We start from the raw sequence: 144,179 nt of genomic DNA, 5'->3' as shown, positions 1-144,179 counted from the left end.
TCTGATTTTTTTTTTTTTTTTTTTTTCTGATTGCTTTTCTTTTTAACCGCAGGTGTTATGAGTGTTCTTTATGTTTAAATTAGTTCTGATTTTTGTCCATTGTCTACATTTCCCCTTAGTTTTGGAGTCTTTTCTGTCGCGATCTTCCATCTTATAGCTGTTTGGAGAATACAAGTCTAATTGTCTGTTCTAGCTCCTTTAATTGAGGAACCCTCCAGGATTCGTCCTCATCTGACAAGCACTTTAAAGAAGATGATTCATTAATATGTCCAGAAATATTCTCATTTGGCTCAATAGTATTTTGCTAATATGATAATTTAATTGTTTAGTGTATAGTAATACCACTTGGAGTATGGCAAATTATATATTTAGCATCGAGTTTTGTATATTGTATAATGTATATTGTGTGCATGCGTGTATATAAACGCATGCGCACAGTCTACACGTTCATAGATATACGTGCACTATTAAGTAACTGATATTTTACATTCTCTAATATGTTCTGATAACAGCTAAATTTATTCCTTTTGAAGGATAGATATGATGTATTATTAATGGATTTTGAACATTCTATGCTATATATTTATATTTATTACTGATATAATGTGACTATACACCAATCTAATTGGGAATGCGGTTTACAACGGAGTGAATTACCCCCGATGTCATTTGGCATTATAATAATTTTTATTAATAACCCCTCATCGATAATGGTCTTTGAGGATATTACTAAATATATATTACCCCATGGCTATGCAACGTGACCATATATTTCAATTAGGAGTGCGGTTTACAAGGGAGTGAATTGCTTCTGATTTCATTTGGCATTATAACTTTTATTAGCTACCTTTCATTATTAATGATCCCGCCATAGAGTAAAACTCTTTTGAGGACAGTATTTATGTATATTACTCTATGTCTATATTGTAATCAGTGCAGGATATTATATGCACCTTTTGCCTAATCCCCCTTCCGTATAGTGGTATGGGTGATAGGAACTAAGCCGGGATGGGAGCAAGCACGGTCCACTCCTGCCCCGATGATGTATACTGACTAGCCCCGTACCCATATTACTATACTTACTTTGACCTTTTGTTCTTCTTCATACAGCGCAGACGCGCTTCGTACATGCGCTGCTCATCCTCTGTGGCGTCGCTGGCCGGGCTGGTTGCCGGGGTGATGGGGGGGGGGGTGACGTATGTCCTCCTTCCCTTCACTTCCTGTGGATGCTGGCTGGCCGTGCCAAGGGGTGGAGCAACATGACGATCTGCGCGCCGATTCGCTAGCCATTAAGACCCATTCATTTAAATAGCACCTACTTTTTAGCACTTGTCACGCCTCCTGATGAAGCCGGAAGGTGAAACGCGCGTCGAGGCCATCGCACGAGTCCCAAGCACACCCTGCTTCACCTGACAATATGTCACAAGGTAATTACAATCTCTCATTGCGGGTCTAAGTCTTGGACTAGGACTAGGACCAGGACACATTAGAGATAGGACTAGTTTGCACCTACTTTATTCATGATGAATTTGAGATACGTATCTAATTGTTATATCTCAGGTTAGTAATACACTTATTAGTGCACTCTAAGGTCCAGCATAACTATTAGGATATCTCATTAAGTGTTAATCTGCCTGGGACCCTGTGTCTCCCCCTTTCTTTCACTATGGTGGATCTTCCACAATCATTTCCATAGTGTTGTTGCAGCATTTCTTACCCCATTTTATATGATCTTTTCTTGTCCTGTATATTTATATAATGTTGAATAAAATTTATTATTGTTTCATAAAACTGTTCCCCCAGTTTTTTTGATTTCCTGTCTGCTTCTAATGATATGCTATGATGATTTATCATTATTAGTCAAGATATACATAACAGGGAATGCTTTTTCTTTGGTATTTTATTGAGTTTGGGATTGATTTCACTTTTTTAAGTGTCATCTTTATAGGTTTATAAGCTATACGGGCATACCTGGCCATTTTTTTCTTTACTTAAATGAAGATCACAATACTTAATCAAATGGTCAGCTTTACCACAAAAAAGACACAATCCCTCGGCGAACCTCCGGTCTCTTTCCTGAGAGCGGAGCGACATCGCCCCAACCACCATAGGTTCTCCGCCGTCTGAGCAGATTTTCTGGGGACTAGGACCTGGCATTACAGGAGTCTTTACCTCATTCTGCCTAGATCTCAGCCTCCTATCCACACGAACAGCTAATTGCATGGAATCCTGCAGAGTCTCAGGTGCAGGGAATGCAATTAGCAAATCCTTAACCCTTTCACTCAGACCAGCAAGAAATAGAGATTTCAGAGCAGGATCATTCCATCTGACTTCAGAAGCCCACCTTCTAAAGTGTGTGCAATAAATCTCAGCATCATCTGACCCCTGATTCAAACGCCTGAGTTCTGCCTCAGCAAATGAGACTCGATCAGGATCATCATATAATAGACCCATAGCAGAAAAAAACTCTTCTCCCAACCTCAAACATGGATCATTAGGTTAAAGACTAATGATGTGGGCCATGACCGAGAAATTTACGGAGTACTTGTCGGGATCAGAAGTACATGTGCGGACAGACAACAACCCATTGGCCCACCTGGAGAATGTGAAGCTGGGTGCGTCGCGAGCATGTCTAAGTACCAGTACAAGATCGCCTATCGGTCTAAGGCCCTAAACACGTATGCAGACGCCTTGTCCCGAGTCACCCAAGCGGGGATGACACCACGGCATGCTGCGGCCCTACTCTTCTGAAGTGGAGGACTGTCACAGGGCTAAATATCCAACAGAGGTGGCTGAGGCACCACAAACAGGGGCCTTGGGGGATGAAGAAGGATGGGCTACAGTACCGTTGAATCTACCAGAGTTGCCAGTGCCACCCTCAAGTGGGGTAGAGAATGAATCAGGAGGCGATTTGCAATCCCCAGTGATTGATTCTTCAGGAACTCCAGAATCGCCTCTGCAGGAGAAGCTCCGCCGGACTGGGCGGGCTAATGCCAGAATCCACCTAACCGGTTTGCCCAAGAGGAGTTTATCTGGTCTCAGATTCAACAGAAAACAGAAGAGTGTGCTCAACTCTTGTCTGAACTTGTGCTGCTTGAAAGGAGACGTCAACCCCGCAAGAAGTCCACTCGCCTGAAGACTGGCAAGCAAAAAGGAGGGAGGAATGTAGTAAAGTGCAATAAAGGAGGATTCTTGCAGGATGTGTCAGAGATGAGGAAAGGTAGCCATCTGCTGGCCAGAATAAATAAAGCAGAACCAAGTTATGCCTGCAGAGTTGGAGGGGGAAGAGATTCAGATGCTGCACCTGATCAGGTGACCTCCAGGAAGGATTTCCTGGATATAAAAGTCCAGCGTGCCAAGAAGCAGGGAGATTTGGAACCAGGCTGCAGAGTGTAGCAGACGTGTTCCAGAGGTACCGCAGATCCCAGCATGGTAGGTCCCAGCCAGAGGCCTCCACTGCATCAGAGTCAGACGCCGCTTGAGAAGTTCTGGACTCCTCACAGAAGTGCCCTAAACCTTGCACATGTGGCCCAGAGTCAGGACCTGCGCACCACACAGATTAAGTTCCTGGGACCCAACGCCGCCAGTCAAGAGCCGAGGTCTGGATCCCTGCACCCCAAGCGTGAGAGGCTACCATCAACGGTCAAGCTGAAAAGAGCAGAGAGAGGACTGCGACAGGAGAGACACGCCAACAACAGCGGAGGAATCGTGCAAGTGAACAGGGCCGGCACTTCCAATTCCCACTCACGGTAACGGGGACAGTTGGGATTAGGATTTCAGGTTGGGAGGGGGATGTTTGGTGCGTGGGAGGATAAACATGAGCTGATAGACTTTATCCAGAAGAGACTTGCGGCCTAGTGGGAATAACCGGTGACCCCTGCTAGGGCCATACAAAGAGAACTCACTTGGTGACTCCCATGACTGGGTGCATCACATTTATGCAGAGAACTTTACCCTTATTCACTGAAACTGTTTATCATTGTTATTCCAAGTTGTTGTTTATTATCCCTGTTACTAACCCCCTTCCATAATACTTGTTATACATATAAAGTGGTTTTAGCAATCTCTGCCTTGTGTCTCTGTGCGTTGTATCCCGGCACCTGCATTACAGGAGGACACATTGAAGTCGAAGATGCTGGGTCATTGAAATGTGTCTAGGATGTACCTGACTGAGGACACCATGAATGTCATGTTGAGTGTAATGTGTGATTTTGTAATCAAGAACTATTTCTGTGGCCTTTTCAATCATGGCTTGAACCGCAGAAATGACTAACACAAGAGGATGCACCTCTGGAAACAGGATCCAGCCTAGCTGAGTAGTAGGCCACTGGTGTTTGTAGTTGTCTGTGTTCCTGGGTAATGCAAGCTGCTGTATTGTGACCTTTCTTTCCTCTGTGAAATGTCTGGTGCATTGTGACATGCCATGTCCTAAGAAGACTACCTTCTGGTGATAAACCTGTGGTTTCTTTTAGTGGTCTGTCATGCACGTTCTGCTAGGGAACACAAAAGTGAGATAGACGACTCCTGACATGAGATTTGATCAGGACAAAGTAATAAATCTTCCACATACTCTAAACCAGGGGTCTCAAACTCGGCTGGGTATATGGGCCGCACATGGAAAAAATTTGAATTTGGGGGGCCGCATTCTTTGTTCAATGTGACATTTTTAGTGATACCATTTTTTTTGTATACACCTTTTGAACATTTTTGCCGTGTTTATTTTTTTATGGCTTGGGTCGTTATGGATGTGGCGATAATTAACGTGCACTTTTTTGTGTTTACTTTAGTTTACATATAAAACAGCATTTTTAGTGCCCAATATTTTTTCATGCTTTATTTTATTTTTTATTTTATTTCCCCCAATTGGCCACATACAGTAATATTGTCTTACAATTAGCATCATATAGTAATAATGGAAAACATCTTGTAGTAATGTTCCCCATCCAAGTCCCCATCTTGTACTAATGTGCCCCATCCAGGTCCCCATCCTGTGGCAACATTCCCCATCCTGGCGCCCATCTTGTACTAATGTGCCTCATCCAGGTCCCCATCTTGGGGCTATGTGCCCCATCCAGGTCCCCATCCTGTGGCAATGTTCCCCATCCAGGTCCCCATCTTGTGGCTCTGGTCCCCATCTTGTGGCTCTGTGCCCATCCAGGTCCCCATCTTGTGGCTCTGTGCCCCATCCAGGTCCCCATCTTGTGGCTCTGTGCCCCATCCAGGTCCACATCTTGAGGCTCTGTGCCCCATCCAGGTCCCCATCTTGAGGCTCTGTGCCCCATCCAGGTCCCCATCCTGTGGCAATGTTCCCCATCTTGTGGCTATGTGCCCCATCCAGGTCCCCATCTTGTGGCTATGTGCCCCATCCAGGTCCCCATCTTGAGGCTCTGTGCCCCATCCAGGTCCACATCTTGAGGCTCTGTGCCCCATCCAGGTCCACATCTTGAGGCTCTGTGCCCCATCCAGGTCCACATCTTGAGGCTATGTGCCCCATCCAGGTCCACATCTTGTGGCTCTGTGCCCCATCCAGGTCCCCATCTTGTGGCTCTGTGCCCCATCCAGGTCCCCATCTTGTGGCTCTGTGCCCCATCCAGGTCCCCATCTTGTGGCTATGTGCCCCATCCAGGTCCCCATCTTGTGGCTATGTGCCCCATCCAGGTCCCCTCTTGTGGCTATGTGCCCCATCCAGGTCCCCATCTTGTGGCTATGTGCCCCATCCAGGTCCCCATCTTGTGGCTATGTGCCCCATCCAGGTCCCCTCTTGTGGCTATGTGCCCCCTGTGCTGTTCTTCACACACATAAAATAGAAAAAAAAAAAGATGATTCTCACCTGTCCTCTGTTCCCTCGGCGGCCTTCCTGCAGATGTGGCCCGCAGGCACCACAGAGTCAGACCCCTTGACGATCCCGACCTGGTCCAGGAGGAGCCGCCGACAGCAGCGCTGCATTGCCGCACAGAGACTGTCTCCCAGCACAGCATTTTCAATGTCAGCCGCCGGCCAATCAGAGGCCAGCAGCTGACATCTGCATATGGCAATGACGTCATACTCGCTGCGCCGACACGCAGATATCAGCTGCTGGCCTCTGATTGGCCAGCGGCTGGCATTGGAAATGCAGTGCTGGGAAACAGTCTGTGTGGCAATTCAGCGCTGCTGTCGGCGGCTCCTCCTGGACCAGGTCGGGATCCTCAAGGGGTCTGTGCCTGCGGGCCGCATAAAGCAGCCTCAGGGGCCGCATGCGGCCCGCGGGCCGCGTGTTTGAGACCCCTGCTCTAAACTAAAGCATCACAATCTCCAAATATGGAGGAGTCAAATTTTTTTCAAAATGGAAAACATTGCAAAAGTAGACATCATTGGAAAAGGAATGGTTCTGGCACCAGTGGTATTTCTCAAAGAAAAATATTAATTGCATGCATGACAGACCTAGCTGCTCAGTATCTACAAAAAATTTGTCTGGAGTTAATTTTAATCATTGGAATAGAACCAGTAAAATTAGAATTCCTAACATTATAGTTTTTATTTACTGGTTTTCAATAGTTAGGATGAAGGGAATAAGTAATTCACAGCTATCTGCTATGTGAGTGGGGTCTGCTGCATTATGTGACCTCCCTGTTGTCCTTAGTTGTAACACACCATATGCCTTACTACCATGGGTGAGGGGCTGTTGAATTCCTCTCCCCCACCTTTTTCTATGGTAAGGAAAAAACTTAGGCTGTGTGCCCACGATGCGTTTTTTAAGTGTTTCCGCAGTGGAAAAAACGCTGCAGAAACGCTTAAAAAACGCATGGTAGAAGGCCTGCCATGTTCCCCAATGATAATCCGCATGTTCTGTGCACATGCTGCGGAAATTTCCACTGCGGATTATCATTGGGGAAAAAAACGCAGCACTACCAATTATTTTGCGCAAGTGCTGCGTTTTCGCCGCCATTGACTTGCATTAGATCGCATGGATTACACATCACTGTATATGTAGATGCGCATTCCATGTGTTCTAATGTGCGAATGGTACCCAGGTCTAGAGAAGAGGAGATTCTCCTCTGGACCCGGGTACCATAGAAACTGTGAAAAAAAGAATAAAATACAAAATAAATATGATACTTACCTTCTGACGGCCCGCCGTGCGCTCCTCCTCCCTTGCCGGCAAATCGCGATGGACTGAAGGACCTGCGCTGACATCATAGTCATGTGACGGCAGGTCCTTCAGTACAGAGTACCGCGATCTGCCGGCAGTCAGCACCGAGCGAAGAAAGACTCCGGGGGCCATCAGAGGGTAAGTATATATTTATTTTTTTTTTTTTACATTCTCTCAGGTCACACTATATAAATCCATGCTGTTTGCATGGATTTATATAGTGTGACCAAGTTGACAAGCACTTTCCAAGTGATGCTAAAATCGCTTGGAAAGCGCTTGTCAACCGGCATGCGGAAATGCATGTGAAGAACGCTTCACATCCACATGTCCCTGGCAGGAAAAACGCATGTACAATCCGCATGCATTTTTTTCTGCCAGGGAAATGCAGAAACGCTCAGGAAAAATCAGGAGCTTATCTGCATCGTGGGCACATAGTCTAACTCTCTTTGCTCTACAAGTTTGAATCAACCCCTGCTTCTTCCCTTTAACGAATTGTAAAAGGCTTTCAAAATCCTTCGCTCTTTGCAAGACAAATATTTACAAGCTCCTCCCTAATGGATTCCTTATTTCATTCACAAAAGTAACTCCAAACATGACCTCCCAAGTTCATTCAATTCATCTACAAATGGCAATCTTTTTCATCTTTTTCTGAGGTATGTCATTTAAAATTTAAGATGGGTTGTTCCCTCTATTTTATCAAACCCCAATGTTACAGGACTTCAGTACTCTTCCCCTGCGTCCACATCTGCAAATATTCAGTCCCTTATATACTAAATTAGATATTCTTTTGACTGTCCCTTTCACTACTTTCTTAATATGTGCAGTCATGGCTTTCTCTTTACATTTATCAATTTCTCAGGTCTTCAACCTGTACAGTTATATCTGACCTGCATCTGTTGGATGTCTGATAAAAGGACACAGATTCTTATCATCTTAACTATTTTAGCAATAATTTACCAATTATTTAGTACTCAATCGTAGTCTTTTGTTAAAAGTTGCTCTGTCAGCCTTAACCTACTCTAAGTTCACCCCTCCTCCCCTCTCCATGTGATTAGCTCTAAAGCCCCCGTCTCACATAGCGAGATCGCTAGTGAGATCGCTGCTGTGTCATGGTTTTGGTGACACAACAGCGACCTCACCAGCGATGTCGCTATGTGTGACACTTTGCAACGATCAGGCCCCTGCTGTGAGGTCGCTGATCGCTGCAAAGTGTCCTGGACCATTTTTTGGTCGTTGCTCTCCCGCTGGTCAGCACACATCGCTGTGTGTGACCAGCGGGAGCAGGAGCAGGCTGGTAACTATGGTAAACATCGGGTTACTAGGGGAACATGCGCACCTAGTAACCCGCTGTTTATCATGGTTACGAGCCTGCTAAAGTGAGCGGTAACCTCCCGCTCACTGTAGCAGAGTGGGAGGTTACTCCATCCATCAACGTCACGTTGCATCACAGACTGTCCAGGAGTTGGCAGATGTTTTTAGTCCAGGTCTGGGAGGAGATCCCACAGGAGACCATCCGCAACCTCATCAGGAGCATGCCCAGGCATTGTAGGGAGGTCAGCCTGTAGTGTGTTTTTCCACTTTAATTTTGGGGGTGACGCAAAATCCAGGCCTCCATTGGTTAATAAATTTAATTTCCATTGATGATTTTTGTGTGATTTTGTTGTCAGCGCATTCAATTATGTACAGAACAAAGTATTCAATGAGAATATTTCATTCATTCAAATGTGCTTGTCTGTGGTGCAATTGGTGGATGGAGCGAGACATGATGTCCCAGATGTGCTGAATCGGATTCAGGTCTGGGGAATGGGTGGGCCAGTCCATAGCTTCAATGCCTTCATCTTGCAGGAACTGCTGACACACTCCAGCCACATGACCCACTGTCAAACCGGTCATGCTGAAGGATGTTGCAGGCAGCAGATCGCTCTCCACGGCGTCTCCAGACTCTGTCACGTCTGTCACATGTGCTCAGTGTGAACATGCTTTCATTTGTGAAGAGCAAAGGGCGCCAGTGGCGACTTTGCCAATCCTGGTGTTCAGTGGCAAATGCCAAGCGTCCTGCACGGTGTTGGACTGTGAGCACAACCCCCATCTGTGGACGCCTTGCCCTCATGCCACTCACATGGAGTCGGTTTATAACAGTTTGTGCAGACACATGCACATTTTTGGTCTGCTGAAGGTCATTTTGCAGGGCTCTGGCAGTGCTCCTCCTCTTCCTCCTTGCCCAAAGGAGGAGGTAACGGTCCTGCTGCTGGGTTGTTTCCCTCCTATGGGTTCCTCCACATCTTCTGGTATTTGCTCCATGCTCTGGACACTGTGCTGACAGACACAGCTACCCTTCTTGCCAGAGCTTGCACTGATGTGCCATCCTGGATAAACTGCACTACCTGAGCAACTTCTGTGGGTTGTACTGTAGACACCGCCTCATGCTACTGTACCTCTAGGGGTGAAAGCAATGGCAAAATGAAAAAGTGACCAAAACAACAGCCAAAAAGGATGAGAACAGAGAAATGGTCTGTGGTCACCACCTGCAGAACCACTCCTTTATAGGGTGTATCTTGCTAATTTCCTATCATTTCTACCAGTTGTCTGTTTCATTTGCGCAACAGCAGGAGAAATTGATTCACAATCAGTGTTGCTTCATAACTGGACAGGTAGATTTCACAGAAGCGTTATTGACTTGGAGTTACATTGTGTTGTTTAAGTGTTTAAGTGTTCCCTTTATTTTTTTGAGCAATGTAAATATATTTTATATATATATATATATATATATATATATATATATATATATAATATACACATACATATACACACATATGCAGATTATATATATATATATATATATATATATATATATACATATATATATATATATATATGCACAGTACATATATATATATATATATATACACACACATTATATACACTGCTCAAAAAAATAAAGAGAACACAAACAACAGAATATAACTCCAAGTAAATCAAACTTCTGTGAAATCAAACTGTCCACTTAGGAAGCAACACTGACTGACAATCAATTTCACATGCTGTTGTGCAAATGGAATAGACAATAGATGGAAATTATTGGCAATTATCAAGACACACTCAATAAAGGAGTGGTTCTGCAGGTGAGGACCACAGACCACATCTCAGTACCAATGCTTTCTGGCTGATGTTTTGGTCACTTTTGAATGTTGGTTGTGCTTTCACACTCGTGGTAGCATGAGACGGACTCTACAACCCACAGAAGTTGCTCAGGTAGTGCAGCTCATCCAGAATGGCACATCAATGTGAGCTGTGGCAAGAAGGTTTGCTGTGTATATCAGCGTAGTGTCCAGAGGCTGGAGGCACTACCAGGAGACAGGCCAGTACACCAGGAGACATGGAGGGGGTCGTAGGAGGGCAACAACCCAGCAGCAGGACCGTTACCTCCGCCTTTGTGCAAGGAGGAACAGGAGGAGCACTGCCAGAGCCCTGGAAAATGACCTCCAGCAGGCCACAAATGTGCATGTGTCTGCACAAACAGTTAGAAACCGACTCCATGAGGGTGGCATGAGTGGCCGACATCCACAGATGGGGGTTGTGCTCACAGCCCAACACTGTGCAGGACGCTTGGCATTTGCCACAGAACACCAGGATTGGCAAAGTCGCCACTGGCACCCTGTGCTCCTCACAGATGAAAGCAGGTTCACACTGAGCACATGTGACAGACGTGACAGTCTGGAGCCGCAGTGGAAAGCGATCTGCTGTCTTCAACATCCTTCAGCATGACCGGTTTGGCAGTGGGTCAGTAATGGTGTGGGGTGGCATTTCTTTGGAGAGTCGCACAGCCCTCCATGTGCTCGCCAGAGGTAGCCTGACTGCCATTAGGTACCGAGATGAGATCCTCAGACCCCTTGTGAGACCATATGCTGGTGCCATGCAGGACAATGCCAGACCTCATGTGGCTGGAGTGTGTCAGCAGTTCCTGCAAGATGAAGGTATTGAAGATATGGACTGGCCTGCCTGTTCCCCAGACCTGAATCCGATTGAGCACATCTGGTACATCATGTCTCGCTCCATCCACCAAGGTCACGTTGCACCACAGACTGTCCAGAAGTTGGCGGATGCTTTAGTCCAGGTCTGGGAGGAGATCCCACAGGAGACCATCCGCAACCTCATCAGGAGCATGCCCAGGCGTTGTAGGGAGGTCATACAGGCACGTGGAGGCCACACACAATACTGAGCCTCATTTTGACTTGTTTTAAGGACATTACATCAAAGTTGGATCAGCCTGTAGTGTGTTTTTCCACTTTAATTTTGAGGGTGACTCCAAATCTAGGCCTCCATTAGTTAATAAATTTGATTTACATTGATGATTTTTGTGTGATTCTGTTGTCAGCACATTCAACTTTGTACAGAACAAAGTATTCAATGAGAATATTATATTCATTCAGATCTAGAATGTGTTATTTGAGTGTTCCCTTTATTTTTTTGAGCAGTGTATATATCGTGTGTGTATATGTATATGTGTGTGTGTGTGTGTGTATATATATATATATATATATATATATATATATATATATATATATACACACACTGTATGCAGAATTATTGTATTTGTATTTTAGAGGATTATTTTTATTATTGATCAACAACTAACTTCTCAATCAATCCAAAAGACTCAATTATCCAAGCTTAATATTTTTGGAAGTTGGAGTGGTTTTTTTTAGATTTGGCAATCTTAGGAGGCTGTTTGTGCAGAATTATTAGGCAACTTATTAAAAACCAAATATAATCCCATCTCACTTGTTTATTTGCACCAGGTAAACCAATATCAGTGCACAACATTTAGAAATAAACATTGCGGGCAGCAACCACCACAGCCTCCCAGACACTGTTCCGAGAGGTGTACTGTAGATCTCACATTTTATGATAGACCACAGGCTCTCTATGGGGTTCAGATCAGGTGAACAAGGGGGCCAGGTCATTATTTTTTCTTCTTTTAGACCTTTACTGGCCAGCTACGCCGTGGAGTAGTTGGATGCATGTGATGGAGCATTGTCCTGCATGAAAACCACTGCTTGAAGAAGTTGTTTTCCAGAAACTGGCAGTAGGTCTGGGAGTTGAGCTTCACTCCATCCTCAACCCATCTTTGATGATACCAGCCCATACCAGTACCCCACTCTCTATCTATCTATCTATCTATCTATCTATCTATCTATCTATCTATCTATCTATCTATCTATCTATCTATCTATCTATCTATCTATCTATAGAGATATATATATATATATATATATACACACACACACATATACACACAGTGCTGTACAAATTAATTGGGACAAAGCAAAAAAACACATTTTTGAATATTTAATAAAATGTTATAATGCACTGTTACATACTGATTTTATTAAGAAATATGTCCTCCTTTAGCAGATATGAGATTTTCAATGCGTTTTGGCATTGATTCTACTAACTTTTTGCATAAATTCTTCAATTTTTCATCATGGAACCACACTTGTATGGCACTGTTTTTCATGCGTTCTTTGGTTGTACAGTCCATTTTGCCAAGACGTCTCTTAACAATGCTCCACAAATTTTCTATAGGATTTAAGTCTGGTGAATTGCCAGGCCAGTCCAGCACTTTTACTTTATTTTCTTCCAGGAATTTCTTCACACACTTGGAATTGTGGCATGGAGCCAAATCTTGTTGGAATGTCCCTTCAAATTTACGCATGAATGGCACAATAAAACGTTTTAAAACGACTATGTATTTGGATGAATTCATCATACCATCAACAGGAAATAAACTCCCTGTACCATCAGCTGTAAAAAGCCACAAAACATCTGTTTTTGAAAGTGTTTTACAGTTTGTTGAATACGATCAGCTCGCAATGGTTCATTTTTGCTTTTTCTAACAACACTTGCTCTGTACCCTTGAACAAAATGATGGGATTCATCACTGAAAAGTACCTTTTTCCACTGGCTAGTTGTACAAGATTTATATTTTTTGCCCATGCGAGTCATTTTGCCTTCATTGGATATGTCAGAAGTTGTTTCTTTACTGGCTTCGTTGCCCTCCACCAACTTCCAAAAGCCTGCACCGTACAGTCGAATCGCTAATATCAATACCTGCAGCAAGCAAGTCTCTTTGGAGGTCTTTACTTGTTTTTCTTGCATTAATTTTACTATTTCTGATAAGTGTTTTATCAATTCTTGGTGTCGTTTTCCTTTTTCTTCCACATTTCCCTTTTCGTTTTGGAGAAAATGATCCAGTTTCATTGTGTCTGCGAATTATTCTTGAAACAGTAGATGTTCCAATACCAACGGCGGAAGCGATTTCTCTAACAGTCAGACTTGTATGTTCATTAAGAGTAATAATTCAAGACCTCTTCCGTGGAGTAACATCCATTTTTACAGGCACGAATCACACTGAGAGAAGAAGTACACTAAACCACTCCTCAAAGAAACAAGCTCTCAACTGAAGTTGAGGGAGCAGATAGCTGTTATTTTTTGACTAAAACCAGTCAAACCACACTTTGTTACTCAAGGTTGTACTCTCATACCTGTTCAAAGCAGTTAAAACTGGTTTGAATCACTGACTGGTAACCAACTTACGATTTTACTTAAAAAATGCTTTGTCCCAATTAATTTGCACAGCACTATATATATACAGTACAGACCAAAAGTTTGGACACACCTTCTCATTTAAAGATTTTTCTGTATTTTCATTACTATGAAAATTGTACATTCACACTGAAGGCATTAAAACTATGAATTAACACATGTGGAATTATATACTTAACAAAAAAGTGTGAAACAACTGAAAATATGTCTTATATTCTAGGTTCTTCAAAGTAGCCACCTTTGCTTTGATGACTGCTTTGCACACTCTTGGCATTCTCTTGATGAGCTTCAAGAGGTAGTCACCCGAAATGGTCTTCCAACAATCTTGAAGGAGTTCCCAGAGATGCTTAGCACGTATTGGCCCTTTTGCCTTCACTCTGCGATCTAGCTCACCCCAAACCATCTCGATTGCGTTCAGGTCTGGTGACAGTGGAGGCCAGGTCATCTGGCGTAGCACCCCATCACTCTCCTTCTTGGTCAAATAGCCCTTACACAGCCTAGAGGTGTGTTTGGGGTCATTGTCCTGTTGAAAAATAAACGATGGTCCAACTAAACGCAAACCGGATTGAATAGCATGCCTCTGCAAGATGCTGTGGTAGCCATGCTGGTTCAGTATGCCTTCAATTTTGAATAAATCCCCAACAGTGTCACCAACAAAGCACCCCCACACCATCACACCTCCTCCTCCATGCTTCACGGTGGGAACCAGGCATTTAGAGTCCATCCGTTCACCTTTTCTGCGTCGCACAAAGACATGGTGGTTGGAACCAAAGATCTCAAATTTGGACTCATCAGACCAAAGCACAGATTTCCACTGGTCTAATGTCCATTCCTTGTGTTCTTTAGCCCAAACAAGTCTCTTCTGCTTGCTGCCTGTCCTTAGCTGTGGTTTCCTAGCAGCTATTTTACCATGAAGGCCTGCTGCACAAAGTCTCCTCTTAACAGTTGTTCAAGAGATGTGTCTACTTCTAGAACTCTGTGTGGCATTGACCTGGTCTCTAATCTGAGCTGCTGTAAACCTGCGATTTCTGAGGCTGGTTACTCGGATAAACTTATACTCAGAAGCAGAGGTGACTCTTGGTCTTCCTTTCCTGGGGCGGTCCTCATGTGAGCCACATTCTTTGTAGCGCTTGATGGTTTTTGCAACTGCACTTGGGGACACTTTCAAAGTTTTCCCAATTTTTCGCACTGACTGACCTTCATTTCTTAATGATGGCCACTCGTTTTTCTTTACTTAGCTGCTTTTTTCTTGCCATAATACAAATTCTAACAGTCTATTCAGTAATACTATCAGCTGTGTATCCACCAGACTTCTGCACAACACAACTGATGGTCCCAACCCCATTTATAAGGCAAGAAATCCCAGTTATTAAACCTGACAGGGCACACCTGTGAAGTGGAAACCATTTCCGGTGACTACCTCTTGAAGCTCATCAAGAGAATGCCAAGAGTGTGCAAAGCAGTCATCAAAGCAAAAGGTGGCTACTTTGAAGAACCTAGAATATAAGACATATTTTCAGTTGTTTCACACTTTTTTGTTAAGTATATAATTCCACATGTGTTAATTCATAGTTTTGATGCCTTCAGTGTGAATGTACAATTTTCAAAGTCATGAAAATACAGAAAAATCTTTAAATGAGAAGGTGTGTCCAAACTTTTGGTCTGTACTGTATATACGCATACACACTGCTCAAACAAATAAAGGGAACACTCAAATAACACTAGATCTGAATGAATGAAATATTCTCATGGAATACTTTGTTCTGTACAAAGCTGAATGTGCTGACAACAAAATCACACAAAAATCATCTAAGGAAATCAAATTTATTAACCAATGGAGGCCTGGATTTGGAGTCACCCCCAAAATTAAAGTGGAAAAACACACTACAGGCTGATCCAACTTTGATGTAATGTCCTTAAAACAAGTCAAAATGAGGCTCAGTACTGTGTGTGGCCTCAACATGCCTGTATGACCTTCCTACAATGCCTGGGCATGCTCCTGATGAGGTTGCGGATGGTCTCCTGTGTGATCTCCTCCCAGACCTGGACTAAAGCATCCGCCAACTCCTGGACAGTCTGTGGTGCAACATGACACTGGTGGATGGAGCGAGACATGATATCCCAGATGTGCTCAATCGGATTCAGGTCAGGGGAACTGGCGGGCCAGTCCATAGCTTCAATGCCTTCATCTTGCAGGAACTGCTGACACACTCCAGCCACATGAGATCTGGCATTGTCCTGCATTAGGAGGAACCCTGGGCCAACCGCACCAGCATATGGTCTCACAAGGGGTCTGAGGATCTCATCTTGGTACCTAATGGCAGTCAGACTACCTCTGGCGAGCACATGGAGGGCTGTGCGGCCCTCCAAAGTGTTATGCACACGCCCGGACTGACTGGCGTGAGCGTGGTTAGTGATCCCACTGGACCATGAACCGAGGAGTGCCTGGAGGGGCGTGACTAAGTATCAACTCGGTCTGACCAAGGTCGCACAGCGGCTCAGTCGACTCTGTGAACCAGGGAGGAACCGAGCAGAGGGACCAGGTGCTACTCCAGGTCAGACCCCGGTCACAGCTGTTGACCCACACCGGGGAATGCAGGAACAGGCAGGTCAGGCTGGCATACAGACAGGTGGGTACTGGCAGGCACGGCTGGTATGCAGACAGGTGGGTACTAGCAGGCACGGCTGGTATGCAGACAGGTGGATACTGGCAGGTAGGAACGCAGGCAGGATACAGACTAGGACAGACCGGACTAGGAACAGAGCCGCAAGTGCGGTAGACAAGCAGAGTAGAGCAAAACCCGCAGATGCGGTAGACAAGCAGAGCAGAGCAAAACCCGCAGGTGCGGTAGACAAGCAGAGCAGAGCAAAACCCGCAGGTGCGGTAGACAAGCAGAGCAGAGCAAAACCCGCAGGTGCGGTAGACAAGAAGAGCACAGCAAAACCCGCAGGTGCGGTAGACAAGCAGGGCAGAGCAAAACCCGCAGGTGCGGTAGACAAGCAGAGCAGAGCAACACCTGCAGGTGCGGTGGACATGCAGAGCAGATACACACAAGGTACTTACAATGAAGTAGCAAGTGGACACTAAACTCAAAAACAGAAGTACAGAGACAACGAGTTGGTGCAGGTTCAGACACTGCAGGAAAAAGAAAGATACGGATATAGAGACAAACAAGTAACGGGCTAGGACACTGTTCAGACAGGAACTGAACCAGGAACAAGATACAGGAACGAGTTTGGGAACTCAGCCCCCAGGGTGGCGGAAACAGACTAGAAATCACAGATACAGGTAAAGGGCCTGGGTATACAGCCCCCAAAGTGGCAGAACAGACTAGAAGTCACAGGTACAGGTAACAGGCCTGGGTATACAGCCCCCAGTGTGGTAGAAACAGACAAGCTACAGGACAGGACCTGGCAACTCAGTTGCAAGGAACACACTGAAAAATAGTGTTGCTCAGGCACCTCCTACAGGGTGGAGGGGGATTAAGTATCCAGTGACTCACAGCAATAGGCTGGGGATGCATTAGGAGTGCGCACACAGTAACTATAAGAATCAGGCAGTAACCGCGCCGCCGCCCTAAACAATCAGACAAGAGACATACACACAGCAGGTACTGGAGCAAAGTGTGCAGCCTGGACTGATAGGTAAGATGGCGGTCTTGCATGGTGGGAGGTGGTAAACCATGCCAGCACGCCACCAGGGATGTTACACAAAGAAATGCCACCCCACACCATTACTGACCCACTGCTGAACCGGTCATGCTGAAGGATGTTGCAGGCAGCAGATCGCTCTCCACGGCATCTCCAGACTCTGTCATGTCTGTCACATGTGCTCAGTGTGAACCTGCTTTCATCTGTGAAGAGCACAGGGCGCCAGTGGCGACTTTGCCAATCCTGGTGTTCTGTGGCAAATGCCAAGCGTCCTGCACGGTGTTGAGCTGTGAGCACAACCCCCATCTGTGGATGCCGGGCCCTCATACCCCCCTCATGGAGTCGGTTTCTAACCGTTTGTGCAGACACATGCACATTTGTGGCCTGCTGGAGGTCATTTTCCAGGGCTCTGGCAGTGCTCCTCCTGTTCCTCCTTGCACAAAGGCGGAGGTAGCGGTCCTGCTGCTGGATTGTTGCCCTCCTACGGCCCCCTCCACATCTCCTGCTGTACTGGCCTTTCTCCTGGTAGTGCCTACAGCCTCTGGACACTACGCTGACAGACACAGCAAACCTTCTTGCCACAGCTCGCATTGATGTGCCATCCTGGATGAGCTGCACTACCTGAGCAACTTCTGTGGGCTGTAGAGTCAGTCTCATGCTACCACGAGTGTGAAAGCACAACCAACATTCAAAAGTGACCAAAACATCAGCCAGAAAGCATTGGTACTGAGATGTGGTCTGTGGTCCCCACCTGCAGAACCACTCCTTTATTGAGTGTGTCTTGATAATTGCCAATAATTTCCATCTATTGTCTATTCCATTTGCACAACAGCATGTGAAATTGATTGTCAATCAGTGTTGCTTCCTAAGTGGACAGTTTGATTTCACAGAAGTTTGATTTACTTGGAGTTATATTCTATTGTTTAAGTGTTCCCTTTATTTTTTTGAGCAGTGTATTAACTATGGGATTCTTCCAGTGGTCAATCTCTGCTTGACCTGATATCAAAGGCACACTGAACAGAGGGGAGGAGAAATCGAGTATAATAAAGCGAAGAGGCAGTGTTCTTTTTCGGGCAGTGTACGTCCCATAGAGTGGAAGATCTAATTAACAAAGCGATAAAAGATGATTTTTACTGAACAAGGCATCATCCAGGATGCATATAGGTATGACTAGATTGAGCTGTCTACAACCTATATGACCAAATTAATAGCTCAAAAAGCTCAAATGGGGTGACAGATTCCCTCTAAATCAGCAATACAAAATGATCTTATAACTGACTGAGAAGGAATGAAGGCTTATTCACTGTATGATGGAAAATTATATGGGTCCCTTAATTTTAAGTCTTGGGGGCGTGCCCAGGTCACAGCAGGGGCGGACACAGACAGTAGTGGGCCCCTGTGCAAGAAATTTTTGGGCCCCCCCGCCCTTCATAGGGCAACAAAGTTATGTAAACATAACCCCCCCATGTGCATCTCTCACCCCCCCATGTGCAGCTCTCATCACCCCGTGCATCTCTCATCCCCCGTGCATCTCATCTCCCCTCCCGTGCATCTCATCCCCCCTCCCGTGCATCTCACCCCCCCGTGCATCTCACCCCCCCATGCATCTCATCCCCCCACGAGCATCTCATCCCCCCGTGCATCTCATCCCCCCTCCCGTACATCTCACCCCCCTCCCGTACATCTCACCCCCGTGCATCTCACCCCCCCGTGCATCTCATCCCCCACCCGTGCAACTTATCCCCCCATGAGCATCTCGTCCCCCCGTGCATCTCATCCCCCCCATGTGCATCTCATCCCCCCCCATGTGCATCTCATCCCCCCACTCCTAGTTAATTAATTGTATTTAAAAAAAAACAAAAAAAAAACGTGTTATACTTATCCCCATGCGATCCCTGCAGAATCCTGGTGCTCGTCCACGTTGCTGCCACCAGGTTCTCCTGACTTCCGGCCATGTGACTGTGCCGTCACATGATCGGAAGTCAGGGGAATCATGAAGGCGCTGCCGCAGCAGCGCTGCACTGCTGCACAGAGGAAAGCAGCAGTGAGATGTCCCGGCGCTTAGCGCTCAGCACGGGGCCGGGGGCCCAGGGCCGGCTCCAGGTTTTTGTGGGGCCCGGGCGAAAGAGTCTCAGTGGGCCCCTTTAAACACATACCACGATCCATGATGCACAGATACCGAAGAGAAATATATATATAGTACAATGCAAAGATTTCACTTCTTACATTACATGAGTGATATCTATTGTAAATTCCACAATAGCTCAGAAACCAGCGAATCGCTCCACACAGTATACTGGCCCCCATAAAATGCTCCATACAGGAGACTGGCCCCCATAAAATGCTCCATACAGGATACTGGCCCCCATATAACGCTCCATACAGAATACTGGCTCCCATATAATGCTCCATACAGAATACTGGCCCCCATATAACACTCCATACAGGATACTGGCCCCCATATAACGCTCCATACGGAATACTGGCCCTCATATAATGCTCCATACAGGATACTGGCCCCCGTATAACGCTCCATACAGAATACTGGCCCCCATAAAATGCTCCATGCAGGATACTGGCCCTCATATAATGCTCCATGCAGAATACTGGCCCCCATATAATGCTCCATACAGAATACTGGCCCCCACATAATGCTCCAAGCAGGCTGCTCCCCCCACATAATGCCCCATGCAGGCTGTTCCCTCCCATATAGGATGTCACCTCCCTTTATAATGCCCCATGCAGGATGACACACACCCCCCCTTCCTTATAATGCCCCATGCAGGATGTCACTCACCCCCTCCCTTATAATGCCCCATGCAGGATGTCACACCCCCCCTCCCTTATAATGCCCCATGCAGGATGTCACACACACCCCTCCCTTATAATGCCCCATGCAGGATGTCACACACACCCCCCTCCCTTATAATGCCCCACGCAGGATGTCACACACCCCCACCTCATCCCCCTCCCTTATACTGCCACAGGCCTCCATACAATAAAAAAAAAAATCAAATACTCACCTCACGTCTCACCTGCTGCCACTGCTCCGGACTTCAGCGTCGCCAGCCTCATCCCGTTCTGCGCTGTGACTGCTCAGGAGAGAGCGCGGTGTAAAGACGTCATCGCGCCCTCTGACCTGAGACGTCACAGTGCAGCAGCCGCGGAGGATGCAGGAGCTGCTGTGGAGGCACGGGGAGAGGTAAGTATTGTGCCGGGTGCCGGGGCCCTGAGCAAGCGGGGGCGGGGGGGAGCAGACGCTGACACCGCTCTCCTCCGCTCACGGGTCCCATAGTGCGGGGGGTTGCCCGACGGTGAGTGCCCCCGCCTGCTCAGGGCCCCGGCATTTGCCCGGGTGTTGACGCCGGCCCTGTGGGGGGCCCCATGAGGAGAAGCACAAGAGGGGGGCCCCAATGGGGCTCCGAAGGGGCCCCGACCGGCCGGGCCCCATACTGGAGTCAGGACAGTCATGCCCTGATGGCGGCCCGGCTGGAGGGGCCCCCTCTCCCTCGGGGCCCCCGTTCAATGAACGGGCTGCAAGGGCGGTAGGTCCGCCCCTGTGTGTAAGTGTTTTTATACAACAGCAAATGCAAATGGCAGCACCCAGTGGTTGAATAAAAAAAAAAAAGTTAAAACAGTGAATTTAATTTTGTATTAAAAATATTTTATTATATAAATCAATAATCGTTAATACAAAAAAACAATTGTGCCAACTTCCCTTTAAAGCACAACATAAAATCATGTTGATGACTAAAAGTCTGACCTAAGCATGACCTAAGACATACACCTTCTAAAAATAGTCAAGATAAGCAAAACTTTAGTGTTCAAAATAATAGCAGTATGTTCAAAAACATGAGATAAGCACAAAATCTTTATACTAGTTTTTATTTCCATGCATTGGGCACATTACACAGTTTTCTAATTCAAAACATGAAGAAAAATGCAGATAATTTTTAACTAATTTAAATAAACATAAAAAATGAACATTGGGCTGTTCTAAAAAATAGCAGTGTCTGCACTTGTCTTTACAAACTCACAATTTGTACTCTTTTTTTTGAGGATTTAGCATTCCTGTGGATCACTAACCTAATATTTAGTTGTATACCCACAGTTTTTTGGAACTGCTTCACATCTATGTTGCAAACTTCTGGCATCTGTCAACTGTTATTCCAGCCCAGGATGCTTGGACAACATCCCACATTTTTTTGGCATTTGTTGGCTTTGCCTCAGAAACGGCATTTTTGAAGTCACTCCACAAGTGTTCTATTGGATTAAGGTCCAGGGATCTGGCTGGCCACACCACCATAAACTCAATTTTGTTGGACTGGAACCAAGATTTTGCTCGTTTACTGGTGTGTTTACGGTCGTTGTCTTGTTGAAACACCCATTTCAAGGGCATATCCTTTTCAGCGTAAGGCAACATGATCTCTTCAAGTATTTTAATATATGCAAACTGGTCCATGATCCCTGGTATGCGGTAAATAGGTCCAGCACCATAGTAAGAGAAACATGCCCATATCATGATGCTTGCAACACAATGCTTCACTGTCTTCAGAGAGTACTGTGGCTTGAATGCAGAGTTTGGGGGTCATCTGATGAACTGTCTGCGGCCCTTGGACCCAAAAAGAACTATTTAACTTTCATCGGTCCACAAAATGTTTCTCCATTTCTCCTTAGGCCAGCTGGTGTGTTTTTTGCAAATTGTATCTGCTTCAGTACATCTTCTTTTTTTTTTTTTTTTTTTTAACAGTGAGACTTTGCGGGGACTTCTTGCTAAGAGATTAACACAAGCATCTTCTAACTACCACAGTACTCACAGGTGACTTGAGACTGTCTTTGATCATCCCGGAGCTGATCATTGGCTGAGCCTTTGCCATTCTGGCTATTCTTCAATCCATTCGAATGGTAGTATTCCATTTTCTTCCACATCTCTCTGGTTTTGCTCTCCATTTTAAAGCATTGGCGAACATTTTAGCTGAACAGCCTATTATTGTCTACACTTCTTTAAAAAGTTGATTGGAGAGGGTAAAAGTTATAATCAAAGTACGCTGTTCTTCTGAACAATGTCTCAAACGACCCATATTTCTCAGGCTTTCAAGGAGAAATGCATGTAGAACATGTGCTGGCTTCACCCTTAAATAAGGGCCACCTGATTCACACCTGTTTCTTCACAGAATGATTGCCCTCACTAATTGAACTCCACACTGCTATTATTTTCAACACACCCCTTTCAATTAATTATTCAAATACACAGACTCAAAAACATGCAGATCATGAATGCAGAGTCTGTCGGTTTTCTGACAATCTACTACACCAACTGGTAAATTGTTTGACATGTGGTAATATAATTTATATCAAAAACAGTGTTTAATCTGGTTAGTCATATAGGACTGCTATTATTTTGAACACTACTGTACATGCTACTTATATCTACATGCACAGCGTTGCCCAGATGCCAGTTGTTTATCCAGGTAATTATCGCCGTTTGCACCTGGCACATAGGAGGTATTCACTCTTACAACTAAAAAATTTTCAGGGGGACATTGCTGATTTTAGGAATGGTCATGTATACAGATGGAGAGGTAATACTGGAAAAAAGAGTAAAATCTTACCTGCTGAACTGGTTCCATTAGGCCCTCCAGCATCATCACTATCCTCTCTTGATGAGGAACCATCAGGGAGTGAAGAAGTTGGAAACAGACCCTTGACCAGAGCTGGGTCGACTAAGAGCAGGGGACCCAGAGATATACCTACAAAAGGCCAATTATCGCCTCGAGCTAAACAAAAGTCGAATCAGTTGGAGGTAATTAATTTGTCGAATTTGACCTTGATTGACTAAACCTCAGATTGAGGTACTAAAACTAGGCCTTACCTTTGTCCCCAGCTCTAACTTTGACTCTTTTACTGTAGCCAAGGATCTGATCCTGTTCCTTCGGAAACTTATACTACATAAACTGCATACTAGACGCCCGACTATCTCAGCCTCTACCCCCACGTTTTCTTCCCAGATTGAGACAGATGCACTATTGACCTTGGAGGAATTGGAGGAGTCAAATCCCACTACTAAAGGTAAATTTCCACAGCATGTATACCCGAGGTCAATGATGTTTCCCCCCTTGTCGTTATGTCCCCAAGTTGAAATTTTTAACACACTGGTCCTTAGAGACCTTGAAAAATTGAATACCTGCAGCTCTAGATCTAACCTCTCCTTTAAACAAAGGGAGGCTCTTCGTGAGTTGAGGGATGTAAAGGGGGTTGTTATTAAACAGGCCGACAACAAATCATATTATGAACGACTCCACTTCAACCCCATGGCCCGGTTCTCTATGGATCTTGCCTGTGTCCTTGAGGATGCCCTTGATAGGGGTATCATTACAAAAAAGGTGTTGGAGGGCCGCCTCGTCAAGACCCCAGTGATCCCCACCTTCTATTTATTACCAAAGAGTCACAAAAATCCACTGACTCCACCGGGTCGTCCGATTGTCTCTGGCATTGGGGGACTGTGCGACATGACATGTAAATTTATTGAATACTATTTGCATCCACTTGTTGAGACGCTGCCCTCCTATGTCAAGGACACCTCGGACATCCTGCGGTTGGTGGATGGACTCACATTGGAGGGTGGGGTATCGCTGGTTGCCGTTGACGTGGAGGCCCTCTACACTAGTATTGAACACCATCACGGATTGAGGGCGGTAAGGTACTTTTTGGAGATGAGTAGCCTGGAGGCATCGCTCTGCACTCTGATTCTTACCCTACTAGAGTTTGTGCTCAAACACAACTTCTTCCTGTTCGGGGACCGGTTCTACTTACAGAGGAGGGGCACTGCGATGGGCACGGCCTGTGCTCCGTCGTACGCAAACCTCTTCATCGGTTTCTGGGAGAGGGAGGTTTTCGGTGGCGGGGCTCCGGCTGCGGCCCATGCGCAGTGTTGGCTCCGTTACATTGATGACATTCTTATAATTTGGGATGGATCCGTCCCCGAGCTGGAGGGGTTTATCTCCTCCCTGAATATGAATGATTACAATATCAATCTCACCTTTAAACATCATCTGAAGAGTATTGATTTCCTGGATATCAGGATTTCAATTCATGAGGATGGTGGGGTGGGTACGACCATATTCAAGAAGGAGACCTCGGTCAACTCTCTCCTGCATGCTTCATCTGCGCACACAAGATCCACAATTAAATCAGTACCTACAGGACAGTTTTTACGTCTTAGACGTATCTGTTCTGATGATGTGGATTTTAATGAGTGTGCGGTGGACATGGGGAGAGATTTGTCTCGAGAGGCTACATCAATCGTAGCATTAAGAGGGGCTATCAGAGGGTGAAGCGAGCCTCCAGACAAGAGCTACTTGCACCTAAGCCGCCTTCGGGGTCTACCGGCCAACCCATGGTGAGGTTCATATCTACATTTAATAATCAGTGGCACGCTATCAGGGGCATCCTTGATAGACACTGGCGGATCTTTAAAACTGACCCAAGTCTCCGGGATTTTTTGCAGGATCATCCTCTCATGACGGCAAGGAGGGGCAGGAGTCTCAGGGATACTCTGGTGCATAGTCATTATGTACGCCAGAGCGCCCTGCCCTTTAATATTGGTAACCCTAAATGGGGCTGCTATCCCTGTGGCTCTTGCCTCTCCTGCAGAAACATAGTCAGGACTAAAACATTTTCCAATGCAGATGGCACGAGAGTTTTTGACATCAGGCAATATATTTCCTGTAGTAGCGTTGGTGTCATTTATCATGCCACCTGTGGATGTGGGCTCATCTACGTGGGGCTCACGTCTAGGGAATTGAGGAGTCGCGTGAGGGAGCACGTTTTGGATATTTTGGGGGCTGGGGAGGTGGAAGATGTATCATCACTTCGGACCCTGCCAAGACATTTTAAGCAATATCATCATTGCGACCCTAAGAGTCTACAGATCTGCGGCATTGATCAGGTCCATTTGGGCCTAAGAGGAGGTGATGTAAAGAAGACATTGGCCAAATTAGAATGCCGTTGGATCTGTAGACGGGGAACTATGTCACCAGCAGGCCTAAAGGAACGACTGAGTTTTTCCCCCTTTCTCTAGCCATTGGTGGTCATCTGCCCCCTCCGTGTCTCCTCCTTGGTACGCGGCTCCCTCCGGGCATAACCCAAGCTTTCTTGGCTACTTTATTATCTATGGGATTCACCCATTAGATTTAGTATGTTTGACTTCTCTTGTGACTGTTTTTGACATGATTTTTATAAGTCCTCCTACCTGGATGCCTCCGCCTGGTGCACTTTGAGGGGGGTAACAATAAATCCCCCTACCCCCTATATATAGTTTTAATATTATTTAAAAAATATATATATATTTTTTTATATTTTTTATTTTAATCGATTTATCTCTGCATTTCTGCCCCATATATCTCTCTTTTTTCAGTCTGTCTTTTAGTAAGTGTGTGTTTTTATTTTTATTTTCAGCTCACTTTTATCTCCCCCGGCCTCTCTCTATATCTGGAGCCCTATCTGACCATTGGAAGAGAACCTGATTGTTTTTGGATGACAAATTGGTTGAATCTAAATAGAACTCTTTCCCTTTAAGGATAAGGAGCGGACATGGATACCTATTTAGTATGGACATTTATTGCAACATCATCTGTTATGTATTATATTGTTAGGATCATTCAGCCATGGAGGGTCCTTGTTGGAGTCGGGGTATCCCCGTAACAAGAAATACACAGACACGTAGTGTATAATCAAGTTCTGGGAAGCCCCTGAGCGCGTCTGCCTCTATAGGTGCTGTCCCTTTATTTATACTAATAATCATAGTTTTTTGTCACACATGCGCAGTAAAATGCCTTTGTTTCACAAGCAGTGAAGTGATGATTCATAACAGTGGAATGTTGATAAGAAAGTTTCATAAGCAGAAAAGTGATAATTCATAGCAGTAGAAGGTTGCTGAGACAGCTAAAAACAAGTTACAATCTAATTTCTGGGCGTCAGTCCAAATGTCCAGATAAGGGAAGAATAACTTCATCTGTGTCTTACATCGTAGTCTTGGGTGAAGTATAACTCCTATCATCCTCTCAGTCCCCCCTTTGATTCTTCCTTATGGACTTTTGGTAGAAGACCTGGTCCGGGAGTTCTTTTCTTTCATATTCTTGAGTCCGTGTTACAAAGCTTATTTATGCATATTAAAATAATTTTTAATCCTATTTTAAACACTACATATATGACTACTATAATTAGCACAATCTGTAATATACCTTGCAGAATTCCAGCCACCCAACCTCCAATACCCTTAAACCAGTTCTTTGGGTTGAGAAAGGAGAAGGTGTCTGACCACCAGCTATCTTTATTTTGGTCATTGTGTCTGTCATATTCATCCCGTAATCGTTGTATATCTGCCAGCTTGAACCTCATACTCATTGTACTGTTTGGATCTATGTAATGACAACAGGTTGGACCAATAATTTGACACATTCCTCCCTGGGCCGCAGTTAGGTAGTCTAACACTACAGTATGTTGATTAGTAACAATTATAAGTTGATTTTGGACAGCTATACTAGTATTAAGTATATCCATAATATCCCATATCTGATCATCTAGATAGTCGGTGGCCTGAACTAATTTATCCCACATCTGCATCAACATTGGATACACAAAGAAAGTGCTGAACATTTTATTAGGAATTCCCATTTGGACCACATGTGGCCTACCTGAAGGTCTAGGCGAGTTGTCGGCTGCTCTTTTGTATAGTGTGTGTTTAGGTACTGCTTGCATATCTACCTGCTGATTCTGAACTATAAATGTGGCCGGTGTTAAGCGTCCTAGAGTACATGCACCTTTTATTCCTACTGGGAGCCATTTGTATGCTCCATTTCCACAAATCCAGAAGGTTCCTTCAGGCAGATCCCATATTGCAGAGTGTTGGAGCACCAACCTATGTACCAAATCTAAAAATTTAGATACATTCTGAAGTATACACCAAGGGGGTTTTTGACCTAATGGACTACAGTATCCTGCATCTGGATTTTCACAAGTCGGTGTACCTGGGTCATATGCACTTGACTCATTACATAATATATTACCTGGTATCTTTGAACATGTATCATTGTTTCCATCGGGGAATAATTGTGAATATTTCCAACCATTATTGTGTATGTATTTTTCTACTATATCAGGTTTAAAAGGTTGAGAAGAAGATACTGTGCTACTAAAACTGAGTTGTATATTTTCTGTAGGAATTAACCCTAAGTCTGTTAGTCCCGTCTTATTTCTAGGAACCCATACACCTCCTTTAAACGCTAAATATTGTAAGTTGTTTATTTTTCCGGTCATATTACCTTGCCACCAGGGAAATCCCACCCACCCCACAACTGGGATGGCAACAGTGGTGTTCCATAATCTAGAATTAACGGTTTGGTTATTTGCTAATTTGTCTGAGCAATTAGTCCATGTAAACACTTCCTCAGGGGTCATGGGTACGGCCAGGAAGGGTATGCTCGTGGCTGATATTGGAGAATGCGTACAAATCCAACAGTCTGCTATTTTCTGTCCGCCATCGAGCAGCCCGTTTACCAATGTCTCATGATGTTTTATAAATTTATTATCTGTAGGTTTTGGGGAACTTAGTTTATCCCACAGGTCTCCCTGATCTATCGTTATAGCTAACACAAGTACAATCACCACTATTTCTTTTTGCAATGACTTGCATGTACCCATGCTGATTTTCCTTCCAATTTTACTGCAGTTGGAGTTGTCAATAACACCTGATATGGACCCTCAAATCTGGGTTCTAGCGTTCTTCTGTTATGTCTTTTTACGTAAACTTCGTCTCCTGGTTGCAGCTTGTGCGTTCCCTCAATGGAATCTGGATCTGGAATGGAAGAGAACACTAAAGAGTGTATTTTAGACACATGCTTACATAAATTTTGTACATAAGCAGTTAAGCTTTCAGTTTCTAACATTAAAGTCTGTGGGAAATACAATCCTGTATTGGCAACTCTACCAAACAATATTTCATGGGGGGTGAGTTTGCTCTTTCCCTGGGGGGTGTTTCTGACTGAATACAATGCTATTGGGAGACACTCAGTCCATGGTTTCTGTGTTTCTGCCATGGCTTTCTGTATTTTTAACTTAAGTGTTCCATTCATTCTCTCAACCTTACCAGAACTCTGTGGGTGGTAAGGGGTGTGTAGTTCACTTTTTATACACAACATTTTCATTACATTCTGAAAGATCTCTCCAGTAAAATGTGTACCTCTATCTGACTCGATCACTTCTGGGATACCATAACGGGGTACCAGTTCATGTGCTATTTTTACTGCAGTGACTTTAGCCGTGGCTGTATGAACTGGATAAGCCTCTGGCCACCCCGAAAACATGTCCACACATACCAGTACATACTCATAGTGTCCATGCTTAGGCATCTGGATGTAATCGATCTGAAGTCTCTGGAACGGATATAGTGGTCTTACATGGTGCTTCTGGGGGGTCTTAACAGTCTGTCCTGGATTGTGGGCTAAACAGATTTCACAAGAACCACATTTTGCTCGAGCTACCTGGCCGAACCCTGGGGCTAACCACTTCTGTCTGACCCTCTGTATCATACCGTTTGCAGACACATGTGTAGGTCCGTGGGCTTCACTGACCACAACAGGGTACCACGCTCGGGGGAGACAAAGCTCATCTCCTTTTCTCCATAGTCCTTCTTTTTCTTCTGCCCCCTGTTTCTGCCACTCTTCTTTTTCTTCTCTACTCACCTGCTGGTGGGCTTCTTTGAGCCGTGTAATTAAGTCAAATTCTGATACTGCACTAATAGTGTGGTCAGTTGTCAGAGGTTTTACTGCAGCTCGCTTAGCAGCCTTGTCGGCTCGGTCATTACCCCTAGCTATCTCGGTGTCGAGTCTTACATGTGCAGGTACTTTTATTACTGCTACTTGTTTGGTTGAGGCAGCTGATTCTAGGATTTGTCTAATCATTGAAATGTGTTTTGGCAATACCTGATTCAGTATGCCATGTACATCATGTGTAGTTTGTACTATTAAGGCATGGTCTAGTACTATTTCTGAGGCTTTTTCTACCAAAAGAGAGACAGCTGCTACTACTCTGACACATGATGGTGCAGCTTTGGTAACATTATCTAATTGAGCAGAATAGTATGCGACAGGTCTTTGTTTATTTTCATGTTTCTGTGTTAGTACTCCTGTAGCATGATTAGACATTTCCGCAGCCATTAATTGGAATGGTTTGGCGTAGTCTGGGATTCCCAAGGCCGGGGCTGACATGAGACCTTTCTTGAGGTCTTGAAAGGCTATGAGCACTGATTCAGTTAACTGAAAAGGCTCGATTTTTAAACAATCATATAGAGGTTGCATAAGCTGACTAGCATGTATAACCCATTGTCTGCAGTGTGATACTATTCCCAAAAATGCTCTTAATGTTTTGTAGTTCTTGGGAGGAACAAGATCTCTAATGATTTTTAGTCTGTCGGCGGTGAGGTGCCGAATACCTTGTGAAATGCAGTGTCCTAGAAATACTACCGTAGTCATACAAAGTTGTACTTTTTTCTTGTTAACTTTACAGCCCATGTCTGCTAGAAATATTAACAATCTTATTGTGTTGCTGTTTGCGGACTCTTGAGCAGGGGCACATAATAATAGGTCATCAACATATTGAAGAATTACAACCTCATCCGTAGGTTTGAAATTTTGAAGAACTGATCTCATAGCTTCTGAGTACAAGGTAGGTGAATGTATCATACCCTGTGGTAATCTTGTCCATGCTAATTGTCTATTCTTAAATGTAAATGCAAACAGTTTGTAACAGTCTGGGTGTAATGGTACTGAAAAAAATGCATTTGATAAGTCTATGACAGAAAATACTCGTGCTGTTGCTGGGATCTGTGATAGCAACGTGTGTGGATTTGGCACAACAGGAGTAATAGGTTCCAAAATTTTATTTATCTCTCTTAAATCATGTACCATCCGGTATCTAGCAGCTGACCCCTCAGTAGATTTCTTTTTTACGGGGTACAACAGTTTTTAGATAATCTTTTATCTGTTCTCCTATGGCGTGTTCTTGTTGGGCACTAATAGGATACTGTCTCAATTGGGGTAGTGTCACACCTGGAACAGGAGTGACTTTTACTGGAGCTATTGGCATTAGTCCTACATCGGTGTCATGTTGTGCCCATAATTTTTCTGGTACCTCAGAAAGATCTAAAATAATTTGGGTAGGGGCAGGATCTTTCTCATCCTCTAAGGCTTGGACTTTTACAATGTTTTCTAGAGACTCTTGGTCATCAGGCACCAAAATTTGGACTCTACCATCCTCCAAAAATTGGATATTCATTTCTGTCTGCTTTAATAGGTCTGTACCTAGAAGACAAGTAGGTGCCCCTTTGACAAAAAGAAATTTAGATAAAAATATTTTAGATCCTATCTTTGTTTCAAGGGGAATACTATATGGGAGTGGCCTGATTCCTCCATCATACCCTTCGATATAGGTTACATCATCTGATAAACAATCAGCATTTGGTAAGGCGTCTTCATTGAGGACGGAGGAAGTTGCTCCGGTATCTATTAGAAAAGGGCATTGTTTTCCTGCTACTTTTACCTGAATTATTGGGCGCCTTCCAGTCAAAGTGGTTTGCATCACGTCTAGTCACTCGCTTGCTGCAGGAGCAGAAGCCTGTACTGTCTTTTCTTGTGATTCTCTTGGGACATAGGTACCATCTTCTATATCCCTGGCTTTTTTCCTGCATTCTCTAATCCAATGTCCTGGTTTCTTACAGTAGTGACATGGATTAGTTTTCTTATCCAAGTTCCCTTTGTCATAGGTCTGATTTGATCTGTTGTTTTTATTGACCAGACTATTATTTGCTGCTACTCTGACGGGTTTGGATGCTGCCTCACGCATATCCATTTCTATCCCTAATAGTTTTTGTCTGACTATCTGGGGATCATCTAAGGTTCTCCAATCAGGAGTTGCAGCCTTGAACTTTTCCCTAAGTTTTGGGTTAAGATTCTCTATAAAAGTTTTTGTCATCAGTCGAATGACTCCTTCATTGGTAAGGTCCATTCCCTCGTCTCTGTAACTGTTTTCTACCGCTAAGTAGTATTCATCTACAGGCTGTCCTGACTTCTGGGAGACAGTTCCTGAAGTCCCTCTCATTCGTTGTTTAGTTCTCATAAACTCCATAAGTCTGATCATAAAATTCTGTCCTGACAGTGCGGTATTTGGATCCTCACCATCTACTGGTTGAGGTCTATGAGGTTCTATAACTGTCATCAATTCCTGATACAACCCTGGTGTCATTTTCATTCTACATAATTCTGTCCCATCTGACCATGTTCCATTATGGGTGTGTATTATCTGCTGTATGTACGTAGCAAATCTTAGTGGGCATTGTATTGGATCTGGTGCATTCTGAAGTAGGGACATTCCCTCAGCGGGGGTCCATGGAAAATATTGTCTAGTCTGATGGTATCTAGTTACTCTACGCGGTGGATTGCCACCATCTTCTTCTCTGTATGGTCGACTGAGGATACGCACTGGTGCCAACATATCATGTGGTCGTGGTGCTCCACATCCTGCACATGTGTCTCTCCAGTCTGGATTCTGGAGTCCACAGTTTGTACATGTCCATCCACCCGGACCCCGAAAATCAGGATACAGTGTGGGTTCTGACCTGGGCTGATATGGTGGTGCCAATGGGTTCATTTGTTTACTGTTTTCTGTTTGTACAATGGGACCCTGTCTGACTGGAGTTCTCCATAATCCATTGTCTTTATTAAAAGTCCAATGGTCTGTCTCTGCTGTTTTTGATAGTTCGACCATGGCCTCTACTTGTTCCTGCCATCCTTTGTCTCTTATCACTCCTGCTTTTCTAACCCGAATGTCCTCCCATAGTTTCCTGTTAAACCTGTCATGCCTTGCTACCTGAAAAGTTTTGCAAACTTTCCCTAAATTCTTAGTTGCTTCTACACCACACCTTTCTTTCACGATTGTATAGACATCTTGTTCATCATTTGTGGTCTTAGTCTGTTTGTTGCCCATTTTTCCTGACTATTCCTACCTTAGGAGGCTTTTTGGGTTAGATAAAATATATTCTATATTTTACCTTTCCTCGTTACCTATTCTGTCCTAAGGAGCCAGTATCTGAAACGGTTTCTCTGGACCGTTTTGTCTGAAGTGTAGAGTAATTCTAACACATATATATATGGCAACAAGGGCAAGACCAACAATACATAAAATGAACCATACAGTCTCCATTATATATCGTGTCCCTGGAGTATTATCATTACTTCCATGGGCTCATTCTGTCAATCTCTTATCCGTCAAAAAGGAGGACAAAGGTTCGGGAGTTAAGCGTGAGCGAAGGTTTCCCCGAAAGGACACAACCTTATGACTCAGTTAGGCAATCTCCGTAATACTTATGTCATCTACCTTAGTGCGGCTTATGAGGCTATTCCCGACATCCACTTCTCTTTCATACCATCCGTTTCATAACCTTCTCTGACCTCTCCTTCGGCAGATCCTACAGTATATACATGAATGACCCGAGCTATAGGTATCCTTCTCTACTAGTTCCTCAATCCCAACACAAGATATGCATGAAATTTACGGACTATCGCAGAGCAGATGTAAGAGAACTAACAGTGTCTCTTACCTGGCCAGGTTTGTCATCTGCTGTTCCGATGTCCCAATCTCAGCGGTTACTCGTGCCGGTCGATGAACTTGAAGGAATACGCAGACCTCGGGTCCCTGTTCGGGCGCCAGGAATTGTTAGGATCATTCAGCCATGGAGGGTCCTTGTTGGAGTCGGGGTATCCCCGTAACAAGAAATACACAGACACGTAGTGTATAATCAAGTTCTGGGAAGCCCCTGAGCGCGTCTGCCTCTATAGGTGCTGTCCCTTTATTTATACTAATAATCATAGTTTTTTGTCACACATGCGCAGTAAAATGCCTTTGTTTCACAAGCAGTGAAGTGATGATTCATAACAGTGGAATGTTGATAAGAAAGTTTCATAAGCAGAAAAGTGATAATTCATAGCAGTAGAAGGTTGCTGAGACAGCTAAAAACAAGTTACAATCTAATTTCTGGGCGTCAGTCCAAATGTCCAGATAAGGGAAGAATAACTTCATCTGTGTCTTACATCGTAGTCTTGGGTGAAGTATAACTCCTATCATCCTCTCAATATGCATGACCTTTTGGTGCAGGGCGAATGGGGTGACACTTGTCACTCCACCGATATGATGTATCTCCTTCTCCGTTGTTGAGTAGTCTGTCCTCCTGCTCCATATTTATTCCTTATATGCTCATGATCGATTCCTGTGGTCCGACCTCGTGCGCATGCGCCGGATGCTGCGGTCATGTGGCCGCGACGGGGTCTCAGGTGGGCGGCGTCCCGGAACATGTGACGTCAGTGGGGGAGTTCCCCTTTTCCTGGACGCCGCCAGAGACCGCGCCGCTGTCACCAATGTCTGCTGTTATGCGGCAACATGCGCCGCTATTGGTCAGTAACTAATTGCTTCACATGGGACCCACATGTACATAAGAGGCCCTGTATCCACACACACCCCACCACGCCCCCTGAGGAAGTACGGAAACACGTGTCGGGGTCTCCCCTGGCACTGCTGATCACCTATTTACTTTCACTAAGTATGTCTTACTTAACTCTTTCCATGTGATGCTTGTACTTTTTATGTGTTGCTGAAAAAACCTCTGATGGTTGTTTATACTGTGACTTGTTACAGGTCACTTGATTTATGTCATTATAACTTTTTCAGCACACGTTGTTTGTGACTTATGGTTTGGACTATGTGACCTATTATAGGTCCAATGTGAATTTGATACCAGCTGTGTCTCTATCTACCCCCTGCTGCCTCACACGCCCATGTTATGTCTTTTCACACATGTTATTTATACCTATGTGTTATTTCTTAAAAAATACATAAAACATTGATCTTTTTTAGTCTAACATATGGTGTTTTAATTATATTATTTTGGGGTTCTGAAAATACCTATGGTCTCTCTGGTTTATATAACTCTTACAATATTGTTAGATCTAATATTAGTCTTTTTGGATATTAATACCTCAAAGATAAGAATAGTGATTTAATATTGAGAGTCAATTTCATGATATGTATGGGAGCGTTTTATATTTACATTAACAATATATGGGATAGGAATATTTAGAAAAATCCTCCCCTTCTCTCTTTCTCAAACAACTTCTTATATATCTTCAATCTGGTTAGCTGTACGCCGCTGCGGTTTCTGATGTTTTTATAGCAATATTATTGTCTTCGGTATTGTGTCCCTTCGCTGTGCACTGCTTGTATGTATATATAAAATTTGTATTTATATGTATCAATTAAATTTGTATAATTTTCAAAATGGACTTTAGTGGCTGTCACTCTCTTCTGCGTTGCAGAGATTTCCCAGTGTTATGTGTATGATGGTCCGTCCTGTTTCCAGGTCCCTTTTGGCAGTAGTATGGACTTCCCTAGATTATATATATCCATGTATTGTTTACTGCTCTGCTTTTTCAGTCATTCATTTGTTATCTTCTCATTAACCAGATGTGATAGGAAGCACATATCCTCCTTCTCTGGTAGACTGGGTGATAATTTGAAGAACAGCTTCATCTTGGAGTAGCTTGAGTTGTACAAGGAGAGAGATGGCCACACTGGTCTAGTCTCTTTCTTCTTAATGTGACTTGTAGGTTACTGTTTCCACCCCTTTCAGAAGTAAAGAACAAGAAAAGAAATGTTCAAGCTGTTTCTCCTCTTGAAAGTGTGATGTCCCATATATTTCACGCAGAATGACAATTCTGGCACCAAATGAAAGAGAAGATGCTGGTCTTTAATATAATATTAGTGTCATGATGAAAGTGAAAAGGTTAAGCTACCTGTACAACATATTTAATGCAGGCCTGTGAAGCGTCAGCATCATACAGTATGTTCAGAAGCTGCTCATCTGTGACCACAGATGTTCTTGCATAAACACAGTTTTTTAAGACATGCATGCAAGACAGGAAAGAAAAATTCTCAGCAATGTGTGAAAATCTTGGTTTAGTGCTGACCAACACCCTTTGGCTCCAAGACCACAGACAACCAAGAATTTTGTTAGGGATTCATAAATAAAAGGAAAAAAATACTATAAAGTATTTAAAAGTCTGGATAGGCCTAAAACAGAATTAAAGTAATCTTGATTTGTGCAGATCAATATTTCTTGTGTATTTCGATGTTTAGTGGCAGTACATAACATACAGTCCTATCAGAATTGTATGAATAAAATAATGTTAACTGGCCATTGAATATTCCGCAGAGAAAAAAAAAAAAAAATACTGTTTATGTAAAAAAAAAATCAGTTAAATTCAGTTTCATACAATCACATATAAAATGGAATTATTTGTACTTTGTATTTTATGGGCTGAAAATAAAGTAAAATAGTGTAATGTAGTGCAACATCTTCTGCCTTACACATATTACTGGGACTTTTTATGATCTTCTCCTCCTGTCATAATTTCTAGCCAATGAGTTACTATATCTTTATATACCTCACTGCCCTTTAATGTTAATGGAATGTGGGATTGTAATGTACAGATTTATTCTCTTCTTTTACGCTGTTAGCACATGCAGTCTCTGTCAGAGGAATAATGTTTGCAGATAATACTAAGGAAAAAGCCCATGTCTAGCAGCATGCACAAAGCAAGATTTCTCAATTCCTAGTAAACACTTCTGACATCTACTCCTGGCCTCGCCATGGTTTTCAGCAGCTCTTCAACAAAGCTCATCTCTGAAGTAACCTGTGCAGCTAATGCTTCGTACCGATTTTCCAATCTGCCAAACTTCCTCTTCAAACCATTGGCACATAGCATGGTGGTCCGAAGTTCTTCTTGAACTTGCCGACGTTGGCCTTCTCCACGTTGTAGCTCTTGTTGAAGCCCGATCAGCTGGTGTGCCACACCTTCTTGCTCTTCACGGTACCAGCTTTCCTTTTCTTCATAAATTGAGCGCAGGGCACAAAGGTCTTCACGTGATGTAGTTTGACTCTTTTGAAGTTCACAAAGTGCATCTTCTGCTGCTCCTAATTCTTCCAACACATGGCTGAATCTTTCAAAGTTCACATATGTATTGTTAGGAGGCATGCTAGAGTGGGATTTGATTGTATATTCCTTAAGTCTTGTAGTCTTTAACCTCCTGCGCTCAGGCCGCTTTCCACTGTCCTCATGGCGAACATTGCGACGCCTGATGGCCTGTGTGGAAAACAAGAGAATTTTGAGGACATGTTTTGATTTATTATGGTAGCAAACAAAATGTTTATAACAACTGCAATTTACTACTAGTTAGCACAGTTCACATTTGCATCAGATTTGATGGGATGAATAGCCTACATACATTACTACTTTTCTAAACAAAATGTAGGACACCACTAAAGTCAACTCTGTCAGAGTTGGTATCAGCTTAGAACAGATGAGGTACAGCTTAATAACACTGTTTATAAACACTATGTAACGGATGTGAACAAAGCCTTACTTAGCCCCTTAACCCCGTGGTCCTTTTCAGTTTTTGAGCTTTCGTTTTTCTGCTCCCCTTCTTCCCAGAACCATAACTTTTTATTTTTTGGTCATTATAGCCGTGTGAGGGCTCGTTTTTTGCGGGAAGAGTTGTACATTTGAACGACATAACTGGTTTTACCATATCATGTACTGGAAAACGGGAAGAGAATTTAAGGTGCAGTGAAATTGCAAAAAAAGTGCAATTCCACATTTGTTTTTTTTTTACCACGTTCACTAAATGCTAAACCTGACCTGCCATTATTATTCTCCAGGTCATTACAAGTTTGTAGATACCAAACATGTATAGGTTCTTTTTTTATTTAAGTGGTGGAAAAAAATCCAATGTTTGTTTAAAAAAAAAAAAAAAAAAAAAAAAAAAGCGCCATTTTCCGGGACCCGTAGCGTCTCCATTTTTGGAGGGCTTATTTTTTGCACACCGAGCTGACTGTTTAGTGATACCATTTTGGGGTAGATACGATCTTTTGATCGCCCGTTATTGCAATGTTGTGATGACCAAAAAACTAATTCTGGCATTTTGATTTTTTTTCCTCAATTATGCCTTTTACTGATCGGATTGTTTTTATACATTGATAGATAGGGCGATTCTGAAGGCAGCAATACCAAATGTGTGTATATTTGATTTTTTTTTATGATTTTCTTTTGAATGGGGCGAAGGGGGGTGATTTGAACTTTTATATAGATATATATATTTTTAATAGTTTTAAAAACTTTTTTTTTTTTCACTTTACATTGGCTTCAATAGTTTCCATGGGAGACTGGAAGCTGGGATCATCCAATCGCCTGTGTGTAGCAGAAATGCTCACTTGCTAGGAGCGCCGACAGCTGGGCAGCGCTCATAGCATCCTGGCAATGTCAACTGCACAGGTCTCCTGCAGACCCTGGGTTGTCATGCCAACCCATCAGCGACCAGCGGTCATGTGACACGGGCGTCAATGGGCGGGATTAGTGACGTGCTTCCGGCGCGTCCATGTTAAATGCAGCTGTCAGAGATTGACAGCGGCATTTAACTTGTTAACAGCTACGGGTGGATCACAATTCCACCAGCGGCTGTTAAGGGCACATGTCAGCTGTACAGATCAGCTGTCATGTGCCCAGAAAGGTGCAGGCGCATCGCCGGAGCCCGCATCAAAAGGGGTAGACACGGCATGTACATGTACGGCGCATTTTGTGAAAGGGTCAACGACTGCCAATATGGCTTTTCACAGCAGTCATCAAAGGGCCTTAATCCTCAGCGCCACTTTTTCAAGAGGCTGAGGGTTAAGTCTATAGCACCCCTGACAGGTGTCAGCTGTATAGAAGTGGGACAAAGTTAAATAAAATGTGTAAAAATGAAAAAAAAGGAATTCTGAAAAACTGTTTACAGCTAATGTGTAAAACAAAAATGAACAAAAAAACGTACACAATTGATTTTGCCAAGTCAGGAATAGCCCGAAAAATAAAACGGTCATGTTATTTATTCCACACGGAGAACACAATAAGAAAAAAAATAATTTAAAAAAAAGACACTAAAAATGTAGCTTTTTTCATCATCCTGACAAAAAAAAACTGAATAATAAGCAATCAAAAATTAATATGCATGAAAAAAAAAAAAAAACAGCTATCAATGAAAATGGCAAGTCTCTATGCAAAAAAACAAGGTCCTCATATAGCTTTTCTGGTGAAAAAAAAAAAAAAGTTGACAACTCTCAGAATATTGAAATGCAAAAATAAATTCATTTTTGTAAAATATTGTTTTCAGTGTGCCAAAGTATCGAAGCATAAAAAACCCATGTAAATCAGGGTCAGTATGATTATAGTGATACCAAAGAATAAATCGGTCTTAGCACTTTTATAGTATAGTGAACAGCATAAAAAATATATAAAAACCAATAACTGAGTTGCCGCTTTTAGTTCATTCGGTGTCAGAAAAATCAGAATAAAAAGTGAATAAAAAAAAAAAAAAAAAAAAAAAAAAAAAAAAATGTTGTGTACCCCAAAACGATGCCACTAAAAACGTCAATTCGTCCTGCAAAAAAAATAAGCAGTCATATAGTTCTGTAAAAAAAAAAAAAAAAGTTACAATTCTCAGAACATGGCGAGAATTTTTTAAAAAAAATAAAAATAAATAAAAAAAGTATTTTTAGTGAGTAACAGAATACACACATATTTATATTATATCTACTGCTCTAATGATCCTAAGAATAAAGCAGTCTTATCACTTGTACAGAACAGAGATCGCAGAAAAAATAAAAGCATTTTTTGAACAGTTTTTTTTACTTGAAAAAGATGCCATTACGGCGTTGAAACGTGCTGTTAATAAAAAGCCTCATCATCATCACTGAAGAATTGATTTACTTCAGCAGCGCAGCCCACTTACGTGTTTATCCATCTGGATTCATTATATAGTGTGTGGCTCTGTCAGGGTTTTCATCTGAATAACGTTTTTGAGGAATTTAGACAACCCCTAATGAAAATGCTCAGCATAGAGCACAAGATAAATGTGATCCTCGCCTTATATCTCTATGCTGATGAGACCCAACTATACACTTCTTCACCTGACATCACTCCCACTCTAATACAAAATACCAGTGATTGCCTGTCTGCTGTGTCTAACATCATGTCCTCCCTCTATCGGAAACTGAATCTCTCCAAAACTGAACTCCTTGTTTTTACTCCCTCTACTAACCTATCTATACCTGACTTAAATTTCCTTGGGTGGTGTCACCATAACTCCCAAGCAGCAAGCTCGCTGTCTTGGAGTCATATTTGACACACAAATTTCCTTTATTCCCCATATACAATCACTCACTCGCTCATGTCACCTGCACCTTAAAAACATCTCCAGAATCCGACCTTTTCTCACCTTTGATACTGTAAAAACTTACTGTCGCTCTTATTCACTCTCGTCTGGACTACTGCAACTCTCTTCTAATCGGTCTCCCTCTAAACAAACTCTCTCCTCTCCAATCCATCCTGAATGCAGCAGCCAGGGTCATATTTCTATCAGGCTGCTTCACCGATGCCTCTACCCTGTGCCAGTCATTGCACTGGTTACCCATTCACCATAGAATACAATACAAACCCACAACCACAAAAGAGCTCCACAGTTCTGCACCGCCCTATATTTCATCCCTCATTTCTGTCCATCATCCCTCCCATGCCCTCCGTTCTGCAACTGATCTAAAACGAACATCCTCCTTAATCCGAACCACACACCTTCATCTCCAAGACTTCTCTCGTGCCGCGCCAGTTTTCTGGAATGCACTGCCCCAAACGATCCGACTAATTTCTAGTCCCCAGGTCTTCAAACGTGCTTTAAAAACACATCTGTTTAGACAAGCCTATCACCTTTAATCACCAACCTAACTCTCCCCTGTTCCCTCCTAAATGTTAATCTTAATATGCTCCTGCCTATTCATCTGTCTCCACATCCTCCATGCACCAAATAGCACATGGTAACTGCTCTTAGACACAGGCTGATGACCATGTTCTACCTATTGTGTCCCCCTTTCCATATAGATTGTAAGCTTGCGAGCAGGTCCCTCAATCCTCCTGTAACTGTTGAAATGTGATACATTGTATTGTTTTTACTGTCTGTACATGTCCCTATTTAATTGTAAAGTGCTGCGTAATATGTTGGTGCTATAGAAATAAAACAATATTATTATTATTATAAATATGTTGTTAGAAATTTTCATATCTTCAGTGGCATGTAAAAGTTTTGGCACCCCTGGTCAAAATTACTGTTATTGCGAACAGTTAAGCAAGTTGAGGTTAAATGATCTCTAATAGGCCTAAAGTTAAAGATGACACATAGCCAAAACCAAAATCTCAATTTGCAGAGACTGTGATTCGGGGTACTGCCCCTCGTCAGTGCAAAGTGTGAGATATTATCCCAAGTTATGTGATGAGGCTTGTTGGAGGGTCAATATTGACTTTTAGGATTGCTACTTCCTATAGGTGGCACTAGAGTTCTAGTTCTCAACCTCTCTGAAGAGACAATTTGCATATTTCCCAGAGGAGCATTGCAGCTTACAAGTCTCCTCACCTTGACATGCTTAACATGTCACTCTCCGCAAGGAGAAACGTTACCCCTTGGATAAGGGTAGAGTGAAGAATGGATTCAATGAAATTTCAACAAATTTTGGATTCAAACATAACACCATCTGCAAAAAGGTTAAGTTGAAAAGAGGATGGCTTCTACAAATGGATAATGATGATCCTAAATGCACGTCAAAATCCACGATAGACTATTTCAAAAGGCGCAAGCTGAAGGTTTTACAATGGCCCTTACAGTCCCCTCATCAGAACATCATTGAAAATCTGTTGCTAGACCTCAAAATAGAAGTGTATGCAAGATGACACAGAAATGTCACAGAACTGGAAGAATTTTCCAAAGAATAATGGGTGAAAATCCCTCAAACAAAAATTTAAAGACTCTTGGCTGGCTACAAAAAGCATTTACAAGCTGTGATACTTTCAAAAAGGGGGTGCTACTAGGTACTAACCATGCAGGGTGCCCAAACTTTTGCACTGGTACATTTTCCTTTTTGTAATTATTAAAATGTAAATGATGAAAATAATATAATTTTTGTTTTTCTTAAAATACAAAGGAAATGTGTCATCTTTAACTTTAGGAATTTGAGAGATAATTTCATCTTCAACTTGCTTAACTGTTTACAACAGTAATTTTGACCAGGTGTGCCCAAACTTTTACATGCCACTGTAAGGCTATGTGCACACTGTGCATTTTTGATGCGTTTTCGCTGCGTTTTTTTTTTTCCCGAGCGGCAATGCACCAAAAATGCTAGGTAATCCGTGTGCCAGCTAATGCAATGACAATTCTGATGTGCTGTGCTCATGATCAGGAATTTTCCGCTCAGGATTGTCATTGCATTTAAATCAGCAGCGTGTCCATTCTTTGTAGCGTTTCCTGCTCATTGAGGTCAACTGAACAGCAGCAAATATAAATATATCTGTATATAAATATATCTGCGGATTTGCTGCGGATGTTTGCTGCATATTTGACTGATTCAATTCAAGTTAATGAGTCAAATACGCTGCAAAAACGCACAAAAGAATGGTACCCGGGCCAGGGGAAGAAGACGACTACTCCCATCATCCGACCGCCACTCCCGCTGATAACAGGAGGAGCAGGCACAGCTGAGGGGAGAAGTGGTCTTCTCAACAGCGTCTGTGCGCTGTGTGTAAAAAAAAATAATAATAAAAAAAAAGTAAAAATCTACATTAAAATAAAAAACACCTTATTCTCACTTGTCCACCGTTTTCCCGATGTCTCCCGGTGACCCGATCACCTCGCTCGCTCCCTGCAGTGTACATCGCTGTGCTGAAGGCACCAAGTTCACCGGAGTTCATCAACTGGATATCAGCTGAGAGCTCCAAGACCTCATTTACGGCACTGGTGCTGTGTGGGAATATTCCCACGCAACTCTAATGCAGTAAATGAGGTCACCAGAGCTGATCAGCTGATCTTCAGCTGGTGAACTCAGCCAGCAGCACAGCGATGTACAATGACAGGAGCGACACTCCTGTCAGTGTATAGTGCTGTCTTCTACAGCAGTCACATCAGGGACCCGGATCTGTATGGGATACTGGGAATACGTCATGACGGCTAACAGGTGAGGAATATGTTTTTTTTTTTTTTTTTTTTTTTTTTTTTTACAGGAGAGGAGGGATTCGGGAATTGGGCGAATAAATTATTGAATCCATGTGTAATTTTATTTCAAAAATATATATATTATATTATAGGGGGACCCTGCGTCAATTTTTTTCTGGGGTCCCCCTATAAATCTAGCCAGTAAAGGCTAAGCAAACAGCTGTGGGCTGTTAATAGCCAGGGAACATTTTTGGCGGTTGGCTTTCCCTCTGCTGGTTATGAAAATGAAGCAGGAGGCCACGGCATTTTTTTAAATTTTAGGCTATGTGCCCACGATCCGCATGTAGCAGTGCTTTGGACGCAAAATATTTTTGTTGAGTCCAAAAGGCTGCGTTCTATTGAACGCAGGTAAATCCGCATGTATTCACTGAAGCATGCGTATTTACTGCATTCAATACATTCTAATGGTCACATTTCTGTTGCGGAGACTAGCGACTCCGCAAGAGGAGTTGACATGCTGTGGTCTGGAAAGACTCGCCGCATGTCAGTGTCCACAGGTGATCTGCAGCCACTGATGCACGCATAGTGGACATGGGATTTCTAGAAATCCCATCCACTATGCTGTAACATCTGGACACTGCGGGTTCAATGCTGTATAAACAAACCTGCAGCGGCTCCTGATTGTGGCCACTTACCCAAACTTACCTGTAGCATGTCAATTTCTGTAGCGGAGACGCTACACATAGCCTAAATGCTATATAATTTCTCTGAACCACCTCTAAGTTAAAATGCTCAACTAAGCCATGATAAATTCCTTGAGGGGTCTAGTTTTCAAACTGTGGTCACTTGTGGGGGGTTTCTACTGTTGTAGCATGTCAAGGTCTCTGCAAATGTGATATGGGGTAAGCAATATGCTCCACCTAAAGTTGCACTCCAAAAATCAAATAGCGCCCTTTCCTTTTTAAGCCCTGCCATGTGCCCATACAGCAGCTTTTAACCAAGTATGGGATATTGCTATATTCGGGAGAAATTGTGTAACAAAAAATGTGGTCCATTTCCTATTATCGCTTGTGAATATTTCAAACTTATGGTTAAAACAACATTTTACAGGAAAAAAAATATTTTTCATTAGCACACCAAAATGTGAAAAGTCTGTGAAGCACCTGTGGGTTCAAAATGCTCAACACACCACAAGATGAATTCTTTGAGGAATCTAGTTTCCAAAAGGGGGTCAATAGGTGGGTGGTGGTAATTATGCTGTTTTGGCACCTCAATGGCTCTGCAAATGAGTCATGGTGTCAGCAATCTATTCCAGACAAATTTATGCTTTAAATAACACTTCTTCATTTCGGAGCCCTGCCGTGCACCCAAACAGCAGTTTTTGACCACATATGATATACTGCGACTTTCAGGAGAAATTGCGTAATACATTTTAGAGTCCATTTTCTCCTATTACTCCTTGTGAAAATGAAAAAAATGCAGCTAAAATAACAGTCTACTATAAAAATTTAAGATTTACATTTTTTTAATCCACTTCGGCTTAATTCCTGTGAAGTACCTGAAGAGTTCAATGTTCAACAACTTTTGAGGGGTGCAGTTTTTAAAATGGTATTACTTCTTGGGTAAATAAAAAAAAATGAAAAAATGATGCCAACGTAAAGCACACCGATATCCCATATGTGAGGGAAAACCACTATTTGGGCAGACGGCAGGGCTCGGAAGGGAAGGAGCGACATTTGACTTTTTGAATGCAAAATTTGCTGGCATAATTAACATGTTGCGTTTGGAGGGCTGCTGATGTGCCTAAACAGTGGAACCTCCCCACAAGTGACACCATTTTGGAAACTAGACCCCTCAGGGAACTTATCTAAATGTGTGATGAGCACTTTGAACCCCCAGGTGCTTCACAGAAGTTTCTAACGTTTAACCCCTCTGATGCCGCCGTTAATAATGATTGTTGTGCAATTTCTCGAGTATGCAGATACCTCATATGAGGTCAAAAACTACTTTTGAGGCACAGTGCAGAGCTCAGAAGGGAGGGAGACATTAGGATTTGGGAGCGCAGAATTCTCTGGATTTCTTTTGGAGGGCGAGGAGCCATTTTGTTTTTTCCAGAACCTTTGTGCTACCAGTAATATGGAAGTCCCCTATATCATTGTCATATGAACAGATGACAGACCTGAGCGGGGACTTGCTTTTTTTGTGAATCGAGTTGAAGCTTTTATTGGGAACATTTCACATAACATTTTGGAACACGGTTTTCCTGCGCTGTACGCTGAGCACTTATATTGGGGTTTCCATCTAAATCTCTGAGTGATGTGATTTAGATGAAATCCTCAAAGGAGAAGCAGCAGAGTTACTCTGGACTCCGGCTGGCCTCTGTTCAGCATCGTCCTTCTTTTCAGAAGTGTACAAAACTATGACCGACGGCACTTTAATGCAAACCAAGTAAAAAGACGCAAACCCCCGAATCATAGGTCAGACGGCGTCCACAGTGCCTCAATCTGCCTCATTACAGGGAATCTTCCGCTGGGGGTTCTGCCTGAATCACATAATTCAGAGATTTACACAGAAACCCTGCTGTAAGCGCTCAGAGCCGGGTAGATGTGAACCAAGCCTTACTGCGATCTTTGGGAGGCACAAAGAACCAATCAACAGCATGTGAAGAATTGGTTTATTTATTTTTTATACCGTTCTTCGTGCGGTATAAGGGATTACATAACTTTATTTTTCGGGTCGGTGTGGTAACAGCGATACCAGATTTATATCGAGTTTTTATGTTTGGCAGCTGTCACACACTGAAAGACACTTTTTATTGTAAAAATAAGTTTTGGCATCGCCTTATTTTGAGAGCTATAATTTTTCTATATTTCGGCCGACAGTCATGTAAGGGCTTGTTTTTTTACGGGATGAGTTGACGTATTTATTGGTACCATTTTCGGGCACGTGACATTTTTTGATCGCTTTCTATTCCGTTTTTTGGGAGGCAGAATGAACAAAATCCAGCAATTTAGGAATTGTTTTTTTGGGGATTTTTTTGTCATTCCGCGTGTGGTAAAATTGATCAGGCAGATTTATTCTTCGGGTCGGTGCGATTACAGCGATAACACATTTATATAGTTTTTTATGTTTTGGGGCTTTTACACAAAAACTATTTTATAGAGAAAATACTTATTTTTGCATCACTTTATTCTGAGAGCTATAACTTTTTTATTTTTTGGCTGATGGAGCTGTATGGCGGCTTGCTTTTTGCGGGACAAGGTGACGTTTTCAGAGGTACCATATTTATTTACAGGCGTCTTATTCCACTTTTTGTTCGGCGGTATGATAAAGCACCGTTTTTTGCCTTGTTTTTTACGGCGCTCACTGAAGGGGTTAACTAGTGGAACAGTTTTATAAGTCAGGTCATTACGGACGCAGCAATACCAAATGTGTACTTTTTTGATCTATTTTTTTACACAGATAAATATATTTATTGGATTAATAATTTTTTTTTTCTTTATTTTGTGATTTAAAAAAATATTTTTATAATTTTTATTATTTTTTTTTTTACTTTTTTACATTGTCCCAGGGTGGGACATCATTTTCAAACTGTCAGATCGCTGATCTGATGCTCTGCAATGTATCTGCACTGCAGAGCATCAAACCAGCATTTGACAGGCAGGAAGGAGGCGTCTCAGCTCCTGCTCGCTGAGCAGGCGCTGAGTGGCCACCTTCCTGCAGTACCCTGAAGGACCCCGCGGCCATCTTGGGACCGGAGGTAAATATAGAGACCATCAACACAACGCAATCACATCGTATTGTGTTGATGGTATCACAGAGGGAGCTAACTCCCACTGCGATGCCCCGCGATGTCGCTGTCATTATTGACAGCGGCATCAGAAGGGTTAAACGCCCGCGATTGGTGCTAGCACCGATCGTGGGCGATGCTGTGGGGTGCCAGCTCTCACACAGAGCTGACACCCCGAATGTGATCGCGGCAGCGCTCAGTGTGAGCCTGTCCGATCACTGCGCCATACATGTACTGCTCTTTGCGGGAACGCAGCTCCCGCAGAGCAGTACATGAACGGCGCATGTCTGGAAGGGGTTAAGGATACAAGCATTCAAAATTTGAAAAATGCAAATTTTTCAAACTTTTCAGCAAAATATACAGTGAAGGAAATTATTATTTCATCCCTTGCTGTTTTTGTAAGTTTGCCCACTGACAAAGACATGAACTGTCTTTAATTTTAAGGGTAGGTTAATTTTAACATTGAGAGATAGAATATCCCCAAAAAAAAAAATCAAGAAAGTCACATTGTATAAATTAGATATTTTTTTTTGCATTTTGCAGTGAGAAATAAGTATTTGATCCCCTACAAACCATTATGAGTTCTGGCTCCTACAGACGAGTTAGACGCTCCTAATCAACTCGTTACCTGCATTAAAGACAGCTGTCTTACATAGTCACCTGTATAAAAGACTCCTGTCCACAGACTCAAATAATCAGTCAGACTAACCTCTACAACATGGGAAAGACCAAAGAGCTTTCTAAGGATGTCAGGGACAAGGTCATAGACCAGCACAAAGCTAGAATGGGCTACGACAGTGTCCCCCAAGTCCAGTCCTCAAGGCCCACCAACAGGTCATGTTTTCAGAATTTCCTTAGTATTGATCAGGTGATAAATTACATCACCTGCACAGGCAAGAATTAAATCACCTGAGAAATACTAAGGAAATCCTGAAAACATGACATGTTGGTGGGCCTTGAGGACTGGAGTTGGGGAACCCAGGGCTACAAACCATAAGAAAGATGCTGGGTGAGAAGGAGACAAATGTTGGTGCAATAGTAAGAAAATGGAAGAAATACAAAATGACTGTCAATCGACATCGATCTGGGGCACTATGCAAAATCTCACCTCGTGGGGTATCCTTGATCATGAGGAAGGTAAGAGATCAGGCTAAAACTTCACGGGGAGAAACTTGGTAATGATCTCAAGGCAGCTGGGGCCACAGTCACCAAGAAAACCATTGGTAACACATTACGACTTAAAGGTTTAAAATCCTGCAGTGCCTGCAAGGTCCCCCTGCTCAAGAAGGCACATGTGCAGGCCCGTCTGAAGTTTGCCAATGAACACCTGGATGATTCTGTGAGTTATTGAGAGAAGGCGCTGTGGTCAGATGAGACAAAAATTAAGCTCTTTGGCATTAACTCAACTCGCCGTGTTTGGAGGAAGAGAAATGCTGCCTATGACCCAAAGAACACCGCCCCCACTGTCAAGCATGGAGGTGGAAACATTATGTTTTGGGGGTGTTTCTCTGAAAAGGGCACAGGACTACTTCACCACATCAATGGGAGAATGGATGGAGCCATGCACCGTAAAATACTGAGTGACAACTTCCTTCCCTCCGCCAGGACATTAAAAATGGGACGTGATTTGGTCTTTCAGCAACACAATGACCCAAAACATACCGCCAAGGCAACAAAGGAGTGGCTCAAAAAGAAGCACAGTAACGTCATAGAGTGGCCTAGCCAGTCTCCAGACCTTAACCCCATAGAAAACTTATGGAGGGAGTTGAAGCTATGAGTTGCCAAGCGACAGCCTCAAAATCTTACTGATTTAGAGATGATCTGCAATGAGGAGTGGACCAAAATTCCTCCTGACATGTGCGCAACCCTCATCACCAACTACAAAAAACGTCTGACTGCTGTGCTTGCCATCAAGGGTTTTGCCACCAAGCATTAAGTGTTGTTTGCCAGAGGGATCAAATACTTATTTCTCACTGCAAAATGTAAATAAATTTATCTAATTTATACAATGTGATTTTCTTGATTTTTTTGGGATATTCTCTCTCTCAATGTTAAAATTAACCTACCCTTAAAATTATAGACTGTTCATGTCTTTGTCAGTGGGCATACTTACAAAAACAGCAAGGGATCAAATAATTATTTCCTTCACTGTAGCTAACAAAGTACCATGTGTCATGATAAAAAAAAAACACTATCTCAAGAGTTACTGGAATATGTTGATGCATTCCAGAGTTATCACTGGTCTGAATTGATAAAATAAGGCTTGGATGGTCACTAAACTCAAAAAATGGCTCCATCACTAAGGAGTTAAAAAAAACAGGATTATTCAAAAATGTTTATAGTCTCACCTTAATCCATGAATGTTCTAAACTCTCATCGATGGTCATTCGTTTCCTAATAAATAAAAGCTATGTTATAATCACGTTATGTTTCTTATGCCATCATAGTGTAACAGTTTGAAGCAATTACTTTAATTATCAATAAGGGTATATCCGGCTCCACTATACAGAAGAGGGCAGAGGAGTTAGTCACTGATGAAACAACTCAAAAGGCTATGCACACCTTCACACAATTTGTTTTAATAGTTTGTCTGCATCCTAAAAGCAAAGTTTAAAGGGATGTCTAGGACTTCACTGTTAATGACCTGTCTACAGGATAGGCCATCAATATGAGCTGGAGGAGGTCCGACACCTGGAACGGTCACCAATCGGTTGAAAACCACTCTGGCAGAAGATATAAGTTATGCATGGGGAAGAATATACTAGTCATACACATTCCTTAATGGCAGCTGGCATGTACTACTGTTTATCACCTATTCACTTACAGAACACAGCAGATGTTCTCGGCTGTATTGAGCAGGACACATTACCTCCCATTCAAGGGAACATACAAACCGCACTGCTATGCAGGTTTCAGCTGACCAGTTTTCAGTGGATCCTACAGATGAGTTATCTGTAGTTAAGTCCTGAATAACTCCCTTTAAGCAATTTTCTAAAAACAGTCTTTAAAGAAAAAATTCAACCAGTTTGCTGCAGTAGTGCCTTCAAAGGTTTTGTTACTTATTTCAGTATGCTGCAAAAAAATGTTAACACACAAATGTCAAAGCCCTGCTCCTGACAGCTCTCTCTGCTCTCCCCTTCCCTTCTCAGTTTTAGGTCGCAGTCAGACGGCCGTATAAAGCGGAAAGAGATCAGAACGCAGTGCACGGACTGGCTGGCGGCTCTCCCAACCACAGAATGACAGCTTTATATATTTCTATGCAGCTGTCACACTCTGGTCAGGAGAGCCGCCGGCCAGTCCATGTGTATACGGAGTTCCGGTCTCGTTCTGATTCATGGTGTTTGATGAAGAACACACAAGGTAAGTAGAAAAAAAAACTTCTCTTCACAGTTTAAATACATTGGGGAATTTTAAAAAGTAGTGGACAACCTCTTTAAATGCATTGTAAAATCATTTTTTGCAATGGTGTTTCATTAAGCATTATGCACGATTTGCCTCCTATAGCCACTGTATTACCCTGTCAATGAGTTAATGGGGTTGATGACATGATCTTTACTTTAGCAGATGTGTTGGCGACATGATTTAGCAGCACTTACTATTATATAGGTATGACAGCCAGGTTCTCATCCGGCTCATTAGCGCAGCTTTTCTCACAGATGGCACAGATCTCCGATCCATACAATGGCTGCTGGTGGCGGAGCACATGGCCAGATCTGTTGATCAGTCTTGTCCAAATGAAAACCTCACATGAGCGAACTGCTTTTCTATTGGAGAAGACTGATGGATTGATCTGGTCACTTACTCCTCCACCAGCAGCCATTGTATGGACAGGACAGCTGTGCAGTCTGAGTAGGGCAGCACTAATAAGAGCAAGAGGAGAACCTGTCATACCTCTGTAATACTAAGTGCCATAAAATCATGTCCCCAACATATCTGATCAAATAAAGATAATGTGGCCGACCCTGTGAACTTATTCTGCAGCCACCAATAGACAGTGTGATACCGCAACTATAGAAGGAAAACGCTGCAAAATGCTTAATCAATCCCAATTGCAAATATTATTTTTAGCCCCAATTGCATGCATTTAAGTAAGGAAAAAAAAAAAGTCCCCAAAAGGTGGACAACCCCTTTAATACTGAAACTTAACATTTGTACAAATTATTTTTAATCATGTCAAAGGCGTCCATAGACATTAGGCATATCATTAAAATGTTAATTCAACCTGATTTTAAAGAACCCCATCACCAGGTCAAAAGTGGCCACTTTTTGCTTTAATTTTATTCTCCGAGTATGTTGTTTTTTGTTTTACCAGAGATATGGGTCTTTTTTTAATTCATGTAAAGTTTTATGGTCTTCATTAAGGGGGAGTGTCTTTAGATATCATGAGCCACGCCCACTTTGTAAAGTTAAATATCAGCACTAATTATAAAGGCCTCTCTCTCTGGAACTGTAAGGCAAATGATAAAAAACCACAATACTCAAGGGTGCAGCAAGACTAAACAAAAGACAAAAACTGTCCATTTTCCAGGTCCTCTTTAACCCCTGTACCCCCGAGGTTGGTTTGTACATTAATGACCGGGCCAATTTTTACAATTCTGACCACTGTCACTTTATGAGGTAATTACTCTGGAACGCTTCAACGGATCCCACTGATTTTCGTGACATATTGTACTTCATGATAGTGGTAAACATTTCTTCGATATCACTTGCGTTTATTTGTGAAATAAATGGAAATTTGGTGAAAATTTAGCAATTTTCAAAATTTTAATTTTTATGCCCTTAAATCAGAGAGATATGTCACACAAAATAGTTAATAAATAACATTTCCCACATGTCACAATTTTGGAACCAAAATTATTATTATTTTTTTTTTTTTTTTTTATTAGGGAGCCATAACAAAATGTACAAAACCATTTTTTTAGGGGCCACACTTTGAATGTAAAATTTGCTTGAATAATTAGCGGATGCAATGTTGCGTTTGGAGAGTCCCTGATGTGCTTAAACATTGGAAACCCCCCACAAGTGACACCATTTTGGAAACTAGACCCCTCAGGGAACTTATCTAGATGTGTGGTGAGCACCTTGAATCCCCAGCTGCTTCACAGAAGTTTAGAACATTGAGCCGTAAAAATAAAATTTTCACATTTTTCCCACAAAAATGTTTTTCAGCCCCCAATTTTGCATTTTCATAAGGGTAACAGGAGAAATTGTACCATGCAGTTTGTTGTGCAATTTCCCCTGAGCACGCAGATACCCCATATGTGGGGGAAAACCACTGTTTGGGCACAAGGCAGGGTTCGGAAGGGAAGGAGCGCCATTTGACTTTTTGATTGTAAAATTTGCTTGAATGATTAGCGGATGCAATGTTGCATTTGGAGAGCCCCTCATGTGCCTAAACAGTGGAAAAACCAGACAAGTGACACCGGGAAACTAGACCCCTCAGGGAACTTATCTAGATGTGTGGTGAGCACCCTGAACCCCCAAGTGCTTTACAGAAGTTTATAACATGGAGCCGTAAAAATAAAAAATAAAAAATCAAACTTTTTCCACAAAAATGATGTTTTAACCCCAATTTTTTTTATTTTCACAAGGGTAAGAGGAGAAAATGGACCCCAAAAACTGTTGTGCAATTTCTCCTGAGTACGCCAATACCCCATATGTGGGGAAAACACCAAAGTTACTTACCGGTAGGCGTTTTTTCCTGAACCCATGACAATACCTTGAGAGAGATCTGCCCCATCAAGGACAGGGAACAGTCTGAAATAAAAGGGCGGTACTTCTCCCTCGCTTCAGTTGTTTACAGAGCATTGAGAGGACCTCCCAAAAAGGTTAGACAAATAACCAACACCTACATTATATATAACACCCCAAACAGTGCCCACCAAGGTGTGAGAAACAGAAAAACATGGGGGGGGGGGGGGGGACTACGGGTGCTGTCATGGGTTCAGGAAAAACCGGCTACCGGTAAGTAACCTTGGTGTTTTCCCCTCACCCATGACAGCACACCTTGAGAGAATTTTGGAGAATTATGAGCACCCTAGGGAGGGACCACAGCCTGAAGTACCCTTCTCCCAAAGGTAAGGTTAGAGGAGGACAGATCCAACCGATAGTGTTTATAGAAGGTGGATGGTGTAGACCAAGTAGCAGCTCTGCATATCTGATCGATTGAGACGTCTGCCCTCTCCACCCAGGAGGTTTCTACGGCTCAGGTGGAATGAGCATTGACATTGTCCAGGGCTGAAACTCCTGTGGACGTATATGCTAAACAAATAGCCTCCCTAAGCCACCTAGAAATGGTACTCTTTGACATCCCGTGACCTTTCCTACTCCCCTGAAAGGCCAGGAACAAGGAATGGTCCTTCCTCCATACACTAGTCATGTTAATGTACTGTAGTAGGGATCTTCTAACATCTAGGTTATGGAATCTAACCTCCCCGGGGTTTTTTGGATTGCTGCAAAACGAGAGTAGTACAATCTCCTGGTTACAGTGGAATCTAGATACCACTTTGGGAAGATATGCTGGATCTGGACGCAAGGTGACCATCACTATAAATTCGCGTGTACGGAGGATCAACCGAAAGGGCCTGCAGGTCACCCACCCTACGGGCTGATGTTAAGGCCACTAAGAGGATGGTCTTAAGGGTGAGGATCTTTGGAGAGATGTCCTGTAGTGGCTCGAACGGGTCACTGGTAAGTGCGTTCAAGACCAAATTCAGGTCCCAGGAAGGAACTCTAAGGGACCGAACTGGTCTGGCTCTGGCACAGGACTAGATAAATCTAGATACTCACCTGTTCCCAGCCAAGTTACAATTATAGAGCGCCCCCCAAGGCAGACACCTGAACCTTAAGAGTCCCCATGGCTAGACCCAGGTCACGCCCCTTTTGCAGAAACTCCAGGATTCCTTTGACTGGAGGCTTGTCTGATAACGGGGCATCTATAAAATCTAGGAACTTCCCCCAGACTCTGTTATAAATTTTAGTCGTTATTGGTTTCCTACTACCCAGCAGGGTAGAGACTAACCCTGGTGAAAACCCCTTGTTACTTAGTAGTGACCTCTCAAATTCCACGCCGCAAGATGGAATCCTCTGGCTTGGGCGCTGAATACTGGTCCCTGAATGAGAAGGTCCGGCCTCTCTGGTAGAACCCAGGGATCTGAAACCGACATTAGTGATTAGAAGCAGTGAGAACCAAGGCCTCTTGGGCCAAAAAGGAGCTATAAGAATTACCCTTGCGCCATGCTCCCGAATCTTCCTCACCATTGCTGGAACCATTACTAACGGGGGAAAGGCATAGGCCTTCCTGAACTTCCAAGGAATCTGGAGGGGATCTACAGCATGGGGATTTTCTGCTGGGTTTAAGGAACAGAATCTAACTTCCTGTTTGCTCTTGTGGCAAACAGATCTATGTCTGGTAGTCCCTATAACTGGACAATCTGTTGCAAGACCCCCGGGTTTTAGCTCCACTCCCCGTTTCAGGGTGTGGCGGCTGAGAAAATCTGCCCTTACGTTTTCCACCCCCCTTATGTGAAGGGAACGGAGGGATGGGAGGTGTTGCTCTGCCAGATGTAGGATTCTGTCTGCCACAGCCATCAGGGAGCGTGACCTTGTTCCCCCCTAGTGATTTACATAGGCTACTGTTGTCCGGTTGTCGGACCTGACCTGGACATGGTGACCCTGAATATGAGGAAGGAAGCCTATCAGGGATTTCTCCACTGCCCAAAGTTTTTTTTTTTTTTTTTTTTTAAGTTTGAGGATGCCCCCATCTTGTGGTATGCCCAGTGACCCTGTACTGAGAGCTCTGCTAGATGACTCCCCCCCCCCCCCATCCGGAGCTGTTCGCATTGGTTGTAATCACCCGATCTACTGGTCTGGACCACTGCACGCCTGAGGTCAGATTTTCCCTGTCTGTCATCCATGAAAGGGAATCTACAGCTTCTAAGGAGAGAGAGAACTTCCTTTCTAAACGCCCGTTGAAGGACCTCTGCGCTGACAGGACCTCCCACTGAAGAAGTCTCATATGCCCTTGAGCCCATCTGACTGCTGGGAGACAGGCCGTCATAGAGCCCAGGAGGGACATTGCTTCTCTTAGGGACATCACTGGAGACAGCATGGCTTTCAAGACTAAATTGATTACTTTGGGGACCTTATCTTCTGGGAGGAAGCAGGCTGGGAGACGAGTATCCAGGCTTAGATCTAGGAAGATTTGAGTCCTTGAGGGGGTTAATTTTGACTTTTGTTATTTACCAACCATCCTAGCTGTTGCAATACCGCCGTGACTTCTAGAAGTTGACTGGAGCAGTGGACTTCTGATTTCCCTATTACCAAAAAGTCGTCTAAATAGGGAATGATCACTACGTTTTTGATTCGTAGAAAGGCTGTTACTTCGGCTATTAATTTCGTGAATATTCTCGGGGCTACGGAGAGGCCGAAGGGTAGGGCAGTAAACTGAAAATGCCTCAGTTCTTTCTGAATGAACAGGGCTACTCTCAGATATTTCTGGTAGTCAGGATGAATTGGGACGTGATAATATGCGTCCTTCAAGTCTATTACTGCCATAAAGCAATTGTGGTGCAAGAGCTTCACTGCCGAACTCACTGACTCCATCTTGAAAGTCTGGTTCTCGATCAACTGGTTTAGACTCCTTAGGTTGATGATGGTCCTTAAGGACCCATTTTTTTAAATTTTTTTATCATGAACAGAGGGGAATAGAATCCCTTCCTCCTTTGTGGTATTGGAACTTCGAGAAGGACCCGTTTCTCTACTAGCCTAATATTTCTGACTCCAGAGCTATCTGTTCTTCCTGGACCTTCCTCTTGGGTGAAATGATAAAGGTCCGGTGAGGAATCTAGCTCAACTGTATCTTCAGGCCACCACTCACAATATTCAGAATTCAGGGGTTTGATGTAATGGCTTCCCAAGCTGGAATAAAGTGGGAAAGCCTCCCCCCTACCTGGCGTCATTGGGAAGACGTTTTTGTATTGGAGGACGGTCCTCCAAACATATAGCCTCATTCTTTCTTGGATTTGGACTCCCATCTTCTCCTGTCTCCTGGAGGGCGACCCCGATTAAATTTTCTCCTCCGAAAACTAAACCTTTTTGAGTCCCCTGAAAATCCTGCGAACCCTTTGTTCCTATTGCCCCCTTTTTCTAAAAAGTCATCCAGCTTCTGGCCAAACAGGAGTCTGCCGTCACACGGGAGGGAACATAATTTATGTTTGGATTGTAGGTCACCTGGACAACCCATGAGCCACAAGGCCCGTCTGGCAGCATTAGATAGATTCTTGGCTAGATCAGCAAATCTAACAGAGTCCGCTGAAGAGTCTGCCAGGAAGGCTGACGCTGCCTGCATTAGGGGCAGATTTGAAAGGATTCTATCCTTAGGGATCTTTTTATCCCTAAGCTGGTCTTCCAATTGTTGGAGCCACACAATGAGAGACCTTGCCACACAGGTGCCAGCTACCGCAGGCTTCAGGCCTCCTGCTGCAGCTTCCCAAGTGTGACGTAGAAAGGAGTCAGCGTTTTTATCAATGGCATCCTTTAGGACGCCTGAATCCTCCAAGGGTAGGGAAGATTTTTTGGATGACCTGGCTACAGCCCCGTCAACTTTGGGGATTTTATCCCAAGGCTCAGAGTCCTTCTCCTCAAAATGTGTACCTTATTTTAGAGAAGGAGGGTAAGGCCCCTTTTCTCCACTCTCAGTCAATGAGGCCTTGAATTTTAGTGTTTACCGGAAAGGAGCGTCTCTTTATCTCCAAGGCCCGCAAACATAACGTCTTCCCGGGATTTGGATGCTTTCTCCTCCCTTAGACCCATGGTTGATCTGACTGCTCTGACCAGTTTGTCCGTACCCTCGATGGGGAAGCAGGGTCTACCGTTATCCGATGAGGAAGAGGATGATGAATCACTCAGCCAGAGATCCTCGGACTGGGAGGAATCAGAGTTGGAGGAGACATCTTTATGGGATCTTTTCTTCCCTCTAAACAACCCCTTCAGGGACCCTTGAACCTCTGCTTGGACTATGGATTTCAGATTGGATGCGAAATGCAAAGAATTTTCTGCTATGGTTTTATTAATGCAGTTCGGGCAAAGCTGTTTTTGCCAATCTATGGGAAGGTAAATTTGGCATAGGGCACAAATCCTGTGCTATTGATTGGCGCTACTCTTCTTAGGCTCCTACAGAAGGAAGCACATTAGAGACTTCTCATTACTAAAAGGTGACACTTACGAAGATCACTCACCCCTGAAGTCACAAACTGGTACCAGATTCGGAGGCTGTAGTGGAACACGCGATGATTCCTTTCTGCATGGTCCAGAGGTGTTTGATACCTTGCTCCTGCGGCTGCCACTGCAGTTGCACGAGCAGCTGTCCATGTGAGAGGCGTCCGTCTGCTTCTTCCGTTGCTGAGGTGGGGGGGGGGGGGGGGGTTAGCGGCTGCTCTTGACTATCCTGGTCAGCCATTTCGCAGAAGCATTTCCCAGGATAACCCCCTATAATATAGGGCCATCCAGAACCTCCTCCGGTTCAAGGGCCCTTCCCCCTCTTCCCAGGCTGAGGCTCCAAACCAAAAAAAAACGGCCCGGGAGCGCTTTACAGGGCGCCGCCATCTTGGATCGGGCGCCGCCCCCCGACACGCCTCTCCCAGAGTGCCCTGCGCCATGACGTCAGGAGAATCATACCCGCAAGTTGCCACTCCGGAACGCGGCCAACTGAGGTGGCAGGGGGAGGGCGACGCAGAGGTCTATGGGAAGCCAGAGCCTGCCTCACCGCGTGCGCCCGCTCGGACGCAGGACCCAAGAGAGCTGCGGACGGCGTTTCTGGAGGCTGGAACCCGGTGCACAGGACAGTGCCCGTTCTTCCACACTGGAACAGACCCAGGTAAGTTTTCTTCTTTCCAGGTAGGTTCCAATCAAGGACAGGAAACCAACTGAAGTGAGGGAGACGTACCGACCTTTTATTTCAGATGGTTTCCTTTCCTTGATGGGACGGATCTCTCTCAAGGTGTGCTGTCATGGGTGAGGGGAAAATACAGTGTTTGGGCGCACGGCACAGTTCAGAAGGGAAGGAGCACTGTGTGACTTTTTAACGTAAAATTGGCTGGAATTGAGAGCGGACGCCATGTTGCGTTTGGAGAGCCCCTGATGTGCCTAAATAGTGGAACCCCCCACAAGTGACCCCATTTTGGAAACTGCACCCCTCAAGGATTTTATCAAGGGGTATAGTGAACATTTTGAACCCAGAGGTACCACACAGAATTTGATAACATTAGGTCATCATATTGAATAAGTTGTCATTAATCTTGAGCGCAAGTGCTCGCTACTTGAGTTTGCATCGGGTACTCAGGTATGCACCATGTATCGTGGGTGCTCAAGTGACATGCTCGAGTCCCCGCTCGCATGTTTCATGGTTATTAGACATCCAAAAAAAACCATGCGGGGATCGCTCATGCATGGCAGGCAATCCCCGCGAGGTTTTTTTGGCCACTAAGTAGGGGACGGAGACTCGAGCATGTCAATTGAGCACCCGCGATACTCCGTGCATACACGAGCACCCGATGCAAACTCAAGTAGCGAGTAATTGCGCTCAACACTAGTCGCCATATCTTCATTTTTATTTTATTTTTTATACTTTTGAAAAAAATGCCTAGCCCAACCCCAACCCTAGAGTTTATTTTTACGCCGTTCCTCGTACGGTATAAGTGATTAGACGACTTTATTTTTAGGGTTGGTGCGATTACAGCGATACCAGAATCATATCGGGTTTTTATGATTGACAGCTGTCGCACACTAAAAGACGCATTTTTTTGTAAAATCTAGTTTTTGCATCGCTATATTTTGAGAGCTATAATTTTTCCATATTTTGGCCGACAGTCATGTGACGGCTTGATTTTTTGCGGGATGACTTGATGTTTTTATTGGTGCCATTTTCAGGCACTTGACATTTTTTGATCGCTTTCTATTACAATTTTTGGGAGGCAGAATAAACAAAAACCAACAATTCCAGAATTGTTTTTATGTCTTTTTTTTTTTTTTAATGATGTTCCGCATGTGGTAAAATTGATAAGGTAGCTTTATTCTTTGGGTCAGTACGTTTACAGCGGTACCACATTTATATTGTTTTTCTATGGTTGGCGCTTTTACACAATAAAAGCTATTTTATAGAAAAAAAAAATTTTTTGCATTGCTTTATTCTGAGAGCTATAACTAACTTTTTATTTTTCGGCTGATGGAGCTGTATGGCGGCTTGTTTTTTGCGGGACAAGATGACGTTTTCAGCAGTACCATTTTTATTTATATTAGTCTTTTTGAGCGCGTATTATTCCATTTTTTGTTTGGCGGTATGATAAAGCATTTTTTGCTTATTTTTTTTTTTTTTTTTTTTTTTTTTTACAGTGTTCACTAAAGGGGTTAGCTAATGGGACAGTTTTATAGGTCAGGCTGTTTCATAATAATATTTATTGATGGGTACATTATATTTTTGGTGGATTTTTTTAAAAAAATATTTTTACAATTTTTTTTTTCTCTTCATTTTTTTAACACTTTTTGGACTTTTATTCTGAATCCCACTATGGGACTTTCACTTTTTTTATTCTGATTGCCTGTATAGCACAGGAATGCAGCACCATCCCTGTGCTATACAGGCTGTCAGTGGTGCAGATGCAGAAGATATTTTGCTCATGCATTGCGCATGATCAAAATATCTTCCTGCTGTCTGGTGACCCGGATGTAAACTATACCCCTCAAGGAATTTATTTAGTCATTTCGTGAGCACCTTGAACACACAGGTGCTTCACAGAATTTTACACACAAATTTTGCTTTAGCCCCAATTTTTTTCATTACCACTGAAGTGCCAGAACAGGAGAAATCCCCAAAAGTGACGTCATTTTACAAACTACACCTCTCAATTAATTCATCTAGGTGTGCAGTGATCATATTGACACCATATATACCATTTATACCATTGGGCAGTGACGGAAAAATAATTACATTTTTTCCACGAAAATTAAGCGTTGGCCCCAGATTTTACTTTTTCAAAACTGGGAAATGGGTAAAAATGGCAGCAAAATCTGTCCCACAATTTTTGCTGAATGTATAAATACCCCAAATGTAGCTGTACAGTATTACTACTACTACTTAACCACAGGTCAAGACTCAGGAGGGACAGAGTGCTGTTTTCCTACTGGAGCACAAATTTTCCTAAAATTGTTTGCGGACTTCATATACAGAGCCCCAAGGGCAGCAGCAGGTAAAGACAACTTTATTCTTCGGGTCGTTGCGATTACAGAGATACCAGATTTATATCGGGTTTTAGGTTTGGCTGCTGTCACACACTAAAAGACGATTTTGATTGTTAAAATAAGTTTTTGCATCCCCATGCTTAGACAGCTATAATTTTCCATATTTCTGCCGACAGAGTAATGTGAAGACTTGTTTTCTGCGGGACGAGTTGACGTTTTTATTGGTACCATTTTCTGGCAAATTACATTTTTTGATCGCTTTCTATTCCGATTTTTGGGAGGCAGAATAAACAAAAACCAGCAGTTCAGTCATTTTTTTTTATGCAGTTATGCGTGTGGTAAAATTGATAAGGCAGCTTTATTCTTCGGGGCAGTACAATTACAGAGATATCACATTTATATTTTTTTTATGTTTTGGTGCTTTTACACTATAAAAACGATTTTATTGAAAACAATTATTTTTGCATTACTTTATTCTGAGTGCTGTAATTTTTTTATTTTTCTGCTGATGGAGCTGTATGGCGGCTTGTTTTTTGCAGGACAAGATGAAGTTTTCAGCTATACCATTTTTATTTACATTAGTCTTTCTGATCGTTTTATTCCACTTGTTTGGCAGTATGATTATAAAGCATAGTTTTTTGCCTCTTTTTTAAATTATTTAAAGTGTTCACTGAAGGGGTTAAAAAAAAATTCATTTTGTTTAGTTAACACAAAAATGTATTTATTGCATTAATATTTTTCATTTTTTTTGTTCTTTTTTCAAACTATTTTTAATAACTTTTTTTTTTTTTTTTTTACATTGTCTCATTATCAGCTTTCCCTGCCCTGATTGCTGATCTAATTTTCTGCAATGCTTTTGCATTGCAGTGCATTGGCTCAGCGTCTCACAGGCAGGGAGGAGGCATATCAGCTCCTGCTCTAAGCAGCAGCTTGCAGGCCAACCATCCCTGGGAGACCCTGCAACCATCTTTTGGCCCGGGGTCACCATGGAGTCCATCGGCACAACACGATTGTAATCGTGTTGTGCCGATGGGAGCAGAGAGGGAGCTCCCTCCCTCTGCGATGTTCCTCGATGTCATTATTGACAGCAGTATAAGAGGGGCTAAACGCCCATGATCGGTGCTAGCGCCAATCATAGGCCTTGCTGCAGGGTGTCAGCTCTCATATAGAGCTGAAAGGTGAAACCCGCACTCGATCACGGCGGCGCTCAGCGTGAGCCCGCGTGATCACGAGGAAGTATACGTACGCGGTTTGAGGGAATGCAGCTCCAGCAGCACCATAAATATGTTGCTCATGTCGGGAAGGGGTTAAATCACAATATTAGAGCAAAGACACACTATACATAATTGTACAGATTGTAAAACTGTAGCAATTGTATGAAGAGATGTAAGGGGAATAAAAAATAGTTTTAAACATGTGTAAGAGGAGATAAGAAAAGCAAAAACATGTGATCTCTGTTTGGAATCACAGATGCAAGTCTAAATGGAAGACCTCATTTACTAAATGGAAGCCAAAATGATGTTCTTTTGGTCCATATCTGCCTATTGTGCATCTGCATAGCATTTATATACCTGTAAACGAACGCTCAACAGCCCATGCTTTCCTATACAGAGAATTACTGCAAAAAATCTTTTGGAATGGGTCTCTATGGTGAGCAAATGGCACCACATCCACCCATAGTGTGGCTTCGGTAAAGTATAAACCTCCTAAACATATGGACCTGACAGTAGTCACAAACAATCTGCACTTGGCCTAATTGTTTGTGTATAAAAAAATAATAAAAACTCACTTTGGATCTTTGACCAGCAGTCTTCGTATGAAATCCTTAGCAAGTTCACTTGTGTTACTAAAATATTCCTCATCAAAATCATAGTTAACGCCTGAAATATTGGTCAAAGTTTCCTGTTTCGTCTCTCCCAAAAAGGGAGATGCTCCACTTAACCTACGTAAAAAAACACAAGACAAGTTAAACAGAATAGGATATATTTTTTTGTTACATAACTTAGCTTCCTGTGCTCTGCAGGCAGTTGCGCTTGTCTAGTATAGAATATCAGAGTACTAGTAAATCAGCATACATTACCCAGAGGACCTGATGCTGACCCACTGCCACTGTATTGGGAATCTCGCGTTTATAGTTCAGCACTAGAATATTTATCAGGACTATTAGGATTTTACATCTACATTTACTGGAAAAAAAAAACGGTTTGTTGAATAAGGATTAAAGGGAATCAGTTGGCATGAAGTAAGAGAAGAGAAGGGAGAAAGATTTCACTTACTCAATGTTCTGGAGTAGTTTTTTTTAATATCAGAGCTTACATTCTGCATTGTAATTCACTCACTGGTGTGCGCAATCTTAGTAGTCCTCAATAGACATGAATGGCTGCTCCACCACAGCTGCTTTACAGCTTTTTCCCTATACACAGCATAAAGAAAAAGCTGCCAATCTGCCATGAAGGGTGGGGAGAGCTTGCAGCTCATGAATATCTGAAACTTGGTGTTTGGATTACTCTGCAACCAATATCTCAGACTGTATGAACAAGACTTTCAGTAAGTAACAGAGACAAGCTGGTGACAGCAAAGGCCCGGTGACAGAATCTCATTAAATATTACACAAGTTTTTGACAACACGTATACTCACAGGATGTAAGTGATCACTCCGATGCTCCTGTGTAGACATTATCAAAATATGTTAGGAAAGGGCTTGTGATAACTTAGGAAAAACATTAATACTGCACTTCTGATTCTTTTACAATAATATATACAAGTACATTATATATATACATACATACATATACATATACATATACACATATATATATATATATATATATATATATATATATATATATATATATATATATATATATATATATATATATATATACAGTGCAGACTAAAAGTTAGGACACACCTTCTCATTTAAAGATTTTGGCATTCTCTTGATGAGCTTCAAGAGGTACTCACCGGAAATGGTTTTCACTTCACAGGTGTGCCCTGTCAGGTTTAATAAGTGGGATTTCTTGCCTTATAAATGGGGTTGGGACCATCAGTTGTGTTGAGCAGAAGTCAGGTGGATACACAGCTGATAGTCCTACTGAATAGACTGTTAGAATTTGTATTATGGCAAGAAAAAAGCAGCTAAGTAAAGAAAAACGAGTGGCCATCATTACTTTAAGAAATGAAGGTCAGTCAGTCTAAAAATTGGGCAAACTTTGAAAGTGTCCCCAAAAAGCAGTTGCAAAAACCATCAAGAGCTAAAAAGAAACTAATTCACATGAGGACCGCCCCAGGAAAGGAAGACCAAGAGTCACCTCTGCTTCTGAGGATAAGTTTATCCGAGTCACCAGCTTCAGAAATCGCAGGTTAACAGCAGCTCAGATTAGAGACCAGGTCAATGCCACACAGAGTTCTAGTAGCAGACACATCTCTTCAACAACTGTTAAGAGGAGACTTTGTGCAGCAGGCCTTCATGGTAAAATAGCTGCTAGGAAACCACTGCTAAGGACAGGCAACAAGCAGAAGAGACTTGTTTGGGCTAAAGAACACAAGGAATGGACATTAGACCAGTGGAAATCTGTGCTTTCGTCTGATGAGTCCAAATTTGAGATCTTTGGTTCCAACCACCGTGTCTTACTGCGACACATAAAAGGTGAACGGATGGACTCTACATGCCTGGTTCCCACCGTGAAGCAAGGAGGAGGTGGTGTGATGGTGTGGGGTGCTTTGCTGGTGACACTGTTGGGGATTTATTCAAAATTGAAGGCATACTGAACCAGCATGGCTACCACAGCATCTTGCAGCGGCATGCTATTCCATCCGGTTTGCGTTTAGTTGGACCATCATATATTTTTCAACAGGACAATGACCCCAAACACACCTCGAGGCTGTGTAAGGGCTATTTGACCAAGAAGGAGAGTGATGGGGTGCTACGCCAGATGACCTGGCATCCACAGTCACCAGACCTGAACCCAATCGAGATGGTTTGGGGTGAGCTGGACCGCAGAGTGAAGGCAAAAGGGCCAACAAGTGCTAAGTATCTCTGGGAACTCCTTCAAGATTGTTGGAAGACCATTTCCGTTGACTACCTCTTGAAGCTCATCAAGAGAACGCCAAGAGTGTGCAAAGCAGTCATTAAAGCAAAAGGTGACTACTTTGAAGAACCTAGAATATAAGACATATTTTCAGTTGTTTCACACTTTTTTGTTAACTATATAATTCCAGATGTGTTAATTCATAGTTTTGGTGCCTTCAGTGTGAATGTACAATTTGCATACTCATGAAAATACAGAAAACGCTTTAAATGAGAAGGTGTGTCCAAACTTTTGGTCTGAACTGTGTATATGTATGTATATGTATATAAAGAAAATGAATATTCACTGCTCCCCATGTGAGTAGTGAATATTCATGCTCTTTAATAGTGGGCACACGAGACCGCCGAGCCGCAGCAGGAGCTGCGCTGCAGTTACAGTGTGCGCGCTATCAAGGAAAGTGAATAATCACTGCTCCCCACGCCCGTAGTCTTATAGTAAGAAAAATACGGTATATAAAAATATTTTTTCTATCGTATATAAAAATAAAAAGATTGAGACAGCACCAGCAATAGATGTAGGGTGCCAAGCCTCCCAGGCAAGGATCAAGCCTTGAATATGTTTAGAAAAAAAAAAAAGCATGCAGAGAAACAAATCAAAAAAGTGCTATTTAATAGTTCATAATAGCAACATTTCAGTTCCAAATTTGAACCTTTCTCAAGATATATACTACCTTAGTGGGTTTAGTTTGTAACATTTATTATGTAGTGCACAGCATCATGTTCTTATTTTTCTACCTAGGCAGCCCTAATGTATTGGCAGCTTGCCAAGCATGTGTATATACAGTGGGGAAAATAAGTATTTGATACAATAGAAAAACCGAACTAAATATTTGGTACAGAAACCTTTGTTTGGAATTACAGAGGTCAGACATTTCCTGTAGCTCTTGACCAAGTTTGCACACACTGCAGCAGGGATTTTGGCCCACTCCTCCATACAGATCTTCTCCAGATCTTTCAGGTTTCGGGGCTGTCGCTGGGCAACATTGAGTTTCAGCTCCCTCCAAAGATTTCTATTGGGTTCAGGTCTAGAGACTGGCTAGGCCACTCCAGGACCTTGAAGTACTTCTTATGGAGCCACTCCTTAGTTGCCCTGGCTGTGTGTTTCAAGTCATTGTCATGCTGGAAGACCCAGCCACAACACTTCTTCGATGCCCTTACTGAGGGAAGGAGGTTGTTGACCAAAATCTCACGATACATGACCTCATCCTCCCTTCAATACGGTGCAGTCGTCCTGTCCCCTTTGCAGAAAAGCACCCCCAAAGTATGATGTTTCCCCCACGCTTCATGGTTGCGATGGTGTTCTTGGGGATGTACCCATCCTTCTTAAGCCAAACACGGTGAGTGGAGTTGATACCAAAGAGTTATACTTTGGTCTCATCTGACCTTTTCCTATGCCACCTCTGGATCATCCAGATGGTCACTGGCGAACTTCAAATGGGCCTGGATATGTGCTAGCGTGAGCAGGGGAACCTTGTCTGCCCTGCAGGATTTTATTTCATGACTGCATAGTGTGTTACCAACGGTAAGGTTTGAGACTGTGGTCCCAGCTCTGCTCGGGTCATTGACCATTTCCTTCCGTGTAGTTCTGGGCTGATTCCTGACCTTTCTCAGAATCATCCTTACCCCACGAGGCGAGATCTTGCATGGAGCCCCAGACCGAGAAAGATTGACAGTCATCTTGTGTTTCTTCCATTTTCTAATTGTGCCAACAGTTGTTGCTTTCTAACCAATCTGCTTGCCTATTGTCCTGTAGCCAATCCCAGCCTTGTGCAAGTCTACTATTTTGTCCCTGTTGTTCTCAGACAGCTCTTTGGTCTTGGTGGAGAGGTTGAAGTGTGATTAAGTGTGTGGACAGGTGTCTTTTATACAGGTAAAGAGTATAAACAGATGCAATTACTACAGGTAATGAGTGCAGAGTAGGAGGGCTTCTTAACCCCCCCCAAGGCTGTTTGCACCTTAATGATCAGGCCAAATTTTACAATTCTGACCAGTGTCACTTTATATGGTAATAACTCTGGAACGCTTCAACCGATCCCACCAATTCGAAGATTGTTTTTTATGACATTTTACTTCATGATAGTGGTAAAATTTCTTCAATATTACGTGTTTAATTATGAAAAAAATGGAAATTTGGCAATGTTGCAATTCTCAAAATTTTAATTCTTATGCCCATAAATCAGAGAGCTATGTCATACAAAATAGTTAATTAAGTAATCTTTCCCACATGTCTACTTTACACCAGCACAATTGTTGAAACAATTTTTTTTTGTTAGGAAGTTGAAAGGGTTAAGGGTTAACCAGCGATTTCTCATGTTTCCAAAAAATTTACAAAACCATTTTTTTTTTTTTTTTCGGGACCACATCACATTTGAAGCGACTTTGGTCTATATGAAAGAAAATACCCCAAAGTGACACCATTCTAAAAACTGCACCCCTCAAGGTGCTCAAAACGACATTCAAAAATGTTGTTTTATTATTTTTTAAACAGAAGTAACAGGAAAAAATGAACCCCAAAAATGTGTTGTGCAATTTCTCCAGAGCACGCCGATACCCCATATGTGGGGGAAAACCACCTTTTTGGAGCACGGAAGAGCTCGGAAGGGAAGGAGCTCCATTTGACTTTTTGAATGCAAAATTTGTTGGAATAATTAGCGGCCGCCATATTGTGTTTGGAGAGCTCCTGATGTGCCTCAACAGTGGAAACCCCCCACGGTTGACCCCATTTTAGAAACTATACCACTCAGGAAATTATCTAACATGTAGTGAGCACCTTCAAAACCCAGGTGCTTCACAGAAGTTTATAACATTGAGAAGTGGGGAAAAAAAAGCAAACATTTTTTCACACACATGTTCTTTCAGCCCCACATTTTGCATGTTCACAAGGGTAGCAGGAGAAATTGCATTACACAATTTGTTGTACAATTTCTCCTGAGTATGCCAATGCCCCATATGTAGGGGAAAAACACTGTTTGGGTGCACAACAGGGCTCGGAAGAGAGAGCGCCATTTGACTTTGCAAAATTTGCTGGAACAATTAGTGAACACCATGTCACATTTGGAGAGCCCCTGATGTTCCTATACAGTGGAAACCCCCCACAAGTGATCCTATTTTGGAAACTAGACCCCTCAAGGAATTTATCTAACATGTGGTTAGCACCTTGAACCCCCAGGTGCTTCACAGAATTTTATAACTTTGATCTGTGAAAATGAAAAATTATATATTTTTCCCACAAAAATTTAGTTTTAGCCCCCATTTTTTTCATTTTTACAAGGATAGCAGGAGAAAATTACCCCAAAACTTGTTGTGCAATTTCTCGAGTACACGCACACCCCAGTATGTGGTCGAAAACTACTTTTGAGTCACCGTGCATAGCTCAGAAGGGAAGAAGCACCATACTGAAGTTAAGATTTTGCTGGAATGGTTTGAGGGGGACATGTCACATTGGCAGAGCCCCTCAGGTGCCAGAACAGAAACCCCCCCCCACATATGTGACCTCATTTTACAAGCTACACCCCCCAATGAATTCATCTAGGGGTGCAGTGATCATATGGACATCGCATGTGCCTCAGAATTTTATACCATTGGCAGTGAAGAAAAAATAAATTACATTTTTAACTACCAAAGTTTTATTTTAGCCCCAGATTTTACATTTTCACATGGGGAAAAAGGGTAAAAATTGTACCAAAGTTTTTCCCACAAATTCTGCTGAATGTGGCAATACCCCATACGTGGATGTACAGTACTGCTTAGCCACAAGGCGAGACTCCGGAGGGACGGAGTGTTATTTGCCTACTGGAGCGCAGATTTTCCTAGAATAGTTTGCAGATTCCATGTAGTGACAACTTTGACTCCATGGATGTTTTCCAGAAACAAGCAGCAGTGGATGTTGCCGAATGAAAATTGCAAACAGCCACTGTAGTAACCAGTACGCTGTAGTGCCCAGCTCATGCTTCTGGAGACATGCACTCATAAATTAGGCGGGCTCTCATCATTACAGAAATGCCAAAACATGTTGACGACAACTGTGGTTTAGGCACACTGGGGCTCAGAAGGGAGGGGGGCATTTGAATTTGGGAGTGCCGAATTTGTTACATTTCTTTTGGGGGATGAGGATACCGTGCTTTTCCAGAGCCTTTGTACTACCAGTAACGTATAAGCCCCTATATTTCCATTAACAGATGACGGACCTGAGTGGGGGTGTTTTTTTTGTTTTTTTTGGGGGGGGGGGGTTAGTTAAAGCTTTTGTTGGAGACATTTTATATAACATTTCGGATCACATTTATCCTGCGCTCTATGCTGAGCACTTACATCAGGGTTTCCTTCTAAATCTCTGAATGACATGATTCAAATGAAATCCCCAAGGGATCCATTCACTATACTGAGGCAGCAGAGTTACTCTGGACTCAGTCTGCACAAAACTGTGGCCGACCACACTTATGCACGTCTAAAAAGACAGACACCGCCGGATAATAGGGCAGACGGCATCAACAGTGCCTCCATCTGCCTCATAGGTATTCCGCCGCAGAGTTCTGTCTGAATCATGTATTTGAGAGATTTACACGGAAACCCCGGTGTAAGCACAGCGCGCAGGATAAATGTGAGCAGAGCCATACTGTGATCTTTGGGAGGCAGAATGAACAAATCAACAGTATATCAAGAATTGGTTTTATTTATTTTTTATGCCGTTCCTCGTGTGGTATAATTGATTAGACGACTTTATACATCGGGTCAGTGCGATTATAGCGATACCAGATTTATATTGGGTTTTTTAGATTTAGTTGCTTTAGTTTCACACACTAAAAGACGCTTTTTTTGTATCACCATATTTTGAGAGCTATAATTTTTCCATATTTCAGCCTACAGAGTCATGTGAGGGCTTGTTTTTGCGGGACGACTTGACGTTTTTATTGGTACCATTTTTGGGCACGTGACATTTTTTGATCGCTTTCTATTCTGATTTTGGGATGCAGAATGAACAAAACCCAGCAATTCAGTTCTGCATGTGGTAAAATTTAGAAGACAACTTTATTCTTCAGGTTAGTACGATTACAGCAATACCACATTTATATCCTTTTTTTAATGTTTTGGTGCTTTTACACAATAAAATCTTTTTTATAGAAAAATAAAATATTTTTGTATTGCTGTGTTCCGAGAGCTATAACTTTTTTATTTTTCTACTGATGGAGCTGTATGGCAGCTTGCTTTTTGCGGGCCAAGATGACATTTTCAGTGATACCGTTTTTATTTACATTCATCTTTTAGATTGCGTTTAATTCAACTTTTTGTTTAGCAGTATGATAATAAAGAATAGTTGTAAAGACACAGGGGTCAGTGGGTGCTCTTGTCTGCTGGCTTGGCGGTCTTTAGAAAGACTGCATGGACCAGGGCTCATACTTCTGAACGCCTGCTCGCTTTTATTGTGTGCAGAACACTACTCAGACAACACAGGGTGATAGTAAACAGTGTGGAAATAATTTATTGAACCACCAGCAATCAATAACAAATTAGAACAGTCCCAGCAACTCACCCTTCCACTGGCTCGCCAGGATTTGGGAAGTGAGATATGTGGCCAGGTGACCTGATTGTCCCAACCTGGATTCATCAAATCATCTACGTTTAGCAATGGTCAATAGAGCAGTTCTGTATTTTTTCCAGCCATGGCTATGGTCCCTTAGGCTGACAACCTGTAGTGTTTCCCAGAACAGACGCAGAGACCCCCTTTTTATAGTTCACATTTGTCCTTTCAAGCCATCATTCACAGGTCAAGGGTCAGGGATCATGTTATTAATTCACAATGCTCAAATATCCACAGCTCATCCCCCCAATGTTGGCTGGCAAAAGCGCTACAATGGTATAGGTTTATATGAACTGTTGAGCAACCAAAGAAGAACACAAGTTCAAAAGTCAACAACAATAAAAGGTGTAAGATCAGGAACCAATGGAATGTATGTCCGGCATAATTAAGAAAAGCTGTGTCGTCACATTTCTCCCCCTTCTTAATTAGCCCCGGAGACTGCTCGTTCCTGTAGTGGGTCGCTGTTGACGGGGCTGCTAGACGTGATAGGCTTCTGATCATCCTTCTCCACTTGTCTGGACTGTCCATCAGCATTTCCATGATCTTTGCCCTTTTTATGGGAGACAGAAAAATTATAGGACTGTAAGGCCAGGCTCCATCTGATTAAATGTCCATTGTCCCCAGCAATCTGATTTAGCCAACTTAAAGGATTGTGGTCGGTTATGACCGTGAATTCCTTGCCATAGAGGTAGGGCTGCAATTTTTTTAGATTCCAGACTATAGCCAAGCATTCTTTTTCTATTGTAGCGTATGCCCTCTCCCGATCCAACAGCTTTCGGGAGACATAGGCTATCGAGTGTTCCTGACCATCGTCCCCCACTTGACTAAGTACTGCTCCCAGTCCAGCATCCGATGTATCTGTTTGGACAATGAACCGACAACGGAAATCAGGAGTAGTCAGGACTGACCTTTGGCCTAGTTGGGGTTACAACTGAAGGAATGCAGACTCGCATTCTGGGGTCCAGATGAGAGTGCGGGCATATCTTTTGGTGCCAAGGTCAGTGAGGGGTTTTGCTACTGTGCTGTAATTGGGGATAAAAGTTCGGTAATCATTTGCAGTCCAAAGGAATGCGCGGACCTGTTTTTGGTTGGCTGGGTGAGGCCACTGGGTAATAGCTTCTACATTTGCGGGTTTGGGATGAATGCACCCACTTCCCACCCCATGTCCCAGGTATAGTACCTCGGCCATTCCCATCTGGCACTTGTCGGGTCGCATGGTAAGCTGGGCTTTGGCTACCCTGTGTAGCACCTGGGACACGTGCTGAAGATGCTCTTCCCAGGTGTCGCTGAAAGTAGCGATGTCATCCAAGTAGGCTTGGGCACACCCCTGACATTCCTCTAGTAACTGGTCCACCATCCTTTGGAAGGTAGCCGGGAGTTCTTCATCCCAAATGGCATGCTGGTAAATTTATACAGGCCAAAAGGGGTGATGAATACAGACTTCTCTTGAGCCTCTTGTGAGTGGGATCTGCCAGTATCCCTTGCTCAGATCGATGGTAGATATGAACAGAGATCCTCCTAATCTGTCTAGTAGTTCATCCACCTTAGGCATAGGGTATGCGTCTGTAAAGGTGACCTCATTGAGTTGCCTATAGTCCACACAGAAGCGAGTACTCGTCTTTCTTAGGCACCAACACTACACTGGCTGCCCATGGGCTATGGGAAGAAACTTTGACCCCCATATTCAACATGTCATCCACCTCGGCCTTCATCATTGCCAACACTGAAGGTGTCACCTGGTAGGCAGGGTGTCTAAGTGGAGTGGCTACCTCTGTGTTGACATGATGCTGGACCAGGTTAACCAGGTTAAACCAGGCTGACTTGTGAATAGGGAGCCATATGTTCCAAGCAGTTTTGTTAACTGCTGCATCTGCGATGAACCAAGCCGCTCTACCAACGGGACATCCGTTACCCCATTCCCATTTTGGATTCCACCAATAAGCCGGGAATTTGGTCCATATCTGGGTCATCTAAAGGGGGACAGCAAACTGTTAAATTGGTAACTTCCCTTTCCTCATAAGCTTTAAGCCTGTTGACATGATAGGTCTGTTCACATATACCTGCTCGATGCAGGGCCAGGGTGTAGTCAGTCTCCCCGCATTTCCTGGTGATGGTGAACGGACCAGCCCACATGGCTTGCAGCCTGTTTTTTTGCGTACTGGTACTAGTACGAGAACCTTCTGTCCACATGTAAATTCTCGGAGTCCGGCAGAACGGTTGTAATACCGCTGTTGCCTTTCCTGAGCGACTTCTAAATTCCCATGGGCTAAGGCCATGAAATACTTAATTTTTTCTTTAAACTTCTGCACATCCTGCAGAATGGGAACCTCTTCTGTGAGAAAAAGTGCCCTCCCAACTCTCTTGTACTAACGCCAACTGCCCTCGCACTTTTCGGCCATACAGCAATTCAAAAAGGAGAGAACCAGTAGGGGCACTACCCGGTAGGCAAACAGGGACTGCTGCAGGCTTTTCTCCCTCTGACTCCACATAGCAACTAATGAGCTGCTTGAGCGTTCCGTTGAAACGCTCACAAGACCCGTTTGTTTCGAGGTAGCAGAGTGGTATGCATGGGGCGGACCCCATGTTTCTCCCAGAGGGTCTGAATCAGCTCGCTTTCAAACTGGGGCCCCCTGGTCAGACAACACTTCCTGCGGAAACCCTACTTGACTAAAAAGGTCCAGTAGAACTTGAGCCACGTGCTCCACATCTATAGATGACAGGGCAATGGCCTCCAGGTAGCGGGTGGCAAAGTCGACCAGGGTGAGGATAAACCACTGCAGCTGGGTACATGTAAGGGGCCCACTAAATCAAAGGGAAACCATTCCAGAGGGTTGGCAATCAAGGGCATGGATTGGAGCGGGGCTCGACAGGGCGCTCCCCACATCCACTGAAAAACCAGACAAGAGGATCGGTATTACCACAACTCTTGAGCGACCAAAAGAACTACGCAGCAGGTCCATTTGACATCCATGTGCCCAGCTGCAGGGACATCATGGGCCATGCGCAGGAGTTGGGGTCAGTACTGCTGGGGTACCACGAGTTTATGTACACGGGACCAGGGTCTCTCGTGGCATGATGTGGGCTTTTGCCGATATAACAGTCCATTCACCCATCTATACACCTCCCCCTGATTTCTTTCCCCAGGTCGATCAGCTGCACTGCGGGCAAGTTCTAGGGTGGGGTCCATGAGTTGGCCTTCCTTAAAGTCCTTACCAAGTCTCTCCCCCTCCGCCCAGTCACTGGCCATTGTCTGGTCAGGGGTACTCACTGCCGCCGACTCAGAGGTGGATGATGGAAGCTTGGAGTGTGGGTTATCCTCGTGAGGGGTGGCAGAAGGATGCACATCGGAATGTTGCTTGACTTGGCTGCGGGTGATGACTGACAAATTGGCTGGACAGTCCTTGTCCTAGGTCGTTCCCCAAAATAACAGGTGTGGGGAGGCAATCCATGAGTCCCACCTCGACCCTCTCCCTGGTCGGTACCCCATTCCAACTGCACACGTGCTAGAGGAATGTCCGACCGCTGACCTCCAGCCAGGGAGATGGTCACTTGGCCTGGTAAATAGTGTTCTGGTGGGACAATATCTGGCCTGACCAGGGTGATGGAAGACCTAGTGGGTCTGGGCCTGGATGTGGCAATGGATGTTGGCTGGTGTAGGGTGGCTAACCCGCAGTAGAGTATGGACGGGTTAGATCACTTCCTCCGCTGCTGGTGTATCCCGTCAGTAGCATCCCTCAGACCCGGTTGGCTCGTTTTGGCAGAGGTTGACCGGTTGGGCTGGTAGACGGGCTCCAGGCATGGGGCTCTGGGGACAATCTTTGGCAACATGTCCAAGGCACCCACATGTATAAAAGCTGGGTTGGGCAAATCATGGGTACTGTCCTGGTGCGTTTTCTGCTGGGTAGCGGTATAGTCCAGTTTGAGTGACTGGTGGCCGATCTAATCTTTTGTTGAGGGGTCTCCTGGGATTGGTGGGCATAACGGATCTCCAGAGGGGTCGGTTGGCTGTAAACTCATCGGCCAATCGGGCTGTTTGCTCTGGGGTTTTGGGCTTCAGGTCGGCTACCCACTCTCGTATTTCTGGGGCCATTTTCTCTATAAGTTGCTCAAACACGATTAAGTACCGTAGGGCAGCAGCGGAGTGAGCAGCCCTACCATTGAACCAGCGGTTGCAGTGTCGTTGGAGTTGACTGCCAAATTCTACATAGGAGACCCCCTGGCGAGACAATGTTCAGAACTTGGCATGATATCTCTCAAGGTTGATGGTAAAAAAGGGCCAGCAAGGTGTCCTTAATAGTTCCATAGTCTAGGCAATCCTGAGACCCAAGTGACCGAGCAGCATCCTGTGCCTGTCAAACTAGTCCACAGGTATTTAGCTGTGGGTAACAAGTGCATCAGCATCAGCATCAGAGTCTCAAAATCTTGCAGATGTTCATTGACTTTGGTGTTAGACTCATTAAACACAGGCACGTCTCTGGAGTGGAGGGGAGTTCCTTGGTGGGGGGGCCAGCGTTGGCAGTAGGGATTCTGGAACTCCCAAAACTGATCCCATAACACAAGCCCTTTCCCCACTAGAGGCTCAAGGTCCCAATACAGCCAACAACTCCTGGATTTGGGCTGCTATGGGCTGGGCTGAATCCAGTCCGCCACTGGGTCCTTGCTCTGGCAATTCCTCTGGATCCATCTCAGCGGAGTTTTCGTCGTCCTGCACGACGTTCTGGGCTTCCTAACGGACCAATTCTTTGATCAAATTGGACCGAGTGTCGGTGGCCTGGAATTCAATCTGTCGAGGCTGGCACAGCTCCTGTAGTTGCCGTTTCTTGTTGCGGCTATACATCCACTCCGGTCCTCTTCCCAAAGTGGAGCTGGTGGGGTTGGACATAGCAGGTTTCAGACGACACTATGTATGCCTCACATACGGTCTGCTGGGTCTATCTATACGCCTCTCTGGTTGCGGAACCCTTGGACGGTGTCTGCAACACACCAGTCCCCTGCAGTTCCCCCGTGTCCGCCGGGGCTGAGTAGTATCCCACCGCTGCCACCAATATGTGAAGACACCAGGGTCAGTGGGTGTTCTTGTCCGCTTTCACAGCTGTCTTTAGAAAGACTGCATGGACCAGGGTTCTTATCACTGAATGCCTGCTCTCTTTTATCGTGTGCAGAACACTCCTCAGACAACACAAGGTGATAATAAACAGTGTGGAAATAACTTATTGAACCACTAGCAATCAATCAATAATATATAGAACAGTCCCAGCAACAACACAAGATGGGGCAAATTACAGACTCCCACCTTCTGCTGGCCTGCCGGGATTTGGGCAGTCAGATACAGGTGCATATCACTAAATTAGAATATCAAAAAGTTAATTTCAGTTTCCAATACAAAAAGTGAAACTCATTATATAGAGTCATTACAAACAGAGGGATCTATTTCAAGTGTTTATTTCTGTTAATAATTATGGCTTACAGCCAATGAAAACACAAAACTCATTATCTCAGTAAATTAGAATACTTTATAAACAACAGCTTGAAAAATGTTTTTAAAATCCGAAATGTATGTTCAGTAGATGCACTCAATATTTGGTCGGGGCTCCTTTTGCATCAATTATTGCATCAATGCAGCGTGGCATGGAGGCGATCAGCCTGTGGCACTGCTGAGGTGTTATGGAAACCCAGGTTGCTTTGATAGCCGCCTTCAGCTAGTCTGCATTGTTGGGTCTGGTGTCTCTCATCTTCCTCTTGACAATACCCCATAGATTCTCTATGGGGTTAAGGTCGGTGAGTTTGCTGGTCAATCAACCACAGTGATACTGTTGTTTTCAAACCAGGTATTGGTACTTTTAGCAGTGTGAACAGGTGCCAAGTCCTGCTGGAGAATGAAATTTCCATCTTCAAAAAGCTCATCGGCAGAGGGAAGCATGAAGTGCTCTAAAATTTCCTGGTAGACTGCTGCGCTGACTTTTGTCTTGATAAAACACAGTGCACCTACACCAGCAGATGACATGGCTCCCCAAACCATCACTGATTGTGGAAACTTCACACTAGACCTCAAGCAGCTTGGATTGTGGCCTCTCCACTCTTCCTCCAGACTCTGGGACCTTGATTTCCAAATGAAATGCAAAATTTACTTTGCATTTACTTAGTGTCAATGACTGCCTTCTGGACATCTGTCAAGTCAGCAGTCTTCCCCATGATTGTGGAGCCTACTGAAAGACTAAGGGTAAACGCTTAGGAAGCCTTTACATGTGTTTTTGTTAATTATTAAAATTTACTGAGATAATGACTTGTGTTTTCATTGGCTGTAAGCCATAATCATCAACATTAACAGAAATAAACGTGAAATAGATCACTTTTTGTAATGACTTTTTTTTAAACACAAAATTACAAATTTATCAGTATGGGACTTTCACGTTCAGCAGTCTGATTACAGTTATAAAGCATAGCAATGCAGGAGCACTGCTATGCTTTGTAACTGTCAGTTCGGCACTGACAAGTTAGTTCGACCATGCACTGCACATGATCTAACTAGCTTGCTAATGCCTGGTGACTTGGATCAAGTCACCATGGCAACGATTGGGCACCCGCCCGACTTCACACGGGGGTGCCTATCCAGGAGTAGAGGGGTTTCTCTCCCTCTGGCTGCCAGATACACCAATGCTGCGATACACTAAATACTCACCTCTCCTCCTTGTTCTCCCACTGCTCCGGTCTGTGCAGCGAGCGCCCGCACATCTCAGCACAGTGGGCACCATGTAGTGACATCATCGCGCTCAGTGTATGTGTCAGTGACATCAGAAGCAGAGGGGGATTGATGGGAGGGAGCGTGATTGCTTTCAACTTGTGCCATGCATACCAGGATGGGGGGGATATTAACAGAATTGGGGGACATTACCCCTATAACAGTGATAGCAGCAGACCCCCTCCCCCTTAACAGTGCATCATGACAAGATTTTGTGATAGAGGAAAATAAAAAAAAAAAAATTCTAAAACCTAGGTGCGTCTTATGGTCCAATGTGTCTTATAGTGCGAAAAATATGGTACATGTTTGGTATGGCAAAGCATACATGGTAAATAGATGGGAGAAGTAAACTACTGTCAAATGCCTCCAATGCTGCTTAGCTATAAACAAGCCAAGGATGAGACAGATTACAGTTCAGTCATTCAGACCCTTTTTCGCCTTACAACAGTGACAATGTGTCCCAAAGCCCATAGACATTATTGTTGTGGGATGCTATAATGAATTGGCCAACTAAGCTAACAAATATTGAATGCTGATAATAATACAATGTACAGAAGATGCCTCACCACATATCAGCCTCTAATCCAAGAGGTTCATAGTTGACAATCTCAGGAGCTGTAAAACCAGAATATCAGAAATTACATACGATGATATGTACAAAAAAAAAAAAAAAAAATAGGGAAGAGCATTGTTAAAGGGAACCTGACAAGTCCCTCATGCCCTCCAAACCACCAGCATTTGTACAATTATGTATAAAAGTCCTGCCTAACAAGGCCCTTTACTGTATAACTCATTAACATGCGTGTCAAAAAACTATTTTTAAATTCCGCTTTCAATATGCAAATAGCTTTCCGATTAGTCGATGGGGCATTTATTTCCCAGACTAGTCATCCCACTCACCATGTTACAATGCTTATGTGCGTGATAACGTGATTTACCGGTGTCAGCGTCATCTCCTTGCAAATCTTGCGCATGCGCGCGACTTTCCTTCTTACACATCAGTGCGCCTCTGAAGCTGGGTGCATACTCCTTGGCTTCACAGGCGCACTATGTCCAGACACAAAGCAGCCAGACGACCAGATCAGTCGCCGACTCACCAAAAGACATCTGTCAGCACGGCTGTTCTTACAGCCACACTCTACCAATTGCAGTCATGCTTACAAGTATGTCTTTGGACGAGTGTTATTCACTTTGCCCAAGCAAAGATAGCAGCTATGCCTAAGAAATTTCAGATCTCATCAGTCTCACAAATTTTAAGAGCGATTTCAACAATGCATGCAAAATACAGAATGTTGTGGACCATACAAATAAGAAACCTAGAATTGGCAACTTACCGACAAATTCAGGTGTTCCAAATATATTCTTAAACTCATTTCCTGCTTGTATTTTGTGGGCAATTCCAAAATCTATCAGTTTTATACGAGGGTTTGGGCTACTTTGATCCAGCAACATGATATTTTCTGGCTGAATAATAAAGAGAAATGGAGATATTAACCAAACAAAATTCCTCTAATTCTTAATGCTCAAAAGAGTCAGATATATCCAAGTAGCATAGCAAGCTTAAAGTGACCCTGTCAGTAGGATTGTGCTAAGTAAACTACATACACTGTCAGGTGGGCGCCGTTACACTGATTGAAATTATACCTTGGTTGATTATATCAGTCTTGTGGTTCATTTTTAATCTTTATTTTCAGTTAATGATATTCTCGTGCTTCAGGGCAGGGCTTTATGTGGTGCTCTGCTTACATAGCAATCTATATGCACTTAGAGGAGGGATCAGTGACCTGCCTCCTATTTTCCATAATGCATATACTATGTGGGTTAAAAAAAAAATAATAATAATAATAATTTACATGCAGCAAGAGGGCGCCAGCTTCTGCGCAAGCGCAGTAGTAGCTGTTGCTAGCCGATAGCTCCACTAAAATGGTCACGGCGCAGTAGCAGCTAACATTTATTTTTTTTTTTTGCTCCAGCAAAATGGCCACAGCGTGTGCACAATAACAGCTATCAGCAAGTGATAGCTGCTCCTGTGCATTCGTGGGAGTCTGCGCCATTTTGTTGCATATAATATTTTTTTTTTTACTCCACGTAATATATACATTAAGCAAAATAGGAGGCAGGTCACTGAAGGACCAGTGACCTGCATTAGCGAATAGACGCATCTGGAAGATGCCATACAGATGCAGTTTGGAAGGAGAGCACCACAAAATCACCCCCCACAGGCCACCCCAAAGCATGAGAATATCTTTATTTTTATATAGAGCCAACATATTCCACAGCACTTTACATACATTATTATCGCTGTCCCCATAGGGGCTCACAATCTACACAGTGTGCAGAATTATTAGGCAAGTTGTATTTTAGAGGATTATTTTTATTATTGATCAACAACTATCTTCTCAATCACCCCAAAAGACTCATAAATATCCAAGCTTAATATTTTTGGAAGTTGGAGTGTTTTTTTTTTTTTAGATTTGGCTATCTTAGGAGGATATCTGTTTGTGCAGAATTATTAGACAACTTAATAAAAATCAAATATAATCCCATCTCACTTGTTTATTTTCACCAGGTAAACCAATATCAGTGCACAAAATTTAGAAATAAACATTTCTGACATGCAAAAAACAAAAAAATTAGTGATCAATATAGCCACCATTCTTTATGATGACATAACAGCTTTCCATCCATAGATTCTGTCAGTTGCTTCATCTGTTTTCGATCAACATTGCATGCAGCAGCCACCACAGCCTCCCAGACACTGCTCCGAGAGGTGTACTGTTTTCCCTCCCTGTAGATCTCACATTTTATGATGGACCACAGGTTCTCTATGGGGTTCAGATCAGGTTAACAAGGGGGCCATGTCATTATTTTTTCTTCTTTTAGACCTTTACTGACCAGCTACGCTGTGGAGTAGTTGGATGCATGTGATGGAGCATTGTCCTGCATGAAAATCATGTTTTTCTTGAACGATACCGACTTCTTCCTGTACCACTGCTTGATGAAGTTGTCTTCTAGAAACTGGCAGTAGGTCTGGGAGTTGAGCTTCACACCATCCTCAACCCGAAAAGGTCCCATAAGTTCATCTTTGATGATACCAGCCCATACCAGTACCCCACCTTCACCTTGCTGGCGTCTGAGTCGGAGTGGAGCTCTCTGCCCTTTACTGATCCAGCCTCTGGCCCATCAAGAGTCACTCTCATTTCATCAGTCCATAAAACCTTTGAAAAATCAGTCTTAAGATATTTCTTGCCCATTCTTGATGTTTTATCTTATGTTTCTTGTTCAAAGGTGGTCGTTTTTCAGACTTCCTTACCTTGGCCATGTCCCTGAGTATCACACACCTTGTGCTTTTTGATACTCCAGTTGTTGCAGCTCTGAAATATGGCAAAGCTGGTGGCGAATGGCATCGTGGCGGCGTCAGGCTTGATTTTCCTCAATTCATGGCCAGTTATTTTGCGCCTTTTTTGGCCAACACGCTTCTTGCGACCCTGTTGACTATTTGCCATGAAACGCTTGATTGTTCGGTGATCACGCTTCAAAAGTTTGGAAATTTCAAGACTACTGCATCCCTCTGCAAGACATCTCAATTTTGGACTTTTCAGAGCCCGTCAAATCTCTCTTCTGACCCATTTTTCCAAAGGAAAGGAAGTTGCCTAATAATTAAACACACCTTATATAGGGTGTTGATGTCATTAGTCATTACAGAGATGCACATCACCAGATTTACTTAATTGGTAGTTGGCTCTCAAGCCTATACAGCTTGGAGTAGGACAACATGTATAAAAAGTATCATGTGATCAAAATACTCATTTACCTAATAATTCTGCACACAGTGTACATTCCCAATCAGTAGGTCTTTGGAGTGTGGGAAGAACGGGGAGAACAATCAAACTCCTTGCAGATGTTGTCCTTGATGGGATCTGAACCCAGGACCCCAGCGCTGCAAGGCTGCAGTGCCAACCACTGAGCCACCGTGCTGCCCATAATTAACTGGAAATAAAGATTAATAACGAACCACAGATTTTATCAACCAAGGTATCATTTTAATCAGTGTAAGGCCGCCAACCTGACTGTGCTCAGTAAACTACATAGACTATCCTGCTGACAGGTTCTCTTTAAAGGGATTATCCAGAACTAGTTTATATTTTTCTTACAGGCCTAAGAACTTGTAGACAGATAGTTGCTAACGACCTGACTGTTCTCCCCAGCGCCGATCTCTGTCAGCTCAGAGCAGTTACTTGTCACTCCTCCCGGCAATTCTGCACCTTCCAGCAACGTCATGTCTACAGAGCAGCTTCTTCTCTTTTGCTCTGTTGACAAGGAGTGACTGCTGAGGTCATACTGATTGTCAGTTAGGTCCCCACTTCATGATTGCAGGGAGCCGGCTATCAATCAGCATGACTTCGGCAGTAACGCCCCATTGACAGAGCAGCCTGTAAGAAGAATAGCTGCTCTCGTGTCGTGAAGGAGCAGAATCAAAGGCATGAGCGGTCCGTGATCTGAGCCGGTGCTGGGCAGAATAGGAACAAGATGGTAGTTATCAAATACCTGCCTGTCAGTTCTTAGTTCCATGAGAAAAAAAAATTAAAATAATCCCGGATGACCTCTTTGACTAGAAGTCTACTTTTAATAACAATGAAAAACATAATTTGATCTGTATAACTGGGTGATAACTGTTTACTCGGTTGTCCCATTAGAACAAACTGTCCACAGAACTGGACCCGCCGTCGGTGGCTCAGAGCACACCCTGACCCGCCGTCGGTGGCTCAGAGCAGACCCTGCATTGCTTTATGATCTAAGGGAAAAAATTAAGTAAATGTTTACAAGTCAGTGAGACGAGTTTCTGTAAACTAGGACTAATAACTACATTGCCAGACAGCACACTTTAAGCTTGTAAGAACTTCTTAAAGATCTAGTGTTTAAAGTTCCAGGTGCTGAGTTCATCTATATAGCCTTCTATTAATTATGACTTCCACAGTAAAATCCATGGTTAGCACACAATAGGAATCCTTTCTTCCTACAACAGACTAAAAAAATATAATATATATATATATATATATATATATATATATTTAAAATCAGAGGTACAATTTATTTGTGATTTTGAGATCTATCATACTTTAGCAAGAGAATAGGCTCTTAAAATAAAAAAGTGGCTTCTAAATGGCACCTGGTGTCAGGTGACTTGCCATATGATCTTCAGGACTATACAGTAAGTGGTGTGGTAAGTGGTATACTGTACTGTGGGCTTAATGGACACTGTGTAATTAGTTAATAAATCAACTCTTGCTTTTTATACGTATGGAATTCAATTAGATCTGAAAGACAACACTTCCCTCCTGTTGGCGCAAATTTCCCATGCAGCCACAAGTTTCTCTGTGGTTTAGACAGATAGATATTTTGATGGCGCATGGGTCTCCCGACCTGAACTCAGAAGCCTTGAAGGTATGAATGAAGCAGTAGAGTTCAGAATAGCAAACCTGTAGCCAGTTTCATAGCAGTTTGATGATAACGGAAAGAATAGCATACTTTACAACATTATTTTTCCTGTCAAAAGAACTAAAACCCTGAAGAACTCAATTATAAGGCTGTGTGACCACTATGCGTTTTTTAAGCGTTTCCGCAGCGGCAATTCCGCCACGGAGACGCTTAAAAAAAGCTTGGTAGAAGGTCTGCAATGTTCCCCAATGATAATCCTAATGTGCTGTGCACATGATGCGAAAATTTCCGCTGTGGATTATCATTGCGGAAAAATCCGCAGCACTACCAATTATTTTGCGTAATCGTGTTTTTTTCGCCACCATTGACTTGCATTGAATCGCTTAATATCCGTATGACTACATGTGCACATGCGGATATCATGCGGTTCAATATGCGGATGGTACCCGGGTCTGGAGAAGAGGAGGCTCTCCTCCAGACTCGGGTACCATAGTACCTGTAAAAAATAGAATTAGACTTACCGGCAATTCGGTTTCTAAGAACCTCCACGACAGCACACCTGGAGGTAGCCTTCCCATCCTAATTAGGGACAGGAAAACAAGGAGGTTAAATAGCCCATTCCTGCTACCATCCCCAGTGTTTTAAAAGGACCACACAGTATGAATGCTCTAAATATTTTATTAACACTAAGGATTTTTCCATCAGTAAGGAAAGGGGGGGGGGGATTACCCGTGCTGTTGTGGAGGGTCTTAGAAACCGTATTACTGGTAAGTCTAATTCTATTTTCTCCAATCCCCTCCACGACAGCACACCTGGAGTAATCTTATGAACCTTAGGGAGGGACAACAGCCTGAAGGACTTTCCTTCCAAATGCTAAAAATTTCTATTTGACATTACATCTAATCTATAATGTTTAGCAAAGGTTATAGACAGACGACCACGTAGCTGCCCTGCAAATCTGCTCGATGGATGCACTAGCCTTTTCAGCCCAAGAGACCGACATCGCTCTAGTAGAATGAGCTTTCAAGGATTCCGGAGGAGGCAAATCTTGAACTATGTATGTTTCACAAATTGCTTTCTTAATTCAATTTGCTAACGTATTTTTTGCAATTTTTTTCCCCCTTTATTGGGGCCTCCATATTGAACAAATAAGTTCTGATCCTTCCTCCAAGTTTCAGTCTCACTCAAGTAGTGGATTATAGTCCTTCTTACGTCCAATGCGTGGAATTCTTCTTCCTTCTTATTTGATGGATTTTGACAGAAGGACGGAAGGATTATGGGCTGAGACATATTTTCTTGGGAAGAAAAGAAGGTTCCAACTGGAGGATGATCCTGTCCTCCAAAATACGACAATAAGGTTCTCTGATAGACAGGGCTTGGTTTTCACCCACTCTCCTGGCTGTAATCAGAGCTATAAGCAATGCCGCTTTCCAAGACAATTTTTCTATATGTGCCTCGGCTATTGGCTTGAAAGGATGCATAGCTAGGCCTCTAAGAACTATGTTGAGATCCCAAGGTGGAACTATTTTAGCTCTTGTTGGATTTATCTGAGAAGCAGCTGTCATGAACCTCTTAATCCATCTGTTGTGGGCCAAATCAGTAACAAAATAGGAGCTTAAAGCCGAGACTTGGACTTTTAGTGTGCTTGGTCTCAATCCTTCAGACAGACCGTTCTGTAGGAAATCCAAGATTCAGGCCATGTCAGGCCGTAAGGGATCTAATGGACGAGGTTCATACCACAGTTAGAAAGCTTTCCAGATTTTTTCATAGATGGAATTCGTGACCTGTTTTCTGCTTTTCTGCAGTGTATGGAACACCTCTACTGAAAAGACTCTGGCTCTATAGAGGGCGGTCTCAGAAGCCAAGGCGCTAGAGACAAATTTTGAGGGGCCGGATGGTAGATCGAGCCCTGATGCAGCAGATCGTAGATTTGAGGAAGCATCAACAAATCCTCCATTTTTAGACTGCTCTATGTTCCGAACCATGCTCTTTTTGGCCGCATTGGAGGTATTAGGATCGCCTTGACTCCTTCCGACCTGATTTTTTGTAAGGTCCTTGGTATTAGTGGAATCAGGGGAAAAGCATAAGCGAGCCCGACTTCCCAAGGGTGAGCGAATGCATCTATCCCGGTTGCTGAATCCTCGGGATCCAAGGAGAAAAAGGCTCTTACTTTTGCGTTTTTCTGGTTCGCAAACTGATCCACATCTGGGTATCCCCACTTTTGTACAGTCATCTGAAATATCTTTGAGTTCAGACTCCACTCCCCTGGATGAATGTCTTTCCTGCTCAACAAGTCTGCCTGATAGTTGTCGGAGCCCCTCAGGTGCAGAGCCGACAAGGATAGTAGATGATGCTCCGCCCAGTGGAAGATCCTTTCGGAGATCATTTGCAATCTCCTGTTTCTTGTACTTCCTTGATGTCTTAAGTGGGCTACAGTTGTCATATTGTCAGAGTAAACCCTAACATGTAACCCCTGAAGTAGAGAATTGGCCCGCCATAGGGTTTCTTCCACCGCTTTCAGCTCTCTTAGGTTCGAGGATTGTTCTGCTATTTCTCGTGACCAGACTCCTTGAAAGGCCACGTGGGAGACTACTGCTCCTCATCCCCTTTTGCTTGCGTCTGTCTTGACTGATAACAAGGTAAGTTGAATCCATGCCGAACTTTTCTCCAGACTTTCTGGACAGAGTCACCACCTTAAAGGTGCTTTCACCTTCTCTGGCAGATGAATCCTGCTGGTGAGGGAACTTGTAGATCTGTCCCAACAGGAAAGGATGTAGTTTTGAAGGACCCTTGAATGCGCTTGAGCCCAAGGTACCGCTTGAATAGATGAGGTCATGGACCCGAGGATGGACATGGGGAATCTTATTGAAACTCTGCTCCAGTTCTTCAGTGCATAAACTTTTGACCTTAACTGAATCTGTTTATCTTTTGGCAGAAAAGAGGCTTGCTGCTGAGAATCCAAGAGAATTCCCAGAAAGTCTTCCTGGTGGAGGGAATCAGATCTGACTTCTTGTAGTTTATCAGCCATCCTAAGGATTCCAGAATCTGTAGGGTCTGAAGGTCTCTTTCCAAACTTGAAAAGGAGGGACCCATCACTAAAGAATCGTCTAAATAGGGGACGATGCTGATATTCCGATTTCTTAGACAAGCTACCACCTCTGCCATGATCTTTGTAAACAGACGGGGTGCCGACGAAATTCCGAAGGGCAGTACATTGAATTGAAAATGAAGTACCTTTCGATTCTGATTTACGGGCAAATCTGAGAAATTTCCTGTAGGCCGGGTGAATTGGCACATGGTAGTATGCCTCTTGCAGGTCTATTGTTGCCATGACAAATCCTTTCCCAATAAACGGAATCATGGACCTTATCGACTACATCTTGAATCTTCTGTATTTCACATAGTGGTTGAGATGTTTTAGATTGAGGATTATCCTGTAAGAACCTGAAACCTTTTTCAACAGAAACACCTGAGAATAATGACCTTCTCCTTGTTCCATGAGAGGCACTGGTGATATAACTCCCGAGCTTTGAAGATTCTGAAGACCTGTCATTAGGAACTTGTGTAATCTTGTCGATGGTAAAGACGTTACTTCTACCCTTCTTGGAGGGTAGGTAGCGAAGTCTATTTCGGTTCCTACCGCCACCATGTCCAGGATCTTCCTGTCTGAAGATATTAGCTGCCATTGTGGAAGGAAGCTTGCAATCCTGACTCCTACCTTCTTGGCGTCATTGTCTGTCTTGCCTAGAACTTTGAAAGATATTCCTTTCTCTTCCCCCTTTTGGGTAACTCCAGCGACCGGTTTTACCCTTGCCTCTATACTGAAATGGTTGCTGCTGTGGGGGAAGATATGGTCTCTTCCTGAAGTTTCTTGTATTCTTCGGCTCTGGCAGAGACTTCTTCTTGTCGGATGCTTTCTCCAACAACTCATCCAAGACTGCTCCAAACATATAGTCTCCTTTAAACGGGTTGAAACAAAGCTTAGACTCTGATGCGTTGTCCCCACTCTACATATTCAACATAGAGCTTTTATTGTAGAATTAGATAAAGCCGCCGATCTTGCCGCAATCTTGACAGACTCAAGAATCCAGTGGCCTTTTGCAGTAAAGAAAGAGATGCCAGGAGGTCCTCCCGATGAGTACCTTTCCAGAGATGTTCCTCTAGTTGTTGTAGCCAGAGAAACATGGAACGAGCTACACAAGTCGAAGCGATATTTGTCTTCAGTGAAGCCGCCGATGTTTCCCATGTCTGCCTTAGCAGACTGTCCATCTTCCTATCCATAGGATCCTTCAGCTGGGACGAGTCTTCAAAGGGAAGGGTTGTTTTCTTCGCTACCCTTGCCACTTGCACATCTATTTTCGGAATTTCCGTCCATAGTTTAGCCGTATTTTCATCCAGAGGGAATCTATCCTTCATTTCTCCTGAAACACTAAGCTTTTTATCAGGTGACTCCCATTCACCCAATATTAGACTACAAATGTTGTCATGCACCGGGAACACTAACGTCTTGGATTTCAGACCCCAAAACAGCTCATCCTGAACTGTACGGGTTTTCTTCTCCTCCTCCTCCACCTGCATAGTGTCTCTCACCTGCGACAACAATTCTTCCATATTCTTGGCAGAAAAGTAATATTTCTTATCCTCCTCGTGATCTTCACTTAGGACCCCTTCCTCAGGTTCCTTCATGGATCCAAATTCTTCTGAATCAGAGGTATCCCTAACAGTATACTTTCTTGCGAGAATGACTGTGAGAAGGAGGCTAGGGAGGATTGTATTTCCTGCCGAACCATTCCTTTGACTTCTTCCATAAAGGAAGGCTGTTCTTCCTTCACAATGCTGTTCGTGCATTTCTGGCATAGGGGTTTCTTATGCCCTGAAGCAAGCTTTTTCCTACAAATGGCACATTTGCGAATTGTAGCATTTTCTCCCACTCTCTGTGCAGGATCCTTGTCTCCCTAAAATTAAAGAAAGGGGAGATTTAAAATACATTTTGGGATCCTGCTCAAAAGAGAGTGGGGAACAACCTTGTCCCTAAGTACTTACTGGGGCCGGGTTAGCGCTGGGCTCTGCAGACGCAGGCTTTGAAACAACACCCTCCATAGTAGCAGAATATTCTTTCCTACCTTAATGGTGTCTTCTTATCTGGGTCCTTTATAGAGGAGACCGAGATCTAGCGCCAAATTTCCACCCGTCCGGTGAAAGATCCTCCATTCCTGGGCAAAACCGCGGCTTTTCAGTTTGAATTTCCCGCCACGGCCCCATGCGTTCCACGGTGGAAAGCAACTGGAAGTGACGTCCCACAGGCCGAATACCTGACTTCCGGCGCATCCTGCATGCGTGCCGGAACGCTGCCATGGAGGACAGAGGAGACTCCGGCTGGAGAGCTACAGGAGGCCCCCAGTCCCCAAACCCCACTCAGCTTTACCCGTAGGCGAGTGAGGGGGTCCCGCTCCAGAGGGAAACGGGAGTTGCCAGGGAAGGAAGGCCGGAGGCGATCGCTCTCTGCAGCCCGGCACAGGTAAATTTAATAGGGCCCTGCTCTCCGGCCGCAGGCACTCTAGGTAACCTCTTCATCCCATAGGGACAGGAAAACACTGGGGATGGTAGCGGGGAGGGGCTATTTAACCTCGTTTTCCAGTTCCTACTTAGGATGGGGAGGCTACCTCCAGGTGTGCTGTCATGGAGGGGATTGGAGAAAAAAAGAATTTAAAAAAAAAACAAAAAAAAAAAAACAACACATTATACTCACCTTCTGATGGCCCCTGGTCTCCATAGCCATGCGTCCTCGCTCCCCGGCAGCTCGCGGTGGTCTAAAAGGACCTGCCATAACGTCATTTAGTCATGTGACAAATCACGCGTGACCTGTCACATGACTAAATTACATCATGGAAGGTCCTTTTACACAACCACAAGACCGGATGCATCGGATAAGGAGACCGGAGGCCATCGGAAGGTGAGTATAATTTTTTTTTTTTTTTTTTTAAGCATTTTTATTTATTTATTTTTTTTAACTAACTTTGTCACACTATATAAAATCCATGCTGGTTGCATGGATTTATATTGTGTGACCAAGTTGTCAAGCACTTTCCAAGTGATGCTAAAATCGCTTGGAAAGCGCTTGACAACTCGCATGATCAAAACGCTTCACATCCGCTCGTCCCTGGCTGAAAAAATGCATGTAAAATCCTCATATACAATCCGCATGCGTTTTTTCTGCCAGGGAGATGCAGAAACCCTCAGGAAAAATCCAGAGCATTTATGCATCGTGGGCACATAGCCTAAAAGGTCACCGTGGTCTGCCAGGATTTGCTGTATCATTCAGATATTGGTGCAGTGACCGAGCTTTCTAAGGCTGTGTGCCCACGATGCAGAAATGAAGCAGAAAATTTCTGCATCTCCCTGGCAGAAAAAACACATGCAGATTGTACATGCGTTTTTCCTGCAGAATACATGCGGATCCACATGCGGATTCACATGCGTTTCCGCATGCAGATTGACAAGCGCTTTCCATGCGATAGCATCACTTGGAAAGTGCTTGACAACTAGGTCACACTGTATAAATCCATGCAACAGGCATGGATTTATACAGTGTGAACCGTAAAAATTAAAACAAATAAAGCTATACTCACCCCCGAGGCCCCGGCGTGGCTGCAGCGCTCGTTCCTGGCTGGTTCCCGGCTGCCGGCATATCACGAGACAGAGCGGTGAAGGGCCTGCGGTCACATGACCGTGATGTCACCGCAGGTCCTCAAGCGATGCCGGCATTCAGAGAGAAGCCGCCGGACAGGTGAATATAAACTTTGTTATTTTATTCTTTTTTTACAGGTAGAATGGTACCCAGGTCTGGATGAGAGTCTTCTCTCCTCCAGAACTGGGTACATCCGCACATAGAGACGCATAGAAGCCGCTTATACAAATGTACAGATACGGATTATGTGCGTCTCAATGCAAGTCAATGGCGGGAGTTCCACTGCGCTTCCGCAAAATTAAATGACATGCTGCGGATTTTTGTACGCAGCATAAACGCTGCGGAAAAATCCGCAGCATGTGCATAGAACATGCGGAATCCCCTTGGGGACCATGGGGTGCGGATTACCTAGCGTTTCACAAGCGTTTATGCTGCGGAAATTCCGCAGCATAAACGCTTGGAAAACGCTACGTGGGCACGCAGCCTAAGACAAAATTGCTTCAGGAAATCGCTGGTGGACATTTTCCTGAGGCAGCTCCTACTTCGATGACCCTGCAGCTACGCCATCGGCTATCTTTCTATACTCCCAGTATAGAGTAAGGGCGGCTTACAAGCGGTAGCTGGCAGAAGTTCCAGAACAACAAACAAGTTAAAAGAATTAACTGTTTCTAGGTTTCCAAACCCCGGTAAAAGGAAGTGGACAGAACCTGTGCACAGCAATGTTCTTCTGACATTGCAGTGCATCATTTTCATTTTATGGGTCGCTCTCTGAAAAAGACGTTCTGTGCACATATCCTAACTATAGATTTCTGCTGGCCAAACACACAAACACTGGTTCGGCTACAACTATCCCTTCCTATTCAACTGAGCCTTTATGTGCTTTTATTGCCAGAGAAAAGAGACCCATTAGTAGACAGCTCTAATAGCAGCTTATCTCTCCGGTACAAAAGGGTTTGGCATTTGAATGCAAACCCCGGCCACCTAAACATTAGAAAATTATCTGACCCTGCCAATATTGTGGGCCACTGTGGCCACGATGTTGCTGTGAACAAAGCCTTTGCAACAATGACTAATATGACTCAAATGTTTCATAAAATAGTATACCTTGAGATCAAAATGCGCAATGCTTCTATGGTGCAGATAGTGGACCCCATCTAGAATCTGTTTTAGGAACATGGTGGCCTCTTCCTCACTCAAGCTTTCCTTTTGAGCCAAGAAGTCAAATAATTCTCCTCCAGACACCAGCTCCAATATAAGCACCACATCTGTGCGATTCTCAAAAACATCATGAAGGGTGATTATGTTTGGATGCTGAATCTCTCGTAAGATGTCAACTTCTCTCTCAATCTCCTCCCGGCTCACACCTCGGCGACTGGATGACAAGCGGCGCTTTTTAATGAACTTGGCAGCATACTCCAATCCTGTTCTACGTTCCCGGCACTTCCTCACAATTGCAAACTGACCACTAAAAAGAAATGAACAGTTCATTCATACAAAAAAATATGGAGACATATAGTATGGAGACATATAGTATGGAGACATATAGTATGGAGACATATAGTATGGAGACATATAGTATGGAGACATATAGTATGGAGACATATAGTATGGAGACATATTTTACTAGGTCTCCAGGATAGCCACATGAGAGGAGAACACAAGACTACCTGACACTCTGATAATGTCTGTAAAGTGCTGCAGAATATGATGGCGTTATGTAAGGAAAGGAAAGAATAAAAAATAAATACATTAAAGCCCTATCCTTAGTATAGGTCATCAATGTTTGATCGGTCAGGGTCTAACACCCCCGCCAATCAGTTGTTATCAGTGTTGGTGGCCTCCGGCTGGAAATGCTCGCTTGCAGATCAGGCCGTATTCGGATAGTAGCTGAGGCTTAGTACTACACATCAAATCTATAGGAGGTGGATGTGTAGTACATTGCGGCGGCCACTATCAGAAGGCAGCCAGCTCTGCAAGTATTTCCGGCCGGCAACCGCAGCCACTGATATCAGCTGTCCGGTGGGTGTGTCAGACCCTGACCGATCAGACACTGATGACCTATCCTGATGATAGGTCATCAATGCTAAAGTAGTGGACAACCTCTTTGAGACCAAATTCAGTTATGTCACAAGTCAGGGAACTCCAGCAGCTCCTCTTTGGGTTTTTAGCTTTACTTCAGAAAATTACAGTACATAAGCTATTTGCATATAATTGATAAGAAAGGAGGTATGGTCAGTGAAAAGAAACTCTTAAAGGGAGCAGATATGAGGTTAATTTGTAGGTTGAGTTCTGAACCTGCCCTGTAACCGCACCAAGAACACTGACTGACAGCCAGGTCTAATACTGAGCCTGCTGTCAATCAGTGCCAAAGGCAGTGACTGAAGCCGTACCGGCTCCGACCCCATGTCTGAAACCCGAACACTGACGGGGGGAGGGGGGTTAATTTCCTTCTAGCAGCGGGGCTCTATGTGCTGGCGTTGGGCAGCCTCAGAATGCTATTGACCTGCAGATTAACCCCATATCTGCAGCTTAATAGCATTTTTTTTTCATGTGACAAGTTCCCCTTAACTTAAGACGCACCTGTCAGCAGGATTTTGCTCAGTAAACTACACACACTGTCAGGTGGGCGACATTACACTGATTAAAATGATACCTTGGTTTATGAAATCCGTCCTGTGGTTCTTGTGTAATCTTTACTTTCAGTTTGGAGATAATGATATGCTTGTGCTCCGGGGCGGCCTGTGGGTGGCGCTCTATCTGTTGCTCTACTTACATATTCATCTGTATGCTCTTATGACCGCTCACTGTGCCTTCACTGATCTGCCTTCTATTTTACATAATGCATCTAGTAGTGCGGAGCTAGGTAAAATAGGAGGCAGGTCACTGAAGGCAAAATGTGCGGTCATAAGAGCATACAGATGAATATGTAAGTAGAGCAACAGATAGAGCGCCACCCACAGGCCGCCCCAGAGCACGGGCATATCATTATCTCCAAACTGAAAGTAAAGATTATACAAGAACCACAGGACGAATTTCATCAACCAAAGTATCATTTTAATCAGTGTAATGTCGCCCACCTGACAGTGTATGTAGTTTACTGAGCAAAATCCTGCTGACAGGTATGCTTTAAGGGCTCAGAAACTTTCCATGAGTGGAAACATTAAAGCTGAAGACCAGATCTGATCATGTTGTACAACATAGGTGACCTACTCTACATACTAGAAGCCAGGGTCAGATGGTGAAGATACAGCTCCCTATTATAATGGAGAATGGCATTGGATACCATCAGGGCAAGAAAGGTGTCGATTTAGAAAGGTTTCTCTGCTTTGTCCCAGTGCGATCTAATATAAAAAACTATTATGGCCCTTGGGAGAGAACGGTAAAGAACACTGGCACCTATGGACCTCTGTCATTGCCCATGAAGACTATATACACACACCTAGCAGAGCCAAGCATCCCTCACCTTCCCAGCTCTTCTCCCATCTCATAGAATTCCTCCACATTTTGCTGCCGGAAGCCGCTCATGGTGCTCGGTGTCGCTTCGCTCGGTTCTGACCCACACAGTCCCCCAGTGCCGGACGCTCCCACCCAGAATTTCCGGACTCGTAATGCTCGGGATGCCAGGAGAATGACGTCTGCACGGGACACGCCCCCTCCGACGTTAGGGCTGCAGTGATTGGTGAGTTAGTAAGGAAGTCGCTGACGTAGCGAGTGCTGGCGCGCGGCTGCGCAGCCCCGCCCATCTGAGCCTTTCTCTTCTGTTCCAGTGCGACTCATGACGTCATTCCTAGCGTACGGGGGCTAACATATAGCGGTGTGTGAGCTATAGAGGCCGCACATAAGTGGCGAACCTGGCACTGACACTATGCCAGAGAAGGTATAATGTCACCAGAGTGATGTATACACAATGGAGATGAAAGTCTGCACACTAAAAACTCAGAAAATAGAATCATTGCAGAAAAGGGGGAAAAACCCCTTTAATGTCCCCCATAATCTGTGTCGTTCAAGTGACAATAAACAGATTAAAGGTGGGAAAGTCATTCTTTTTTACCAGGCGGCAATATCACGGGCGTGTTTGGAGCAGTTACATCATAGCAGCTTCATAATAATATAGTCAAAAATAAAAAGTTTTACCAAGTCACCATCCCTTTCATTTCCCTCATTAAAAATAACTTCACCTCCCTAAGAATGAATAAAAAGCTGTCGCCATCCCATAGGCTCCCGAAACCATCCTGGAATTAAGGCTGCTTTAAAAAGATATAGAAAAAATAACTGAGTGGAAAAAAAGTAGAGAAAACTGCACATCCCAATTCCTTAGAATAAAATTTGGATGTTTTTAAACATCTTGATTAACCCCTTCACCCCCGGGCCATTTTCCGTTTTGCTCCCCTTCTTCCCAGAGCCATAACTTTTTTATCTTTCCATCAATATGGCCATGTAAGGGCTTGTTTTTGCAGGGCGCGTTGTACTTTTGAAAAACACCATTGGTTTTACCATATAGTGTGCTGGAAAACAGGAAAAGAAATCAACGTGAAGTGAAATCGCAAAAAAAAATTGTTTACCCCCTAAATGCAATCGCGAGTGATCGCAACATTCAGGACCCCGGCAGAGGGATGGGAGCTCCCTCTGCCTTCAGATCAGCGCCCCTTCAAAGTCATCGGGGGGGCCCAATCGTTGCCATCGTGACGACCCCCTGGCGACCAAGCTACTGAAAGCTTCTGAGACCATTCTCAAAGTATGGTCTCAGAAGCTTTCTGTACAGGTATACTCCACTGCAATGCATTATACTTGTGAAAAAAAGTGAAAGTCCTATAGAGGAACTAAGTAAAAAAGTAAAAAAAAAATTAAAATTATTTAAAAATAATAAAAAAATATATAAATACAGTACAGACCAAAAGTTTGGACACACCTCATTTAAAGATTTTTCTGTATTTTCATGACTATGAAAATTGTACATTCACACTGAAGGCATCAAAACTATGAATTAACGCATGTGGAATTATATACTTAACAAAAAAGTGTGAAACAACTGAAAATATGTCTTATATTCTAGGTTCTTCAAAGTAGCCACCTTTTGCTTTGATGACTGCTTTGCACACTCTTGGCATTCTCTTGATGAGCTTCAAGAGGTAGTCACCGGAAATGGTCTTCCAACAATCTTGAAGGAGTTCCCAGAGATGCTTAGCACTTGTTGGCCCTTTTGCCTTCACTCTGCGGTCCAGCTCACCCCAAACCATCTCGATTGGGTTCAGGTCTGGTGACTGTGGAGGCCAGGTCATCTGGCGTAGCACCCCATCACTCTCCTTCTTGGTCAAATAGCCCTTACACAGCCTGGAGGTGTGTTTGGGGTCATTGTCCTGTTGAAAAATAAATGATGGTCCAACTAAACGCAAACCGGATGGAACAGCATGCCGCTGCAAGATGCTGTGGTAGCCATGCTGGTTCAGTATGCCTTCAATTTTGAATAAATCCCCAACAGTGTCACCAGCAAAGCACCCCCACACCATCACACCTCCGCATCCATGCTTCACGGTGGGAAGCCTGTGAAAACCATTTCCGGTGAATACCTCTTGAAGCTCATCAAGAGAATGTCAAGAGTGTGCAAAGCAGTCATCAGAGCAAAAGGTGGCTACTTTGAAGAACCTAGAATATAAGACATGTTTTCAGTTGTTTCACACTTTTTTGTTAAGTATATAATTCCACATGTGTTAATTCATAGTTTTGATGCCTTCAGTGTGAATGGACAATTTTCATTGTCATGAAAATAGAGAAAAATCTTTAAATGAGAAGGTGTGTCCAAACTTTTGGTCTGTACTGTATATATACATACACATTACACTAATAAATACACATTTTTATGTAAAAAAATACAAATAAACAAAAAAAGTTCACATATTTTGTATAGGTGTGTCCAGAATGACCCGATCTATAAAAGTGTCACACTAGCTAACTCCTTCAGTGAACTCTGTGAAAAAAAATGTGTCAAACTATGCTTTTTCATCAAACTGCTGGAAACAAGTGGAATAAAACGCGATCAAAAAGTCGAATCTACATAAAAACGTTATCACAGAAAGCGCCATCTTGACAGGCAAAGAACAAGCCACCATACAGCTCCATCAGTGGAGAAATTAAAAAGTTACAGCTCTCAGAATACAGCGATGCAAAAATAATTATTTTTTCTATAAAATTATTTATTGTGTGAAAGCGCAAAAACAAAACAATTATATAAATGTGGTATTGCTGTAATCGTACTGACCGGAAGAATAAATCTGCCTTATCAATTTTGCCAGTTGCAAAACGGCATAAAAAAAAAAAAAAAAACAATTGCAGAATTGCTGGTTTTTGTTCATTCTGCCTCCCAAAAATCAAAATAGAAAGAGATCAAAAATGTCAGGTGCCTGAAAATGGTACCAATAAAAACATAAACTCGTCTTGCAAAAAACAAGTCCTCATATGACTCTGTCGGCAGAAATATGGAAAAATTATAGCTGTCAAAATATGGCGATGCACAAAAAAAAATCTTTTTTAGTGCGTGACAGCAGCCAAACATAAAAAAAACTATATAAAACTGGTATCGCCGTAATCGCACCAACCCGAAGAATGAAGTTGTCTAATCACTTATACCGCACAAGGAACGGCATAAAAAATAAATAAAACCAATTCTTCACCTGCTGTTGATTTGTTCACTTTGTCTCCCATAGATCGCAGTAAGGCTCGGCTCACATTTATCCTGCGCTCTTCTACGCTGAGCGCTTACACCGGGGTTTCCATGTAAGTCTCTGAAATACATGATTCAGATGGAACCCCCGGCAGAAGATTCCCTATAATGAGGCAGATGGAGGCACTGTGGACATCGTCTGGCCTCCTATGATCCGGTGGTGTCCATCTTTTTAGGCGTGCATAAAAGCACGGTTGTCCACAGTTTTGTGCAACTCTGAAAAGCCAGATACCGCCGACTAGAAGCCAGATGGAGTCCAGAGTAACTCTGCTGCCTCATTAGAGTGAATGGATCCCCCAGGGGTTTCATGTAAATCACGTTATTGAGAGAATTTAGATGGAAACCCCAATGTAAGTGCTCAGCATAGAGCACTGGATAAATGTGATCCCAAATGTTATGTAAAATGTTCCCAACAAAAGGTTCAACTCAATCAAAAAAAACAAACAAACCCCGCTGAGGTCTGTCATTTGTTAATGGAAATATAGAGGACTTCCACGTTACTGGTAGTACAAAGGCTCTGGAAAAGTGCTATGGCTCCTTGCCCCACAAATGATATCCAACAAATTCTGCACTCCCAAATCCAAATGCCCCTCTCCCTTCTGAGCTCCAGGGTGCCTAAGCCACATTTAGCGTCCACACATTTGGCAGAAGTATAATTCTGCTCTGCTAGCACTTAGGGGCTCTGTATATGGAGTAAGCAAACTATTCTAGGAAAATCTGCGCAACAGAAGGCAAACAGCACTCCATCCCTCCCAAGTCCCGCCGTGTGGCTAAGCAGTACTGTACAGCCATTTGGTGCCATTTTTACCCATTTACACGTGTGAAAATGTAAAATATGGAGCTAACACAAAATTTTTGTGGCAAAAATGTAATTAGTTTTTCTTTACTGCCCAATGGTATAAAATTCTGTGACACACCCGTGGTGTCAATATGATCACTACACCCTTAGATGAATTCATTGAGATGTGTAGTTTGTAAAATGGGTTCACTTATGGGGGTTCTGCTGTTCTAGCACCTCAGGGGCTCTCCCAGTGGGTCATGGCACCCTCAAACCATAATAGTAAAATCTGTACTATAATATGGCACGTCTTCCCTTCTGAGCTTTGCACTGTGCCTCAAAGTAGTTTCCGATTACATGCAGGGTATTGGCACAATCAGGAGAAATTGCACAACAAACTGTGAGGTCCATTTTTTCCTATTAGCCCTTATAAAAAATAAAATAACATTTTAGCAGTAAAAATGTAACTATTTATAATTATCTGTAATTATTCTTTATTCACCGCCCAATGGTATAAAATTCTGTGAGGCACATGTGGTGTCAATATGATCACTGCACCTGTAGATGAATTCATTGGGGGTGTAGTTTGTAAAATTATGTCACTTATTGGGTTTCTGCTCATCTGGCACCTCAGGGACTTTGCCAATGTGACATGGCACCTTAAAACCATTCCAGCAAAATCTGAACTCCAATATGGAGCTTCTTCCCTTCTGAGCTTTGCACTGTGCCTCCAAAGTAGTTTTCCCCCACATATGGGGTATTGGCAAACTCAGGAGAAATTGGAAAACAAATTTTGGGGTCCATTTTCTTCTGTTACCTTTGTAAAAATAAAACATTTGAGGCTAAAAGAAAATATTTGTGGGAAAAATTTGATTTTATATTTTCACGGCTCTACATTATAAACTTCTGTGAAGCACCTGCGGGTTCAAGGTGCTCACCACACATCTAGATACATTCCTTAAGGGCTCTAGTTTCAAAAATGGGGTCACTTGTGGGGGGGTTTCCACTGTTTAGGCACATCAGGGGCTCTCCAAACGTGACATGGCTTGTGCTCTCGATTCCAACAATTTTTGCCCCTTAAGGACCCTGGGATTTTCCGTTTTTACATTTTCGTTTTTTGCTCCCCTTGTTCCCAGAGCCATAGCGTTTTTACTTTTTGGTCAATATGGCCGCGTGAGGGCTTATTTTTTGCGGGACGAGTTGTACTTTTGAACGACATTACTGGTTTTACCATATCGTGTACAGGAAAACGGGACAAAAATTCCAAGTCCGGTGAAATTGCAAAAAAAGTGCAATACCACAGATGTTTTTTTTTTTTTTATACCACGTTCACTGAATGCTAAAACCGACCTGCCCTTCTTATTCTCCAGGTCATTACGTGTTCATAGATACCAAAAATGTATAGGTTCTTTTTTATTTAAGTGGTGAAAAAAAATCCAAAGTTTGCTAAAAAAAAAAATAAATGGCGCCATTTTCCAAGACCCATAGAGTCTCCATTTTTCGGGATCTGGGGCCGGGTGAGGGCTTATTTTTTGCGGGCCGAGCTGCCGTTTTTATTGATACCATTTTGGGGTAGATCCGATGTTTTGATCGCCCATTATTGCATTTTATTGCAATGTTGCGGCGACCAAAAAACGTAATTCTGGCGTTTAGAATTTTTTTCTCGTTACGTCGTTTACCGTTCGGATTAACTCTTTTTTTATATTGATGGATCGGGCGATTCTGAACACGGCGATACCAAATATGTGTATGTGTTTTTTTTTTAAATTATTTTATTTTGAATGGGGCGAAAGGGGGGTGATTTAAACTTTTACATGTTTAAATTTCTTTAATATTTTTAAAACATTTTTTTTACACTTTTTGCTTGCTTCTATAGTCTCCATAAAAGACTAGAAGCAGCAACTGTCATATCGCCTCTGCTACATAGAGATGATGAGCAGATCACCTCTATGTAGCAGAAATGCTCCTGTGCTATGAGCGCCGACCACTAGGTGGCGCTCATAGCGATCATTACATGACAAGCACTGGGGTCTGCTGCAGACCCAGGGTTGTCATGCCCACCCATCGGTGACCCACAATCATGTGACGGGGTCACCGATGGGTGGGGTAAGTGACGCGCTTCCGGTGCAGAGCTGTTAAATGCTGCTGTCAGAGATTGACAGCGACATTTAAATGGTTAACAGCCGCGGGTGTATCGCGATTCCACCTGCGGGCATATGTCAGCTGTAATAATCAGCTGAAATGTGCTCGGTTCAGTGCGGGATCACCGCCGGAGCTCTCACTGAACCGAGGGTGATGGCCTGGGGCGTACTAATACGCCCCAGGCTTTAAAGGGGTTAAAAAGTCAAACGGTGCTCCTTCCCTTCTGAGCCCAGCCATGTGCCAAAACAGTAGTTTTCTTCCACATATGGGATATCGGCGTGCTCAGGAAAAATTGCACAACAAATTTTGGGTTCCATTTTCTCCTGTTACCCTTGAGAAAATAAAAAAAATTGGGTTAAAAAAAAATTTGTGAAAAAAAAGTTACGTTAATTTTTTCCTTCCATATTCCATTAATTTCTGTGAAGTACCTGAAGGGTTAATAAACTTCTTGAATGTGGTTTTGAGCACCTTGAGGGGTGCAGTTTTTAGAATGGTGTCACTTTTGAGTATTTTCTGTCATATAGCCCCCCCCCCAAAGTCACTTCAAATGTGATGTGGTCCCTAAAAAAATGGTTTTGTAAATTATGTTGTAAAAATGAGAACTCAATGGTCAACTTTTAACCCTTCTAACTTCCTAACAAAAAAAAATGTTTCAAAAATTGTGCTGATGTAAAGTAGACATGTGGGAAATGTTATTTATTAACTATTTTGTGTGACATAATGCTCTGGTTTAAGGGCATAAGAATTACAATTTTGAAAATTGTGACATTTTCAAAATTTTTACCAAATTTCCAATATTTTCACAAATAAACGCAAGTAATATCAAACAAATTTTACTACTATCATGAAGTACAATATGTTACGAAAAACAATCTCAGAATCAGGGGGATCCGTTGAAGCGTTCCAGAGTAATTACCTCATAAAGCGACACTGGTCAGATTTAAAAAATGAGGCCCTGTCATTAACCTACAAAGTGGCTATGGCTATGCTTAAGGGGTTAATTTCAAAATCCATGATGCTTCCCTCAAAAGCACTTGTCTGCGCCAATCTCCGCCTCTTGGTGGACAATTGACTTTTTAGATGCCATAAAACATAAAATACCCCATTCATGTGTAGGGATCACATTTTTACCTCTGCAGACACCAATCGCGTTATGTGTTGTATTGTAATGTGAATAGTGTCTTGCGTCTGTTGTATATATAGTTTTTCATGGTACAAAGCCTAAAGGTCCTTTTCCAAAGCGTTATACGATAGTTTGGATGAAGGCCTGAAAATGGGAATTTTAAATAAACGTACAGTAAAATTACTTTTCAAAGAACACCTATTTTTCAGCGAGTGGTGCAAAAAGTGAGGTGACCAGAGTTCATCATCTATGAACTCCGGTGACCTTTTTCACAGCACCGCTACACACTGCAGGAGCGTTTTCACACTCTTGTGTCAGTGTGAGCCGGCTGGCTTGGATAGCGGTCACATCACTCATGTGACTGCTATCCAGATAATGCGGATCGTCGTGGGACATGCCCATTAATGGATTATTGTCGGACAGATGAGGAATATGTTTTTTTTTATTCTTTACTTTTACAGGGGACATGGGCTTCAATGGATTAGCTCCTCGTCGAACAGGGGAGGAATATGGTGTTTTTTTGTCTTCTACAAGGGACATGGGCTTCAATGGATTAGGCATAAAGGGGAGTATAACTTTGCTTTTTTATTTTTATTTAAAATAAAGGAGTCTTTGTCTTTATTTCAGTTAAAGGACTTTATTCCAGCTGACATCAACCCCAAACCTATTACCCCACTTGCCACCGCACCAGGGCAGTTGTCGGTTTTGCCTGTGCTGGTTATCAAAAATAGAAGAGACCCCGCGTCATTTACTTGAGTTCAGGCATTGTTCTGGTACCCGAACCAAACTTTTTTCAATGATTGGCCGTACCCGAATGTCCACAGCCAACATCCCATCATTAGCCATGACAAGACGTACCTTTCTCTGAAAGGACTCTAGATCCAATATTTATCAAACATGCCTCTCCCAGCTAAAAGCTTACAATATAACTGTGTGACTACCCCTACGTTAGCCCGCAAACTGTATAATGGCCCCCACATTAGCCCCCAAACTGTATAATGGCTCCCACATTAGCTACCACTTTGCATAATAGCCCCCACATTAGCTACCACGCTGTATTATGGCCCCCACGCTTTATGAGGGCCACCCAGAGTAGTCAAAAGGGCCAACAAGTGCTAAGCATCTCTGGGAACTCCTTCAAGATTGTTGGAAGACCATTTCCGGTGACTACCTCTTGAAGCTCATCAAGAGAATGTCAAGAGTGTGCAAAGCAGTCATCAAAGCAAAATGTGGCTACGTTGAAGAACCTAGAATATAAGACATATTTTCAGTTGTTTCACACTTTTTTGTTAAGTATATAATTCCACATGTTTTAATTCATAGTTTTGATGCCTTCAGTGTGAATGTACAATTTTCATAGTCATGAAAATGCAGAAAAATCTTTAAATGAGAAGGTGTGTCCAAACTTTTGGTCTGTACTGTATGTGTTTTTCTGTTGCTGGTCAAGAAGGACATACTATTATGCGTATAAACCTGAATGTTGACTTCTCTTAGTCTGGAAACAATAACGTTTGTTAATATGCTAATTGCATATTATACTAAAGCCAGTTAGATGTTGATTTACAAGAGCCCCCCTGCTATACCAACTATGTAAATTGATTAAATGCTCAAACAAGGAGACCTGATCCCTGTGAAATAATACCCTCCCTAATTCTTGACCTGTGGATGTGTGCTTGAAAGAACAATTGTGAACTATTTAACGAACTGTAACATCCCTGGCGCCGTGCTTGCATGGCTTACCATCTCCCACCATGTAAGACCGCAATCTTACCTTTCAGGCCAGGCTGCACACTTTTGCTTCAGTACCTGCTGTTTGTATGTCTCTTGTCTGCTGGCTTAGGGTGTCGGCGCTGTTGCTTTCTGATTCTTAAAGCTACAGTCCTAATGCATCCCCAGCCTATTGCTGTGAGTCACAGGATAGTTAAACCCCCTCCACCCAGTAGGAGGTGCCTGAGCAACACTTTCTTACAGTCTGTTCTGTGCAACTGTGAGTTGCCAGGTCCTGTCCTGACTCTAGTCTGTCCGCCACCCTGGGGGCTGAGTACCCAGGGCCTCTACCTGTACCTGTGACTTCTAGTCAGTTTCCGCCACCCTGGGGGCTGAGTACCCAGGGCCGCTACCTGTATCTCTGACTTCTAGTCTGTTTCCACCACCCTGGGGGCTGAGTACCCAGGCTCGTTCCTGTATCTTGTTCACGGTTCAGTTCCTGTCTGAACAGTGTCCTAGCCCATTTCCTGTTTGTCTCTATGTCCGAACCTTCCCTTTTCCTGCAGTGTCTGAACCTGCACCTAACTCCAACTCGTTGTACTTCTGTTTGTGAGTTTTGTGTCCACTCGCTACTTCATTGTAAGTACCTTGTGTGTATCTGGTTCTGCTTGTCCCCTTTCCCTTCCTCCGTATCTACCTCCTGTGTTCTAACCATTTTCCTGTATTTTCCAGTCTGTTCCATGTGAACAGAGCCATGTCCTGTCTGCCTGCACCTTCTGCTCTGCTCTGCTTGTTCACCGCACCTGCGGTTCCGCTCTGCTTGTTCACCGCACCAGCGGTTCCGCTCTGCTCTGCTTGTTCACCACACCTGTGGTTTTACTCCGCTCTGCTTGTTCACCGCAACTGCGGTTTTGCTCCTCTCTGCTTGTTCACCACACCTGCGGTTTTGCTCCCCTCTCCTTGTCCACCGCACCTGCGGTTTTGCTCCGCTCTGCTTGTTCACCGCACCTGCGGTTTTGCACTGCTCTGCTTGTTCACCGCACCTGCGGTTTTGTTCCGCTCTGCTTGTTCACTCACCTGCGGTTTTGTTCCGCTCTGATTGTTCACGGCACCTGCGGTTTTGCTCCGCTCTGCTTGTTCACCGCACCTGTGGTTTTGCTCCGCTCTGCTTGTTCGCCGCTCCAGCGGTTCTGCTCTGCTTGTTCACCGCACCGGCGGTTTCGCTTTGCTCTGCGTGTTCACCGCATCTGCGGTTTCACTCTGTTCTGCTGTCCACTGCACCTCCGGCTCCATTCCTGTGTCCCAGTCTGTACTGGTCCCCATCCTGCCTGCGTTCCTACCTGCCAGTACCCGCCTGTCTGCATACCAGCCGTGCCTGCCAGTGCTCACCTGTCTGCATGCCAGCCGTGCCTCCCAGTCCCCTCCTGTCTGCATACCAGCCGTGCCAGCCAGTACCCACCTGTCTGTATGCCAGCCTAACCTGCCTGTTCCTGCATTCCCCGGTGTGGGTTAACAACTGTGACCGGGGTCTGACCTGGAGTAGCACCTGGTCCCTCTGCTCGGTTCCTCCCTGGTTCACGGAGTCGACTGAGCCGCCGTGTGACCTTGGTCAGACCGAGTTGATACTTAGTTACGCCCCTCCAGGCACTCTTCGGTTCATGGTACAGTGGGATTACTAATCAAGCTCACGCCAGTCAGTCCGGGCGCGAGCGTAACAGGAACAAGGCCTCCGTAGCAGGCAAACTTTACAGAGAGAATCAAACATCAGACAGAGTCTTCAGGACATCAGTTTGGTAGCATGGCTCGACCCAGAGAGACACAGATTTGATTTCTATATGATTCCGGCCTAAGGGTATATGGCCGTGACTGGAAGGATACAGATCTGCTTCATTAACCATCTGTCATGGGTGTGTCAGATGTAACAGACAGTCGCTCTGTTTGTAGAAGGTCACTGCGACTGGCATTGCAGACGCCTTCTTAATCCGTCTGCTTTTAGGACCCAGCGGCTATGTCCCTTTTGCTCTGATTGACACACCCTGGTCTGTGTGTTTAAAAGCTCTCAGTCTGCTTCAGTGAGTCGCCGGTGATATTTCTATGTTCCTAGGCTCTGTCTTGGAGTGCTGGCTGTTGGCTGGCTTCTTTCCTGGTGCCCTTGGAGGACTGTTGGCATTTCTCCTCTGGTGTCTGCTCAAGCTAAGTTATCCTCTTTGTTTGTCTACCTTGTTGTCTTTAGTTTGTAGTGGGGCCTAACTAGTGCTCACCCTTCCCCCTCCCTAACTAGGGCCTAGCTCTAGGGATATACAGGGCTTAGGTTTCCTGCTCAGCGATTGGTATGGAACCAATATAGGGATGGTAGGGTAGGCAGGGTATTATTAGATCTGTCTAGGGATCTCTACTCCCCCTTTTCCTAGTGTCTGGGCTTCCTTCCCCTCATTCCTTCATGTTGCACTTAGTCTTTCCCACACTGTGCGTGACATTATTACCGGCCGTGCATATTTAGAAAAAAAAAAAAAAAAACTGACACGTGGCTTTATTTGTGTGTAGTTTTTTTGTTCCGGCATGTTTTTTTTTTTCTTTCTTTCTGGTTTCATGAATCCCGTTGCTGTGCTGGCAGAGCAGCTGCGCAGTCTGTCTTTGGAGGTGATTGACCTCCGCTACGAGGTTCAGCATCAGCAAAAGCAGCTGCAGGTCCCTAATGTTGGGATCTCTGCAGGTAGGCTGGTCCAGCTTGAACCCAAGGTTGCCCTCCCGGACAGGTTTTCAGGAGATAGGGGCAAGATTTTTGTGTTCAAGGAAGCTTGCAAACTGTATTTTAAATTCCGTCCATACTCCTCCGGAGATGAGGAACAACGAGTAGGAATTGTGATCTCAATGCTGCAACGAGATCCTCAATCCTGGGCTTTCTCTTTGCCGCAGGATTCGGTTTGTCTCCAGTCTGTGGAGGGGTTTTTCGAGGCTTTAGCCTCATCTATGGTGTTGAGCGAGCATTAAAATACTCGGGTGCTCAATGCTTGGGCCGAGCTCACCGTGATACTCGGGTGCTCGACCCGAGCAACGAGCCCAATGTTCGTCTATGGGAGACCAGAGCATTTTTGCGGCGGCACCCCCGGCAGTCTGTAGAAAGCCTAAAAAGTGCCCAAAACAATAGTGACAGTGCTCAAAAGACATGGGGACAGCATGGGCATCGCCCCAGGAAGCATTTCTGACCCCCAGGTCACTGGTGTCAACAACGTGGTCAGAGGTATTAAGCCACTTTTACGGGCTCACAATAAAACGTTCAAAAACGAAACTGAAACGGTTTTCCTGTGAAATATGTTAAGGAACTTCCTTTCCAGGGTAAAGGTTAAGGTAAAATAAATAACCAAAAACAAAAATACTCCTCCACACCTTGGGCTATGTTCACAAGTAGCATTTTTTATGCGTTTTTGCACTTTTGTATTGTTAGAACCTTGCTGTTAGGTTTTTTTTCCTTTGCTGGTCACATGACCTTGTTGGCCTATTTAATCCTGCTCCGCCCTTCTGGCTTTGCTGGACTTCATTGTATATCTACTTTCTAGCTAGCCTGTGCTCTGTATCTATCTCTGTTAGTTTGCTTGGTCTACGGACCTCTATGTTCTATCTATTTTGTTTGTTCTTCTGTCTGCTACTATTTCTGTTAGGAGGTGTCCCATATTCCTTCCAGTCCTTAGTACTTGTAGGGATTCCCTCCCCACATCTATAGGTCTTCGTACAGACTAGATTAGGACTTTAGCAGGTCTGATCGCAGGATCAGGTTCCCTGTTACATCGTAGGGATTCAGCTGAGTCCTATAGTAGGGACAGATCTCCTCTCTTTCCTTAGCTTTGGTAGCAGAACATAACAGTAAGTCCAGCCTGCAAATTCTCTAAGGAAAGATTTTTTTTTTGTTCCATCATGGTGTCGGTTCAGGATTTGGCTAAACACCTGCAGGGACTCTCTCTGGAAGTGGCCGAGCTCCGTCAGCACGTGAGTAACTGTCCTGGAGCATATTTCTTGGAGCCTAAGGTATGTTTGCCGGATTTATTTTTTGGTGAACATCGAGAATTTTTTTCATTTAAAAATGCTTGCTTATTGTATTTTCGTTTGAGACCCAAGTCCTCTGGGGATGAATCCCAGCGCGTAGGGTTCATAATGTCACTTTTGCGCAAAGAGCCTCAGGAGTGGGCCTTTTCTTTGCAACCTAGTGATACATGCTTCAGATCAGTGGATAGTTTTTTTTCTGCTTTAGGACTATTATATGATGATCCTGACCGTGTGGCATCAGCTGAGACTGAGTTGAGACGTTTAAAGCAAGGATCAGGTAATGTGGAAAAATATTGTACACATTTTCGTCGTTGGTCCACTCAAACAGGGTGGAACGATTCTGCTCTGAAAAGTCTATTTCTTGCTGGGCTTAATGAAAGGGTTAAAGACCTGCTAATTGCTTATCCTACACCTGAGGATTTGCAACAGGCTATGCAATTAGCTATACGGGTGGATAGAAGACTGCGTGCTAGGGTTAATGAGAGCAAATCCTCTGCTATGTCAGTTTCTGGTTATGATAATGTGTGTACTAACAGTGGTGAACCGATGGAGATTGGATCGGTGGCACCTCGCTCTCAAGAAAAAGACCGTCGTTTTTCGGAAGGCTTGTGTTTCTATTGCGGAAAATCTGGTCATTTGATTAAAGGCTGTGAGCTTCGTATGAAGAAAGAAAAAAAAATGGTCAGTCACGCCCGTATTGCCTGTTTAAATTCCAAGGGTATATTTTTAGCTGCTTCCACGATTGCTCAGGAAAAATTAATGGAATTTCGGGTGTTTGTTGATTGCGGGTCTACACTAAATGTAATTGATGGGGGATTCGTGGAAAAACTCAATTTAAAACCTGAACCTTTATCATCCCCCATTGCTGTGGTTTCTGTGGATGGCTCCCCTTTGAAGAATATTACTCTCAAGGTCAGTGAATTTCCTCTCACTATTAATGGTGTTCACCATGAGAAATTGGATTTGGTAGTGTTGAATAACTTGCCTTCTCCAGTAATATTGGGTTTGCCCTGGTTAAAATTTCACAATCCTGTACTGGATTGGTCTACCAGTGAAATTAAATCCTGGAGCCATAAATGTTATGACAAGTGTTGTAACGGGCGTATTGCAGCTTTGGATAGGGGAGAATTGCCTGTTCCTATTCAGGATTTTTGGAGAGTTTTTTCTGAGAAAGAATCGCAGGTTTTGCCTCCCCATAGAGACTATGATTGTTCTATTGAATTTGTCCCTGGAGCGACTCTTCCTAAAAGTCGTTTATTTAACCTTACTATTCCTGAGAGGAAGGCTTTGGAGGAATACATACAGACAAGTTTGGCCGCCGGTCACATTAGGCCCTCTAAGTCTCCTGTGGCGGTTGGATTTTTTTTTGTAAAAAAAAAGGACGGCGGTTTACGTCCTTGTCTGGATTTTCGTGAGATTAACAAAATTACGGTACGCAATCCTTACCCACTGCCATTGATTCCTGATCTGTTTAACCAGTTATTGGGGGCCAAGTGGTTCTCTAAAATTGACCTTAAGGGGGCATACAATCTGTTGCGCATGAAGGAGGGTGATGAATGGAAGACTGCTTTTAACACTCCTGTGGGTCATTTTGAGAATCTGGTTATGCCTTTTGGTCTTACTAATGCTCCTGCATTTTTTCAGAATCTGATTAATGACATCCTTAGACCTTTGATCGGTAAAAATGTGGTTGTGTATTTGGATGACATTTTGATTTATTCGCCAGATCTGGAGTCTCATTGGCGGAGCGTGCGTGAGGTATTACAGTTATTAATGGACAATTCGCTTTTTGCTAAGCTGGAGAAATGTGAGTTCGCTGTACAGAGAATTAGTTTTTTGGGCTACATTATCTCCAGCAAAGGTTTTGAGATGGATCCGGTTAAGGTTCAGGCTGTGCAGGAATGGCCTAGGCCTATTGGTTTGAAATCGATACAGAGGTTTTTGGGTTTCGCCAATTACTATAGAAAATTCATAAAAAATTTTTCTAGTATTGTCAAACCTCTGACCGATCTCACCAGGAAAGGTGCTGATGCGGTTCAGTGGTCTTCTGAGGCCATTGAAGCTTTTGTGTATCTCAAGGAGAGGTTCACCTCTGCTCCCATCCTTATGCAGCCTGATGTTACTAGGCCGTTTTTGGTTGAGGTTGATGCTTCCTCTGTGGGGGTTGGCGCAGTATTGTCTCAGGATAACGGGGATGGATTACATCCCTGTGCCTTTTTTTCAAAAAAATTTTCGGAGACTGAATTGAATTACGATGTTGGTAATCGGGAATTATTGGCTATTAAACTCGCATTTGAACACTGGCGCCACTTCTTGGAAGGTGCGGAATTTCCCGTTCAGGTTCTTACGGATCATAAAAATCTGATATATCTTGATGCTGCCAAGCGCCTGAATGCCCGTCAGGCTAGGTGGGCACTGTTTTTCTCGCGGTTTAATTTCTCCGTTACTTACATCCCTGGTACTAAGAATGTTAAGGCGGATGCCTTGTCTCGCAGTTTTTCTCCCATAGTCGGTGCTGAGAAAGAGGAAAACATTTTACAAGAAGGTGTTGTGATAGCTGCTTTAGACTCCGTTTTGGAAGATGAGATTCTTAAAGCTCAGGAGAATGCCCCATCTAACACTCCTCATGGGAGGTTGTTTGTGCCTGGGACCTTTAGGAGAGATTTGTTTGTTGAGTGTCACGAATCTCGGTTGGCAGGTCATCCCGGAATCTCTGAGACCAAGAGACTGGTGGGTCGCAGTTTTTGGTGGCCTGGATGGCAGAAGGAAGTCATTAAGTGGGTGCGCCAATGTACTATATGTGCTAGATCTAAGTCCTCACATACTCCTGCTGCGGGGTTGCTTTGTCCTTTGGAGGTCCCCAGTGCTCCTTGGACACATTTGGCTATGGACTTTATAACTGACCTTCCCCCCTCTGAGGGTTTTACTGTCATCTGGGTGGTCGTGGACCGTTTTAGCAAGATGTGTCACTTGGTTCCCTTCGTCAAACTGCCCTGCGCTAAAACTCTCGCTAAGACCTTTGTCAAAGAAATTGTCAGACTTCATGGCGTTCCTACTGACATTGTTTCTGATAGGGGTCCTCAGTTCGTGGCTCGTTTTTGGCGTGCCTTTTGTGACAGGTTGGGAATTCATTTGTCGTTTTCGTCCGGATATCATCCTGAATCTAATGGCCAGACAGAAAGGAAAAACCAGGATGTTGAGCAGTTCTTGCGTTGTTTTGTGGCAGACAATCAAGAGGGGTGGTCTGAGTTTCTGCCACTTGCCGAATTTGCTCTGAACAATCATACATCTTCTTCTGCTGGTTGTTCGCCTTTTTTTGTTGTTCTGGGAGACATCCGTCGTTTGGGTCGTTCTCCAAGTTGGGATCTGCCGTGCCTGAGGAGGAGAATTTTTCCGGTGATTTGGAAAGAGTTTGGACGGATGTGCGTGGTAATCTTCAGGAGGCCAACAGAAAATCTAAAGACTACTTTGATAGGAAACGACAGGAGGTTTTGTTCGCTGTTGGTGACATGGTTTGGTTGTCCTCTAGGAATCTGCGGTTGAGGATTCCTTCTAAGAAATTGGGTCCCAAGTTTGTAGGGCCCTTTAAGGTGCTTCAGGTTGTCAACCAATCTGCTGTTAGGTTGGAGGTTCCTACCTCCTGGAGAATTAATCCGGTCTTTCATGTCTCTCTGTTAAAAAAAGCTGTTGTGTCGGATGGTGACGCCTCTGCCTCTGTTCCTCCGGTGGTGGAGGACGGGGAATATGAAATTTCTCGCATCCTTGACTCTAGACGGTATAGAGGTAGTTTGCAGTATCTTGTGGCCTGGAAAGGTTTCGGACCCGAGGATAACTCTTGGGTGAGGTCAGATGATGTTTCCGCGTCCAGACTTATCAGAGCGTTTCACAGGAGATTTCCTGATAAGCCTGGTCCTAGGGGATCCGGAGGATCCTCTTAGAAGGGGGGGTACTGTTAGAACCTTGCTGTTAGGTTTTTTTTCCTTTGCTGGTCACATGACCTTGTTGGCCTATTTAATCCTGCTCCGCCCTTCTGGCTTTGCTGGACTTCATTGTATATCTACTTTCTAGCTAGCCTGTGCTCTGTATCTATCTCTGTTAGTTTGCTTGGTCTACGGACCTCTATGTTCTATCTATTTTGTTTGTTCTTCTGTCTGCTACTATTTCTGTTAGGAGGTGTCCCATATTCCTTCCAGTCCTTAGTACTTGTAGGGATTCCCTCCCCACATCTATAGGTCTTCGTACAGACTAGATTAGGACTTTAGCAGGTCTGATCGCAGGATCAGGTTCCCTGTTACATCGTAGGGATTCAGCTGAGTCCTATAGTAGGGACAGATCTCCTCTCTTTCCTTAGCTTTGGTAGCAGAACATAACATGTATTGCTTTCAACCGTGACAAATGCATTCACCGGGAAATGTCATTTTAACATTTTACAATCTTATCTGGCCATGTGCTGTGTGACACATGCATACAGTGCTGAAAAGACATGGGAACAGCATGGGGAAGACCCCTGGAAGCATCTCTGACACCCAGGTCACTGCCTAAAAGTGTGCCCATCAGAAGTGATCCTTGCCGCATCAGAAGATGCAGACTTGCAACTATCCCCAAGTCCTTGTCCAAGGGCAGTGTTCAATTGTACCTCCCTCATTCCTTGCAATGCAAGCGCAAGTATGCAGCCTGCCACCCAATCACAGGCTGCAATACCATACTGCTAGCTTGCTTGCACTTGAAATTGGGCCTTTTAGGCATGTGGAGGCGGAATCTGGCCACCACGTCATGGCTGAGTCGGCGGCCTGGTATCCATACTCAGTCCCCAGCCGCCTGGCGGCCAGGTGTCCACGCTCGGTCCCCAGCCGCCTGGGGGCGGCCAGGTGTCCATACTCGGTCCCCAGCCGCCCCGCGGCCAGGTGTCCACACACAGTCCCCAGCCGCCTGGGGGCGGCCGGATGTCCATAAACGGTCCCCAGCCGCCCCTATTTGAAGGACAGCCTAACCACAAACACGTGGACAAGTGAATGTGGCCAGGGATGGTCCATCTCACTCCTTCACACTGGGTTAATATTGTGGAAGCCGGGACACAGTTGGACACTGGGATGCAACACGTCCTCCAGACACAGAGAATTGCGGGTCCTGGGTCAATCAGGCTTCAACACAAAGTTCAAAAGGTAGACAGCAGCAGTGGTCGGCCTCCTACACAAGGAGTAAATTATTCATGATCATGAGGCCATCCATCTCCTTAGCTTTCTGTTCCTTGAAATGCAAGCGCATGTATGTAGTAGCGGCTAGGCCTGAGGTGGTCAGCGTTTTGGCGCATATCCTACCTCCTCCGAGGATTGCTGGATGTTTTCCTGCTACTATCCCAGTTCTATGACTCCCGTTAAAACAAAGCTTCAGGTGATGATCAGGCCAGTCAACCACACATGTCTTGTAGGATATTTTTCTGTACCAAAAGGAGCGGTTCGGCTACACAGTTATAGGGCATACAGTGAGTGCAATGCCTACCAAAAATTTTGTGGCCCTCCAATGCCCCTTGGAAGTGACATGGAGGTCAGAGGGCCTTAACTAAACTGTTTTTTTTCCATTTATAGCACCTCAGTCTCCTGTGCACTGTTGGCCTAAGCAGTGAATGGAAGGCTTTCCAAAAATTATGAGGAAGTGCAATGGCCCTTGAAACAGACGTGGATTACAGCATACTAAAAACCTTCTACACATTATTGGGGAGTGGGTCTCCCTTAGTGTTCGCCTATGCATTGAAAAGCAAAAGCTGACTAAAATTAGGAATAAATGCAATGCCCGTTGGAAGAGTCATGGAGGTTAGAGTTGATTAAAAACAACATTTCAATGCCTCTTGGAAGAGCTGTGGAGTTCAGAATGGTTTAACAAGACGGTTTTAATGCCCCTTGGAAGAGACATGGAGGTCGCAGTAGCTTAACAAGACGGATTTAATGCCCCTTGGAAGAGACGTGGAGGTTGCAGTAGCTTAACAAGACGGTTTTAATGCCCCTTGGAAGAGACGTGGAGGTCGCAGTAGCTTAACAAGACAGTTTTAATGCCCCTTGGAAGAGACATGGAGGTCGCAGTAGCTTAACAAGACGGTTTTAATGCCCCTTGGAAAGGTGGTGGAGGTCGCAGTAGCTTAACAAGACGGTTTTAATTCCCCTTGGAAAGGTGGTGGAGGTCGCAGTAGCTTAACAAGATGGTTTTAATACCCCTTGGAAAAGTGGTGGAGGTCGCAGTAGCTTAACAAGACGGTTTTAATGCCCCTTGGAAGAGACGTGGAGGTTGCAGTAGCTTAACAAGACGGTTTTAATGCCCCTTGGAAGAGACGTGGAGGTCACAGTAGCTTAACAAGACGGTTTTAATGCCCCTTGGAAGAGACGTGGAGGTTGCAGTAGCTTAACAAAACGGATTTCATGCCCCTTGGAAGAGACATGGAGGTTGCAGTAGCTTAACAAGACGGTTTTAATGCCCCTTGGAAGAGACGTGGAGGTCGCAGTAGCTTAAAAAGACGGTTTTAATGCCCCTTGGAAGAGACGTGGAGGTCGCAGTAGCTTAACAAGACTGTTTTAATGCCCCTGGGAAAAGTGGTGGAGGTCGCAGTAGCTTAACAAGACAGTTTTAATGCCCCTAGGAAGAGTGGTGGAGGTCACAGTTGCTTAACAAGACGGTTTTAATGCCCCTTGGAAGAATGGTGGATGTCGCAGTAGCTTAACAAGACGGTTTTAATGCCCTTGGAAGAGCCATGCAGTACAGCATCTTAAAACATTATTCCCATTATTGGGAAGTGGGTCTCCCATAGTCTTTGCCTATGCGTTCCAAGCAAAAGCTGCCAAAAATTAGGAGGGAGGATCTTGCAATGCTGGCAACTCGGACCAAGGTCACCCTGGTGGTATAGTGGTGGTGGAGGCTGAGGATAAGGAGAAGAGCAAAATACAGCCGAAATAAGGAAGCATATACCCATGTGTGGGTGTGAAGCGCTGCATGGGAATACACCTCCCGAAAAAACACAGTGGATTTGACTTTATGTTACTCTGCTGTCATTTGGTGGTGATGAGAAGTCTGGCCCAATCCAGCCCTTGTTCATTTTGATAAGGGTCAGCTTGTCAGCATTGTCAGTTGACAGGCGAGTGCGCTTATCAGTTATAATTCCCCCAGCGGCACTAAAAGCACGCTCCGATAACTCGCTAGCGGCAGGGCAGGCCAGGACCTCCAAGGCGTACAGAGTGAGTTCATTCCAAGTGTCCAGCTTGGATACCCAATAATTAAAAGGCACAGAGGAATCACGGAGGACGCTGGTACGGTCGGCAAGGTACTCCCTCACCATCTTTTGTAACTTTCCACTCCTTGTGAGAGTACCCCGCGCCTCAGGGCCTGTAAGCTGGGCGGGCCTCAGAAAACTGTCCCAGAATGTTGACAGTGTTCCCCTGGCTCTGCTGGATTGGAGTTGCATCTCTCTCGCCTGTACGCCTTGGTTGGTCAACGAACTGTGACCTCTGCCGCTAGCATGTTCAGATGGGAATTATTTTAACAGTTCTGCAGCAAGGGCCTTCTGGTACTGCCCCATTTTTGTAAACCTCTCCACCTCAGGAATAAGAGAGTGAAAGTTCTCCTTGTAGCGGGGGTCTAAAAGTGTCACCAACGAGTAATGACTGTCACCCAACATTTTGACAACGCGAGGGTCACGGTTAAGGCAGCGTAACATAAAGTCAGCCATGCGTGCCAGACTGGTAACGGGCAAGACTTCAGTGTATTCACCAAGATGACGACTGACCATGCTCTCCTCCTCCCCCTTGTCCTTAGGCCACCCACGCTGAACCGACGGTATGACAGTTGTACAGGTACTACCGTCTACAGCGCATGATACCAGCTCCTGTTCTTCCTCCTCCTCCTCCTCTCCCTCATTGTCCCCCAATGCACGTTGGGATGAGATGAGGCTGGGCTGTGTGTAATCGTCCGATACGGCTTCTTGATCCATCTCATCATACTCTGGCTGCAATGCCTCCTCTTTAATTCTCTGCAGAGAACATTGCAAAAGACAGACAAGTGGGATGCTGACGCTAATGATGGCGTCATCGCCACTCAACATCTTGGTGGACTCCTCAAAGTTTGTCAGGATGGTACATATTTCAGACATCCAGGTCCACTCCTGAGGTCTTATGTGTGGAGTCTGACTTGAATATCGATGGCCTTGTTGCAGCTGGTACTCCACAACTGCTCTCTTCTGCTCACAAATCCAAAGTGTGGGGACATCACACACCAGTCGGAGTGCCGGAAGCTGCAAACGCTGCTGCAACACAGCAAGGGCGGCAGAAGCTGTAGCCGACTTGTGAAAATGAACTGACAGGCGGCGTACTTTGACAAGCAGATCTGGCAACTCGGGGTACGATTTAAGAAACCGCTGAACCACGAGGTTAAGCACATGAGACAGGCATGGTACGTGTGTGATCTCGCCTCGCCTCAGAGCCGCCACCAGGTTACGGCCATTGTCACAGACGACCATGCCTGTCCACAACTCACAAGCAGTGTGAGGTTTATCACCTAAGCTTATGAGTTTCAGCACAGCCTGTTGCCACTTGGCTGAGGCAGTACTGCAATGCTTCCAGCTTGTAACTGATGTGGTGATATCTGAGATGGAGGCTATACATGAGGAGGAGAAGGAGGTGCAGGAGTTGTACACTGTGGGGGCAACTCTGACTGACATAGGGCCCGCAATCCTCGGTGTGGGGAGGATGTGTTCCGTCCCAAGGTCCGACTGGGTCCCAGCTTCCACTATGTTTACCCAGTGTGCCGTCAGGGAGATGTACTGTCCCTGGCCACAAGCACTTGTCCACGTGTCCATTGTCAGGTGGACTCTCCCAGTAACTGCGTTGTTGAGGGCACGGCAGATGTTTTGGGACACGTGCTTGTGTAGTGCGGGGATGGCACACCGGGCAAAATAGTGTCGGCTGGGGACCGAGTACCGAGGGACAGCCACCGCCATAAGGTTGCGGAAGGATTCCGTCTCCACAAGCCTAAAAGGCAGCATTTCCAACGCAAGCAGTCGTGAAGTGTGCGAATTTAGGACTGTGGCCTGTGGGGCGTTGGCTGCGAATTTGCGCTTTCATTCAAAGGTCTGGGATATGGACAATTGAACGCTGCAGTGGGACGTGGACGTGGATGCTGTTTCTTGAGAAACGGCCATAACAAGTGAAGACTGAGAGGAGGGGGCATCTTTGCATGCAGTATGGACAGGGGATTGCCTTGCACGCACAACAGGGGGTTCTATTACACGCACAACAGCGGAAGAAGCAGTGGTGACACCCGCTGACACTGATCGTGGACCCTGGGGTTCGCCCCACAAAGTCGGGTGCTTTGCTGCCATGTGCCTGATCATGCTGGTGGTGGTCAGGCTGGTAGTTTTGTCACCCCTGCTGATGCTGGCATGGCAGGTGGTACAAATGGCCTTTTTGGGGTTATCAGCAGAGTCTTTAAAAAAATTCCAGACTCTGGAAGACCTACCGGTTGTACTGGCAATGTCCCTCGTGTTGGTGTTACGGGGAACTGTTGCCCGCCTTCTGTGTGCGGCCACCACACTGCTTCTTCCTGCCTGTTGGGGTACTCTGCCTCCCTCCCCCTGTGTGCTGCTGGCCTCGCTCTGCGTGTCCTCCTGCCACGTTGGGTCAGTTACTAGATCATCCACCACCTCCTCTTCCACTTGCGCACCACGATCCTCCTCCTCACTTCGTGGCAATTGTGTCTCGTCATCGTCCACCTCTTGTGACAAATTGCCAGCGTTGACTTCCTCTGGCCGTGGCTGTTCAAATATTTGGGCATCGCTACATGGGATCTCCTCTTCCACCACTTCAAGCGGAGCAGGCGAGGGACACAAATATGGAAATGGACCAGTGAACAGCTCTTCAGAGTGTCCAAGTGTGGGATCAGTTGCTGTCTGACGACACTCGGCATGGTGGGAGGAAGGAGCATCAGGGTGAGGAGGAGTATGTGGTCGAGACTCACGGCTACTAAAACTTGACCGTGTGGAAGACAGACCGGAGGTGGTGGTGCCCAGGTAACTGGAAGTATTATCAGCTATCCAATTAATAACCTGTTCACACTGATCAGTTCGCAATACTGGTGTTGTAGTGTGGTTCCCTAGTAATTCGGTCAAGAAGTGGGAGCAAGAAGATGTGGCTGTTGGTTGTGGCACATTTTCACCTTGGCCACTGCCCCGTCCTCTACACGCACCATCACCAGAACGTCCAGTTCCACGTCCCTTGCCACGTGCCTTGCCCATTGTAAAGAAAGAGGGTAATAAAAAGGAGATTTGAACCGTGGAACTGCAAAACCACAGTTCTAATTTACTGGCGTATACCAGACTTTTTTAATAGATATATTTGGGCCTGAACAGTCAGCGACACACTCAAACTGTTTTTTTTATGTAAAAAAGGACCAAAAGTGGATAATACAGAGATTTGAAGCGTGGAACTGCAAAACCACAGTTATATTTTTCTGGCCTACACCAGAATCTTTCAAACAGATATATTTGTGTCTGAACAATCAGGGAGACACTATTACTGTTTTTCTTTACGGAAACAATACCAAAAGCTGGATAATACAGAGATTTGAACCATGGAACTGCAAAACCACAGTTATATTTTTCTGAACTACACCAGACTCTTTTAAACAGATATATTGGTGTCTGACCAGTCAGGGAGACACTATTACAGTTTTTTTTTACGTCAAAAAATGCCAAAAACAGGATAATACAGAGATTTCACCCGTGGAACTGCAAAACCACAGTTATATTTTTCTGGCCTACACCAGACTCTTTTAAACAGATATATTGGTGTCTGAACAATCACAGACACACTCAATTTTTTTTTTTTTGGGGGGGGGGGAATACCAAAAGGTTAATAAGACGCGTATTTGGACAGTCTGACTGAGGGAAAAAAAGATACAGGATTTAGATGAAAAAAATATATAATTTTTCCTGGCCCCTGAGACCGGGGTGATAAGTCTAGCAATTTGACCAACAGGAGCACACAGGACTGTAATGCAGCATTTGCTGGTATAACCACTGCGTCTCCTATACAGCCTGCCTGCCTGATATCTGGGATGGATATTAGTCCTGAGAAGGACTGTTTGTTTGATTTGGCAGGCTTTAGAGACCCTACACTAACTATTTCGGAGTATAAATCTCTCCCTAGCTCAGCAGCACTGACCCTACACTGTCTGATCTGGAGCGACTGTGTCCAAGATGGCGGCGCCCGGTTTTAAATACTCGAGGTGACGCTGGTCGGCCAGCCAATCACTGTAATGCCCACAAACAACATGGCTGCGGCATTACAGTGTTAGAACCTTGCTGTTAGGTTTTTTTTCCTTTGCTGGTCACATGACCTTGTTGGCCTATTTAATCCTGCTCCGCCCTTCTGGCTTTGCTGGACTTCATTGTATATCTACTTTCTAGCTAGCCTGTGCTCTGTATCTAACTCTGTTAGTTTGCTTGGTCTACGGACCTCTAGGTTCTATCTATTTTGTTTGTTCGTCTGTCTGCTACTATTTCTGTTAGGAGGTGTCCGATATTCCTCCCAGTCCTTAGTACTTGTAGGGATTCCCTCCCCAAATCTATAGGTCTCCGTACAGACTAGATTAGGACTTTAGCAGGTCTGATCGCAGGATCAGGTTCCCTGTTACATCGTAGGGATTCAGCTGAGTCTTATAGTAGGGACAGATCTCCTCTCTTTCCTTAGCTTTGGTAGCAGAACATAACAGTAAGTCCAGCCTGTAAATTCTCTAAGGAAAGATTTTTTTTTGTTCCATCATGGTGTCGGTTCAGGATTTGGCTAAACACCTGCAGGGACTCTCTCTGGAAGTGGCCGAGCTCCGTCAGCACGTGAGTAACTGTCCTGGAGCATATTTCTTGGAGCCTAAGGTATGTTTGCCGGATTTATTTTTTGGTGAACATCGAGAATTTTTTTCATTTAAAAATGCTTGCTTATTGTATTTTCGTTTGAGACCCAAGTCCTCTGGGGATGAATCCCAGCGCGTAGGGTTCATAATGTCACTTTTGCGCAAAGAGCCTCAGGAGTGGGCCTTTTCTTTGCAACCTAGTGATACATGCTTCAGATCAGTGGATAGTTTTTTTTCTGCTTTAGGACTATTATATGATGATCCTGACCGTGTGGCATCAGCTGAGACTGAGTTGAGACGTTTAAAACAAGGATCAGGTAATATGGAAAAATATTGTACACATTTTCGTCGTTGGTCCACTCAAACAGGGTGGAACGATTCTGCTCTGAAAAGTCTATTTCTTGCTGGGCTCAGTGAAAAGGTTAAAGACCTGCTAATTGCTTATCCTACACCTGAGGATTTGCAACAGGCTATGCAATTAGCTATACGGGTGGACAGAAGACTGCGTGCTAGGGTTAATGAGAGCAAATCCTCTGCTATGTCAGTTTCTGGTTATGATAATGTGTGTACTAACAGTGGTGAACCGATGGAGATTGGATCGGTGGCACCTCGCTCTCAAGAAAAACACCGTCGTTTTTCAGAAGGCTTGTGTTTCTATTGCGGGAAATCTGGTCATTTGATTAAAGGCTGTGAGCTTCGTATGAAGAAAGAAAAAAAAAATGGTCAGTCACGCCCGTATTGCCTGTTTAAATTCCAAGGGTATATTTTTAGCTGCTTCCACGATTGCTCAGGAAAAATTAATGGAATTTCGGGTGTTTGTTGATTGCGGGTCTACACTGAATGTTATTGATGGGGGATTCGTGGAAAAACTCAATTTAAAACCTGAACCTTTATCATCCCCCATTGCTGTGGTTTCTGTGGATGGCTCCCCTTTGAAGAATATTACTCTCAAGGTCAGTGAATTTCCTCTCACTATTAATGGTGTTCACCATGAGAAATTGGATTTGGTAGTGTTGAATAACTTGCCTTCTCCAGTAATATTGGGTTTGCCCTGGTTAAAATTTCACAATCCTGTACTGGATTGGTCTACCAGTGAAATTAAATCCTGGAGCCATAAATGTTATGACAAGTGTTGTAACGGGCGTATTGCAGCTTTGGATAGGGGAGAATTGCCTGTTCCTATTCAGGATTTTTGGAGAGTTTTTTCTGAGAAAGAATCGCAGGTTTTGCCTCCCCATAGAGACTATGATTGTTCTATTGAATTTGTCCCTGGAGCGACTCTTCCTAAAAGTCGTTTATTTAACCTTACTATTCCTGAGAGGAAGGCTTTGGAGGAATACATACAGACAAGTTTGGCCGCCGGTCACATTAGGCCCTCTAAGTCTCCTGTGGCGGTTGGATTTTTTTTTGTAAAAAAAAAGGACGGCGGTTTACGTCCTTGTCTGGATTTTCGTGAGATTAACAAAATTACGGTACGCAATCCTTACCCACTGCCATTGATTCCTGATCTGTTTAACCAGTTATTGGGGGCCAAGTGGTTCTCTAAAATTGACCTTAAGGGGGCATACAATCTGTTGCGCATGAAGGAGAGATTTGTTTGTTGAGTGTCACGAATCTCGGTTGGCAGGTCATCCCGGAATCTCTGAGACCAAGAGACTGGTGGGTCGCAGTTTTTGGTGGCCTGGATGGCAGAAGGAAGTCATTAAGTGGGTGCGCCAATGTACTATATGTGCTAGATCTAAGTCCTCACATACTCCTGCTGCGGGGTTGCTTTGTCCTTTGGAGGTCCCCAGTGCTCCTTGGACACATTTGGCTATGGACTTTATAACTGACCTTCCCCCCTCTGAGGGTTTTACTGTCATCTGGGTGGTCGTGGACCGTTTTAGCAAGATGTGTCACTTGGTTCCCTTCGTCAAACTGCCCTGCGCTAAAACTCTCGCTAAGGCCTTTGTCAAGGAAATTGTCAGACTTCATGGCGTTCCTACTGACATTGTTTCTGATAGGGGTCCTCAGTTCGTGGCTCGTTTTTGGCGTGCCTTTTGTGACAGGTTGGGAATTTATTTGTCGTTTTCGTCCGGATATCATCCTGAATCTAATGGCCAGACAGAAAGGAAAAACCAGGATGTTGAGCAGTTCTTGCGTTGTTTTGTGGCAGACAATCAAGAGGGGTGGTCTGAGTTTCTGCCACTTGCCGAATTTGCTCTGAACAATCATACATCTTCTTCTGCTGGTTGTTCGCCTTTTTTTTGTTGTTCTGGGAGACATCCGTCGTTTGGGTCGTTCTCCAAGTTGGGATCTGCCGTGCCTGAGGAGGAGAATTTTTCCGGTGATTTGGAAAGAGTTTGGACGGATGTGCGTGGTAATCTTCAGGAGGCCAACAGAAAATCTAAAGACTACTTTGATAGGAAACGACAGGAGGTTTTGTTCGCTGTTGGTGACATGGTTTGGTTGTCCTCTAGGAATCTGCGGTTGAGGATTCCTTCTAAGAAATTGGGTCCCAAGTTTGTAGGGCCCTTTAAGGTGCTTCAGGTTGTCAACCAATCTGCTGTTAGGTTGGAGGTTCCTACCTCCTGGAGAATTAATCCGGTCTTTCATGTCTCTCTGTTAAAAAAAGCTGTTGTGTCGGATGGTGACGCCTCTGCCTCTGTTCCTCCGGTGGTGGAGGACGGGGAATATGAAATTTCTCGCATCCTTGACTCTAGACGGTATAGAGGTAGTTTGCAGTATCTTGTGGCCTGGAAAGGTTTCGGACCCGAGGATAACTCTTGGGTGAGGTCAGATGATGTTTCCGCGTCCAGACTTATCAGAGCGTTTCACAGGAGATTTCCTGATAAGCCTGGTCCTAGGGGATCCGGAGGATCCTCTTAGAAGGGGGGGTACTGTTAGAACCTTGCTGTTAGGTTTTTTTTCCTTTGCTGGTCACATGACCTTGTTGGCCTATTTAATCCTGCTCCGCCCTTCTGGCTTTGCTGGACTTCATTGTATATCTACTTTCTAGCTAGCCTGTGCTCTGTATCTAACTCTGTTAGTTTGCTTGGTCTACGGACCTCTAGGTTCTATCTATTTTGTTTGTTCGTCTGTCTGCTACTATTTCTGTTAGGAGGTGTCCCATATTCCTCCCAGTCCTTAGTACTTGTAGGGATTCCCTCCCCAAATCTATAGGTCTCCGTACAGACTAGATTAGGACTTTAGCAGGTCTGATCGCAGGATCAGGTTCCCTGTTACATCGTAGGGATTCAGCTGAGTCTTATAGTAGGGACAGATCTCCTCTCTTTCCTTAGCTTTGGTAGCAGAACATAACATACAGTGACTGGCTGGCAATCCATGCATGTTCATTGGCTCTGTAAAGAGCGCCAAACGTGCAGGGCGGAGACCCGAGCTCCCGCCCGAGTAACCCGGAAATGCTCGGTGCTCGCCGAACATCCCGAGTAGTGAGATGCTCGGGCGAGTACCGAGCAGTGTCGAGCATGCTCGCTCAACACTACTCATCTATGATGACCCTGACAGAATCTCCTTGGCAGAGTCCAGGCTGCGTCGCCTTTAGTAGAGAAATCGATCAGTGGAGACGTATAGCTCCGAATTACGCAGATGGGCTACTGATACCAAATAGAATGAACCGGCTCTTCGAAGCCAACTTTGGAATGAACCGGCTCTTAGAAGCCAACTTTGTCAGGGCCTTACTGAAGGGTTGAAAGATGCTTTGGCAGTGTATGAAACCCCTGAGTCCTTGGAGGCTGCCATGTCGTTGGCTATATGGGTTGATAGACGCCTTCGGGATAGGAGGGTAAGACCACCTTCACCGAAGCCTTCTTTTCAGGCTAATGCCTCTTTGCCGGGGGAGCGATCTGGCGGTGAACTAGTACTGTGGGAGGTGGAGGAAGCCATGCAGTTAGGAGATGCCTCTGAAGCGTACATTTCCCTGGAGATTCGCAATAAAAGGGAGTGTGTTTTTTTTGTGGAAAAAAGGGAAATTTTTTTGGGGCCGGTCCTTTGATGCCTAAGCAAAAAGAAGCTCGTTTAACACTTGGTAATCTGGAGTTGGATAAGCAAGAAGTGCATTTATCGTCAACCGGCAGTTCCGGGTTTGTCCTGACAGCAAAGTGGTGCTAGGGAGCAAAACCGAGAAAATTTCTGTGTTTGTTGACAGTGGAGCTGGAGTCAGCATGGTTGATGCTGAGTTTGTGAGAACTCATGGTCTTGCTTGCTGTACTTTAGCTAAGCCCAATCCCATCTTTGCCATCGACTCAGTGCCATTTGCATAGAAAGCTCTGACTCACATTGTACATAATGTAAGACTGATGGTGGGGTCGGTTCATTGTGAGATAATTCCTTGCTATGTCCTGGACGGTTTTCCCACCACAATTGTATTGGGTCTACCCTGGTTGGTGAAACATAATCCATTGGTGGATTGGCAAGCGTGACAGATCATTGAGTAGGGAGATTACTGCCATGCGAACTGTCTAAATATTTCCCTTGCTACAGTCTCTACAGAAACCTTACCTGCATTTTTGTCTGGTTTTGAGGAAGTTTTTTTCTGAGAGGGGGTTTCAAGATTTGCCTCCTCATCGTGCATATGACTGTCCTATTAACCTGACCCCGGAGCTAAGCTACCAAAATCCAGACTGTATAATATTTCTGGCCCTGAGAGACAAGCCATGAAGGATTTCATTGCGGAAAGTCTGGAGAAGGGACATATCAGTCCCTCATCTTCGCCCATGTTGGCAGGGTTCTTCTTCGTGAAGAAGAAAGATGGCAGTCTACATCCCTGTTTAGATTTCCGGTAATTGAATCAAATTAGCATCCGAGATCCATACACTCTTCCTCTGATTCCAGATTTGTTCAGCCAGGTTGTAAGAGCTAAGGTATTCTCCAAGTTGTATTTGAGGGGAGCCTACAATCTGGTTAGAATTAGAAAAGCGGACGAATGGAAAACAGCATTCAATACCCATGGAAGGCATTTCGAGAGTATGGTTATGCCTTTCGGTTTGACCAATGCACCTGCGTTGTTCCAGCATTTCATAAATTATATTTTCCATCATTTGGTGGGGAGGTTTGTGGTGGTCTGTCTGGACGATATTTTGGTTTACTCACCTGATTTTGAGACACATCGGGGGTATGTTAAACAGGTGCTCCAGATATTAAGGGATAACAAACTCTATGCCAAACTAGAAAAATGTGTTTTTGCCGTTCAGGACGTGGATATTTTGGGGTACTTGTTGTCATCTTTGGGTTTTCGTTTGGATCCGGAGAAGATCCTTGCAGTCCTTGATTGGGACCGTCCCGAGAACCTGAAGGTTCTTCAACGTTTTCTGGGCTTTACTAATTTTTACCAGAAATTCATCCAAAATTCCTCAGTAATTGTGAAACCCCTTACTGACATGACTAAGAAGGGGTCTTATTTTTCCAAATGGTCGGATGCCTCCCTCCAGGCTTTTTCTTCCTTAAAGAATTATTTTGCCACTGCTCCTATACTCAGTCAACCAGATGTTTCCCAACCCTTTATTGTGGAAGCGCCTTCTTTTCTAAAAAAAATTGTCTTCAGCTGAGAGAAATTATGACGTGGGTAATAGGGAACATTTGGCGATCAAATTGGCGTTCGAAGAATGGTGATATTGGTTGGAGGGGGCTTCCATCCTATTACTGTTATTACTGACCATAAAAACCTGTCATATCTCCAGTCAGCTAAACGTCTCAACCCTAGGCAAACCAGATAGTCCCTGTTTTTTACTAGGTTCAATTTTGTTGTCACTTTTCGTCCAGGGGTCAAAAATGTCAAGGCTGATGCTTTGTCCCGGAGCTTCCCTGGTGGCGGTGACCATGAGAACCCTGCCCCGTTATTACAGAAGGGGGTAGTCATTTTGGCATTATGTCCTGAACTGGAGGGTGAGATGTTGATGGCTCAGGGGGAAGCTCCTGCCTCCTGCCCTCTAGGAAGGTTATTTGTACCATCTAATCTGTGTCACAAAGTAAAAAAGGAACATCACTACTCTGTGCTTGCTGGTCATCCAGGTGGTAAGGCAACTGCGGACCTCATCTCTCGTCGGTTGTAGTGGCTGTGGTTGCATCGGGATGTGATTGAACACATATCTGCTTGTAGTATTTGCGCGCGTTCTAAGGTTTCGCATACCCTTCCATCTGGTAGTCTTCTTCTGCTACCTATCCTTAGTAGGCCATGGACACACTAGTATATGGATTTTATTACTGACCTGCCGGATTCTGCAGGCAAAAACGGTGGTTTTGGTGGTTGTAGATAGGTTCAGTAAAATGGTTCACTTCGTCGCATTACCTGCACTTCCAAATGCCAAGACACTTGCTCAGGTGTTTATAAATGAGATTGTGAAACTTCACGGGGTTCCCTCGGATGTGGTGTCAGTTCAGGGGACCCAGTTTGTTTCCAAGTTCTGGAAAGCATTCTGTTCTCGACTGGGGTGTGCAGCTGTCCTTTTCCTCTGCCTTCCACCCTCAGTCGAATGGACAGACCGAGTGTGTCAGTCAGAATTTGGAGACCTACCTCAGTTATTTTGTCTCCGAAAATCAGGAGGATTGGGCATCCTACTTACCGCTGGCAGAATTTGCCATTAATAATCATTGTCAAGAATCCACTAGCAGGTAACCGTTCTTTTGTGCATACGGTTACTATCCACAGTTTGGTACCTTTAGTGGGGGAGGAGCTTCGAGAGTTCCTGAGGAGGAACGTTTTGCTTCGTCGCTCTCTTTGGTGTGGCTTGCAAGGTCCGGACCTGAATGTGAATGACTTTGTGTGGTTGTCTACCAGAAATATTAAGTTGAAAGTCTCTTCCTGGAAACTGGGACCTAGGTTTACTTGTCCCTATAAAATAACCACCGTCATTAAACCAGCAGCATTACGTCTTGAGTTTCCTCAGGCCCTTAAGGTCCACAATGTTTTCCACAGGTCCTTACTCAAGAAATATGTGGAACCTCTTGAGCCCTCACCACTACCGCCGCCTCCAATAATAGTTGATGGTAATCTGGAGTTTCAGATTTCGAGGATTGCAGATTCTCATCTCCAACGTCATTCTCTACAATACTTGGTGTACTGGAAGGGTTATGGTCCAGAGGAGAGGATATGGGTTTCAGCATCAGAGGTGAACGCTCCCAGGTTGGTTTGTCTATTCCACACCTCTTATCCTGAAAAACCTGGTCCTGAGTGTCCAGAGGCAACTCGTGGAGGGGGAGGGGTACTGTCACGGATGTGTCAGATGTGAAAGACACTCGCCCTGCAGTTGGTTGCAGAAGATCTCTTTGTTTGGCATTACAGACACCTTCTTAGCTGTTTCACTCTAGGACCCAGCAGCTACCTCCCTCCTGCTTTAATTGACACCCTTGCCTGAGTGTTTAAATAGTTTCACTTTGCTGCAGGGCGGTGCCGGTGATATTCACATGTTTCCTTGTGAAAGCTTGGAGCGAGTGCAGTCTGTTTATTTCTTCACTGGTGCTAAGGGGACGTGTGTCTTATCTCTCTGAAGTCGGCTTAAGCTAAGAAGCTAAGTTATCTTTCCCCTGTGTCTGTCTACCTTTAGTTAGTTTAGTCTTTAGTTGTTAGTGGGGATCGACTAGTGCTCATTCCCCCCTTGCCTATCCAGGGCCAAGTACTAGGGAAATACAGGGATATGTGCATTTTGGAACTGCTTGAGTTCTCTCAACGCACAATTTTTTTTACCTTCAAGGGGTCCTTCCACCTGCAGCTCCAGGGGACAGCCATGGGGGCATATTTTGCCCCCTCCTACGCCAACTTGTTCCTAGGGCTGTAGGAGAGGGACCTCACCCTGCCAGATGGCCAGTTGTCAATGGTCCGCGCCCCCTTTTGGACGCAGTACATTGACTATATACTACTGATCTGCAGGGGCCCGTTGATCTATTACGGAAGTTTATGGAATCAATAAACGAAAATGATATGAACATTCGCATTACTTATCAATGTGATGTGAATGAGATAAACTTCCTTGGTGTCACCATAAGGAGGGACAGTAATAACTTGTTACAAACTAACATCTTCAGGAAGAGTACAGCCTCTAACATGTTACTGCACGCCTCCTCATCTCACCCTAAACATATGTTCCAGTCAGTAGCTGTAGGCCAGTTTCTTCATCTTCTGAGAATTGGTTCGAATAACTCTGACTTTGAAAAACAGGCGGAGGATCTTAAGGGGAGATTTTATGAGAGAGTTTACAGCAAGCGTGTGGTTAAAAGAGCTTACCATCGGGCCAAATATTCCACACGCTATGACCTCGTCTACAAAAAAAGAGAAGAAAAGAATAATGAAAAGGTTAGGTTCATTACAGAGTATCATCCTCAATTTTCTCGCATGAAGGAATGTTTGGTAAGAGTATGGCCGATACTTCTGACCGATCGCACAATCTCCAAGTTTATACTAGAGGTGCCTAGTGTCACAATTAGGAGATCTAAGAATCTGACCATTTGATGCGTAGCCATTACCGCGGTGAGTCACAAACTACGTTTCTGGATGGCTTTGGTCCTGCGCCTGGATGCATGCCGTGTGGTCGGTGTGTAGCATGCCAAAATGTAGAACGTGCCAACACCTTCCATAATTCCTCTGGATCTAAAACGTATGATATCCGGAGACACATCACATGTACATCTAGACGTGTTGTATATTATGCAACATGACCATGTGGCATTATCTATGTTGGTTTAGCCACCCACCAACTAAAAGTCACAATCAGAGAGCATGTATTTGTAATTGTGGCTGCCACTGACTACTTGGATGCATCCACGCTCAGGACCATACCCCGTCATTTTAAAACATTTCACAATTGTGACAGTACTCAACTTAAGGTGAGGGGTATAGAACAACTTCAGGTCAGCATAAAAAGGGGAAGGTAAGCCAACATTTGGCCAGACTGGAGACCAGGTGGATCTGGACTCTGGATAAAGTACACCACAAAGGATTGGAGGAGAACTTAAGCTTTGTCCTGATCGTTTGTTTGCAACCACATGTTCACATGTTGTTTTTACGTGTTTTTATTTATTTTTAATTTTATTATACCACACTACTCTTCTCTTGAGTGGGAGTACAGTACAGACCAAAAGTTTGGACACACCTTCTCATTTAAAGATTTTTCTGTATTTTCTTGACTATGAAAATTGTACATTCTCACTGAAGGCATCAAAACTATGAATTAACACATGTGGAATGATATACCTAACAAAAAAGTGTGAAACCACTGAAAATATGTCTTATATTCTAGGTTCTTCAAAGTAGCCACCTTTTGCTTTGATGACTGCTTTCCACACTCTTGGCATTCTCTTGATGAGCTTCAAGAGGTAGTCACCGGAAATGGCTTTCACTTCACAGGTGTGCCCTGTCAGGTTTAGTAAGTGGGATTTCTTGCCTTATAAATGGGGTTGGGACCATCAATTGTGTTGTGCAGAAGTCAGGTGGATACACAGCTGATAGTCCTACTGAATAGACTGTTAGAATTTGTATTATGGCAAGAAAAAAGCAGCTAAGTAAAGAAAAACGAGTGGCCATCATTACTTTAAGAAATGAAGGTCAGTCAGTCCGAAAAATTGGGAAAACTTTGAAAGTGTCCCCAAGTGCAGTTGCAAAGACCATCAAGCACTACAAAGAAACTGGCTCACATGAGGACCGCTCCAGGAAAGGAAGACCAAGAGCCACCTCTGCTTCTGAGGATGTTTATCCGAGTCACCAGCCTCAGAAATCACAGGTTAACAGCAGCTCAGATTAGGGACCAGGTCAATGCCACACAGAGTTCTAGCAGCAGACACATCTCTTCAACAACTGTTAAGAGGAGACTTTGTGCAGCAGGCCTTCATGGTAAAATAGCTGCTAGGAAACCACTGCTAAGGACAGGCAACAAGCAGAAGAGACTTGTTTGGGCTAAAGAACACAAGGAATGGACATTAGAGCAGTGGAAATCTGTGCTTTGGTCTGATGAGTCCAAATTTGGTTTCAACCACCGTGTCTTTGTGCGACGCAGAAAAGGTGAACGTATGGACTCTACATGCCTGGTTCCCACCGTGAAGCATGGAGGAGGAGGTGTGATGGTGTTGGGGTGCTTTGCTGGTGACACTGTTGGGGATTTATTCAAAATTGAAGGCATACTGAACCAGTATGGCTACCACAGCAATCTTGCAGTGGCATGCTATTCCATCCGGTTTGCATTTAGTTGGACCATCATTTATTTTTCAACAGGACAATGACCCCAAACACACCTCCAGGCTGTGTAAGGGCTATTTGACCAAGCAGGAGAGTGATGGGTTGCTACGCCAGATGACCTGGCCTCCACAGTCACCAGACCTGAACCCAATCGAGATAGTTTGGGGTGAGCTGGACCACAGAGTGAAGGCAAAAGGGCCAACAAGTGCATCTCTGGGAACTCCTTTCAAGATTGTTGGAAGACCATTTCCGGTGAATACCTCTTGAAGCTCATCAAGAGAATGCCAAGAATGTGCAAAGCAGTCATCAAAGCAAAAGGTGGCTACTTTGAAGAACCTAGAATATAAGACATATTTTCAGTTGTTTCACACTATTTTGTTAAGTATATAATTCCACATGTGTTAATTTATAGTTTTGATGCCTTCAATGTGAACGTATAATTTTCATAGTCAAGAAAATACAGAAAAATCTTTAAATGAGAAGGTGTGTCCAAACTTTTGGTCTGTACTGTATATGACCATATGGGATTCATCATATACACTGTCCATCCAAGTTTATGTTATGTTAAATTTTTTAATGTACAGATATGACAGTATTGTTATGTGTAATGATTCATCAATATGCATATTAATTGATTTAGTACTTACAAATTAATTGATTTCTATATATGCTCTAATGTTATGCATGATGGTCTTTATCCTATCTATATCCTGGATTTTTGACTGCAATACTTGTTATGATGTTATATTGATTTTTCTTATAGATCATTATTTGCATGATGACACCCTTGATGTTATTCTGCTTTAAAGCACACCTGTCAGCAGGATTGTGCTTAGTAAACACTGTCAGGTGGGCGCCGTTACACTGATTAATATGATACTTTGCTTGTTGAAATCCATCCTGTGGTTCTTTTATAATCTTTATTTTAATTTCTCACATAATGAGATGCTCGTGCTTCGGGGCGGCCTTTGGGGAGGGGCTTTTTAATTGTTGTTCTGCTTATGTATTCCTATGTCTGCCTTCTGACAGGTCACTGTGCCTTCAGTGACTTCCTCCTATTTTAAATACTGCCTGTGTAATTGTGCCCCAAACTTGACATTAACATGCAGAAAATTGGCGGCCGCCGCCCGCGCGTACGCAGTAGCATCTCGCAGTTGCCGAGACATGCTACTGCGCAAGCATGCCAAATTGTTGCAGGCAAATTTATTTTTCTTCCAGCAAAATGGCGCCCGCGCATGCACAGTAGCGTTTATCGCTTGCCGATAGATGCTACTGTTCAAGCGTCGCTAGCGGTGCCATTTTGATGGAGGAAAAAGAAATTTGCCTGCAGCAATATGGCGAGGCCGGGCGCACTTGCGCAGTAGCATATCTCGAGATGCTACTGCGCACACGCGGGCGGCGGCGGCCATTTTTCTGCATCAAATCATGAAAAATGGAGACGCTACGGGTCTCGAAAAATAACCACTTTTTTCTTAAGCGAACATAGGATATAATTTCAAAAAACATCACAGAAAAAGATAACGCCTTACCAACACAAGGTCAGATTACCAATGCACTCCATGATGCAGCAAGCCTCCATGATAAAGGCGGGGGCAGCACATGTGCAAAATACTGATGCAGACAGACACTCACTGACATGCCAATTCATGGAGGAGGTGGCTGTGTAGTATTATACATGCACACCGATGGAGCTTGCATAGGACACCAGTCACACAGATACGTGTGATGCACAGTGTCTGGCTTGCAGCCTATTGATGACGCCCATACTATTAGATGAGGTGGGTTGCCCAACACTATATAAGCGCACCTCACAGGACAGACACCCCACTTCACCCAGTCAACACTAAAGGGGCCTGGCCGCATATTGCATAAAAATGTGCAAAAAAGATGAAAAATTTTGTATAAAATAAATACACCACATGAGTTATTGGTAGATATTTTGGCCAAAGTACGCAAGCTCACAACCCACGTCAAGGGTCCTCACAATTGCGAGTCCTAACACTAAGCTTAAAAATGGCGAACATGGGACATCATTTCAAAAAACATCACAGAAAAAGATAAAGCCTTACCAACACCAGGTCAGATTACCAATACACTGCATGATGCAGCTAGCCTCCGTGATAAAGGCGGGGGCAGCACATGTGCAAAATACTGATGGCTAAGGCTTTATCTTTTTCTGTGAAGACTTTTTTTTTTTTAACAAACTTTGGATTTTTTTCACCACTTAAATAAAAAACAACCTGTACATGTTTGGTATCTACGAACTCGTAATGACCTGGAGAATCATAATGGCAGGTCAGTTTTAGCATTTAGTAAACATGGTAAAAAAAAACCCAACAACTGTGGAATTGCACTTTTTTGGCAATTCCACCGCACTTGGAATTTTTTCCCTGTTTTCCAGTACACGATGTGGTAAAACCAATGGTGTCATTCCAAAGTACAACTTGTCCCGCAAAACATAAATTCTCACATGGCCATACTGACAGAAAAATAAAAAAAGTTATGGTTCTGGGAAGAAGGGGAGCAAAAAACAAAAGCGCAAAAACAGAAAATGGCCCAGGGGCGAAGGGTTAAGCTTCAACTCCCTACAGCAACTCCTTCCATTCTTCCCTTTTAAAGAAATTTTAAGGGACACCTAGTCCCCGAGATATTATTGAGGTGGATCTGGAGGGGGATCAGGAGTATGAAATAGAGTGAATTCTATGATCAAGGTGGGTCAGGCACCGTTTGCAGTATCCCATCAAATGAAAGGGTTACGGTCCGGAAGATAACTCCTGAGTTAATTCAGAGGTTCTGCATGCGGAAAGCCTAATAAGAGAGTTCCATCAATGTCATCAGAGGATGGGGGTTTCTGTGGAACAAGTGGCCCCTCGCAGAATGAGTGGGGTACTGTCATGGCTTGTCTCCGGTACTTGATCTGGTGCTCTCTGGCTATGGGTCGGTTTCCCTCCCTGCTGGACCACAGTCTATGTTTTCTATGTCCATCTGCAGAGAATGTTCTTGTCTTGCTTAACTGTGTTGCTTCTATGCAGGTGTTTTCACTTCCTCGTTTTGGTTTGTCCTATCACATCTTGGAAGTGGCTATTTATACTTTCCTGGAACTTGCAGTCATTGCTGGCTATATTGCAAGTTTGATGGTGTTTGCAGCTAGTGATCTTACCTTACTAATCTCTTGCTTTTCTTACAGTTTGTTTGTGTGTCTTTCTCCCCAGTTTCCTTTTCTTTTATTTTTAGGGTTTTCCACGTATTCAGTTTGTTGTTTGGTTCTTTTTATTTTCTTCCGTTTTTTCCTTTGTGAACATGTCATTAGCCTTTCTTCTCACCCTCTGCTTGTGTGCACTACTTTCTGTTATGGATCCGGGTGGTGGAACCTCTGTGCCACGGTGCAAGGAGGGACCCAGAGGGGCGTGACTAAGTATCAACTCAGACCGACCCTGGTCGTACGGCGGCTAACGACTCCGTGACCAGGGAGGGACCGAGCAGAGGGACTAGGTGCTACTCTGGGGACGACCTTGTAAGAGAGCAGGTGGCTTCCACGGGTCAGCAGACTGGGACAGACCGGTATAGCGGATGGACACAACAGGCAGGCAGAAGTCTCTGGATAGTTGACGGGTGGTCACGGCAAGACGGCAGGAGTCTCTAGGTGGTCACGGCAAGTGCTCCCAGGTGAGCGGGCTGGCAGGCACGGCAGGTAACAGGCAGGTAACAGGCAAGTGCTCCCAGGTGAGGGGGCTGGCAGGCACGGCAGGTAACAGGCAGGTAACAGGCAAGTAACAGGCAAGTGCTCCCAGGTGAGCGGGCTGGCAGGCACAGCAGGTAACAGGCAGGTAACAGGCAAGTGCTCCCAGGTGAGCGGGCTGGCTGGCACGGCAAGTAACAGGCAGGTAACAGGCTGGCAGGCAAGACTGGTAGTCAGGCTAGCTGCGGGACCTGAGGGCTGAAGCAGAGGTCAGAAACACTGTGCAACAACTTTTGCTCGGGCACCTCCATTTTGGAGGAGGTGCCTTATATATGGGAGAACCCTCGGCTATTGGCCGGGGACTCCTTAGGATGGCGCGTGCGGCCCCTTTAAGAGAGAGGAAGCGCGCGCCCTAAGCACAGTGCCCGGGAAGCTGCGCGCGCCGGCAGCAGCAGGAAGAGGAGCGCAGGAGGACGCCACGCGGGGAGCGGGGAGGTGAGAAGGACGGCGTCTCTGCCTGGCAGGGGGCAGAGACGCCGATGCTACAGTACCCCCCCCTTTACGCCCCCTCTTTTTTAGGCCAGAAAGAAATTTTTCAAGGCGAAGCGGGGCATGGATGTTCTCCCTGGGTTCCCAAGTTCTCTCCTCTGGGCCAAACCCCTTCCAATCCACCAGAAAAAAGGTTTTTCCTCTTACCCTCTTGGTGGCCAGAATATTCTCTACCTCAAACACGTCCTCAGCAGAAACCGGAGCAGGGGAAGAACCTGGATTATTGGAAAAAGAGTTAAAGACAACTGGTTTGAGGAGAGATACGTGGAAGGAGTTGCGAATCCGTAAGGTGGTTGGGAGTTTTAACTTGTAGGCCACTGGATTGATTTGCTTAAGGACTTCAAATGGACCAATGAACCGGGGCCCAACTTGTAGGAGGGTATTTTGAGCCGAACATGTTTGGAGGAGACCCAAACTGTTATGTTCTGCTACCAAAGCTAAGGAAAGAGAGGAGATCTGTCCCTACTATAGGACTCAGCTGAATCCCTACGATGTAACAGGGAACCTGATCCTGCGATCAGACCTGCTAAAGTCCTAATCTAGTCTGTACGAAGACCTATAGATGTGGGGAGGGAATCCCTACAAGTACTAAGGACTGGGAGGAATATGGGACACCTCCTAACAGAAATAGTAGCAGACAGACGAACAAACAAAATAGATAGAACATAGAGGTCCGTAGACCAAGCAAACTAACAGAGTTAGATACAGAGCACAGGCTAGCTAGAAAGTAGATATACAATGAAGTCCAGCAAAGCCAGAAGGGTGGAGCAGGATTAAATAGGCCAACAAGGTCATGTGACCAGCAAAGGAAAAAAAACCTAACAGCAAGGTTCTAACAGTACCCCCCCTTCTAAGAGGATCCTCCGGATCCCCTAGGACCAGGCTTATCAGGAAATCTCCTGTGAAACGCTGTGATAAGTCTGGACGCGGAAACATCATCTGACCTCACCCAAGAGTTATCCTCGGGTCCGAAACCTTTCCAGGCCACAAGATACTGCAAACTACCTCTATACCGTCTAGAGTCAAGGATGCGAGAAATTTCATATTCCCCGTCCTCCACCACCGGAGGAACAGAGGCAGAGGCGTCACCATCCGACACAACAGCTTTTTTTAACAGAGAGACATGAAAGACCGGATTAATTCTCCAGGAGGTAGGAACCTCCAACCTAACAGCAGATTGGTTGACAACCTGAAGCACCTTAAAGGGCCCTACAAACTTGAGACCCAATTTCTTAGAAGGAATCCTCAACCGCAGATTCCTAGAGGACAACCAAACCATGTCACCAACAGCGAACAAAACCTCCTGTCGTTTCCTATCAAAGTAGTCTTTAGATTTTCTGTTGGCCTCCTGAAGATTACCACGCACATCCGTCCAAACTCTTTCCAAATCACCGGAAAAATTCTCCTCCTCAGGCACGGCAGATCCCAACTTGGAGAACGACCCAAACGACGGATGTCTCCCAGAACAACAAAAAAAAGGCGAACAACCAGCAGAAGAAGATGTATGATTGTTCAGAGCAAATTCGGCAAGTGGCAGAAACTCAGACCACCCCTCTTGATTGTCTGCCACAAAACAACGCAAGAACTGCTCAACATCCTGGTTTTTCCTTTCTGTCTGGCCATTAGATTCAGGATGATATCCGGACGAAAACGACAAATGAATTCCCAACCTGTCACAAAAGGCACGCCAAAAACGAGCCACAAACTGAGGACCCCTATCAGAAACAATGTCAGTAGGAACGCCATGAAGTCTGACAATTTCCTTGACAAAGGCCTTAGCGAGAGTTTTAGCGCAGGGCAGTTTGACGAAGGGAACCAAGTGACACATCTTGCTAAAACGGTCCACGACCACCCAGATGACAGTAAAACCCTCAGAGGGGGGAAGGTCAGTTATAAAGTCCATAGCCAAATGTGTCCAAGGAGCACTGGGGACCTCCAAAGGACAAAGCAACCCCGCAGCAGGAGTATGTGAGGACTTAGATCTAGCACATATAGTACATTGGCGCACCCACTTAATGACTTCCTTCTGCCATCCAGGCCACCAAAAACTGCGACCCACCAGTCTCTTGGTCTCAGAGATTCCGGGATGACCTGCCAACCGAGATTCGTGACACTCAACAAACAAATCTCTCCTAAAGGTCCCAGGCACAAACAACCTCCCATGAGGAGTGTTAGATGGGGCATTCTCCTGAGCTTTAAGAATCTCATCTTCCAAAACGGAGTCTAAAGCAGCTATCACAACACCTTCTTGTAAAATGTTTTCCTCTTTCTCAGCACCGACTATGGGAGAAAAACTGCGAGACAAGGCATCCGCCTTAACATTCTTAGTACCAGGGATGTAAGTAACGGAGAAATTAAACCGCGAGAAAAACAGTGCCCACCTAGCCTGACGGGCATTCAGGCGCTTGGCAGCATCAAGATATATCAGATTTTTATGATCCGTAAGAACCTGAACGGGAAATTCCGCACCTTCCAAGAAGTGGCGCCAGTGTTCAAATGCGAGTTTAATAGCCAATAATTCCCTATTACCAATATCGTAATTCAATTCAGTCTCCGAAAAATTTTTTGAAAAAAAGGCACAGGGATGTAATCCATCCCCGTTATCCTGAGACAATACTGCGCCAACCCCCACAGAGGAAGCATCAACCTCAACCAAAAACGGCCTAGTAACATCAGGTTGCATAAGGATGGGAGCAGAGGTGAACCTCTCCTTGAGATACACAAAAGCTTCAATGGCCTCAGAAGACCACTGAACCGCATCAGCACCTTTCCTGGTGAGATCAGTCAGAGGTTTGACAATACTAGAAATTTTTTTTATGAATTTTCTATAGTAATTGGCGAAACCCAAAAACCTCTGTATCGATTTCAAACCAATAGGCCTAGGCCATTCCTGCACAGCCTGAACCTTAACCGGATCCATCTCAAAACCTTTGCTGGAGATAATGTAGCCCAAAAAACTAATTCTCTGTACAGCGAATTCACATTTCTCCAGCTTAGCAAAAAGCGAATTGTCCATTAATAACTGTAATACCTCACGCACGCTCCGCCAATGAGACTCCAGATCTGGCTAATAAATCAAAATGTCATCCAAATACACAACCACATTTTTACCGATCAAAGGTCTAAGGATGTCATTAATCAGATTCTGAAAAAATGCAGGAGCATTAGTAAGACCAAAAGGCATAACCAGATTCTCAAAATGACCCACAGGAGTGTTAAAAGCAGTCTTCCATTCATCACCCTCCTTCATGCGCAACAGATTGTATGCCCCCTTAAGGTCAATTTTAGAGAACCACTTGGCCCCCAATAACTGGTTAAACAGATCAGGAATCAATGGCAGTGGGTAAGGATTGCGTACCGTAATTTTGTTAATCTCACGAAAATCCAGACAAGGACGTAAACCGCCGTCCTTTTTTTTTACAAAAAAAAATCCAACCGCCACAGGAGACTTAGAGGGCCTAATGTGACCGGCGGCCAAACTTGTCTGTATGTATTCCTCCAAAGCCTTCCTCTCAGGAATAGTAAGGTTAAATAAACGACTTTTAGGAAGAGTCGCTCCAGGGACAAATTCAATAGAACAATCATAGTCTCTATGGGGAGGCAAAACCTGCGATTCTTTCTCAGAAAAAACTCTCCAAAAATCCTGAATAGGAACAGGCAATTCTCCCCTATCCAAAGCTGCAATACGCCCGTTACAACACTTGTCATAACATTTATGGCTCCAGGATTTAATTTCACTGGTAGACCAATCCAGTACAGGATTGTGAAATTTTAACCAGGGCAAACCCAATATTACTGGAGAAGGCAAGTTATTCAACACTACCAAATCCAATTTCTCATGGTGAACACCATTAATAGTGAGAGGAAATTCACTGACCTTGAGAGTAATATTCTTCAAAGGGGAGCCATCCACAGAAACCACAGCAATGGGGGATGATAAAGGTTCAGGTTTTAAATTGAGTTTTTCCACGAATCCCCCATCAATTACATTCAGTGTAGACCCGCAATCAACAAACACCCGAAATTCCATTAATTTTTCCTGAGCAATCGTGGAAGCAGCTAAAAATATACCCTTGGAATTTAAACAGGCAATACGGGCGTGACTGACCATTTTTTTTTCTTTCTTCATACGAAGCTCACAGCCTTTAATCAAATGACCAGATTTTCCGCAATAGAAACACAAGCCTTCCGAAAAACGACGGTCTTTTTCTTGAGAGCGAGGTGCCACCGATCCAATCTCCATCGGTTCACCACTGTTAGTACACACATTATCATAACCAGAAACTGACATAGCAGAGGATTTGCTCTCATTAACCCTAGCACGCAGTCTTCTATCCACCCGTATAGCTAATTGCATAGCCAGTTGCAAATCCTCAGGTGTAGGATAAGCAATTAGCAGGTCTTTAACCCTTTCACTGAGCCCAGCAAGAAATAGACTTTTCAGAGCAGAATCGTTCCACCCTGTTTGAGTGGACCAACGACGAAAATGAGTACAATATTTTTCCACATTACCTGATCCTTGTTTTAAACGTCTCAACTCAGTCTCAGCTGATGCCACACGGTCAGGATCATCATATAATAGTCCTAAAGCAGAAAAAAAACTATCCACTGATCTGAAGCATGTATCACTAGGTTGCAAAGAAAAGGCCCACTCCTGAGGCTCTTTGCGCAAAAGTGACATTATGAACCCTACGCGCTGGGATTCATCCCCAGAGGACTTGGGTCTCAAACGAAAATACAATAAGCAAGCATTTTTAAATGAAAAAAATTCTCGATGTTCACCAAAAAATAAATCCGGCAAACATACCTTAGGCTCCAAGAAATATGCTCCAGGACAGTTACTCACGTGCTGACGGAGCTCGGCCACTTCCAGAGAGAGTCCCTGCAGGTGTTTAGCCAAATCCTGAACCGACACCATGATGGAACAAAAAAAATCTTTCCTTAGAGAATTTGCAGGCTGGACTTACTGTTATGTTCTGCTACCAAAGCTAAGGAAAGAGAGGAGATCTGTCCCTACTATAGGACTCAGCTGAATCCCTACGATGTAACAGGGAACCTGATCCTGCGATCAGACCTGCTAAAGTCCTAATCTAGTCTGTACGAAGACCTATAGATGTGGGGAGGGAATCCCTACAAGTACTAAGGACTGGGAGGAATATGGGACACCTCCTAACAGAAATAGTAGCAGACAGACGAACAAACAAAATAGATAGAACATAGAGGTCCGTAGACCAAGCAAACTAACAGAGTTAGATACAGAGCACAGGCTAGCTAGAAAGTAGATATACAATGAAATCGAGCAAAGCCAGAAGGGTGGAGCAGGATTAAATAGGCCAACAAGGTCATGTGACCAGCAAAGGAAAAAAAAACCTAACAGCAAGGTTCTAACACAAACCTTGTCTCCCGGACGGAATTGAGGCGGATCCAGACGTCTCTTGTCAGCATGTCTCTTCATCCGCTCGGAGGACTGAAGAAGTGCGGACCTAGTACTCTCCCAAATGGTGGAAAATTTGCTGACCAGAGACTCCGCGGCAGGGTTGTACACAGAAGCCGAGACGGGAAACGGAATCCGGGGATGTTGACCATAAACTATAAAGAACGGAGACTTGGAAGATGATTCGCTCTCATGGTTGTTGTAGGAGAATTCGGCCCATGGCAGGAGATCCACCCAATCAGTATGGTGAGCATTAACAAAGTGCTGGAGGTAGCTGGTAGGGATCTGGTTGATCCGCTCCACTTGACCATTGGACTGTGGATGATAAGCGGAGGAGAAATCCAGGGTGACATCCAGCAGCTTACACGTAGCTCGCCAGAAACGAGAGGTGAACTGAACCCCTCGATCCGACACGATGTGGAGGGGTAGGCCATGGAGAAGGAAGATGTAGAGGAAGAAGTCCTTAGCTAGCATTGATGCAGACGGGAGACCAGGCAGAGGGATGAAGTGAGCCATTTTAGAAAAGCGGTCGGCGACCACCCAAATGACTGTACAACCGGCAGAGACAGGGAGATCAGTGATAAAGTCCATAGCAATGTGTTGCCACGGAGCATCAGGTACGGGAAGAGGCAGGAGACGACCAGCTGGTAGATGTCTGGGAACTTTGTTGCGGGCATAGGACGAACAGGCTGAGACGAAGTCTACCACATCCTTGCGCAGGGTAGGCCACCAGTAATGCTGGGCGATGAGCAAGAGGGTCTTCTTTTGGCCAGCATGGCCGGCTAGTTTAGATGAATGACCCCAGCGAAGAACCTTCACACGATCCGGTACTGCTACAAATGTCTTACCGGGTGGAAGACGAGTCAGATCCAAGGGGGCCACATTCATCACTTTGGAGAGGTCGATGATGTGCATAGGCTTCTCCTCTTGATCGGAGGACAAGAAGGAACGGGACAAGGCGTCGGCTTTGACATTCTTGTCCGCCGGGCGGAAGTGTAGGACGAAGTCGAAGCGGGCAAAGAACAAAGACCACCGGGCCTGGTGCAGGTTGAGTCTTTGGGCATTCTGGAGATATGCCAGGTTTTTGTGATCCGTATAGATGATCACCGGGTATAGAGCCCCTTCAAGCAGGTAACGCCACTCCTCCAGCACCAATTTAACGGCTAACAGTTCTCGGTCTCCTATAGAGTAGTTGCGCTCTGAGGAGGAGAAGAGTTTGGAGAAGAAGCCACAGGTTACCATTCTCCCAGAAGAAGACTTTTGGGTGAGCACCGCTCCGGCTCCAGAGGAGGAAGCATCAACCTCCAGGTAGAACTGTTTGTTGCAATCTGGACGGTGCAGCAGTGGGGCCGAGGAGAAGGCTTGCTTTAAGGAAAGGAAGGCCTCCTCAGCTTCAGGTGACCATTCCTTGGGATTTGCTCCCTTACGGGTGAGCGCAGATATGGGAGCAGTCCGAGAAGAGAAGTGCGGGATGAAGAGACGATAGTAGTCGGCGAAGCCCAGGAATCGCTGAATCGTCTTCAACCCCTCCGGACGGGGCCACTTTAGGACAGCAGAGAGCTTCTCAGGATCCATTCGTAGGCCTGTCTGGGAGATAACGTAGCCCAGGAATGGAAGAGAGGTCTGCTCGAAGAGGCACTTCTCGTACTTTGCATAGAGGTGGTTCTGCCTGAGCCTAAGCAGGACCTGACGAACATCCCTCCGGTGTGTGGGAAGATCCGGAGAGAAGACCATGATATCGTCCAGGTATACCACCACACAGGAGTAAAGAAGATCACGGAAGATGTCGTTGACCAATTCTTGGAAGACAGCGGGAGCATTGCAGAGACCGAAGGGCATCACACGGTACTCATAGTGACCGTCCCGGGTATTGAATGCCGTCTTCCACTCATCTCCTTGACGGATTCGGACCAGGTTATACGCTCCACGTAGATCCAGCTTGGAAAAGATCCTGGCGCCCTTAAGGCGATCAAACAACTCGGAGATGAGCAGCAGGGGATATTTGTTTTTTACTGTGATCTGATTGAGTCCTCTATAATCAGTACAGGGGCGTAGCGAACCATCCTTCTTTTTGACAAAGAAGAATCCGGCTCCAGCCGGGGAGGTAGATTTCCAGGTGAATCCCCTAGCCAGATTCTCCTCAATGTACTCAGACATGGCCCGGGTTTCGGCCGCCGACAACGGGTAAATACGCCCACGGGGTGGAGTGGCACCAGGTCGATCGGGCAATCATGTGGCCTATGAGGTGGCAGTGTCTCTGCTTCCTTTTTATCGAAGACATCCACGTAGGACCAGTAAGAAGCCGGTAGACCGGGTAAATTAGCTGGGGTAGGTGGAGGACGAGTCGGGCGAACCGGAATCAGGCAGGTCCTATGGCAGTCCTGCCCCCACCGGAGTACTTCACCGGATTGCCAGTTCAGCACGGGTTCATGTGTCTGGAGCCAGGGTAGACCTAGCAATAGGGAGTGAGAGAGTCCGGACAGCACATGGAAGGAGATTTTCTCTGAGTGCAGCATTCCCACCTGCAGGGTTAGGGGCTCAGTGACGAGCAGGATGGTCACCGGAAGGAGTCTTCCATCCACGGAGGCGACGGACAATGGTTCAGCCAGAGGTTTGGTGGGAATTCGGTATCTCTCTACCAGGGACTGGGAAATGAGGTTTCCAGCAGCTCCAGAATCCAGATGAGCAATTTCAAAGAGACGGTTCTCTCCCCAGGAGATAGAGACAGACAAAGTCAGGGATGGAGAGGGCTTACTTTTGCCTAGGACGACCTCTCCGAGCGGTCCTAGACACTGAAGTTTCCCGGCCTCTCCGGGCAGGAACGGATCAGGTGCTATTTACTGCCACAATAGAAACAGCTCCCCTCGGCTCGACGTGACTCTTGGCGAGATTTGACCATCTTGGTCTGGTCGATCTGCATGGGTTCGGGCGAGTGCGCCCGGGGAGTGACTGGTTGAGAGGCAGGTCTCTGGAAAGTAGGAGCAAGGCGGAGGAATTTTCCCTCCCGGGTGGTCTCTTTGGTGCGTTCTTGGAACCGGATGTCAATCCGGGTAGCGAGTGACACCAGGTCATCCAGGGTGGTAGGAATGTCCCGACCGGCTAGCTCATCCCTAATCCGGCCAGAAAGGCCCTCCCAGAAGACGGACACCAGAGCCTCGTTATCCCAGGCAAGCTCAGAAGCGAGGGTACGGAACCATATGGCATATTGGCACACGGTGAGACTCTCTTGGCGGAGACGTAGCAGAGAGGAGGCTGAAGAGGATTTTCGTCCTGGTTCATCGAAGACTTTCCGGAAAGCAGCGAGGAAAGATGATAGGTCGGACACCATGGGATCCCCTCTCTCCCACAGGGGATTTAGCCATGCCAGTGCTTCCCCAGTGAGATGGGACATGATGAATGCCACCTTGGCCCGGTTGGAGATGAACCGATGTGCCAAGAGTTCAAAATGCAGGGTGCACTGGTTTATGAAACCCCGAGCTAAGGCGGGGTTGCCAGAAAAACGTGGAGTTGCCGAGAGCTGGGGTCCATAGCCGGACGCCATAATAGGAGTAGTTGGTGGTGCCGCGGAAGTAGGCGCTGCCTGACCAGAGAAGGACACAGACGGATCGGATAATGCACCTAGGCGAGAGTTAACAGACCGCTGGTAGGACAGGACCGACTCCTGTTGAGCCCTCTGACGTAAGACCTCCTGGTGCAGGTCAGATATTGTGGGGGTCTGGGGGCCACAGGGTTCCATGGCCGAGCAAACTGTTACGGATCCGGGTGGTGGAACCTCTGTGCCACGGTGCAAGGTGGGACCCAGAGGGGCGTGACTAAGTATCAACTCAGACCGACCCTGGTCGTACGGCGGCTAACGACTCCGTGACCAGGGAGGGACCGAGCAGAGGGACCAGGTGCTACTCTGGGGACGACCTTGTAAGAGAGCAGGTGGCTCCCACGGGTCAGCAGACTGGGACTGACCGGTATAGCGGATGGACACAACAGGCAGGCAGAAGTCTCTGGATAGTTGACGGGTGGTCACGGCAAGTGCTCCCAGGTGAGCTGGCTGGCAGGCACGGCAGGTAACAGGCAAGTAACAGGCAAGTGCTCCCAGGTGAGCGGGCTGGCAGGCACGACAGGTAACAGGCAGGTAACAGGCAAGTGCTCCCAGGTGAGCGGGCTGGCAGGCACGGCAGGTAACAGGCAAGTAACAGGCAAGTGCTCCCAGGTGAGCGGGCTGGCAGGCACGGCAGGTAACAGGCAAGTGCTCCCAGGTGAGCAGGCTGGCTGGTACGGCAGGTAACAGGCAGGTAACAGGCTGGCGGGCAAGACTGGTAGTCAGGCTAGGAGCGGGACCTGAGGGCTGAAGCAGAGGTCAGAAACACTGTGCAACAACTTTTGCTCGGGCACCTCCATTTTGGAGGAGGTGCCTTATATATGGGAGGACCCTTGGCTATTGGCCGGGGACTCCTTAGGGCGCGCGGCCCCTTTAAGAGAGAGGAAGCGCGCGCGCGCCCTAAGCACAGTGCCCGGGAAGCTGCGCGCGCCGGCAGCAGCAGGAAGAGGAGCGCAAGAGGACGCCGCACGGGGAGCGGGGAGGTGAGAAGGACGGCGTCTCTGCCTGGCAGGGTGCAGAGACGCCGATGCTACACTTTCTGTTGTTGTTGTTTTGGAGTAAGCACTGTGTATAGTTTATAGTGAAGTTAAGGACACTCAGGGTCAGCTGACATTGAGTGGGGGCGCCATTGCGTAATCTCCATGGTTAGGCAGGGACTAATCAGGGCCAGGTTAAGGATTGCCCAGTCTGAATAGGTACCTGTGGTGTGCTGATTTATCATCTCCCCTGATTTATGTAAAGCACCATGGAATAAATGGCGCTATAATAATAAATAATAATAATAGTGGTGTGAAAAAGAGTTTGCCCTTTTCCTGATTTTTTTATTCTTTTGCATGTTTGTCACACAAATGTTTCAGATCACACAACAAATTTAAATATTAGACAAAGATAACACAAGTAAAGACAAAATGGAGTTTTTAAATGAAGGTCTTTATTATTACGGGAAAAAGAAATCCAAACCTATAGGGCCCTGTGTGAAAAAGTGATTGCCCCCTAAACAGGGCAGTATTTGCCACTAGGCACCTGGGGACGAGAGCCTAGGGCAGCAGGTTGCGGAAGGGGGGGGGGGGGGACGGGCAGCACCACCATGAAGGAAGATGACATTTTTTTTTTTATTTCCCCCTTCTTCGGCTGGAAGGAATATGAAATCCGCCATTTACATTGGGGGATGGGTAGGGGGTGCATGGGCAGAGAACCACCGATCAGCTCCCTGCCCTGATGGAGGAAGATAAATGATAGAGGTGAAGGACCTTTGATGACGTCATGTCCATGTGACTTATGGGCAGAGCCATGCTACAGATTACAAGTGAAATGTAGGAAGAGGCACTGGTGACAGCTAATTAAGGTACATGGAGTCACAGGCTGTGCGTGGGGGTACATATAGAGGTGCAGGCTATATGTGGGGGCACATATTAAAGGTGCTGGAGATATGTGGGGGTACATATGGGGGTGCAGGCTATATGCGGGAGAACATATGGGGGTGCAGGATATATATCGGGGTGCCCGCTATATGGGTAGCATGGTGTCTCAGTGGTTAGCATTGTTGCTACAGCACTGTAAAGCATGGGCAGCACTGGGGTCCTGGATTCAAATACCACCAAGGACAACATCCACAATGAGTTTGTATGTTCTCCCAGTCTTTCGTGGGTTTCCTCTAGGTACTCCAGGTTTCCTCCCACAGTGCAAAGACATACTGATACAGAATGTAGATTGTGAACCTCCTTGGGGACAGGGATGATAATGTCTGTAAAGTGCTGTGGAAAATTATGGTGCTATATAAGCAATGCATAATAAATAAATATAATATATGTGGGGATGCATATAGAGATGCAGGCTGTATGAGGGGGGTACATATGGGAGTAAACGTTGTATGCAGAGGTTACATGGGAGTGCAGGAAGTATGTGGGGGGGTGCAAGGTCTTTGTGGGGGGATACATGGGGGGCGCAGGCTGTATGTAGGGGGGACATAGAGCAGCAGGCTGTATGTGCGTGGTACATTGGATGCGGACTTTATGTAGGGGGTGCAGGCTGTACGTGCGCAGTACATCAGGTGCAGACTGTATGTGATAGAACGCCACAAAGGACGGGAAGGTAAGCACTCCTTAGTGAGTGCTGTCCAATCTTTATTTTTTCCTCAGACAGCCCTTTGTCTCATAAAGTAGATTGGATGTACTCACACATAGTTAAACCCTTGGATCTGAGAACCCTGTGACTCAGAACAGGTCTTATTCTGATTCTATGTGGATCTTCTCCGCAAATCAGACTCGGTCATTCAAGTTCATGAGGATCCGTTAGACACAGATGCAGATCGGAGGCTTCTAGTGTTGAGCGAGCACTAAAATGCTCGGGTGCTCGAAGCTCGGGCCGAGCTCACCGTGATACTCGGGTGCTCGACCCGAGCAACGAGCCCAATGTTAGTCTATGGGAGACCCGAGCATTTTTGCGGCGGCACCCCCGGTAGTCTGTACAAAGCCTAAAAAGTGCCCAAAACAATAGTGACAGTGCTCAAATGACATGGGGACAGCATGGGGATCTCCCCAGGAAACATTTCTGACCCCTAGGTCACAGCTGTCAACAAAGTGGTCAGAGGTATTAAGCCACTTTTACGGGCTCACAATAAAACGTTCAAAAACGAAACTGAAACTGCTTTCCTGTGAAATATGTTAAGGAACATCATTTCCATGGTAAAGACTTGTGTACAAGATAAAATAAATAACCAAAAACAAAAATACTCCTCCACACCTTGGGCTATGTTCACAAGTAGCATTTTTTTATGCGTTTTTGCACTTTTGTATTGCTTTCAACCGTGACAAATGCATTCACCGGGAAATGTCATTTTAACATTTTCCAACCTTATCTGGCCATGTCCTGTGTGACACATGCATACAGTGCTGAAAAGACATGGGAACAGCATGGGGAAGACCCCTGGAAGCATCTCTGACACCCAGGTCACTGCCTAAAAGTGTGCCCATCAGAAGTGATCCTTGCCGCATCAGAAGATGCAGACTTGCAACTATCCCCAAGTCCTTGTCCCAGGGCAGTGTTCAATTGTACCTCCCCCATTCCTTGCAATGCAAGCGCAAGTATGCAGCCTGCCACCCACCCACCCCCAGGCTGCAATACCATACTGCTAACTTGCTTGCACTTGAAATTGGGCCTTTTAGGCATGTGGAGGCGGAATCTGGCTACCATGTCATGGCTGAGTCGGCGGCCTGGTATCCATACTCAGTCCCCAGCCGCCCGGCGGCCGGATGTCCAAGCTTGGTCCCTAGCCGCCAGGGGGAGGCCGGGTGTCCATAAATGGTCCCCAGCTGCCCCTATTTGAAGGACAGCCTAACCACAAACACGTGGACAAGTGAATGTGGCCAGGGATGGTCCATTTGACTGATGCCGTCACACTGGGTTAATATTGTGGAAGCCGGGACACAGTTGGACACTGGGATGCAACACGTCCTCCAGACATAGAGGATTGCGGGTCCTGGGTCAATCAGGCTTCAACACAAAGTTCAGAAGGTAGACAGCAGCAGTGGTCGACCTCCTACACAACAAGTAAATTATTCATGATCATGAGGCCATCCATCTCCTTAACTTTCTGTTCCTTGGAATGCAAGCGCATGTATGTAGTAGGGGCTAGGCCTGAGGTGGTCAGCGTTTTGGCGCATATCCTACCTTCTTCGAGGATTGCTGGATGTTTTCCTGCTACTATCCCAGTTCTATGACTCCCGTTAAAACAAAGCTTCAGGTGATGAATGAC

General features: G+C 44.6%; 1 protein-coding gene across 2 annotated transcripts; it reads right to left on the bottom strand.

Moving 5' to 3' along the window:
- Positions 1-35,216: 35,216 nt before the first annotated feature.
- DAPK3 (death associated protein kinase 3) lies at positions 35,217-91,778 on the bottom strand. 2 transcript variants are annotated; one of them, XM_073651504.1, is made up of 8 exons: positions 91,574-91,778; positions 89,215-89,575; positions 77,318-77,447; positions 76,550-76,598; positions 62,218-62,244; positions 61,369-61,521; positions 48,692-48,737; positions 35,217-36,633 (listed from the first exon to the last, which is right to left on the bottom strand). In XM_073651504.1, the coding sequence occupies exons 1-8, from the start codon at positions 91,633-91,635 to the stop codon at positions 36,103-36,105; spliced, it is 1,359 nt and encodes a 452-aa protein (XP_073507605.1). In that variant the 5' UTR covers positions 91,636-91,778; the 3' UTR covers positions 35,217-36,102. The 2 variants fall into 2 exon arrangements, with proteins under 2 accessions (XP_073507605.1, XP_073507514.1); XM_073651413.1 differs by having other exon boundaries at positions 91,550-91,694.
- Between the last annotated feature and the right edge of the window lie 52,401 nt (positions 91,779-144,179).

The sequence above is a fragment of the Phyllobates terribilis genome, unplaced genomic scaffold (genome assembly GCF_046119375.1).
Source record: "Phyllobates terribilis strain yellow unplaced genomic scaffold, ASM4611937v1 Scaffold_1__5_contigs__length_1240528914, whole genome shotgun sequence".
In the NCBI taxonomy this organism is placed as follows: domain Eukaryota; kingdom Metazoa; phylum Chordata; class Amphibia; order Anura; family Dendrobatidae; genus Phyllobates; species Phyllobates terribilis.
The sequence above is the reverse complement of the archived record's forward strand: the minus strand, read 5'-3'. Positions and strand labels throughout refer to the sequence as shown.

Excerpts from the sequence above, each read along its gene's own strand:
- DAPK3 (XM_073651504.1), bottom strand. The coding sequence starts at position 91,635 with ATGAGCGGCTTCCGGCAGCAAAATGTGGAGGAATTCTATGAGATGGGA. Across the intron at positions 76,599-77,317 it reads TGGAACACCTGAATTTGTCG|CTCCTGAGATTGTCAACTAT; the intron begins GTAAGTTGCCAA and ends CTGGTTTTACAG. Across the intron at positions 48,738-61,368 it reads CTGCTGGTCAAAGATCCAAA|GAAACGAATGACCATCGATG; the intron begins GTGAGTTTTTAT and ends TTTATTTATTAG.